Consider the following 129,461-nt stretch of genomic DNA (forward strand, 5'->3'; position numbering starts at 1 on the left):
TTTACCTCATCTACAAGTGCTTCTTCAAGTTTAAGCATGTTACATATAGTTCCTCCAGTAAATTTACCAAAGATTGTATGTTTATTCTTCAAATCTGGTGTAGAACCAAGAGTAAAGAGGAATTGGGAAGTGTTTGACTGAACACTGTAATTTGAACGTTAATGATAATTTAAGAAATCGAATGACAGAGATCTCTTGTTCCAGGTGAACTGCGTGAAGGACATGACAACCTTGAGCGGCATAATGGTCAGCGACTGGACTTACTATTCCGAGATGACCATTCGAGACTTCTTCCTGAATCCATCCGTGACAGTACTCACCGTCTACTATTTGTACAACAAGCTCTCCGTTTCCCTGTCATTCCCCCTAGTCCCTGTCACCGAGATCACCTACTTCGTGAGGGAGCCGCAGGAGATCCTGCGTGCGGACACGTTCAAGGATCGCGTGTTGTTCGGCACGATGAACGATGAAGTGGAGAGCCACGTGCTGTCGATGGTTCAGAACGTGCTGGCGCCGATCTTTCTCAAGATCGAAACCTGGCCAGACAGTATCCTCTTCCCCAGCCTGGCTTAACTCGTGTTTAATTAGTCGGGGAAAGTTTTCCGGTGAGCACAGCGTAACGATACTTCAACGAGCTGAACCACGAAACTTTCCTGTCCCCTTCGGGACCCTCTCCTTTTTTTCACCCTCTGCTAAACAATCTGGCCGCGCAAACCGCCAGCTGCTAAGTTTAATTGGCTACCGACGAGCTACCCCGGAATATTCGGGGGTGAATATCTCGCGTCGCCAGGGCCGTCAACGGGGCTCCCTGAATTTCGTGTCTGTAAAATTTACACCTCTCTCTCGAAGAGATTCGTTAAAAGAATATCTCTCCTATGCTTTCTAAATATACATTCGCAATTTCTTCCTCGTAATTTCCCCCAGCGATGACGAGCCAATGACGCAGAACGGAACCCGAATTTCCAAAATTTAGCTCATTATTCGTTAAAATTTCATCCGGTACTTCGGACACGAATTTCTCGTAATTTGCTAACCACGGACGAGGATTTCCATTCGCTTGCGGGAATTACGAATTCGGGAATTAACGAAGTCGGCATGCAGCCAGTATCGCGCCGCGGCTTTATCGAAACTGACGGGGCAGGTATTAATAATGAAAGAGCGAAAACAAAGAACGATCGGTGCAAATTCTCGCAGCCTCTTCAGCTTAAGCTCGCAACAATCTGACGTGACGACGTTACCGAGCGAATTTGTAACTTCGGCCTCGCAATCCCGGTTACCGCAGCGAACTTCCGGCCCCGTGTCGGCCAACAGAGAGTCGGAGAGAGAGAGAAAGGGCGTGAGAGGGCCGGGCGAAGGGGGATGGCGAAACAGGAAGGGTTGTACGAAGTTATTATTACCATAATTTTCGGCTAAATGCACTGCGCAACTCGCCGCCGGTAAATTCGACGTCGATGTTTGCACATGTACGAGAGGCCACGAACGGCGGATTTCGAGGTCCAGTCGAGTCAGAAACGATTGCGTTGCGTTTGGCCGGAAGTCGCCTCGTTATTTCTAATGGATCCGCGATTCTAACTGGATCGAACAGGCGTCCTCCTCTAATTGTGAGCACTGCTTTGAACGAAACTTCGCGTAAATGAACCAGACTCTTTCCACTCTTTCCCTCCGAGTAGGTGGCGCTGCCAGCGCCCCTCGCCATTTTTCGCAATTCTCGCGATCCAATCGGTTTTCACCGATATTTCTTCCCTCCTTGAAATTGCACTTTAAAATGGGATTTTATTAATTTTACTAGCAACGTGTCAGCCCCCTGCATACGAAAATTGACACTGCTCACCTATTTTTATACCGACCTATTAATTAAGGATTAAATTTTTGATATTTCGTACGCTTTATTGGGTTTGGAAAATCGATAGCTGAGTCTTTATAAATTAAATTATCAAACGTGGAATTGTTTGCTTATACCGAGTGCTTTGCAATAAAACGGTTGATAAAAATTAGTTAAATGGAATAGTCGACGGATTGTCATATGGGTGTATCCTTTTTTGAAAGTGTACGCGAAAACAGGGGAAAATTCGTGGGCAAGTATGAGAGTATAGATAAGAGAGGAGTCGCAGTTGATACGTCTTCCTTAACCTGGGACACATGCGTGAAGGCGGACTTTTACACGTGCATGGACACCTTCCTGTGCAAGCTAACAGACCTTACGTACAAAATGCGGGGCTTAACGGTGATATATGTACCCCAGGAGGGTACCGACCTGAGCAGCGAGGAGGCCATCGCCGATAAGGAGTTGGTCAAGAGGCTAGAGGGTGTGGTAGCCTATTGGACCACACAAATCAGAGTGGCACTCTCGGACCAGGAGCAAGCAACACCCAACGAATTGCTGTGTCTCAAAGATGAATACGACTTTTGGGTTTATCGCCGTTAGTAATTTCACTTTTCACTTTAAAGTTCCCCGGCAAATCGATAAATTTAAATCGCAATTTATACCTTGGTAGATTTAAATGCTCGAAATGCAATTTTGCTAACTCAATTACGCGAATGTGAATCCGAATAAATGAAAATTCCCTGTCCCAAATGCCCAACTCCTAATAGTCTTTCCTAAATTCTGTCAGTCAGAAAAAGAAAATTCTTTCCATGACAGACGATAATCTGAGTGGCCTAAATTTCCAAATCCAAAATCGCACGGTGAAGAACAAAACGGTGTTCCTAATCCGAATAAATGAAAATTCCAAATTCTCCAAATGCCCAACTCCTAGTCGTCTTTCCTAAATTCTGTCACTGTCAGAAAAAGAAAATTTTTTCCTTGACAGACGACAATCTGAGCGGCCTAAATTTGCAAATCCAAAGTCGCACGGTGAAGAACATAACGGAGTTCTTGACGGCGAGTCAGTCGACTTACATCCGTCAGTTCTTGACGTTGAAGGACGAGATCGAGGACGGCGTGAAGGAAGCCAGGTCCAACATCGAGTTCCTGCGAGTCCTGATGGATCCCTCCGCGGAATTGGACAAATGTGATCGCCCGTCGAACATCGAGGAGCACCTGATGCTGATCGTGCACCTGTTCAGGACCATTTGGCTGAACGCACCGTACTACGGCAGCGAGGAGAGGATCGAGAACCTGTTCAAGGCTCTGAGCAATCAGATCATCATCCTGTGCCGAAACTACATCGATTTCAAAGAGCTGTTCGCCGGCAAGACGAGGACGTACATGGACAAGTTCGAGGAGTCGATAAGAGCCTGCGAGAGTTACAAGTCTTTGTACGACAGGGTAATCTTTAGCTTCCTTAATCGATAGCTTCTTTCCCCTTTGTTTCCTCGGCTCTATACTTTGCAACGCGGAATATTCTCGCTGTTATCGCGTACAAATTCACTCGCCGGTCGGTGCATTAAGCCGCTATTAAACGACGTGTGCAGAGTGACTTTGGATACTTAGGAAAGAGCCGTTAGGCAAAGTGAGGAGTTCCCGCGTTAAGCGGAAGTCACGGTAATTGTACCCTCCCTTTGGCCGGTTCACAATGATCCCCGTGAACGCGGGAACACGCTCCCACCCCCTGTTAAAATAATATTCGCCTCGGCGGGTACTCGAGCCGGGCCTGCAATTAATCTTATCTTCCTTTAATCGTCGCGAATCCTGGTAAAACAACACGCGAGCATTGTGGTCTCGCAAATGGGTGCTGGATAGCTTCCCTAGCTTGATTTAATCTCTGACAGTTTCGACATTATCGAGATCAGTATCGTCATGCTATTAGGGAGGCGTGACAATTATTATGCTACCTAATATAATCTAGTATCGAAAACATAAGGTAATTCAGTCTTTTTATCTTCGTAATTACTCAAAATATCTGGCTATTCTCGATCAAATACCTCATATTTTATATTTTATATTATTATCAAATTTTTACTAATAATAATTTTTATTATACCATTTTAATTGTTTCAGTTATATTATATTATTGCGAAAGGGAACATCAGTTGGGTTGAAATATATAAAGAAAATAGAGTATCTACGATAAATCTACCGGAGAGAAGAAAAATAAGGAAATACCGCGAGAGTTATTTTTGTAGATATTTTTTTAAATTAAAAATCTAAAATAAATTGAGGTTAGAGGAATCGAAAGGATCAAGTGACTCGTTCCGAGCGACCATTAAACAATCCCTTGACCATAGAGAGACACAGATTCGAAAATAATTTGTCAGTCGTGGGATTAGAGTTTTATCCCCTGTAACAGGGGAGGGTTGTGGTCGAGAGGAGGGTTGGCCATGAAACCGGGTCAAGTTTTCGCGTTAAACGGAAGTCACAGTAACCCGGACTTAGGCGTTTCCCGTGTGGTTAGATAAGCGCCGACAGGGATGAGAATTGCCATGGGCCACGTCTCGTATCGTGGTCGCGGCCGCTGGACGGGGGTGCAGAAATGGTGGTCGAACGAGCGGAATTACGTGACTTTTCCGATTTTTCCACCGAGAATCCCGATAATCGAATTACGGACCACTGATCGAGGGTCAAAGAAAGTCCCCCGGAGGGATTGTAGAGGGTTTTCCTGTTTCCTCGTAACGCGTATTTATTAACCTTAGGTCATCCAGCGCGGGGTATCAACCCCCGTTGGCCTTCGCCACTCGTGGGATGTGACGGTCGACGATAATTAATTGCCTGAATATTTTGTTTGTTCCGGCGGATCTTCAATTAATTTTCCCTCTAAACTGGATGACGGGACGAGGTCGGGGGTGGAGGGGGCGATTATATATGCAGGGACGAATTGAAGCTGGCAGGCGTGCTCCGCTTTTTATTTTCCGTCAGGGTGAACTTAGGTTGAAGATTACACGTGAATTTAACTAGCTAGATCTTCCAACCTGCAATAAGTAACTGAATAATAATAATAATTTTAGTGGTATGATGAAGATAAATAGGTGTAATTATTTTTCTATAGAATAATATAATATATATAATTCGATATGATAAAATCAATCCTATTTCTTGAGTAGTTCGAATTTTCTGTATTTTTAATTGAATTTTTAACTGAATAATAATAATAATTTTAGTGGTATGATGAAGATAAATAGGTGTAATTATTTTTCTATAGAATAATATAATATATATAATTAGATATGATAAAATCAATCCTATTTCTTGAATAGTTTGAATTTTCTGTATTTTTAATTGAATTTTTAACTGAATAATAATAATTTTAATGGTGTGATGAAGATAAATAGATGTAATTATTTTTCTATAGAATAATATAATATATATAATTAGATATGATAAAATCAATCCTATTTCTTGGATAGTTTGAATTTTCTGTATTTTTAATTAAGGAAAATGTGCGGTTGCTTTAAATTTTCTCCAAAATTGATATTAATTGTTTGACTACCTCGATTACTGTTAGATTATGTTTAGACACATATTACAAGTTAATTGTTCTAGTCTAGTTGTAATCTAATTGATATCGATATGAACTGCGTAAAAGTCTGATCGATATTTAACATAATAAAAGGAATAATTTCCGATCTTCCGCGCAACCTTCGCCATCTTTACGAGATGTATTCGATCCGCGAGGTTCCAATTTTTTCGCGCAACCCTTAAACGAGTCACGCTGTCTCTTTGCAAAAGCAATCACGGGCAAATTTGCTGGGAAATATGGGCTCCGGGACGAGAAACCAGCACGACAGCACTGCTCGTCAAGCAAGGGGAATAATATTGCATTTTCGATATCCCGATTGTTTATGGAGCCCTCGAAAAAACGATCGAGTGCGTCCCTTTCGAAAATGAATCGCGAGCCAATGATTGATCGTCGGGATGAAAAATAGAAAAATAGGGGGGAAAAATGCCGAACGAAGGAAAACCATTCTGTTTATTGACAAAATACGAAATGACGTAACGATATCGCGTACTCGAAAGCTTTGAAATTGAATCGTGTGGCCGAGTATGCCGATGGCGACCCAAGAGCGATGTTTGACAATGAAGAATTCACGTGCGGCCTGGAACAAAGCGATACGATTTTATTTAACGAGGTCCATGGTCAATGTGGTACCCTTCGAACCAAGAAACCTCCGTTAACGCGACGTCGATCAGCCAAAATCGTAAAAACAGGACACCAGGCTCGGATTATAACGCGTTTCCTGTTCATTTGCCATTAACAAATCGCCACGAGTGTGTACACCATCGCGTGGGAGTGGCGACGAACTTTCCACTGGCAGGGCAGCCGATAATACGGAATAAAAGGGAGCAGGGGATACACGGGGGTGTAACGGGGTGTAACGGACCTTATTTATCCGCTTAAACTCGCGTTTTACGAATCCATCCATTGTTCGCGATTCACTGGACATTGAACGATCGTTTCGTCCGTGCTTTGTGTACTCGACCCTCTTAAACCACGGTTTCCATACAGCACTGAACGCATTTCTCTGATTTTCGTCTATAAAATTTTCTCTAAAGCAAGTTGGACCCAACATGGAACGAATTAACCGCGTTTCAGGAGGGTTGATTGCGTGAACTCGGGGAGGAAGGTATTTTAACGTTCCGTTCACGCCATAGCCATCATGCGGGCCCTTCCAGGCCGTATGGACCGGTGGGGCCTGAACAGAAAGTCTAGCATCGGTCCCTGAGGATTGGTGTGGCATTTAACGTATTAACACGTTAAGTGCCCAGCCCGTTTTGCTTGCCGATTCGTTCAGGCCCAGACTCGACCATCAAGTGGGCCACGTCGGGCCAAGTGTTTATAAAACTCAGAGATACTGTACCAATTGTTATAACAGGAATTCCCAAACGTTGGATCCAAAGATGACAAAAAATATAACACCAAAAGTTAGCACCTTTTGGTCCTAGTCTGGGCCGGTCCCTGAGGACCAGTGTGGCGTTTAACGTGTTAAGCAAGGCTTGGAATATTTATGTTTCAGATAGCGCAAGCCCACAATAATTTAACGAATGTACCCTGGGAATTAAACAAGGACAATATATTCCAGCACATCGATATTTTCATCGGCAGGTGCCAGGATATGATTGAGATCTGTCAGGCGATGATCGATTTCGCCAGGTAATCAGTCTGCCTCTCTTCACGCTTGTCGACCAACGATTCCATTGACAATCGAAGACGCCATGTTGCTGAGACTGAAATTAGACTGTACTTATTTTGCCAAACTTTGCAAACGAATTGGCACCTCGTTCGATACATAAACTTTGAATCAAATAGAAAATAAATTTGACAATATATTAATTTGGAATATCTCGTCTAGTAATAAATTTTTGGTCGACTGTAAAGCGATTGAAAATTATTTTTCGATACTCGATACCTGGTGAGAAAATTTACTAATTAAGATTTCTAGGATAAAGATTTCTCCGGTAAAATTTCGGGATCGTGGATCTAGGAATAATTATAATACTCTGTGTGCAGAATGGACGAAACGACGGAGATGATAAAGCCGATGTTCGGCGGTACAAAAGGGGAGGAACGGGAGAGGGTGTGTCAAAAGATCGAAAGGCTGTTCCACGAAGCTCTGCAGAAGATCGAGCAGAATACTCACAAGATCCTGGACGTTCATCACACCACGTGGCACGACTACATGTTCACCTTCCGTGCCGAAATGAAAGACCTGGAGGTGATCATCGAGAACCTGGCAGCGTCGGTTTTCTTGCATATGAACAACGTGCAGGAAGGAATAGAGGATCTTCAGGGCTTCTTCACTTACATGAATCGCGACAAACTGGTATCTCTGTTCGATGCCAAAACAGCCGAGGTACAACAAAGCGAATCATCGACTGACGAAATCAAAAATTCGCCGAACGTCTCTGTATCGCGTCTGCTATGTTCCTTTATCGAAACCAATGCCAGAAAATCTCGATATCCTCGCAGATAAATTTCTTGTCGCGGATGAAATCCCGTTCGCAGCAAAAATCCAGGGGAAAGACAAAATACGCGTTTCGATTTCTCCGCAGATATGGAAGCTGTTCAGCGATGATATTCAACGAACGAAGCAGGAGGTATTGGACGAAATGGAGGAGTATCCTTCGATGACTCCGTATTATGCTGGCAGAGCATTGAATCTGAAGCTGAAAGGTGCCCGTCTGCAATCAACAAGAGAGATGCTCGAGATGGCCGTGTGGATGCCCTATTGCGCCCTCAGCGACGAGATCTATCACCAGCATGATCTGCTGAAAAAATCGATCGAGGATTTCGTCATCGATATACACGGCAAATGGGTACACGAGATCGGTGACAATCCCCGTGTCAAGCTGGATCGTTTCCTCATGCGACGCAGCGACTCGGACGAGGGCCTCCTCACCTGCAACATCGACCCCTCCATTTTGAGCTTGTGCCGCGAAACTGCCTACTGGATCGCACTCAAGCACACTATACCTGTCCACATGCAGGTCGTTTATGATAAATGGGAGACGCTTCACTTTGTCTTCGAGAGCGTCCTCGCTGTCATCATTGGTTACAACAAAGCGATCAAGGGTTAGTTAGCTTTTCATATGACTGGGACTTTTGGTCCTAGAATTACAGGTGATCCTTGTATAATGTTAGGATCTTTAGAAGAGTCGTGTTAAAAATTATGTACAAAGAAGGATGGAGGTCTAAAAATAATTTTGTCAAGATACCTAGATAAATAGATTACTTACATATAATTAGCTATAATAGATTATTTATTTAGGAAGATATGTATGTTTATGTACAATATTTTGATCAGATGCAAGTATCAAAATGTGCATCACGAAGTGAAAAATTGCATAAGATTGATAATTTATGGATCTTTGAGTACATACCCTCCTTGTTGTTTAGGGATTTATGAATTACAATTTATGAATCCCATTTTATAAGAACCGTGTTATGCGAAGATTACCTGTACTGTACCTAAGTAGTATATAGTAGTGTATAGTTAATCGTAAGATTTAGTATGACAAACGAGTAAAACAATTCGAACTTTTAATATATTATTTGAAAATATTAATTTTTCTCAACAAATTTGCTATTGCTGCAATTCCTTTACGTTCTCTAACTTTGGGGGCTGTTTCCACCCCTTCGACACGAACGATGACCAGTAAAAAAGATACAGATGAAATATTTTTGTGAGAATAATGTCTCATAAATTTCATTGCAAGTATAAGTATGATCACATTTCCATCCGAGTAAAAATCAGTATCAATTTATCAGCAATAAACATAAATTACCTGAAATTAGTCATTTTGATTGGTCCGGTAGTTGCAACAGTGTCAACAGGACAACATACTTCGATGTACACAAATTTAAAGAGTGATTTTAAGGTAAAATCAAAGTGAATATTTGATCTGATAAATTAAAGTTAACCAACAAAGTGTGAATCGAGTTGAGAACTTGCCGGTGTTTGGCACTTCAGCTTGATGACATCGAGTTTCCTATTAACGATTAATAATTAACGAAGTTCCACTTCTTGGAGTGCCATTGAACGTCATAATGTATAGAACATCGTTGCAACCCTCCGTACTTTAATTTCTTAATTTCCGTTTTCTATCTTCGGGATCAACCATCTCGATCGAGGTTCCCGAAAATTGCTTCTTCCAAACTCGCTAATCCGGCCTTCCCTCCAGGCAAATTCCATTAAACGAACGTTTTCTGTCGCATTGAATTCGACGAATACGTCCAGTTGCGAAGTAACAATTAATGGCGCGTGGCAACTTCCGATTGGTCCTTCGCGCACCTCGAAGAGATCCATATCGATCGACGCTAGATCGAGGAATCTCAGAATAATTCCAAAACTTATTTAGATGAATCGTGAAAAGAAAAATCAAAGATAAATACGATTATTTCGAGGACCATTTACTTCTCTGGATCTCTTTGTCATTCGTCCAAATCTGGGCAACTTCCGGGCACATGTTTCAACGAATTCCGACAAATATTTCGAAATTTGGAAACGTTCGTGGCTCGCGTAAACTCTCCGTTTGCATATCGAGGCCACGAAATTAGAAAATAGTTGGCGAAATGCATTTCCAGCGGAAATACATGGTCTCATTTTTAACACACCGCCGCGTGCTATTATCGATCACGGAGTGTCTATCGGAATTGTAAAATGTCGAGATTGGAGAAAAGTTTCCGAACGAGAACACGTGAAATTATTCTGGTTACTCGAAATCGTTTTACCTCGATCCTCTCGAAAATCCTCTGGAAAATCTGTTTTTCCCGGCGAATTAATTTCTTCCCTGAAATCGTCGATTATCCGGTTCACGACCCAATTTACAAGAGAAAAAGTAGGGATATTTTCATCGATCTACAACCAGTGTATATGAGAGAATAGGGTATAACACGGAAGGGAAAGCGGATTGCTCGTTGTCAGGCGTGCCGGGTCCAGTGCCGTAGCTATTGCTCGCTATACTGGGGCATTATTTAAAAAATCGCTTCGAATAAAAATCCCATCCCGGTGTGAAAACGAGAATTTTTAAATGATCCATCGGAACGGGTAATCGAACGATCGAGTGAGTGCACGTGGAATTGGGGCGGATTCGGATAATCGCGTTTCTGCCGCGTTAAACCGTGTCCGGGGGTAGCGCGCACACGCATGGTGAACATCTGTACGTGTGTGTACGTGTATATGATACATACATTGTGTTTTTCAGCGTTGTCGATGACGGAGCGCGAGCTGTTCCGCGAACTAATTCGCCGGCTAGACAGGAAGATCAATCCCGGCTTAAACAGGCTGACATGGAACACGGAATACGTGGACGCATACATCGAGGATTGCTTTAACCAAACGGCAAATGTACGCTTCGTTCTCTCCCTCCCTCTCTCGTTTCTGCACCCGGTTCCCAGCCTGTCGTCCTCTTTGTCTGACATTAGCTAGCAGAATGGCGAGGCGGCGCCTATATGCGGTTCCGAAATTTATGCAGCGGGTCCGGCTCTGTCCTAGGGAAATTAAATTTTGACCCAGCCAAGTGGGATCCGTCCGCAGCCTTTGTTTGTTTAATTAAGCAAGAAGTGCGCGTGCCGGCGAAACGGAATAACAATAGCGGATATCCGGGCCGCGTTTGCGGCCATTCGTTACCCTGTTCAAATCGACGGAATTCGCACCCTGCCCGAAGGACAAAACCGGACCCCGTCGTCGTGTCCTTTCCCCGTTCTTGCAAATTCCCTACGAGCTGTTAACCGTTTCATTCCGTTCGGGACAGCTCCAGGAGTTCATCGACATCTACAGGGAGTCGAATCAGCAGATCATAAAGCTGAACGAGAGGATCTGCAACACGCCGATGATCAAGATCAAGCCCAACTACACGTACACGTTGGAGGAGCTGCAGCAGGACCTGCTGAAGGTCAGGTATGACCGATGGTCAGGGATCGGTTTGCGAAGCGTGTGAAACGTGTTCTCGCGCTGTTTCAGAGACGAGACCTTCGAAATTCTACGCGAGTACCACTGGACCATCGTCCAGTACGTGCTGGTCATCTGCGATGGGTTCAAGGAAGTTCTGGAGGACGTGAGTTCCCAACAGATCGTACAGTAGATAGTTTTTACCTGCTCGATGGTATTTTCGATGCTTCTATATGTTAGCACGGCGAGACACGATAGTTAGGGATCGATCACGATACGACAGCTCGTGGAAGAAGAATGCTCGCGTAAATTGCACGCTTTTAGGGCGACGTGAAAAGTCCCTAGGCATTCTGTTCTCCGGAATGTTCAACATTCCCGCGCGTGTTTCCACGACCGAGCGCCCACGTCCACTGGGAGCAATGATTTTCAGGAGAAACATTTTATTAAAATATCTCAGGCGACTCACGTAGGGGGAAGGATTCTTAAACGCGTGGAAATAAAAACGAGACCCGACGTCGTTCCGACTCGACGATTTCATTCTTTCACGCGGAACCGCTCGTTTCCCGCTACATCGGCAACAAACGCGGCCATTCACGGAGTAAAATCCCCATGAAACCACCCCGCGTTATCCCTGCAGGCTGTACCGTGCAATTTTTGCGCCACTCCGCACCGGAAACGGGGCCCAGACCGATTCGCGTTACGATATGTCGCTGCGTGACGCGACTGCCGCGGGGAACACGCGTACCCGTTAATCCGGATGTGTATGACGTTTTATAGGGTACGAAGGAATTTCGTGTTCCGTGGAAATATAATTAGATACCGATTAATATTCCCTGAATATACAATTTGGTATATATTGTCGAGTAATTATAATTATAATAAATAATCACGGTATTTCGTGGACATGTAATTAGATATGAGTTGATAAATGGCTACCTGTAATAATAATTGGGGTTAACGTGCGTGGCTTGTAAAAATAATAATCGATACCAGTGTCTAGACCAGTGGAAGATTTTCCTGAGCAGAATGGACTTGGTGATAGGCGAGGCTTTCAAGATGTGTCTGATAGAGTCCCTGGAGGCCATGTACGTTGCTCTTCATGGCGATGGCACCACGCCGCCATCGCCGCTCATTTTGGTCCACGTGGAACTTATAGATAACAAGGTACAGTATTTCTTTTAGCACTGAACCTTTTTAAAGCTGACATTAAAAATTCGGTGTTTTCTTTTTAATCACTAATCTTCACAATTTTTCATCCAATATACGTACGTCAGTATATAATCATTTTTCTCATGTCTCTCGTTACTCCATTTTTCTTAGGCTTCTACTTCTTTATCGTTCACCGATCATTTTACGTTTAAAAAAGATTCTGTTTCACGCTCTGCCACGAATGCTTCGTTTTCCATTTGTCTATATATTATGGAAGAATATAAATAGGAATTAAAGAAGATCTAGAATCGAGAATTTTAGGTATTCCTTTGGTAAATCGAAGGAATCGCGAATCTTGCAGATAAAATTCGTGCCGAATCTATCAGATATCGCGATGGAAATCTCGGTGATCTTCGACAATCTCCTGGTCCCGTTAAAGAAGGTGACCCGGCTGATAGACAAATTCAAATTTGATGTTCCGGTGCCGCCATTTTGGAAAATGTACGAGAAAGAAACGGAGCTGCTCGATCTTCAACAAAAGCTGAACGACGGTATTTTTTTCTATGTTCTGTATCCTTCCGCTACATTTCCAGTAAGTCATTTAACAGTCGCGAATTTTCAGAGGTGAATTTCTGCTTCGTCCAAGTACAGAACTACCTGAAGACTTGGGAACCGTTTCAAGAAATATGGGAGATGAACAGGGAGATGTATCTCCAGAGGTACTTACGAATATTAATATCCGACCGCGTCGTTAACAATGCTGAACATTGCACGATAACCCACGATCAGGTACGAGAAGCTGAAGCCAACCGCGGACACGTTCGACTCGGACATCAGCAGGTACACGATCATCGCGAATAACGTCCAAATGCAGGAGACGGTGATGACTGTGCACTTCCTGGACGTGAATGCAGATCGACTGAAGGGCGCTATCATCGAGCAGTGCTCGATTTGGCAGCAGAAATTGATCGGCGTTCTGTTCCGTCAGACGCAGAACATGGTGAACCACGTGTACCACTATATCGCAGAGAATTCGAAGAAGTTAGTATTAAAAAAGAGAAGAAATTGAAGAAATGAGGAACACGTCATCGAGGTTTAAAAAAGATCGATGGATATCAACATTTGGCTCCGCCATTTTACGAAATTTTCGATTTATAGTCTTATAGAGAACAATGTTCACACTCTCGCCGCTAGATGGCAAACGAAGGTTCGAGGTTTCTCGCAGGTACTCGGTGAATCCCAGATTCCTATGTATACAAATACCTATGCTACCTAAGTATCCCTCGTTTAAGACGGAGCCTGCTATAAAGCCTTACTGTGACGAGTCCACTTGCAGGCCCATGGCAAAATGGATCCCTTTAACTACTATATATCATAGCATGGCGGACATTAGGATACGAAACTCGCAGATCCGTAGGAACCACAAAGGACTATATAACGACTCCTGTGGGTGGGACACCACCAAGAATTCCGAGTGTCCTTTATCCAAAATTGAATTCGAAAAAGTGAATTTTCTTTCGAATACTCGTCACAGTATTCGATATATCCAATGGGTTTACGAAAAATTCCGCAAATCGACAATTCGATGGCGTGCTCCTTAAATAACTGGAATAAATTCTCCCGTGGCTTTCCGCGGAATTCCGCGACCAGTCGCAATCGTAAATTCATTCGTTTGCAGAATAACGAAAGAGCCGACGGATCTGATCAGCATGCAATACGCGATGCAGTTGTTCGAGAAACTCACCAACGATATTCCTCAGGAGGAGGAGGAATTCCCGAAGATCCGCGAGCAATACCAGACTTTGGGTAAACCTTTAAACGATTCCTCCGTTTGCTCGTGCCAAAGGGAGGATCGATAGTCCGTGAAATCAGCGGTGTTCCCCCTATTCTGCGGCTGAGAAACGCCCGCCGGGCTTAATTATTCCGTGTTTTTCCTTTTCCCATCCCCTTCTCCGTTCGTTTCGCTTCCCGACGCAGACAAGTACGAAGTGACCATAACGTTCGACTTCAAGCGAAAGCTGTACGACGTGGAGCCTGCCTGGACAGCCTATCTAGACCTCCTGGAGAAGTCTAGTGTCATGCTGAAGCAGAAAAAGGCAAAGATTTGTCTGTAGTACCTCGGAAAAATATTGGTGGACACCGAATTGATAGCATGATCGTTTCCTTCAGGAGGAGTTCAAGCAGATGCTCCTCGATGATTCCATAATGTTCCAAGAAGAAGTGATGGCACTGGTCGGGAAATTTTGGGACACTGGACCATTCACGTCTAGCTGGCAGGTGAAAGGTGACCGGTCGTGGTTAAAAATGAAATGTCACTGACGATTATTCCACGTGTAACTCGATTTCAATTTCGACGAGATAGACGCGTTTATCTGGATCGGCTACTTAGAACGGGAGATCTCATCTCTGAAAAAGAGAGAAAGCGAATTGAAGACGCAGCTTTTGGTGTTTGACATCGGGCATCAGGATTCCGTCGAATTAATGCAGCTGGAACAGGTAAGGATCTCTGATTATCCTCGAATAGGTGTAACGAGATCGGTTTGCAGGATACGAAGGCCATCCTCCTTGTATGGGAAATCACCAACGAATGGAACGAAGCCTGGGCAAGATACAGAACGGAGAATTTCTGGGAGATTGAGATGGAGGAGATGGAAAACACTGCAAACGTTCTGTTTAGGAAGCTGAACCGTCTGAGTAGGGAGCTGAAGGAAAAGAACTGGGAGATCGTCGAGCACTCGAGGTGACGACAAAAGAGGAACTCTTTTGCTCCTGTCTCAATCTTTTCTTCGTCGAGGATCGTTACATTTCTAATCCCTTCACCTCTCTCTGTCTTGCTGTAACGATAGCGTGTGTTTAACTGGTCGCGACGTGGAGACTAAAGCAAGGGAATTTTTCAGAGGGAGAGTGGACAGGTTTAGACGTACTCTACCGTTGATCACTGACCTAAAGAACCCAGCAATGAGACCCAGACACTGGAAAAAAGTGAAGACGATCGTGGACCGCGAGTTCGACGAGAGATCCGACGAATTCACCCTAGACGCTATCGCGGAGATGGAATTGCAAAACTACGCGGAGCAGATCAACGATATCTCCAACTCGGCTACCATGGAGTTGGCTATCGAAGTTGTGAGTGTATTCATAGCGCGACTATAAAACCTCCAGCTCGTAATCTCGTTCCGTGTCATCAGGGTTTGAAAAATATCAGCGAAATCTGGGCACGCATGCCATTGGAGATGATCCCTTACAAAGACAGAGGTATACACAAGATAAAATCCACCGACGACATAATGCAGTTTTTGGAGGATCATCAAGTTCAATTATCAGCCATGAAGGCCACCAGGTTTAATAAATAGACGAACTTTAAGGGACCCGACGAAATACTATGCGCGAGTGTTACAGGTTCGTTGAACCATTCGCCGACGAGGTTGATTACTGGGAACGAACCCTTTCGACCATCGGGGAGGTCCTCGAAACGACCCTGTTAATTCAGCGCGGCTACGTGTACATGGACAACATATTCACCACGGAAGACATCCGGAAACAGCTCCCCAAGGAGACAGACGACTACGACAAACTGACGAGTCTGTGGACCGAAATTACGTCGCGGATGGCATCGTACGCTCTGGCGCTACCAGCCACCCACAATCCACGTGTGTTTATCCACAAAATTCTCCATAATTTCCAGTCAACGTTTTTACCTTCGCCTCCCTTCTTCTCCCAATCTCTAAAAATACAATGATGTCTCTCGAAACAACGACACCAGAGAAAAGTTTGGATAAGACATTTAACACTAGATTTATGGATGTTGATTATATACCTATTTTTACTGAAGTGAAGTGAAAATTGATGCTTTTTGCGAAGAAAATAGGTCCAAATCAATTGAAATGAAAAATTTATATTAAAAAATTCATTGAAAACAGTTTTTACATAGAAACTTTGTTTTTGAAATAAATTTTCCGCAAATATTTCTATTGCATTTAACACAAAGGCTCTTGCATCTATTTCTATTACATGATTCTTTAACTTGACAATTCTTCTATGCATCAATACTATGAATTTTTGTCAATGGAATGGGAGTGTTCTCGATATCTTCTCTATATTTACTTTTCAGCTCTTCAGCCAATTGGAAAATAAATTTCTTGAAATATTTACTTGATTGATTGTTTATACAGAATCCAAGCATTGGTAGCTGCTAAATCTACTAACATGTTATAGAAAACTGTTAGAGGCCATCTGCGAGAACCTGCGTTAATACTATATTTTTGAGCATACATGGTGCTGTTATAAAATGTTACTGTTTCCGGAATAAGCTTTTTATTTTTTTCAATTATTATATATTTATGTTTTGAACTTAGTAGCAAAACTTTTTTATTAGACTTGCTTTTATAAATGGTTGCAAAAGTTCCTCTAGCCTGATGTAAGCTATAAATTTCGCGTGTTTTGCGATTAACTGTTAAATCATCTTATGAGTCAAAGTGGCTCCCAACTGTAAAAATAGGTATACCATATTCGAAAATGCGAAATGAAGGGGTCATTAACATTTACATATATTTCATTACGTAACTAAAAACTAACATACGTTCTTAAAAAATAATATTTAAGTCTTATATATATAGTAATCAAATTTTTAACGAGTTCAATTAGCTCAGTCCATAAATCTAGTATAAATAAAACGAGAAAATAAAGAACGTGGTATAAGAATATGGTATAAGCAGAGAAGAATCGATAAGGTGGAAACTTCTTAGAGTTAGTCTGAAAACTCGCATTCCTCAAAGGGCTGTGAAATAAAAAGCGAGGAGATAAGAAGCGAAGGAAAGACGAGGTACAAGAATCGTCGAAACATAAGGTGCACGTAATGCATTGTAATTGGAGCAGGGGCTGGCAGCTCCTGTAATATCCGAGCAGAAACAGGGCAGGGAAAAACGAGGAGGAAAATGTACGACGCGTCGCCGTCGTCGTTGGCTCGAACGTGAAAAAGGAAAAGAAAAAGGGAGGCAGAACAGCGTGCCGACGCGAAGGGCGCTATAAAATAATGTAAATCCGGTCTACCGGATGCATTTGCATTTTTTCTCCGGCCCAACCCGCCTAATTTCCCTCTTGTCCTCGTCCCTTCCGCAGCCGGGCTGCTCAACGTTCTCGGTAACATCAATCGCAAGCTGGAGACGATGCAGCGCGCCCTGGAACAGTACCTGGAGACCAAACGACACGTGTTCCCGAGATTCTACTTCATCTCGAACGACGATCTGCTAGAGATCCTGGCGAACGCGAGAAGACCGGAACTGATACAGCCGCATATCAAGAAGCTCTTCGAGAATATTAAATTTCTCAGTCTAAGTAAAGTGAGTCGGTCCTGGTTGCTACGAAGGCAGCGAAAATTTTGAACCTTCCGAATGATTGCGCAGTCTGTCACGGGGAAACTGTTGGCCACCGCGATGAATTCCATCGAGGGAGAGTGCATCGACTTTAACGAACCCATTATTCTGGAGGGCCAGGTGGAGAAATGGCTCTGCCAGATTGGTAAGATGTTTTTCTTGCGGTAATTGTTTCGCTGCAACGGCCAACTTCTGCCTGAAAAAATACCTGGGGCTAGCAGCTCCTGAATTCTCTTCATTAACCCCTTGACAGGGACGAAAACACTGGACAGGGAATAATTTCACCTCTAACCGTATAACTTACGCTAGTAAAATAAAGCTTCCAACCCAATTTTAATTTCATACGTTGCCAAGTAGGCGGTCAATTTATCAGAATTGTGTGACACGCTTATGTAAAATTGCACGACAATCACGAACGCGCGAAATCTATGGAGAATTTTTAAAAAACGCTCCGCTTGGACACTTTTCTGTACTTCCTCGCCTGTTGTCCCCGTTCAAAAATCAAATTCCAACGTACGTGCACGACTACGTCTATCGGCGGGAAAAAGGTTGCTGTTGGCGTGCATCCGGCAACAATTTTTCGCGAAAGGGGACACAATTTGCGAAAAAGCATCGCGTCGAGGGAGGGTGTAACGTGTACGAGCGAGGGTGGATCGGACTGCAGAACGACGGGGACAAATAGGCGGGGTGAATGAAAAAAAATCGCGATTTCACAGAGTCGGCGATGAGATGCAGCCTGCGCGAGATGCTGAAGCAGTGCCGAAGCGCGCTGCGAAAAATGGCCGCGAGACGCGACAGGTGGGTGAAAGAGTGGCCCAGCCAGCCGGGAATTACGTCCACTCAGATCCAGTGGACGACCGACTGTACCCGCACCCTGCTGCACTGCAAGTGAGCCTCGCACGCTATTCCGTAGGAAAATTTAGCGACGTTGGTTACAGTAGCCCGTAACCAGAAGGATGAACTCGCGCTAGTGGGGGTTGCCGCGTGTGGTTGGACAGAGAGGACGCCGAAGAAGGGGGTGAAACAGAGGGAACACCGGATCCAACGCGCTCGAAGGCTGTTGCCGACAGGCTGAACGAGGGAAGAAGGGAGAGAAGACGCGCAAGGAGGGAAAGTGAGAGACACGGGGTTGGGTTCGCGAATAGAGGGACACGGTAACTCTAATAAGGGGAATTTTGCATATTCCGGCTCCCGTGCTGCGATCCACAGCTACACCGACTATGCTGCGCACCCTTCCTCCCTCGTTTGCATATACTAGCCGTACTGCGAATAATTTAACCCACACCACAACCCCCGGCGAAATCCCTACGTCCCGGGACCCTGCACCGGCCTCCGTGCCGTGGCCGGAGGGTGGGCCCAGGACCTTCTCACTGGCTGCTGCGTGCCAGCCTGATAAAAGAAATAAAGGGATACAGAGGTGTCGGACAAAGGGACTGATTATGCGAGGGAACAAATTCGTTCCATCACGCTTTGCTGCTGCAACGGAAAGGTTAAATGTGGCAAGCTGATAGGGGTGAGGCTGGGGGTACGGACCTGGCTTGTAACGTGGAATTTTCTTTTTTGTCTAATTAAACGGCTACTTGGAAATGCTGTGGGTAATTATTCGAAAATACATCCACGATGATGGTTTTAGGTTAGGTGGTAACGTGGACCAAAATGGTGCACGTTATTTTGTCTTCCTTGTGTACTGGGGGGTCAGTAACATTTTTATCTGGGACTATGTACAGTCAAAATTTTGAAGATACTTTTGTTATAATGAATTTACATTCGGTTAACACTTTCACTGCCAAAACCACAAAATTTAATATTATTTTTAGAATATAATGACGAATTATCAAACAATAGGGTAAAAAAAGTCATGCAAATTATTAATGCCTTCTATTATAAATTCTCTATTTATTTACGTTGTTTGAATATTCAAAAATTGATTAGAATGAAACTGGTGACCACCATGGCAGTCATCAAAGTGTTAAAAATAATTCGTATTGTTTTTAATTTCTCCTCCTCATGTTCGAATCTTCGAATACCCTTCGGTTTAAATTATTTGCAAATTTTGAAAACCTACCGAGGGATCTATCTGTCAGGCTTCGAATGTGGAAGCAATTCGTCGAATGAGAAAAATGAGAAAAATAACTAACCACGTGTTGTCGAAGATTGGTGGACTCGAGGAGGCCGCTGAAGAAGCTACGAAAACGGCAGAACCAGGTCCTGAGCAAGTACTCGGAGGCGATCAGGGGCGAGCTGAGCCATCTGGAGCGACTGAAGTTCAAAGCGATCGCGGTGATCGAGATCCACGCGAGGGACGTTATCGAGAAGATGTACCGGGCGAGTAAGTGATCCAAGCGGCCATCCGATTTTCAATCTAGCCGGCTTATCCGACCAACTCTTGCAACATTTTTCCTCCCTCTGCTGTCCGCCTTCTTATCCAAACCCTCTCTCTCTCTCTCTGCTTTTCGTCCTCCACGAGGTCCAAATGCAAGCCGCGAGCAACAAATTATTGGTTTTACGGGATTTGGCCAGATATCCGCGATGTCGCGACGTTAGAACGACTGGCATCGCGGTTTTCCATCGGCCGTCGAGCGTTCCTCAGGATCTCGTAAATTCATCCGGTCGTATTGTGTCGAAAATAGACGAGTGGCCAGAGAGATTCCGGCGCGTGTATTATCCTTGCATCCGTGGAAACAATTTGCCCCGAGCTATCGGCGAATATTGCTAAGCGAACAGGTGCAACGTTTGCGCAATGTGCCCGCGTAAATTCGCGCGTCAATGATTTGCCCAGGGACGCGTCGCCAATTAATGCGATTCCGCGAATTAAACTAATAGACGCGGGGTCGACTGATTTCGATGTTTCGCCGCGCTGATTGAAACGGGATTTGCCGATACATTTTCGCTGCAAAGCCGATTTTCGACCGCGTTTCGCAGACTGCAAGGACGTGTCGGCCTTCGAGTGGCTGTCGCAGCTCAGGTTCTATTGGGACAAGGACATCAACGACTGCATCGTCTGGCAGACGAACACGTACTTCGTGTACGGGTACGAGTACCTCGGAAACACTGGTCGCTTGGTGATAACTCCGCTCACGGACAGGTAAGATATTTTGTTTCGCGTGGTGGATGACGAAAGAATGGGAAGTAGGCGAGGCAAGATAGCTAAAGGAAATGTAGCTTCCCGATGGGTCAGTGTCTTTATGGTAGGTGCTTTGAATAAGAATAGATCTGCCAGTGGAGACCAGGTATCGAATTATGGAAATTTAACCATCGAGTTATGCAAATTTTACTTTCCTTCCGAACCTCGAAGACATAAGAATTCCTATAATAGATATTATCTATTACTAGAGTTAGTCGTTATAATAATTATGATAAGTATAACAGTATAATCCTCCTCTCGTAGAAAATTTGGAAATACTAAGTAATCTTATTACACTGGTGGTAATAATTACGGATGATAAGAAAATACTGACTAATTTCGGTAATCAAGAATTACTAAATTAATAAATAATACTAAATTATAAAAATAATTGTAAATTAGGTACCTACAAATTTTCTATAAAAGGAAGATTCCTTCGAATAATTCTACAAGACAAATATATCCTCGGGACGCCATAGTGGGTATAATAATTATAATATAGTATAACAATATAATCTTTCCCTCGTAGAAAATTTGGAAATACTAAGTAATCTTATTACACTTACACTTATTACAGTAATAGTAATAATTACAGATGATAAGAAAATACTGACTAATTTCGGTAATCAGAAATTACTAAATTAATAAATAATACTAAATTTCGTATCTTAAAATTTTCTATAAAAAGAGGATTCCTTCGAATAATTCTACGAGACAAATATATCGTTGGAATGTCATAGTAGGTATAATAATTATGATACAGTATAACAATATAATCCTTCCCTCGTAAAAAATTTGAAGATACCAAATAACCTTCTTATATTAATAATTATGTTGCTCGTAATAATTACAAGTGATAAGAAAATACTGACTAATTTCGGTAATCAGGAATTACCAAATTAATAAATAATACCAAATTCTAGAAATAATTCTAAATTAGGTACCTTCAAATTTCCCATAAACAGGAAGATTTCTTTGAATAATTCTACAAGAAGACACAGATACATCGCCCCCACGTCAAAATTCGACCCCGATTCGACAACAGGCATTAGCGTAACATGTGTCGGTCGAAACGTCAACCCTTTAAGACAACCCTCCTCGAGGCAGAAGCTCACGAGCCATTCGTTACGACGGTTGGCAACAGGAAACGGGGTCACGTGTGAAAGCGATTCCCCATTACAAATGCGTGAACCATTCCAAGGGCTGTTAGCCGCGTGTCGATGCCGGGATACGGGGTAATTAGGTCAGGAGTCGTGACGATTACCGATGGTGCGCGAGCTTACAATTACACGCGATCCCGTGGCAACCCGCGCCCTGTTAGCCTCGCCCTCGCGATATTAACTTCGTTAAAGCTAATGAAACAAAGCATACCCGACACTGACTGCAATTCGCTCGCAAATTGCCTGAAACTTCAGCCATACTAGGGGACCTGGATCGTCTGGAACCGCCGTTGTCCTTTGTCCCGCGACCGATTCGAAGAGTCGCAAGATCAAACGCGACGATGACGCGGATGTAATGGATGTTAATCGACGATGAAGAAGAGCTGGATTTCGGGAAAAATTCTCTCACCGTTCCGATGTTCCTCGAGAGAGAGAGAGAGAGAGAGAGAGAGAGAGAGTAACGTGGACGGAGGAGCTACCTTGACTCGCGGAATATCCACGAAAGCGTAATCAACGTTAATCAACGGTTCTTGGACTCAAGCCGACGAGTGTGATCCTCGAAAGTTCGCGAGGCAACTTCGTGAACGCGAAGAAACGCTCCAGCGACAAATTTTCACCAGGGAACACCGCCGGAGGCGTAATTAACGTTAATCAACGAGACTCTCGCCGCCCCGGCGAGGAGAAGAGGCGAGGTCTTTGAATCTTGATGTAACTTCATCAATTATGAGGGAAAACTCGGATGTCAGCGTTCGATTAGGGCACGATGCACGTGATACAAAAACAAATTACCCTAAGCGAGTCAAAAAATTTCCAGTCATTAAAAACGGTATTCCTAGATTCATTTTACACCTGGATCGTTTCATCGTTTATTGACAGCTGTCTTCAAAATCTAAGATAAATTTTCTTTATATGTACAATTTAAACAAAAATAATTATGGCCCAGTAAAGACTCTAATCTGAAAAGTATCTCCATGATTTCCACGATTTCTAAATCAACGAATTACCTCGTACGAGTCGAAGAATTCCAAGTCGCTGTCATATATTAAATCTTTGCCTCGTGAAGAATACCAGAAGTCCAAGTCTTCAAACCTTCAGATATCGCTATGAGATATCGACTCGATGTAAAAGTACCGTAATGAAGGCAGTAAATGACGCATGACGTGAAGCTTTTAAGGCATAGCGTGTCAATTAGACCGCAGTTCAATGCAAGTCAGATGAAAGCACTTAAAATTCACGCGAACAAAATCCAGCCGCAATTTCCTCCGTGCAGAACTGAAACATAAGCCGGCTTTGTGTACAGAACCGCGTAATATACGTCAGTTAGGACACGATACAATCTCTCATGATGGCCGCTATCGAGAGGGAAGAGCAGTTTGCGCGACGAGGAACATCAAAGGAAACGGATAGCTGGCTGGAGGATAGCAACGCCGGCTCAGGGACGATACTTAACGCGGTATCGATTTAATCGCGATAAAAGGGTTTCCAGCCGCGACACTCTAATTTATGGACAAGTCCGGCCATCCCGATACATTTGTTCCCCGACCCGGAGAATTTGTCTTGAGGAAAGAAGAACGCGACGTGGCCCCCGGCGAGCACGATTCCTCGTAGCAATACGTCGCGACCCACCCTGTTAGACGTCGTCGACCCACCCTTGCTCGCCCCTTCCGTTGCAGACGGATTAAACGACGAATCGCTGCGTGCTCGATTTTGCGAAAACGTCCACCACCAGTGGTGACTATAGCGAACCATCTAGGAACAGATATCTCTGATAGTTAGAATTTTCTTTCTAACTTTGCTAATTTGTGTCATCAGCTTGCTTTACCCTGATCGATCACGGGTCAGAGATCCGTGATGTCAAACGATTTCTCGGCGGGATAAATTGACAGCAAAGAGTTTGATTTGGTTCCACTTCGACGGTGTAGATGTTACATAACGCTGACCACCGCACTCCACCTGTATCGTGGGGGTAGTCCCAAGGGACCAGCCGGAACGGGGAAGACGGAGACCGTGAAGGATCTTGGGAAAGCTCTGGGGTTCAACGTGATCGTGCAGAACTGCTCCGAAGGGCTCGATTACAAAAGTATGGGCAGGTTATTCTCCGGCTTGGCGCAGACCGGAGCATGGGGTTGCTTCGATGAATTCAATCGGTAAACAATTTTGTGGCTTAGCTACTCAGTATGATTCGATTCGTTTGGCACTGAGTGATCCTTCGAGTTGGTCCACGTTTCAAGCATTGTCCTCCGGGAGAACGTAATTACGTGAAAGACTATTGACACTAAGTTGCTTCGATACTGGCCAAGGACACTTAAGGTTGTCTTCAAAGTCAAAGTTGCATCAGGAAGAACAATTGTCAAGTCGTTCTAGGCCATTCCAGGTCACTTTAAGGTCAATCATAGTCGTGTCAAGTATATCTCGGTTGAAATTATTTCGTGTCCTGTCAAAGCCATTTCTAAATTTCTAATTTCTTAAATATAAATGTCTCAATTATTCCGATGTGTACGTACCTGACACGAAATTTATTTTGTTTCTCGAACAAAGATGAAATCGTGGTAATTTTAACTATAGCTGTCATCGTAAGTTTCGAATCGATTGACAGAAAGCTCGTAGATGTTCGTGGGATAACCCAGAGCTAGGAATCTCGTGGAAGCGTGCGGCAAAAATTATGGAGTCGACCAATCGAATTTATTTCCTCAAACGGCAGCATAAACATCGAGGTCTTATCGGTGGTGGCGCAGCAGATACTGTCAATACTGACCGCTCTCTCGCAAAAGCTCACGAGATTCGTGTTCGAGGGCTGTGAAATATCGTTGGTGCACACCTGCGGCATCTTCATCACGATGAATCCGGGCTACGCGGGCCGCACCGAGCTGCCCGATAATCTGAAATCCATGTTCAGACCAATCTCGATGATGGTGCCAGACAGCAGCATGATCGCAGAGATCAATTTGTTCTGCGAAGGATTCGAACAAACGCGAGTGCTCGCCAGAAAGGTCAGTACCATCAGGAATTACATCCTTCTATGACACGTCTAACCACCCTGTTCCCCTCTCATGCTTCCTCTCTTACAGGTGTTCACCTTGTACACGTTGGCACAGCAGCAATTAAGCAAGCAGTATCACTACGACTTCGGGCTGAGAGGTATAGTGACCTTGACCAGGTACGCGGGAAAGAAGAAGAGGCTCTATCCAGATCTGCCTGACGAAGAGGTAACTCCTTCCTCCTCCATTCAAATTTTCTCTATGACAACAACACTGTCGAACCTATAAAATCCAATCTTCCATCATCGCGACCGCCCAAGTCTTTAACCTTACGGCCAATCTTCATCCTTTATCCCTTTTCTCCGCCATTCTTCCTCCATCTTGTTTGTACTCCGCTCTCTAAACCTAGTTTCTGCTCTGTCACCTCGCCGTCACAATAGCCTCGGGATACAGCTTACGCGACTACGTTCCATCCGATCGCTTTACCGCGATCAACGTGGCCCGATCGTGCGATCCGGCATTAAACGTTACGTGATCGGTAAAAGGGGCAAACGATGAAAGTCTGTTGAAACGCGCTCAGGTGATCATCCTCGCCATGAAGGATATGAACATCGCTAAGCTCACCTCGGACGACTTGCCGCTGTTCCTCGGTATCACCGGCGATCTCTTTCCGGACGTCGAGGTGCCGTCGGTGGATTACGAGGAAATTATCGGTTACATAACCAAGGAGGCCATCAAGCTGAAGCTGCAGGTAATCTCGCGACAGCCTCCATAATCGAACGAGACCAGCAAGCTACGAGGCCTCGATCCTCGCTGGCGCATCCTTTTTAATAAAAGGCGCATCGATCGGCGGAAATAACGCGGTCGTAAAATGGCGAATTTTACTGCTCGCATGTTGTTCGCTGATAATCCACCGGCTGGTCGTAATTCGATCATGCTGCGCTCGGAATGGGTGGAAATCGTTTCTATTCGATGGGAATTTTCGTCAGAATTTCGATCCGAATTTCAACCGATCGCCTTCAGACGCCATTAGCATAGCAATCCAGCCGGCTGCGCGAACTTCCGGAAGTGCGCCAGTTTACTCGGCTAACGTTGTTTACAGCCTATTCCCTTGATACTGACGAAAGTTATCGAGCTGTACGAGACGATGAATTCGAGGCACTCGACGATGATAGTGGGCGAGTCGAACACAGCGAAGACGGTTACATGGAAGGTGCTGCAGAACACGATGACGACTATGAAGAACGACAAGAAGCCAGGCTTCGCCGCCGTTCACGTCTACCCCATTAATCCAAAGGCGTTGGACCTCGCTGAACTTTACGGAGAGTACAATCTTAGCACCGGCGAATGGCACGACGGTGTCATATCCTCCATCATGCGAAAAACCTGTTCAGGTACTGTCCCAGTTTGCCCATGCAAAACGAGCAAAGTTGACAGGCTTCGTTATTTTTGACAGACGATAGCCCTGACGTGAAATGGATCCTCTTTGACGGACCGGTGGACGCTGACTGGATCGAGAACATGAACAGTGTAATGGACGATAACAAGGTAGCTCCATTTTCTGCAAGATTCGAGATTTCATTCTCACGGATTCTCAGGGATTTATTAATTTTGAGAGAAACGGCGAGATCTCGGAGCACGGACCTCTGCAAACGCTCCTGTGACTATTGGATGTTCGATTTTTCGGAATCACGAATACCTTCTACCTTGGGTTTTCTTTCCACGGCTTTAAATTTCCCCCCAAGTTTCCAGCTTCGGTGTTCAATTTCCTCCCGACTTTGGATTTCCTCCATTCCTCTTGTTTTCCCTGAAATCTCTGACTCAAGGATTTTCTTCCCCCCGAAGAGATTTCGCTTTTGATCGATACGTACATCTATCCCGCAGGTTTTGACTCTGATAAACAACGACCGAATCACGATGCCAGATCAGGTGTCGTTGCTGTTCGAGGTGAAGGACCTAGCTGTCGCCTCTCCGGCCACGGTTTCGCGGGCAGGGATGGTGTACAACGACTACAAGGATCTCGGTTGGAAACCTTACGTGAACAGCTGGCTGCAGAAGTACCAGAAAAATACGGAATTCGTGGAAGAGGTAAATTCGACGATTCAAACCCGTGTTTACCGATATACAGGTTAACCCTGTTGGTAAAATAATGCGTGACACAGATGAGTAGACTGTTCCATTCCCACGTGGACGCCAGTCTGCAGTTTAAACGACGAAAATGCCAGGAACTTGTCCCAGTTCCCGAATTAAACGCCGTTCAATCGTTGTGCAAGCTTCTGGAAGTGCTCGCTACCCCTGAAAATGGGGTTGAGTTCACGGGAGATGTGGACATGTTCGCCAATATTTGCAGAATGTGGTTCTTCTTCTGGTACGATCCAAAGGGACAAAAAAAGAAGATTAAACCTTCCATCCAGAGGGCAATTTTTCTACAATTTTATCGACTTAATATTTTATCAGCTTGATATGGTCTATTTGTGCGTCGGTCAACGAGGAGGGTCGCTTCAAAGTGGACAATTTCATACGAGAGGTCGAAGGCACGTTCCCATTGCGAGATACCGTATACGAATACTTCGTCGACTCACGATTACGAACGTTCGTTTCCTGGGAAGAGAGATTGCCTTCAGTGTGGCGAATTCAACCCAAGTACCATTGGAAAATTTTTATTCTATCAATTTTCACTGCCACCTTTCCAATTTTTATTCTCGCATTTATTTTCAAGCTATACAGAGTATAGTACAGTGTGTAGAGTACATAGTACTCTATATACATATATACATTATAACGTATATAGTACTACGTATACTCTGTATAGCGCTGTACCCTATTCGAAGGATTCCCTTTTGTCATGCTTAATTCTCCCGGGAAAAATAGAAATGAGTCACGTGAAAAATTCAATAATAATTTGAAACTTCAGCACACCCTTCTACAAGATAATCGTGCCTACAGTGGACACTGTTAGATACGAGTTCATCGTGAGCGCTCTGCTGAAGAACCAATACCCTGTGCTCCTGCTGGGTCCCGTAGGCACAGGAAAGACATCGATGCTCCAGTCAGTGCTGAATTCCCTAGACGAGGAGAGGTATAGCGTGCTGACGCTGAATATGTCCGCTCAGACTACCTCGAAGAACGTACAGGTGAGCCCGGGTTTCTAGCGGAAGATTGACTCGTTAAGGAATGCAAACGGAGCATTTGCATCGGGACAAGTTGAGCAAGTTGCGCGTGTTTTAGGATGCGCTGGAAGGCAGGCTAGAGAAACGTACCAAGGGTGTGTACGTCCCTGTGGGAGGTAAAACCCTGATAGCGTTTATGGACGACTTCAATATGCCTATGAAAGAGATATACGGATCCCAGCCACCGTTGGAATTAATTCGACAATGGATTGGATACGGTTTCTGGTACTGTCTGTCAATTTTCTTTTCCTATACCCTATCTCTGATTACTCGGTGGATTTATGAAGGTACGATCGAGAAAATCAAACGCGGAGGATTATACAGAAGCTGCAACTAATGGCGGCCATGGGTCCCCCAGGTGGAGGGCGAAACGTTATTACGAATCGCCTGCTCACGAAGTTTAACGTCATTAACGTGACGTTCCCGGCCGAGAAGCAGATCGTGAGGATATATGGATCGATGTTGAATCAGCATTTCAGTGACTTCCACGCGGAAGTGAAGGGAATATGTGAGTGATGGACAAAATGGCCGAAATTGTTCATCGAAGTATGTCGTAAATGACAAATCGAATTATTAGTCAATTGAATTATTATTGTTTAATTAGTCAACGAGATAACACTGTCCACCATCGGTTTGTACAACAACGTCATCCGCAAGATGCTGCCAACCCCTGCGAAAATGCACTATCTGTTCAACCTGAGGGACATATCGAAGGTAGAAGCAATCTCTCGAATCTGCATTTTTCCGATGGCTACATGTTCTTCGTCTTTATCAAACAGGTCTTCCAAGGACTGCTACGGAGTCACAAGGACTACCAGTTTTCCAGGCAAACCTTCCTTCGTCTATGGGTGCACGAAGCCTTCCGTGTCTTCTGCGATCGACTGATAGACGAAAAGTAACGATATTTCGCAAAATCCTTGCAAAAATTTCCTCATACCCTGACTCAAAAAGGTGTCTTCTTCTACAGGGACAGAGATTGGTTCGTAAATCAAATTGGTGAACAACTCGGGAAGCATTTCGAGCTGACTTTCCACAATATTTGCCCGGAAAAAAGATGTCCCCTGTTCGGTAAGTTGGATTAAGAAGAAAGACGTCGTATCCCCGAGTTGGGCCTAATCTGAGCGCGATTTAAGCCCCAGTCGGTGTAATCCAGGTCTAACTCGGTCTAAACCTGACTCAGTTTATTCGAATGTAACCGGAATCTAATCCAGACTTAATCCACGGCACTCGCAGGTAGTTTCATGAACGTTTGGGACATATACGAAGATCTCACCGACATTGGTGCCGTAAGGACTTACATAGAGAGGCAAATGGACGAATATAACGCGTCCAGTGGGGTCGTTCGACTGAATTTAATACTTTTCCGTGACGCGGTCGAACACATTTGTCGCATAGTTCGAGTGATCTCTCAGGTAAGTACCTTCCACGATCGTGGACAGCTCGCAACCTCCGTTTTCAGAGACGCTTTGACCGCCACGTTGGTCATACATGACCACGGTTTCTCCTGTGACGCCACGGTAGTCATTAGTGACCAAAGCGCTTAAACTACCTGAATTGTATTGAACTACGTTGAATGAAAATTAACAGTTAGCGCATTTTGAATATAACCTCTAATTAGAAGATACTTTGAAAGTGGCGCCATAAGGAAGATATATGATTTCAGCATGGCAGTCAAAGGGTTAAGATATCAAAAAGGATGACAGAACGAAGCATAATATAAAATTACCATGATAGCCTCGTGGCAACATGCTGCTGATAGGAATTGGGGGAAGCGGAAGGCAATCACTGTCACGTATTGCCAGCTATATGTGCGAGCTGACCACCTTCCAGATCTCTGTCACGAAAAGCTACAGACTACCCGAGTTCCGCGAAGACTTAAAGTCTCTGTACCTGAAAACAGGAGTTGACAATAGGCCCACCACTTTCCTCTTCAACGACACCCAGGTTATCGAGGAACAATTCCTAGAGATTGTCAACAGCATACTGAGCACGGGAGAGGTGACTAATCTATACAAGAGCGAAGAACTGGAGGAGGTAAGTCAAGCTTCGAATTTCATCCCTTACCCCTCTCCTTCGATCCAATCTAGCAAGTCCATATCCCTTGATCAAAGATCTAGGGCGAGACTGGTATATAAATTCAACCTGTTCTCTGAACCAGATTAAAAAGAGGCTGACAAAGGAGGCTACGCGTGCTGGACGCATACCAACAACAGAAGCTATCTATTCGCTGTTGATCGAGAGGGCGCGTGCCAATATGCACTTGGTGGTGTGCATGAGCCCGATCGGCGACGCGTTCAGGAACAGATTACGCCAGTACCCGGGCCTGATCAACTGCACGACCATCGATTGGTTCCTGGAATGGCCGAGGGAAGCTCTCCTCGAAGTTGGCAACAAGTTCCTCATGAATCTCAATCTGACGCTCACTATCACCGGCGAAAATAAAGCGGTTGGTCTTCGGCTGCGCCTTCTACCGCCCCTTTCCGGCCGATCGATTCCATTCGATTCCGATTCCTCCGGAATCGAGACACGGTTCTATGTGGGAGAGAAAGAGCGAGATATGGAGAGACGGAGGAAGGGTGAACCACATCCTCGCCCTCTCTATTTCGTGAAATCCGATTATTTTCCTCTCGACGGCTTGCCCTCGCTCCGTCTGGCGAGGTTCCTTCCGGAATGCAATCGTCCGAGCGTTTCCGGCGATCAGGCGCTTAATATTTTCGAATTTGCCTCGATCGCGTATCGTGCTTCAGCTGCTCCAACATCTCGAGAGCTTTGCCTCTCCAACACCGGCGACAGGGGTCGGAGCTTTCTCCTCCGTTTCCTCTTTTCCCTACCGTTTTTATTTCTCCTCGTGCAGGGCCTGCATCTACCTGCTTCGCCTCGAGTATTTGCATACCTGCGAGAATATTTATTTCCATGCACGTGCGCGTGATCGCGGCGTTAAATGAGTCTTGATGCCCAACGTACGAGGTTCTTTTCCTGACTGACACTGCTTTGCAGGAACCACGACAGTCGGCTACAGCGATACCTCTGCCGCCGCTGCAGGAACGAATGCGGGACGGAATTGCGGCGACCTTCTCTCTGATCCACGAGACAGTATCACAGTTTTCCAGCAGAATGGCCGCGGAGATGAAGCGCTACAATTACGTGACGCCGGTGAATTTCCTTGAACTGGTTGCAGGCTATAAAATGTGAGTCTCTGCTAAAGTTCCCGGCCAGAGATCCCGTTCGCGAGGGTTTTTCTTGAAAAATTCGCACAGCCCTCTGTCGGGAGAAACTACCTGCAATTTGCTCCTGTTTAGACGAGCCTTTGTAAGAACTGTCTGACGCTTCTCTCGCAATTAGACGCAGATTTTCCTCAGAAATCTACGTGCACCGTGTATCTCTAGCTTTATCGCTTAAATTATTCCGGCTAGCCGATGTCAAATCCTCTCCGAGGAGAAGGTATTCTTCTCGGAAGGGGGATTAACGAAGCAGCATAAAGATCGGGAATAGTTTGGAAAGGAGAGCGAGAAGAGGTAAACGACGCGTCAGTTCGATGGTCCTTATGGTTTCAGAATGCTGGCGGAGAAGAGGCAGGATTTGGCCAGCCAGGCGAACAAACTTCGCAACGGTCTCTCGAAGATCGACGACACCCGCGTTAAAGTGAACGAAATGGCTGCGGAACTGGAAGTCACACAGGAGCAGGTTCATAAATCTACCAGGGAATGCGAAGAGTTTCTGGTAACGATAGGTGCGCGTCATCCTCTAACGCTGATGTATCGTCATTGGGTGCAATTAGATCGATCCACCGAAAGTTACCACGAACTTGACCCGCGGCTCATAGCGTACATAGAACAGATGTTAATGCAGAGGTTAACTCTTTGACTGCCACGCCGAAATCACGTATTTCGCTCTGGATGCCACAGGAGTATTTTTATTATTCAAGGCATATAATGGCAGAATAATAATTAATTGGTGATATAAGACAACATTCTTACCTAATGCAGCGTTTATCTTATTGACAGTCACGGGTGACCACCATGACGCTTTCGGTTCTATTCAAATGCAATAAACTGTCAATTTTCATTTAATTTCGATAATTGTAAGTAGTTCATGCGCTCTGGTTACCAACGACCATCGTGGCGTCAGAGGAGAAGCTGTGTCCTGTCATATATGACCAACGTGACAGTCAAAACGTTGACAGATCTTAACAGAGTAACCTTGCCCCTTTAGTAGGGAGCTAAAATTTCCTCTCACTTACAATTCATTACAGATATATCTTTATCCCCTAACACAGGGTATATTAAATTTAAAAATATAATTTCAAACTGTCAAAAACACGTGGACCTTAGCTTTTATATGTCAAGAATCACGATATCAAGCTTCTCGTCCCAACAACTGTCAATTGATTAGAATTCTATCTTGTTCATCCATGATAATTGTGACATTAAGCTAAGAGATACGTAATCGTTCAATAGCCTAATTTTCGAATGATTTTCCAGTAAACCAGAGTCGAGACGCAGACGAGACACAGAAGACGGTGGCCGCTCGATCGCAGCGGATCGGGGAGGAACAAAAGGAGTGCAAGAAGCTCGAGGAAATCGCTCGAGCTGACCTCGCAACTGTTGAACCAGCGTTGAACGAGGCCATGAAGGTACCATCCCTGACACTAATTCTTCCATCGCCCAGTAATACCGTTCCGGTTCGTTTGCTGCTCGTGATTAAGCGCTTGGAACGGTGTCAGGCATGGAATTTTCGTTGAAATAGGGAACTCTCGATCGCGAGCCGATATACGTCTTTATTATTTGCGGCCGGGGCGTCCAACTTCTCCCTGTTCGCGACGACCGGTCGGCTCCTTCAACTTCGCGTTTTATGCACGCCGTCCGAAAAAGTTCCCGGCCAAAGTTCGCCGGCAGATTTTATGGACGACAGTAACACCGGACGTGTTACATAAATTCGTTCCGTGGACCGCTTTGTTAAGAAAAATCCCGACGAAAATACGGCGACGATGTTCGACGTCTAATCGATCGTGAAAAAAGATAATAAGCTCCCATCTATCTGACCAAGATATAGAATCCCGACGAGAATGTTTGTTTTCGAATATTCGTTGTTAAAATACAGCGCAGGTTGAACGGTTTGCCATCCGATCGATCGCGACCAATTTAATATATTCCTTTGACCGCTTTGCGAAACTGTAAAATTTCATTTTTGATACATGTTAACCGGAGAATGGGTCAATATAATAAATCTGTCGAAAGACCAAAGTTCCTGCGAAGGGTTAATTTTTTATTATGCATATAGGGCAGTGATAAAGCTATCGATTGTTCCCGTTTACCCTCGTGATCACGGCATGTACGAAATCTCTCCTTCGATTTCACATTCATCCATATGTATAGTCCAATTTATCGGCCTCGAACTGGCGAACAGCCCCCGTATCTCACCCTATCAATTGTTATCCACGACACAGGCTCTGGATGCGCTCAGCAAGAAGGACATCTCGGAGATACGGTCTTTCACGCGTCCGCCACCGAAAGTCGAGATGGTGATGGAGGCAGTGATGATCCTGAAGACCTCGGAGCCAAGCTGGGCGGAGTCGAAGCGTCAGCTCGCCGACGTGAACTTCCTGAACACGGTATGGCAGAGCACAGATCGACGATACGAAAGCGCGCTACCCTCTGACCGAGTAAAATTTCACCCGGTGTACCGTGTCTATGGATTTTCAGCTGCGGGACTTTGACAAAGACAACATCTCGGATAGGACGCTCAGAGCTATTTCCAAGTACACGTCGAACCCGGAGTTCGAGCCGGAGAAGGTGGGCATGGTGTCGGTGGCAGCCATGTCGCTGTGCATATGGGTCATCGCCATGGAAAAATACGGGAAGCTTTACAGGTGACTCTCGCGAAGACGAACGTCATGAAGGAGAACCGAGGAAGCTCGAATCCTTTCTCGGTTCCTCGTTCCAGCGGAGCAACCGGAAGAAATTGCACGGGGTTAGCTGAGACCTCTTTATTGAAATCGCAGAGTCGTGGCGCCGAAGAGAGAAAAATTGCAGGCTGCGCTGAAGTCTCTGAGAGACAAGGAGAAGGCTCTGACAGACGCGATGCAACAGTTGCAGAAGCTGCATGAGAAGCTGCAGAAGTTTCAAGAGATGTACGACGCGAAGATGAAAGAGAAGGAAGAATTAATCAAGCTGGCAAGTGAAGAGAATAATCCGTTTTGAACCTCGTGGTCGAAAATGAAACTGCGTGCACGTGAATTGGCCAGTCGGTTTCATGCAGTTCTACTTGCGCGGATTTTCGCAACAGCGGAAAGTTTCGTTTGCTTGCTATTTAACGCGTTAAACGCCACGCCCTCTAGGGACAGGCACTAGACTTTCCGTTCGGGCCTCACCGGTCCGTACGGGGCCGTATGACGGCTAACTGTGACACGAACGTAAAACCGATGTGGCGTTTAACGTGTTAAAGGCTGGATAGTACTACTGACTTAGTGGAATTGCGAGTTTGCATGAGCTACATTCAGCCTAAATTTTTGGCTCACCTTCCGATCCTAAAACTTCCAGTTTCGTCATAATCGAAGATCGACTCTAAGAAGTCTAACTCTTCGCTCTCCGGATCGATGAAATCTCGGTTCACCGCGATTCCCGTTTAAATTTCTTTCCCAATTAAATAATCTCGACGATCTTGTATATTCCGATCGGATGTCCCAACGAAAACCGGTCGATGGGATTTACGCGAACGATCCAGCGACTAAATTTCAACTATGCTGACTCGATTCCACTTACAGTTCCGCGTGTTTTCAGGCGGAACTATTGAAGCTGAAACTGGAACGGGCCGCGATGCTGGTCGACGGTCTCTCGGACGAGAGAATCCGATGGGAGAAAACCGTCGCATCGTTGGCTGAGTTCTTCGACTGGTTGCCAGGTGATTGCCTAATATCCACCGCCTTTGTGTCCTATTTGGGCCCGTTCGTATCCAATTACAGGGAGGAACTGATAAGCATGTGGATGAAAGAGGTGAGCTAGCTGATTCGGTCGTTTTGGTCCAGGGTAATCATCGTAATTCGCGAATGTGTCGGGAGAACCGTTTTTCTCCAGAAGCTGGCAAAACCTTTCGTTTGCGTTCCTTCGGGATCAGATTGCACGAATATCTAGATCGCTCAGATATGTGTTGTATTTCTTTGATAGGAGATTAAAATTTATACAAGCTTAGCTCTGTATTTCCATGTATTACCCAAGGTTCCATAATTTTATATACATACTATATAAATATTGCATAAATAATAGTCTGAATAAAATTAAAGGTGGCGAGCAAGGAAATCCCAATGTCACCGAACCTCGACTTGAAAGAGTTCTTAGTCAATCCCGCAATCATCAGGGACTGGAACATACAGGGGCTACCTTCGGATGACTTCAGCACTGAGAATGGAATCATCGTGACTAGAGGAACAAGATGGCCGTTGGTGATCGACCCACAGTGTCAGGCAGTGAAATGGATCAAGAATATGGAGGCTGGGAACGTACGTATCCTCGATTTCAGTAAGAAAACCGAATTAATCGAAGAAGAATCTCGACCGATGAAAAGCTCCGGTCTTAAACATTTCCTCAATTTCACAGTCGCTGAGAGTGATCGATTTTGGACAAGCAGATTTCGTCAGGGTGCTTGAATACGCGATCCAGTTTGGCAAACCGGTTCTCCTAGAAAACATCGGCGAGGTGCTCGATCCGGTGTTAAACCCCATCCTTGAACGAGCGTTGGTGAAAGTAGGTACGTAAATGTCTCGGTATTGGACGAAACCAGCATCGATGAGGCTAAATGGAAATTAAATCGTGACACGGTGTGTCGAGCAGAAAACCAACTGATGATCAAGTTCAACGAAAAGATGATCAGCTACCACGACAAGTTCCGGCTGTTCATCACGACGAAACTCGCGAACCCCCATTACGCCCCGGAGATATCCACTAAAACGACGTTATGCAACTTCGCCATTAAGGAACAGGGTAACTAATTGTCTTATCGTGCGTCGGTTAGAAAAGGGTAGAGAGAGAGAGCGAGAGAGAAAGAGAGAGAGCAGGGTAAAGCGGATCGAGGAAAGGAGAAAGAGGCGGACAGAGGAGTCAGGGACAAACTCTGGAACCTTATTATCCTGTGCGCAGGACTGGAAGCCCAACTCTTGGGAATCGTGGTCAGAAAAGAGAAGCCGCAGCTCGAAGAACAGAAGGACAATCTGGTCTTCACGATCGCGTCCAATAAACGAACCCTCAAAGAGCTCGAGGACAAAATACTCCAGTAAGATATGCCCAAGCTTCCTAGATTTTCGCGAAACATGATAATAATAGGGGAAGCAGCACACGTAACGCAGAGAGTGGAAGAAACACAAGGGATTCACGTGTCCCGTGGTTTCATGCAGTTTACTGAACGTGGCTGGAGACACTCTGCTGGACGATCTGGATTTGCTGAGCACCCTGCAGTCGTCGAAGGCTACCTCGAGCTCGATCGAGGAGTCGCTGGTGGTCTCTGAGCAAACTGAGAAGGAGATAGATCTAGCCAGAGAGGAGTACAGGCCGTGCGCGCATCGCGCCGCGATACTCTTCTTCGTTCTGAACGACATGAGCCTTATCGATCCGATGTACCAATTCGCCCTGGACGCATACATTACTTTGTTTATGCTGTCGATCGAGAAGAGCGCGAGAAGCTTAAAGCTCGCCGAGAGAATCGACAGCCTGAACGAATATCACACTTACGCGTTGTACAAGTACGTGCTGGCTCGCCTGACACCGTCAGTCTGTTCTTTTTATCATACGTTATGTCGTTCAAAGATACCCTCCCTATCAGGAACACCTGTCGGGGCCTGTTCGAGCAACACAAGTTGCTATTCTCGTTCAACATGTGTATGAAAATCCTGGACGCTCAGGACAAGATAATTCCTAGCGAGTACGCGTTCCTACTACGGGGTGGAATCGTTCTGGATAAAGAGAATCAGCCAGATAAACCGGTAGCCTGGATGCCAGACGAAACCTGGGATAATATCACGGAGCTGGACAAGCTAGCTGGATTTCACGGGATCGTTTCTTCGCTTGAACAGTTTCCACGAGATTGGCACAATTGGTACGTGTTCACGGGAATTATTGTTTTAGGAGTCGTTATGGGATAAGGAATAACGTTTGCACCGTGTTTGTTACACCGTATGGTGTTTAGGTATATCAGCACGGAACCAGAGCACACACCCCTGGTAGCGGAATGGGAGACGAATTGCACCGTGTTTCAGAAGATGCTGGTGATACGTAGCTGTCGTCCAGACAGGATTTCCTTTTGCATCGCGAACTTCATCATGCTGAATCTTGGCCAGAGATTCGTCGAGCCACCGGTACTCGACCTGAAGGCGGTCCTCGACGACTCCGTCGCACAAACTCCGCTAATATTCGTCCTTTCGACTGGCGTTGATCCTACAAGCACCCTGATGCAACTAGTCGACAGCCAGGAAATGACTAACCACTTTATGACCCTGTCTCTGGGTCAGGGACAGGCACCCATTGCCACTAGGTCGGCTTTACGTAAAATGCAAATTGAGAAAACCACCCTAACCTCTTTGGACCTCTTCTAGAGGGATCGATTGGAAATATCATTAAGCATTACGTTTCTTGAAGTCATGTTTGTATTTCAGAATGATAGAGGTAGGTGCGAAGGAGGGAGCCTGGGTGTTCCTCGCGAATTGTCATTTGTCGCTCAGTTGGATGCCAAAATTGGACAAGATCGTGGAGACCTTAGGGGCCAGCAGAACCATACATCCACAATTCAGGTTAGCCTGCGATTGTAGACGCTGCGTGAGCCGATAATGAAAGGGGTTTCGGCCAATTGCAGATTGTGGCTTAGCTCAAGCCCGACTCCCCAGTTCCCTATATCGATCCTCCAGGCGGGGATAAAGATGACCACGGAACCGCCGAAAGGTTTGAAGGCAAACATGAAACGGCTTTACAGCTTGATAACCGAGACCCAGTTCGAGCTGTGCCAAGCAAAGACCAAATACAAGAAGCTTCTCTTCGCCCTGGTATTCTTCCATGCTGTTCTACTCGAGCGTAAAAAGTTCCAGCAATTGGGCTGGAACGTCGTCTACAGCTTCAACGACTCCGACTTTGTGGTAATTTCGTCAACTAGTCACGATTGAAGCAAGGCCGAAATATCTCGGCAACGATATTCGGGAAACTTGGTCTTTCTGCCCCGTTTCGTGCCAACGCTTCGTGTTTTTGATCCTTTTCGAACCTTCCACTTCGAAACGTGCTAAACCAGGGATGTAAAACGAAATGGAAACATCGAGTCTTCCTCTCGAATAGGTGTCCGAGAACCTCTTGCAAGTCTATCTTGACGAATACCCGGTGACTCCATGGGAATCCTTGAAGTATCTCATAGCGGGTGTCTGTTATGGCGGCCACGTGACCGACGACTGGGACCGCAGGTTGTTAATGACGTACGTTCAACAATATTTCACCGAGGAGGCCCTGACTGTGCCTAATTATCGTTTGTCATCGCTACCAACCTATTACATACCGAGGGACGGTTCGTTGGCCTCCTACCAGGATTACATCGCGGTCCTACCAAGCGTCGACAAACCGGAAGCATTCGGTCAACACCCGAACGCGGACATCACCTGCTTAATCATGGAAACCAGGAACATGTTCGAGACACTGATGGGACTTCAAGTTCAGGCTGTTACCAAGGAAGAAACCACCAAAGAGGAGAAGGTACTTTGCATACTCCTAATGCATATAATCGATCGTTGAGAAGTAAATAAACGGGACCTTTTATTTCCCAAGGTCATCCAATTAACCGTGGACATACTGTCGAGGATACCGAACGACATCGATTACGATGTCACTGTAAAGCTGATAGGTGACAAGAAAACGCCGTTGGACGTGGTGTTGCTTCAGGAAATACAACGTTACAACGTGCTACTGCGGAAAACACGCAGCAGCTTGAAGGATCTTCAACGGGCCATCAAAGGATTGGTGCTGATGTCTCCGGACCTGGAGGAAATCTTCAACTGTGTATACGAAGGACGGGTCCCCTCGTTCTGGCTGACAGCGTATCCCTCGTTGAAGCTGTTGGGTGCCTGGACGAGGGATTTAGTCAGCAGGGTGGAACACTTCAATGAATGGGCTCAAACTACTCATCCACCGTTGCTGTTCTGGCTGGCCGCGTACACCTTCCCCACCGGCTTCCTTACCGCGGTATTGCAGACATCCGCCAGGCTCTGGAACGTGTCTATCGATTCCCTGTCTTGGGAATTCACCGTTTTTACGATCGACGAATCGACCATAATCGAGCCACCAATGGTAACTCGAGACTTTGATACCAGGGATCCTCTACGCTGCGTGTAACACAGTTTATATTTGCCAGTCTAAGACACCGATCTAAGACACCAATCTATGACACCCTGGGTCCAAGTTAACGCCTCGTCGATGGAATGAAAATTACTTGCTATGGAATGAAAATGAAAATTACTTTGAAAACGTACAACATCTAACTATATTAAGCTTCCTTTCAACAATTCGACTTCGAAAAGCCGAAGAATATAAATTCACCGATCACTTCCGTCGACGTAGCGTTGTTAGCCCATGATAAAATCACGTCTGTCGGAAATTACTCGTAGCAGTCGATACGAAATCCTTTTGTTACCTTTTTCCACCCGGAAACAAGGCATGCAAACGCGGGCGTACACGACGGAAATCAATCCAATTATTCTCGTTGCCAACGTCGTCTAGACCTGCCTTCAATGCAACGAGGAAACGAGCCGCGGAAAAATAAGGGGGGATAAAGAATTCAGCGTCGCGATATCGCTAGAAAACGGCGGCGTGTGTGCCCGCCTCTAACCGTGTGTACATTCCATTACAGGACGGCGTGTACATACGCTCCATCTTTCTGGAAGGCGCTGGCTGGGACAAGAGGAACAGTGTCCTCGTCGAGCCGACCCCCATGCAACTTGTTTGCAACATGCCAGTGATTCACTTCCGGCCTGCGGAACAGCTCAAGAAGAGAACCAGAGGTAACGATAACGCATGAAAAATATTGTCCACCGTGCCGGGAAAGAGACATTCGTCTTTCTTTCAATTTCTGTGCACAGGTCTCTACACCTGCCCCTGCTACTATTATCCTCAAAGAAGCGGGGATCAAGGACGACCCTCGTTCGTAGTGGCGGTCGACTTAAACGCGGGTACAGAGGGTCCGGATTTCTGGGTGAAGAGAGGCACTGCCCTGCTATTAAGTCTCTCTGCATGAGTTTCCTATTAATCGTTGTTATTATTGTTGTTATTAATTAATTAGAACCAGTGTTTAAGCAACAGGCCTTGGTAAAGGAATGACAGCTTCAACGACACTTTCACTTTTCTTTCTTCTCCTGTTATACTTGATTAATATATAATAAAAGTTCGTCTCTATAAATAATAGAATATATACAATACGTGTTACTATAAAAAAGGATTTGTAATTTCTTTACACGCGAATTTGGAACCTTGATGCCATAGTGAACACATGGAACGAGCCTGCGAGACAAGGAACGATTAACCAATCGGTGAACTTCTTGGGGTCATCTGATGACGATAACGCCGGTTCAGTAGCCCTCATCATCAGTGCTGCATGCTTCTGCATGTTGACATCGTTTAGGGTATCCGAGATCGTCTTGTTCACCCTGAAGGCGTACTGAATCCACTCCGTGGGCGTCAGCGTGGGAGAATTCGTCGGAGGTTGAAGATCGGATAGCTTGTCTTTGGTCTGCAGCAATATCCTCGTCACATTCTCCCGATCCTCGCTCTTTGAACCGTCCACCAGATCTCTCACTGTGCTGTTCAACTGGGCTTGGAAGCTGATCCAATCTGCCGCTGTCTTGTTATTGTAAGTATCCGCGATCAGAGTCCTCAATGACGATATTTCATTTTTCAGATCTGTGAAAGACTCGTTGAACGCCTTGTGAAGCTCGTCAAAAGTAAACTTGCCCGTGGAGTTTGCAGTATTCAGGATATTCATCACGGTATCGTTGATCTGTTTCTTAAAATCGGTCCAATCATCTGGAGAAATGACAGGTTTCATGTATTTCGTGTAATCGAACGTGGATGAGTCTCCAGGTTTCTTCATCCCTGTCTGAAGATTCAACGACTCTTTGCTAGGTTTCGATTTGCTTATTTCTGCCAACCATTCGGTTCTCATGCTCTCAATTTCGTTTTTCAGCTTCGCGAAATCATTTGCAGCAGAATGCTTAAAAGCAACCCAAGCAATAGGATCAACCTCTGTTGGCTTTTTGCTCTGGATGTCTTGGATCACTTTGCTCAAGGAATCGTTGATTCGAGTTCGGAATTCTAACCAATCGTTGGTCAGATTGGTTAGATCATTGCTAGTAAATTTGGTTGTTGAGGAAGCTGCTAAACTCCCACCTGGAACGGCCATGTTTTCATTTATGCCAGACAACGTGGAGAGTTCTGGATGTGATAGGGTGCTCTTGAAGGTCTTCATTACCTCGTTCCTGTAAGTGATCCAGGCTGGATCACCGGGTGGAGGCATTCTGTCTTTAATTTTATTCACAGCTTTATTTACGGACTTGATGATCTCAGTTTTGTAATTCAACCAATAGTCGTCAATTGCATCTGATTTCTCTGTCGCCAACTCAGTAGGGACTGTAGTAGATCTTTGACTGTCCATCTTGTCCTTGAAACCAGAATATTGATCCTTAATGTCGTTCCTAAAAGTAGCCCAAGCAGGATCACCAGGAGGTGGCATATCGCTCCTCGTGTTACTGATGGTGTCATCTAATGAAGATATCATGTTATCCTTGAAGTTCTTCCAATCAAAGATCGCAGGAATCATGACATCCTTGACGCTAGAGGTATCCATTAATTTACTTTGATCTATTGAAGCCTGCTCCTGCGCGTTCTTCATTGCCAATTTTGGAGCAATATCTGCCTTCATGGCTGCGATTTGATCCCTCAAGTCGGCGAACTGCTTGACGATATTTTGTCTAAATGCTACCCACTTGGTCACTGCAGCTGGTCCACCACCCACCGCACCGATAGAAGTATTTAGAGACTTCATCAGATCATTCTTAAATGTAATCCAGTCCTGATGCATGTGCCCTAATCGTGTTGCTCTTGAAGTAGAACTGTTAGTGTCAATTAACAGTTTCTTGGGTACAGAAACATCCGACGTCTTTGGAGAATGTAAGTCAGATAGCTGGTTCCTGAGGTCAGCAAACGTGTCGTTTATATAAGTCCTGAAGGCTAACCAGTCAGTGTCCACTGTAAACCTAGAGCTATTGATGGTAGCAACAACGTCTTTAATCGTGTTGTTAATGTCGTTCTTAAACATGGTCCAATTGACTGGCATGGAAGCTCGTAGCATGGAAGCCTGTCCACTTTCTCTCCATGGCTCAAAGGACAACGTAGGGATGTCCTCGCAGGATGTCATAGGATTCTCTGGCCCTATCGTTCTCATCACCTCGGCCTGGATCTGCGTGATTCCATCGGAAATTATTCCATCGTAAGAGTCGCAGATCAGCTTTGCTAGCGATGTCTTACGCAACTCCGTAAGCTGATCTGAAGAGAAGAAAGAAGAAACAACTGACACTCATTGACATGGCAAACAAGTGGCCTGTGAAAACGTATGAATAAATAACTCGATACATCTGCGTTGCATCTTATTTGTATTAAAGAATTGCATTATAGTCGTACATGCATCATCAGATTTAGCGAGGCGATAATAATCCTGTCTAGATACGAACAAGTTTTACTTAATAAATAAAAGATCGTGAAAGGTTCGCGTAAGATTGCTTCTTCGAATTCTTGAAATAAAGAACACCCCAGAAGAGAATGTGAGTTCTGTGTAACGTAATAAAATTATTATAATAAAATCTACAATCGTCTTACCTTCTGTGAACGAATGCGGCTGTCCAGATATCTCGTACCAGAATCTGTCCCCTCTTTGTAGTGCAACAAACTGATCAGCGATCAGACACGCGAAGGTGGGCCCAACGATAGCACCAGCCTTACGTATCTCAGCCAAAGCACCTGTGTACAAGTCGATATCGTGGACAGACTCGTACAACGGGGAAATATCTTGAAGAACCTGCGGATCCAGATACTCCTGCAGATCAGAAAAATTGTCTGTCTTTCCCAGACCACAATATTCCCTCCATTTGGTATACCCAGGAAGTCCATGGTCCCTTCCACGTTGTATATTCAACGACACCAAATCCAACCCACAGGGCACCGAAACATTAGCCATAGGATCTTCGAACAGGTGATTAGTCAACTGAGAAGTGACATGAGTGGTCGTCATCTGGATCATGTTCCTGGTGGCAGATGTCACTGAGCTCTTCACCCCACCCTCTGAGTACAAACTATACGGATTGAACAACATTCTGTGCAACTCCACGTATGAAGAAGTTCCTTCCTGCTCATTGGTCACTTTCATCAGTCCAGGTAACAGAGTGTGAGCAAATCTGAAGGCAGCCGTCGCGAAACTGTTAGCTATACTGGGATCAGTGCTCGAAACGTTCGCATCCACCGTCCACTGCCTGTAGCCAGACTTCAGAGGTCTAAGATCGCGTTTGTTCGTTTCTTGCTTTCCCAAGATGATAGGTATGAACTCCTGATAGGTGATGTGTTGCAACTGAGCGCCTACTATGCGTCGAGACTCTTCGTACAGAGTCTCGTCGTTCCAGGACGGGTTGATCTTAGCTAGCTGCTCTGCGATCCTATTGTGCTGTCGTGCCCAGAGCAGATGCATCGTCGTCAAGTGCAGATTCTCGTTTGCCCTGGCGTCGCCAGCTGCGAAGCAGTACCTGCCTCTTAGCCTCTCGGTTTCCCGGTTACAGCCGTCGTTGGGATTCGTACTGGGTGGTAATAGGGTTCGATTGTCCGGCGTTAACTGCATCCTCAGGCGACCACCGACGAATTCGCGTAGACTTTGAGCAGTGTCCGGGTCCGATCCGTAAATCGCCGATCCGTCTATGAACGCGGACACCTGCGAAGAAATTATTCATTACTCTGTCCATTTGGGCTGTCATCTTTGGGACACGGGGAACGCGTGTTTAACAAGGTAATTTTGTATCCATTGTCCGGCTAGCCATTGTGCAAAATCGTTATTAGCGGAGATAACGAATGCGTCATTACCATCGAAACTCGCCCTATCGACGCGACGATAATGAAGTTAATTAACAGCACTACTGTCGCGTATTGTTCCAGCGAATTTTTCATCCCGACAGTAATTTCATGGCGCCCACTACCGCGACAACCGGTCCCATTGTTCCTGAATGAGAGCTCATTATACGCCAAGATTTACACTCACTGTAAAAACTCGATTTACGCAGACAGCTATTAACCTTCGGAACCGGACTATACGCACCTGATTCAACTGTTGCCTCGGACCCAGTTTACACTGGGGCGCCGGAGCGGACCTGACGAAGTTCATGCACGTTCGTCCAGCAACGTCGAAGACAGGGTCTCCGTCGGATACAGGTACAGGGAAACATTCTGGATGGCCAGCAGACGGGGGACAACAGGAGATGGAAGTCCCATTGGAACCCTGACTGATGGCCGTGGCCGTGATATCGTGGTCCAGAAATTGACCGTAGACAGCCAGCATCACGGTGAAGTTAGGATTGCTGCTTGGCGAGGGCTTGTGCACCTTCAAACTAACGTCTCTCGCTGAAGGTAACTCGGACCCTGAGACTGCTCTGCGCGGTGTCTCAATACCATCAGCGTAATTAGGCGGTAGGAGTCTTTTGAAAGGTGTCATGCTCGCTCCCTGCTGCATAGGTCTGTTGCAACTTCCGTCGAATGTTCTGTACTTTGTGAGCGGACACTCCGGTATGTGCAACTGCTTGCAAACGCCCAGAGGTTCCCAGCCTAGTTCGAAGAAGCTCCCAAAGGCAGAAGGTGCTCCGAGGTCGGTCCTCGAGTTCTCGATCCTCTTCGTCGCTGCGAGTTCCCCTACAGCAGCTAAGGCCAGCGCCCCGACGCTCGCGCAGGTGCTCACCGCGTAACGATGCCTAACTTCCGGCAAAGCTAAGGGCAGTGGAGACATGGACGCAGCCGCGTCTGCGAAAAGACGCTCGTTGATCGCCTGGCGACCTGCTTCCAGCCCTGCCTTTATCTCCTCTTTGGTTAATTTCCTCGACATGGAGGCTTTCGTGCCTTTGTTGCTCACTAGGACAGAGTTAGAGGGCGGGACGGCGAAGGGGTTGCTGAAGAGTGTATACGAGCCAGATCCAGGGGCGAAGCCCAGTTTTAAAGCAGTACTGAGATTCGTGGACTCGGGTGAAGTGGTCGTGATGTTCGGAGCGCTGTCTATCAAATCGTGGTTCACGGAGTAGCTCACCATCACTACGAGGGCCATCGTGAAGATTGCTCTGGAAAAAGATTTAAATGTACACATGATGCGAATAGTCTTAGGCTTCGTTTACAAATTACGAAGTATATATAATACGTACGAAAAATATGGAAGCAAAATTCCATTTTAACAATTTATCATAGAAATATGTCTGCAGAATCGATTAATATATATCGTAAAAATCCGCTGATATTGTTGTAACGTCAGGCAACCATACCGTCACTATGCAATTATGCATGTGATCAAGGCCAGCGTCACGTATCGCTAATCAACCTACGCGTAAGACACCATGTTCCACTCAAAACTGTTTGCTCTTCGTAAACGAATTACACGGTGCTTTACTCTACAAATACGATAATAGCGAGCCGTTGTTCTTAATACTCGTCAGCTGACGTCAGGGACAGTTCTCGGGCAACGGAAGGCCACGGACTATCCGCCATTTTATCGATTGAAAATGAATTCCAACGAGCGTATCTGAAAATTCGCACGCGAATGGACTAGAATATCGATCGTTTCCAACGATCGGGATAGAATTCGATCTATCAACGCGATACACACGTCGCGGACTCGTGTTCGAGCACTGTCGTGACCAAACCGCAACGAAAATAACCACGAGAGGTTTCGTTATTACACGAATCTCTCTTAAACTCTCGTTTCGACGTAACTGAAGGTTCCTATTCTAACGGAGAAACTTCTCTAGCATAAAATCCGACGAAAACATCGTGGTTAATCATTCTCGCGAAAAGCATCCTACGATTTGAAGGCACAGAATGAACATCACAAGTCGAAAGACTTTTCTTTGACTTTACTTCGACTTGGTAACTTCAAGAAGTTACCAATGACACCGAAACTTCGTACTCTTCGACACTGCCCCATTGGAAAATCGAGTCCACGGGACTCGAATGGGAAACGCAAGAACACTGGCAAGGCCAACAGGATCGATGCAAAGACATTGTCACTCACACCGCGATCATGTACAGGAAACACCGTAGCCGCAGCCATTGTCTCCTCTGGTGCGAATAAAATGGCAGCGACTCGTTCACGTAGTACACCCTGGCTGGTTTGTCGCCGGTCAGCGAAGTCTTCTCCGTGGAAGGCATCCCTGCTTGCACACGTCTCCTGCCACGGTCGCACTGAAACGATGGGGCGGTCTGCCTGGTGGTTCGAGGTGAGCAATGATTTTACGTAAGTATCCGCTTACGGTGGGGACTCGGTGCACAATGATTTTTTCTTCTGCGGAGAAACTATGGAAATCGTGTCGATGTGCCGGTGGCGAACTCGTACAGCGTTCCTTTGTGTGGGTTCCGCGGCGAAGATGCGCTCGGAAGTCTTCCAGATCGTCTCGAGTGAAAGGGTTAACTTGGAAAATTAGATTATCCGCGATATCATACGGTATCGTGAAAGACCGATGCGCATCCGACTCTCGTTAACTTCGTTTCACATTGATCGAGGGGAATTCGAATTGATGGCCGCCTAAGAGGATGAAAATGTCGCGATTTAAGGATGTATCGTCGAGCGAAGATTCCTTAGCCTGTTTACCGCGTCGTGATCGATTACACGCGTTCTTTGGTTAACATTGCATCACGCGTGCAGTACAATCTCTCGTGGTTATATAAAGAAGAATCACAGACGCTAACTCTTAATACGGACATCCGATTGACAGCGTCCAGGTGCAGATACCATCTCGGAACACATGGCAGATAATAATCTGAAGTCTGTCAATAAACCGTACATAAAATCCGAGATGCCGAATATATACCATAGCGAGTGACAAATTATACACGCAGAAATAAACCAGTTTCTATTCAAATTACGATATCTACATTAGTGAAAAGATTCCAACAACCAATATCCAAATTTCCCAACCTTTTTGACGGTTCTCCTCGTTAGACGAGGTTCTTGTAAAATACCGGGAATATAGAAATGGATGAAAGGTGGACTTACATCAGAGTAGCGCAGATGCAGCACTGGAACTGCCTGATCCGGGTCTTCCGAGTCCTCAGCAGGCTAGCGAACTCCACGTAGTTCGGGGAATCGAGGGGCCTAGTGAGCGAGGTCCTCTCGTTGACGCGTCTGTTCGGGTACATGGTAGGAGCTCAAAGCCTGACTGGTGAGCGACGGGAAGAAAAGGCGAGAGAGGTGCTCGTCGTTGCGTGTCGACGATCACGATGGCGAACAAAGGTGGACTGGGCTGGACGATGTCAACGCCGAGGATGTCGTCGCTACACCGGTTCAGTCCGAGTTCCGCGACTCGACTCCCTTCGAGTCTACTCGGTTTACCGCGGCAGAACGCGGGTCCTACGGAACTTCCTGTCCCCGTGGACACCCTCTTCGTGTCAGCGCATCGTAAGATTCCGGCTGTCCGCGCCGCGTTCCCTAACGGGAAAGTCGTTCATGTTCTGTCCATCAATGGCGAGGATTTCCGTAACGAAAACCGTGCCTTTTGGACGCCAAACATGGAGAAATCGGTTCGAACGGATTATTCTTGTCTCAGTAGCTGTCTAAAAATCGAGAGATCTAGGCTAATGTTGGATGAGACACGTAGAAAAATAGGTAGAGCAAGTTAAAGGAGAAATAAACAGACCTTCTACACACCCGGATTCTAAGGATGACTTTAAGATATACAGTATATGAGGCGTGTAAGAGTAGCTACTGGTATAGTGAAAATAGAGCATCGCGATGTCGTACTACTGTGCGATACATTTCATGGAACTGGTTGAAAACGATCGGAGTACTCGATCGGAACAATAAGTTTTAAATATCGATCAGGATTTTTCTATCGTTAGGTAAGAATCACACGATGGGATCGATGTTACCCAAGAGAATGGCAAATCTAGTGACGTAGGAAAAATGACACAGTAATAAACAAACTGTTGCGTTTCTTGACAGCGAAATCTTGATAAGGTATTGAAATACTACGTAAACTCTCAAACGTTCGCAAGTGACAAGATAGACCAGAATCGGGATTGATATAGTTTAATGAAAACTATACAACTTCACAAGAAAATTCTAGAAGCATTCGGAAGTCCCACCCCTACTACCTAACCAAAAATTGGAAGGAGTTTCAATCTTTACGACGTAGAATAACAGGTAGAATAACGAATGACGACAAATTTCTGAATTAACGTAACGGCAGAGTGCAACAATCGAAGATGAAGCAATTAATCACGGATTACTCTCAAATCGTGAAGCAAGCTAGCTCCTGCGCCTTGACGTTCCTAACGACGTATCTGCTATATCCCGCAAGCGTTCTATGGCTATACACGTTCATACACGCTTTACGAGTCGACTGGTTTGATTATATAAGAAGGATCGAGGATTGACGGCTGAGAATGAAACACGAGTCGCCTCATGCGTTTTTATCATGCGGTGCCTATGGATAGAGGCCGCGAAGCGGAGCTGCGTTCATAAAAGTCCAATCGACACTTTTATTACTTTGGAATGGCACAAAGATAAAGTATAGTCGATGTAGTAACTAACTAACTAGGACTTAGCAAGATCTAAAATCGAAATATCAGGAAAATATTTTTAGAAAAAAAGTATTCTCGTGATGAGATCAGAAATTTATAGGTGGCAACGTTTGTCACTGTATTACAACTGATGAGTGGATCCTCTTACAATTACAATGGATTAAACTACGCGGTTGTGTGCAAAGTACACCTAATTTCCTCATGATTGACTCGCTATCTAATATCGTAGATACGCTTGCCAAATTTTGTTGAAATGAATGTGAGCTGTATACGATTAGACGGTGTCCAGTCAGTAGTCACTAGTGAATGATCACTTTCTCTAAAATGGTTGTTGTCAACTATCTAATTGCGACAACTACTTAACCTCACTACTCTGAGGATTCCCCTCCGAACCCAACTACTTTCATAGACAATGTCCTGTATCTCGAATCATCGGTAGGGAATAATCTGTCAACCTACGAACTTCTCTTTGATAATTCCTCCTTAGAACACAATTGTGCTCGAAAGCACAATTTTACGATGAAATTGCAACCTTCTGATATTTCCATACCCTGGACAGCATTCCCTGCACAAAAAACGGGAAATCGTAGAAGAAATTTTAATACCAAGCAAACCCAGCGAAAGAAGGGACAATAAAAGGAACGCGAGGACATCGGGACAAGGATTCCAGGAATAAAGAAATAACACCCAGGACAGCGGAAAAATAATTATAACGATAAAAGGCAACAAAAAAACGAAGAAAAGAATTCCTGTATTAAAAAAAGCAGCATACGGACACTAGCAGAAGGAAATCCAATAAGAACAAAAGAAAAAATACAAAAGAATACGAAATGCAACACAGACGCGCGTAATGAGGAATTCGGGCACTAAAAAGAAACAGTACAAGAACAGTGGAACATAATCTCGACTCTTAGCGGTTGAATCACAGTGCGGACTATGGCTTCGTGTTCCTATCTTTCCACGTGTCTGTCAATTCGCTCGTCTAAAGAACTCCAATATGCAAGCTTTAACGTTTCATCGATTTATCCAGCTCTTGTATCGCGGAAACCACCTGTACTCACGTTTTCACGACCTGCATTGCTGCCTACGCTGGTACATTTCCAACAATGACTATTAGCGGAGCAACGCGGTGTCAACGCAGCACTTGCACGACCCGATGAGAAAAACCGATTCACCGAGGATAATCGTGGTAAATCTGATGGTCTGTTGTCACGTGTCGAACCGTCGATCAACGCAAACGGTGAACTCCCTGTTGATTATCCACTCCCTCTACTACTAGCTAGGTAGTAATTATGAAAGCGACTGAACTGGCGCATCGATTGTCGTGCATCCACCGCTAATTACAATCTTCGACGCATCGTAAACGCAGCAGGCTGTAATTAACCGGGTCCTTCTCCCGGTGGAATGCGAAAATCAACGAAACACCGATAATTTCGATCGTTCCATTACGGTCACCGTGGAAAGTAGTTGCGCTAAGTTCCGAAGCGGAGTCCGGACTGATTCCTGGAACCAGTCAGAGGTCGATGTTCAGCCCCTCTGGTCTTACATGTATTGTCCACTTTTTATCCCGTAACGTATGCAGATGCGTAAGGTAATACGCGACGCGGGTTCGACGAAAGGTTTCCTTCCCATTGGTGGGCTTCGCAGGCGCATAAATCTCTCGAGTTCGCACCGGGGGATCCCCGGCTTTGTTGAAACAATAAGCGCACGGAATTGACCTATATTCGTTATATAATTCGCCATCGTCGCCTGTGACATTGCAGCCAGGTCCAGTGCATTCGAGTGCAATTGAAATAAGGTAACATGCGCTAGAGCCTGCCTCGCGAGAGGCAACCGCACTTGATGTAACCAAAAAAGCTACTGAAACATCGGTCTTCGTGTTAATTTAATAAAAGCCTTTAAAAATGATCACCTAGAGCTACGTTAACATCCCATGGTTACAGTTTCGAAATATAGTAAATTCGTGAGAATATCTTTTGGTCATTCGGTACAACAAAAATTGTATCTCTTCGAGGCGCGAAGCTCCAGCCATTGTTCCTGATTGGGGACGTACATTTCCGCTGGCATGCGTTCCAATCCTGGAGATTCAGGCGATCCACGTTCATTTGTCCTTCTAGCTGAAACATTAGATAGGAATAATCTCTTCCTACCACTCCGAAATCAAGTTGTCTCAGTTTTATCGTAATTTTATTTCATACTATGTCGTTTGCGCATAGAGATAGCTTCGCCAGGGTGGCGGAGAAGCAATCGTCCCACTCCTTCGCATCGTCGTAACACTTCGTTCTTCAAAAGTTGATTTCGCACATTCTGGGAAATGATCGGGCAATCAGTCACCCATTTCGACACGTACGCGAAGTCCGTGAGCAATTGCAATGCACCATATTCGCTGTAAAACGTATACACAACACTTTAGATTTAATTTACCCTGCATGCTTTCTTTATTTCGCTTCTTCTTTGCACATTTCTTATCAAGAATAAGAGCTAGAATCAACTAGCGATTTACCTAAATTTAATTCGGTGCAGATAGATGTAATCCAGCCATGCCTCGCACATAATTTTTAAGATCATATTGGACGTCTCGGGGTCCTCGATAACTTCCAACACGGGAAACAATACTTTTTCTGTGGAATGGGCGCTTTTAAAGAATCAAGCGTACGTCTGAAAGGGATTTTCCTACCGAAGTAAGGCTCCACGTAAAGACTAGCAGCCACTGGAGTAACGTCGCAACCTTTCCTCCAATAACTCGACCGTGGAAAGCACATGTGCAAGTTTGCCAGACTAACCACGCGGCAGATTTTTGCTAGAATGTCTATGCATTTCGTAGCACACTTCTGTGGAAAGTTAATGTGAAGAATTGAAATAAGAATGGGTGCTTCCCCTCTACCAAGTAAAATTCATCGCGTACCTGAAGTAAATCTATGTTCACGTTTACTTCGGACACAATTTTTGCCCTCATCTTTGCACAAACATACACCTGAACACTGATGGGATCTGTCGATAACGCATTCGTATGATCAGCAAGCTAAAGTATAAAAGAAATTGTTGAAAAACAAACGTACATGATACAGTAACATGATAAAGTTGAGAATTACCTTTAAATAAGATAATTCTTCGAGGCAATTCACTATGTCACCCTTTACCAGGAGGAAGAACACGTCTAGATCCCACGTATGAGCTATGATCTTCGCCTCTTGTTCGATCCATAACCTCGCTGTGTGTACGGAATGATCTAATCGATGAAGAACGACTATCTGCTCTGACAGTGGTAGCTCCATCAATGGGGCTCCTATTACCCATTCACCGCCTGCTTCGCACTCGTTACTCAACCTAACGAGCAATTGGAACAATTCTACGAACATTTGGCCGGTGTCAGACCCCTGTAAATTCGAACAAATCCTTTCGAACCTTACCCCTGCTGCAATTACTTTATTTGTCGCTTAACATCTCACTTGTTCTACCTACAGGATAAAATCCGAAGCATATTCTTTTCAGAAGAAAAGAGACCCACCTCTGTGGAAGAAGCTTTCGACTGACACTTAAAAGCCGACGTATAGGCTAGTCTAAATAACTGGTCCCATTCGGTGATGGTAGCATGACAACCAAGAGCATCGCAAAGATTCTGTAATGCCGGTCTCACCGTGTGTGGTACTAAAATTTCATCAGACACGACAACTTATCTTTCGTACAAGTGGAAGAGCCTAATCGTATATTAGGTATTGGTGCTTCATTTTACCACGATTCTTCTGGATGAATTGACTGAGCCAATCTTTCAACTGCTCTGCTCCATGGTAATGACGAGTGGCAAGTGCTTCTGGCGACCACCAAAGGACTACGTGATCCAAAATACCTGATAGAGCGCCCCACGCCACTTCTTGGTAGTAATTTTTCACCTTCTTTATCGCGCTGCTTCTCAATCTCGCCTCGCCTTTCGCGACCGTGCAAATATTTGATTGAGTTTCAACGCGCTGGATTAAGTGCTGTGATGCAGGAAGAATAGGAAGAAGCTTCTCTACCTTTGATAGTTTTTAATGCATCCGTGCCCAATAATCTGGGTGAAACTTCTTGAACGACGTTTAAAAGTCTGAGCACCTGCTCATTCTGAGTATTGACCAATGTCTGAATGCTCTCGATATTCGACACTTCCGGCTCCGTCTTCGACGAGGAACTTTCGATCGGCGGCGTTAAGTGTCTCGTAAGGGCTCTACGAATCAATTTCTCGTGAAGCGTGTAACGTGGGAGAATATCCTTTCGTCTGAAGAGAAGAGTGCGAGACCTCTGGGATACTGATTTAGTCAAATCTTTGCGTGTTTGCAGAATTAATTGTCCCAATTATGAATATATAGCACCATAAGGGTTGGTCCTGCACTCTTCTTTTGTGCGATCATTTAATACTATGCTAACCGGTATATCTCGATACTGGAATTTTCGGAAATATCAGCATCACCGGACATCGTTGAGGAAGGATCAGTTTTCTCATGGGGCTCGTAATTTGTTAAAAGGCAGTCGATGAGTTCGTGACACGACTCCTCTGCCCTATTTTTCGCCAATATCTGGAACCAAGTCGTAAACCGTTCACTATTCGAAATTTACCCTAAAAAATCAATCGGGAAAAGTAAAAGTAAGTAAAGTAAGACTTTGTTCCAATATTATGCTAACTATTTTATGGATTGTGTGTCAAGAAATTCGTGGCTCCATTTGTTTGAAAATTGGAAATGTCACAAGGTAAAGCCGAAGGAATCAAGGATTAAGAACGATGCAGCTGACGAAAAGTGGAAAAAAAATTACAGGTTTTACCTGTAATATTCTTGTAACGGACATCTTCTTCATCGGTTCAAGCATGTTTGGGCAATCGTTACAGAATACATTTGTTGACGAGTCTGAGACATCGATGTTCATATCTAGTACATCATTGTAAATGTTCACCAATCTGAAATCGATATTTTTTTTTTTGTTCTCTTTTTATTAATACAGTACTTATTATTAGTCGAAGAAAAATTAAGCATGCTGTTCTACGATTTAAACCTGAAGATAACTCTTAACAGCTCGTCATTTTTGCAATCAACTATCTCGTTTATCAGATTGCGAACGAATCTCGCGAGAATGTTCACTTTCCGTTTCATTATCATCAAGCAGTGACGCATCTTGTACTTGTAAATCGGCTGTATATCAAGGCTTATCGTACTAATCAATATGTAATCTTCCATCATCTCCTTTAAATCGTTCGCCACTCTTTTATACACCTGCATTGAAAATACAGACAATAGAATTTCAGTTTTAAACGTATAATTCCATTTAGGAAGGTACAAGCTTCTATCTATCCCTAGATTTACGAAAAATCCCCTAGACATCTCTTTCATGAATATTTCTTTACTCCCTGTAACATTTATTCTATGTTGAGAATTTTTATGAACGAGAATTTAATAAATCTACAGAACAATGAACCCTTTGTCAGAAACAAATGGAATATAGGAAATGAAACGCCAAATTTTTTCTTCTTTTTTCATTTTGTTTTGTTTCGAACATAGAATAACGAGAAGCAAAACGCGAGGAATAGAGTTCAAGCAACTTGCACAAAATTACCCATAATTAATTAATTATATTTAATTATGAATAATTAATTAATTATAAGGAGAGCACCGCATTAAGCGTGTTTATTTAAAAAATCAAGCAATTCGTAACGAGAAACTAAGTTGCTGACGGAAGTTAGCCGTGGGAAGGTTATTAGTATCGCACCTCGAAATTGCAGGTCTGTGCATTTGTGATGTCCCAGATGATTAAGGCTATGCGTTCCACGAGATCGTCCATCCTCTTTGCGAGCATAGACGAATCGACAAACCATCTCCCGACAATGTCACCCTGAGGTGATAACCACTTGCTGATATTTGCTCTATAATTGGTATCCATGCGGCTGAAAAGCTTGCAACTATGTATCGCAAATTTAAACAGACTTCTCTTTCAATCGACCATTCAGCAAATTGCGTCTTTTTTATCATCCAAAATACATTCACTACACAACGTAGTTTCTTTAATTTGTTTAAGATTCAAACATATTTTGAAAGCCATTATCGAATGTGATAAATGGAAATCGAACGTTTTTTAAACGATAATAATAAAAAATGTATTTAATGTATGTATGTCGACGGGGTTCATCGAGACACGAACATGCTTAACAAATAATGAGACTGATCACAAATGTTGTAAGTAGAAAATCAATCAACAATATTCGGTAAATAATGTTAGATTCAACTAAACGACAGAGAAAATTTTATTTTACCCTGATGCAGTTACTGGTAATTTGAGTCACGTTGCCTGGGGAACGCTATAACGTGTCAGGCCTTTGTATAGGATATCAAAAGCAGTTCATACATTGCTTTACTTATGACTCAGGATAGTTTTGCATGAACTTTTAACTGAACGACCAATCACAATTAATATTGGTAAGATAAAATAAAACTGATGATAAAAAGTTTATTCCATATTATAACGCATTTTATTTTATTTGTTATATCAAATATGTATATATTTTGATTAGTTATATCTAATAAATTACATTTTCGATTACATATAGGCGAAGATAAAAAATTCTTGGAAACAGTTTATACTTATCGATACAGTATAACTGTTTTGCTCTTTAAAACTAGATATACGTATATAATTACAAAGGTTAAAAGTCACTTTACAGAATTCTAACAGACCAACAATTGTTAAAATAATGGGTAAATATTCTAAGTATTGAAGATATATCTTTTCAGATATAATATAATTTCATGCAATTATATATTTTTAGGTAACACACAAAGAACACGTAATTCGGTAAATAACGTAGTTTCCGTTAAACCACCTAGACAATTTTTGACAAAAGATGAATTTTTTGATACTTGGTACATATGGAAAAGAAATTTCTTAACCTTCAAAAAATCATTGTCTAAAGATAGTTATCCGAAAGAATGGGGAGATACGTTATTAAATATAATGGGTCCAGTAGGGCTCGATATTTACAATACATTTATATTTAGCTCTCCAAATGAAAGAAATAATGTAGATATATTACTACAAAAATTTGACGAATATTTCCTATTTTTAGAAAGAAAAAAATTGCCTAAAGAAAGCGTTTATGGATATATAGATGACTTAAAGGTGAGTATAAAATATTAAAAAAATAAGAATTTTGTAGGTATGTTATATAATTTTTTTTTCTAGAAAATAATCAAAGAAAAAAATATTGAAGATGGAGAAAACCAAATAAAACACAAAATTTTAATAGAAATTGATAAAAGTCAATTTAACAATTCTATCAATTGTTTCATTCCATCGTTTAAACTTTCTGATGATTTTAATAAGTTAACATTAAAAGAAATTGGATTTATTTGGACATTGTACACCAATTCTGCAAAAAACTGTATGAACTGTGGAAATGGAAACCATGCTTTCAATAAATGCCCATCCCAGGGAAAACAATGTTCAAAATGCAATGATTGGAATCATTTTTCAAGAAGATGCCCAAAGATATTTGTTACTGATTGTAATTATTGCGGAGGTGTACATATGTTGAAACAATGTCCAGCATTTAATGAAATTTGTACAAAATGTGGACGTTTAAATCATTTTTCTTGGAGATGTCGATCTATACGAATTTTACATTGTCGTTTCTGTAGTTTTAGTCATGCTGCATCTAGAGCAGTTTGTCCAGCAAACAATACAGTTTGTGCCATATGTAAAACAACAGGACATTTTACCTCAATGTGCAATAGTAAAGCTCAGTTACATTCACAAAATTAAATTGATGAATATTTTGTTATAGTTATTAAATATTAAAAAGTTAAACAAATGTTAAAAGTTAAGAAGTAATTATGTTACACTATATGATATTAACAATTTTAGGTATATTTTAATATATAAGAGACAATAATCTACTTATTTTTATAAATATATATATATATATATATGCATTATTGTACTTAACATTATAATAATATATTTTATAAAGTATCTATTTTTACAAGTCGTTTTTCTTGCTCCTTCATATTAATCCACTGGGATTGTAGTATGTTATTTTGTGCTTTAGTACGATAATACCTAAAAAAGAATAAAAATGATTAAATATCAATTTTTTATAAAAAATTTGTAATACTTACTGACGAAATTCGGAACGTGCAGTTGCAATTAATAACATCATTACATTCCATGTACCCACAACATCATGTACTGGAACCAAATGGGAGGCCTCTAATACATCTTTTGATTTTTCCACTTTTAGAGTTCCATATATTTTAAACACAAGGTATTTTTTCTAGAAAGAAATGTTTCTGTGCCTAAATTATATAAACTGAGACAATTTAATTATGATATATGAACAAAAATTTATAAAATGCGAGAAACTTTTAAAGGTGAAACTAACCCATATTGCACAACATCTGTCCTGTGAATCTTTGATATATATATCATTAACATTTAAACTTTTAAAGCTGATAGGAAATTCAGAATTATTTCCAGTTGTTAAAGACAAAAGCGTAGCATAAGTTTCACTTTTATGAATAAGTTCTCCTAATGTTTGTATCGTTTTAATCCCATTTTCTTTAAAATCCTCGAAAGACAAAAATATAGGAATATCTTCCACTAACATAGGAATATACGGAATATCATTATACAACAAATTGTTTCGTGACGCTAAAGAAATTCTCCAATTTTCAAACTGATATACTTTGTTCATCTTAAACTCTACAAGTCAAAACTATAATTTGAAGATATTTATTTTTCAAGATTCTTTTATAACTAACCTAAAGCACATACTAACCTAATAAGTAATTATTTTTTAAAGTGATTAACATCCACAAAAAGAGAACAATAATTAAGATAAACTATATGATTAAATTATACGTAGTAATATATTATTTTACTTTCAGGATCTTATATATGTTTAAATTTATATTTGCAAATGTTTAATAATTGAATTTAAACTTGTTACCAATAGCAATGTTAGAATTTTTTTTGTATTATGTTGACATGAATGTAAAACGATTTTTCATGTCATTCTCAGATAGGGAATAAACCTGTTTACAGAAAAATTTGTGTTCTTAGAATTAAAGTATTCGACAGTCAAGCACGTAAGTACTAAATAGCAAATGTAATTTACACAGAAAAGATTAATTTTTTAAAGTAGACAAAAAGGATTTAAATAAATAGAAAAAAGAAATATGATGGATTTGTCGTTAGTGAAAAACCTGGAATCTATTAATGACTCTAAAAATGAAGTTATAGAGAGATATAATTTTTTTACTGCGCGTAAAAACAAAAAACAATCAATTGATAATTATATTAAATATTTGAGGGTAAGTCACTATTAAAAAAGTTTATATATTTATCACTAAATTCTAATTTTCCCTTTTTTTTCACAGAACAAAGCAAAAACTTGTAATTTTGGAAATATGACAGATAGTTTGATTAGAGATAAAATAATTCTTGAGATACAAGACAAACATCTACAACAAAAGCTATTTAGTATAAAAAATCTTGATCTATTAACATTAGTATCAGTTTTTATTAAACACACACATATTCGAGAAAGGAAACAGACTACTAATACAGATAATACAACTGTAATGAATAGAAACAACTGGAGAAAGGATAATAATACAAACAGTGATAATAAATCAATTGCTAACAAATATACACCTCCTAAACAAAGGCAAAACCAAACAGTTACATTATTGGATAATATTGATATTAATTTTGAATCTACAAAAAATATTAAATATTGTGATAAAAAGGTTTCTCTTAATATAAACAGTAATGAAAAATCAATAAATAAACAAAATGTAAAACATTGTAAAAGATGTAATTATGGATGTCTTAAAGATGCTTGTAGTAATTGGGGTTTTAAATGTGAAAAATGTAACATGTATAATTATTTTTTAGATCGTTACCCGTGTGAATCTATAGACAGTGAAAAGAAAACAGTAAATATGCATAATTATTTCTTGTAATATATGTTAAACTTCTCTTTTCCCTTTATGTAACATAATTACATTTTTATTTTGATGTATTTTAGAATGAAAGAAATGACACAAATAGCAAGAATCTACAAGAAATAAATCAACAGGTAAAAATAATGAGAAATCAAAGTAGATTTTACATCATTTATTTATATCTAAGTAAAAAACTAATTATATTATTTTGTAGCTTCCTAGTGCTCCTCCTCTTGATTGTGATGATGCATTGTATCCAAATTTAAATCATATAAAAGTTAGTCAGCAAGTAATGGTATGTTTTAGAAATAAGAAGAAAAAGAAAAAAAGAAAAATAATTATAGATAAATTATGATGTTTGTAGGATGCATCTACATGGTCATGGTTAACAAGTAAAGAAATAAAGAATGAAAATTTGCAAAAAAGTAAAGCATCATTTGTAAGTAGTTATTTAAATTTAACCCTTAATTAAGTTATTAAAATTTTTACGTTTATAAAGAAACATTTGAATGCAAAATTTAAATGTAATACAAAAGTTATTTAACAGGCACAAAACAGAAATTTGACGACAGAACCTTTTGATGTCAACAGAAATAGAGATAATATAAAAACTGATTCCAAATGTTGTATATCATAGAGAAACATACAAAATATTACTACAATATTATTATAAAATATAACATAATTTTTCAATGACACAGTTTCTTCGATCTTTTAACTGTAAGGTACAGAAAAGGAATTATTAATAATACATAAATGAATATATTATATTTAACAGTAAATAAATTTTAATTTTGATAATTAACGTTGTTACATTGGTCCCTAAATTAAATTAAAATTAATTACTATGAACATCAAGGAGAACAAATGGCACGTTATATGTATATTAGAATAGATTAACTTTTTTTTTATCAATGAACATTAAGAAATCAGTTATAAGTAAATATGTATAACTGCAATAATTTTTTGTTCATCTTTAATTTAAAAAATATTGAATTTATTTTTGTTTTATCTGAATAATATGTAATATAACATTTCTTAAATGATACATACAACTTATTAACAAAATAAATAAAGCACTAATCTCTTTGGTATGAGACTCGCATAGTAATTGCAATTAAAAATATCATATTTTATAATCAAAAATATGTTCATCTTTCTATTATAAATTTGTTATACATTTGCATGTCAAAAATACAGCAATTTTGTCAAGTGATATAGTGCCTTCTAACAACAAATTTGTATAATTGTGTAAAAATACATAAAAATTTGTTTTGTTATAAAATAATCTATCATGAAATTTAGGCATAGAATAAATAAACAGGCTATAAATTCTATAATATAATGCTTGTGTACTGCATATGAAATGACTTATTTTTTTGTTCCAAAATAATATAAAATTTTCTCCATTGTAAATAATTTAACATTTTACAAGATATCTTATCAACTGGTTCATAAAACAAATTTTTAATTTATGCTAATAAATCACAATAGATCGATAATGCTTAATTAGGTAATTAGGTATTAATAATACTATAGTATAAAATCGAGCTTCCAAAAAAACAGATATTAAAAAATTTCAAATTTGAAAATAGTTTTGTAAATCTTATTTACATTAAAAAACGATTAGCAACAATAACAGTAAAACTTATTCAAAAATATTTCTACAGGGAAAATTCAGTAAACACGCATTATAAAAATTTATAAAAATACGGAGTAAAAATTGTAATATCTGTTTCTTAATGAACATATATATAACTTAAGATATATCTTATAATGAGTATAAAGTCTTTTATAAATGAAAGATTTCGATGTCAATGACAATAGTAAATATATGCAATATGTTAGCTGACATTTGTTAATACAAGTGTATGTCAAACTTATACTTTATATGATTGTATTAAGCAAAAAATTTATATTATATAAAAGTATTTTAGAAATATAAAAATTATAAAATTTTGTTTAATTGGTATATATGTTTATCATGTTTAATGGTAATATATGTAATTCATTCGAAAGTTTTCAATTGGATGGAATAAAGACCAATATGTATGACTTCATAGAGCATAAAAATAAAATCTAATTCTCAATACATTCATCATGTTATGTTAAAATATTATATATCTTACTGTTATTTTTATCAGTTGCAGATATTTTCTTACTTACATAAGAAGAAAAGGTACATAAAGAATGTAAATGGTAACTTTTTAATTTCCTAGCGCATAACTAAAATATATATATATATATATACACACACGTGCGCACGCGTGTTAATATACTGGCAAGATATGTGATCATTAACTAATTTGAATCAAGTTACAGACGGGTCTTGATTAAAATTATCTATATCTGAAGAAATCATAAGTTTGTTTAAATTGAAAGGTGGTCTTTTTGGTTTCGGTGGTGGAGTAGGTGGTTTTGTTTGAATGTCAAGATCGTCTGTTGGGGTTGGAAGTTTATTTTTTGACCACTGTCCTAAGGACCGGTTAAAATTGTTTAAACTACCTGTTCCAATGTGTTGAACAGGTAATTCTTCTGGAAGATTACAATAATCAGCCTCGCGAGTTTTCATAGGTAAAGGCGGTGGCGGATCATCCTCAGATGCTGTACTATCTGTAGTACCAAAACTATCCCTATTTCCTTTCCCTAAACTACTAGAATCCATTCCATTGTTTATATTTCTTAAATAATGTTGAGATTGTCCAGACAAGCGATTACTTATTCTTCTTTCTTTTTCTACTTCTGATCTCAATGGACGTTTAGGTGTTAGCTACATAAAGAATATATTATTATTAATTATATTTTTTTGTAAAATATAATTGACATTAATTATATTAAGATAATATTACCTCTTGACGAAGTTCGAATATTGGAGTAGTAGGAAAACTGGACATTAATGGAGTGACAGGTGTTGATGTAATTTGTGGTACATCTGTTGTAGTATACCACTGACTTGTTGGTTGATCACTTTTTGTTGATGCAACTGAATCACTCTTACGTGAATTTCTTCGTTTTGAATCTTTTTTTTTATTTGTTCCTGGACTTGGACTTCCTAATGCCTTTTGTAAAGATGCCGTTGACAATATGTGTGAACGTATTGAAGAATTTCTGTATAATAATAAATTTTGTTATAAATCTAACTTTATAAATACCTAAATCACCTATATATTATCAACATTATACTAATATAATAGAGCATTATTTATCTATCTAGCATACTAGTTGATTATGTTATATAAGTTGTTTTAGCCATAGACAAACATAATAAAACAAATAATACAAAAAATATCATGCAAATAAAAAACAAAATAAAAATGATAAATGTATATGTACAGATATAATTTTTGCAACATATATGTACATATGTGGAATCTCTTAATATTTTTTATTTTCAATATTTAAAAGCATTTCTATAAAAGGCTTTGTTAAACCAAACAACACTAAAATTCTGTAATAAAAAATAGTTTTAAAGCAATAAATTAATATATCAGCCACAGTATGTATAAAAAGGTAATCAAAGGATAAATAAAAAATTTGTTCATATATGTGTATATATGACACGCGCTCACACACACACGAGTGCGCGTGTGTATATATACAAAAAAAAAACTGCTACATGTGGATATAGGATAATGGGATATTATGTGTTTATAAAATGAAATTTCAAAATTTCTAAATATTTATGTAGAATGTGTGTGTATGTTTACGCTCACGTAAGCTGGTGTACAAGTGCGTGTGCTTATGCTGATGTAGATGTACGCATTAGTGTACGTATAAAAATATAAAGTTAGAAAACTATTTCTTTATAGATATTTAACCGAACTTCTTCTTTCGAAGTAAACAATTGGTATGTAAATTATTTATTTAATGACATATTAATTGTGATATGAACGAATAAGTAATATGAGTGTTTAAAATATAATAGTTGATACTGATGGTAAATGATATTGTACTTGAATCTATAAGTAGTTGTAAAATAGTATAAGCAATAGTATGAGATGAAAAAATGAATTAAAAGTATTCTTAAGTATTCTTACACATGACCATTGTAATATCTTTACCTTGACAAATTGATGTTTTGAGTACCAGATGAAGGTGTACTGTTGTTAAAATTGAATGAGGCGAACGACTTGAACGTTGTAACTTGGGATCTTGTAAGAGAGGATACCCTGGAGTGAGTTCCACAGCTGAACGAGATAATTACAACATAACCACGTAACATTATAATAAAAGATATAAAAAACAACTTTCATAGGATGATATTTTACTTATTTTTAAATAATATATATATTACAAATTTTAAATGATTTTCATTTCTACATGCATGTTAATCTTTATTTGTATAAATAATAATTTAAAATAAACGTGGTTGTAGTCCCATACCAAAATTAATGCAATGTAATAACACAGTTATAAATGAATGAAACTGTTAGTACAAATGGTAGCAATATTTGCAGCAGATCATACAAATAAATATATATACTACTTACTCTGCATTCATAATATTTGATTCAGATAATCGATGACTCTCGCCTCGTGATGCTTGATGTCTTCGCATTGTAACAGGTTGAATTAAACTTTCAATTTGTAAATCACATGTCTGTAATTCGTATATATAACTAGAATTTTCAAACAAGTTCCTGTTCAAGTATTCATGAATATTTTAATTTACCTTTTTCCCATACTTGGCCTCCACTTGATTCCGCATTGACGCAAAACATTGTTCCAAACGCTGATGAAATGGAGTTAATTCAGGAGGAGCACGTATTTTATGTAACTGAACACCAACACTCAGTAATGGAATTTGTTCGGCAATTAATCCCTCCAATTTCAAAAGATCGGAATTTTCTTCAGGATGAGAATTGCGATATTCAGAATTGAGAAATGCTTTCTCATAATTATCTATACCACCCATTACTGCTGGATCTAATATACCATTTAGTTTCATACTAAGTGGATTTAATGGAAGATTATTATCAGCTCTGTGTGCTAAGATCAAATCTCTTAATGTAGTATTTGTAGCTTCCATTGTTTCAATTGCATTACGCAAAGGGCTGACTAAATAAGTTTCACTAGATGTAACAGGAAAACATCGAAGAATGCCCGGTAAAGGATGACTCGTAACGAGTACTGTTCTTTCTAACCATAACGACGCAAACTCATTATTGATAATAGTATTCGAATCTTTTTCTTTATCACCAAAATTAACAGTAGTCGAGGTCAAATCTTTCTTTGGTGCTGGTCTTGAAAATCGAAAACGTTGAACATCATTCACTCGATGATATCTTAAATTTAAAATATAAAATTTAATATCTTAAATTTAATTTCGCTATAAATTTACTGTATGTAATGAAATCATATTTTACCTCAACACTGCTTCTGCAGTTATAGGTTTTCCACTAAGTCGATGCCTTTTCTCATCCATTAATGGATCTACTCTATTAATTTGAACGTACTGATGATTGGATTCTAACATTTCTGATGTGGGGGGAGACAATTTGTTCATTTGTTCTGCATTTGGTAACTGATTTAATGTCCGCGAACAAAAGTCACTAAGTCGTTCATACTCTTTTCCACGATAGATGAATACCTGTGATCGATGGTAACTAGTACTTAAGCAATTATTTACAAGATAAATAACATTTTCATGGAATACCTTATTTTGTAAAAATGCTGGATGACCGCGACCATAATAAGCAACTCTAAAATATTCAGGCTCCGGTCTTAATTGTTTTACTATCGAGTCATAAAATTTGGCCATGCGTCTTAATAATACAGAAAGTTGTAAGTAATCAAATGTTTCTTCTTCATACTGAGCAACTAATTCTTTACATACTGCAAGTGCACATTCCCACATCTTACCCTTATCAAAATATTCGATCATATCATTGTATAATGCTTCTTTTAATTCACGATGTGTTTGACACGCTAAATATCTATGCGATCTTAAAAGTGGTGGTAATTGTTGGTCACTCCAAGCTAGTAATTGACTATGAAGTTTCAAAGAATATGCTGCTTCGGTATAATTGTCACACTCTAAATGTAGTTCACAAAGTTTGTTCACATATCTGTAAGATAAACATGAAATTTAGTATACATATAATTATTGTTTCTAAAAATAATAAAACAAATTTAATTTGCAAAATTATTAATTGCATACATACCTAATATACATTTCTTTCCTATTTATTTCAGAGTAAAATTCAAGCAAATTTACAATACATAACATCCTATGCTCTTGAGACTCAGCATGAATAATATCACGATATTGTAATAGACGTTCCATGAGTTTAGCTACTGTATCAACAAAGCGTAATCCTTGTTCTCGCATAGTTGAGTGCTTTTCACAAAGATTACCCATTACTTGAATCCAAAGTAAACGAAATTGTTCATTTCCTGCCCCACCCTCAACCTATCAAAATAAAATTATAATTAATAGATCAATAATTATGTTAAAGATATATGTTGTACGTACCAATATATCTAATTTTGCAATCATTTCATTTTCATATTCTGTAAAATTAGCTTTTATGTGAGCAGGATCTCGTTTTGTATCACCATACCCTTCCACAATACGCGAACTATAAAATTCGCATTGCATCATATCAAAAAATATAGGTATAGTTGCTTTTCTTAATTCACATTCTGGAATTAATGCCATTTCTAATATTGCTCCAACTAATGCAGGAACAAACAATATTTTATATTGTCCTAAATTAAACCACATTGATCGTATTTCAAATGCTGTTTCTCTATAAAAACAAAAGATATTTTAATACATGTTTTATACTTGAAAGATAAATTAATTTAATATCCAAATATGTACCTGCGCATATCATTATAACGTGAAACAATACGATTACGTTTTGATGGTGTAAATGTTTCCAATTGCAGAGCTGGCTGAGTCAAAAATGCAATTGCACAATGAAAAAAGTTCGACCAAGCTTGCTGTTCAAAATCAGTAAAGAAATAATCTCTAATAGTACCCGAAAAATAACGCAATGACTTTAAGATTATACTATTTTGAAGCATAATCATTTCACACCAATCTCCTGAAAATACGCTTTTTGATACTAAATCCTTAAATACTAATAATATTTCCATAAGAAAATCAAGTAAATCAAATTTAGTTCCAAAGTGATTTATATAAATTTCATAATGATGTTGTGTCATTTGCCTGAAATATATATTTAATATAAAACACTTAGATTATGTTTACTTAAATGATTTGATATTCTGATTTTCTACCTAAATATTGCTAACATAACTGAAACTAAATTTCCCACTAATGGATTTTCCCTGTCCATTGATATAACTGTTTGTATAATGGTCCGCAAAGCAGTAAGCATAATTTCCTTCACATCCTGTATAGTGCTTCCTATATCTTTTCTAAATGTTAGTTCCAAGATATCGGATAAAATCTTGACACACAATTCTACCTACATAAACATAAAATAAAAATATATTTGATTATGAATATAGATTATCCATAAACGTCCTTGTAAAAATAATTAGAAAAAAAAAACAAAAAAATTAAATAACGCGACAATAAACACCATTCCTGAAAATCTAACATAAAATACTTATCATAAATAGATCAATGTATCTCTCATGACATCAGCAATCACCGTGCCAGTAATCCAAAATTTACTTGCAAGTAACATGTTTGAGTTCACGATTTCAACAATTACCTCTTCAGAATAGCCACGATGCTGGTTGAGTCGATGTCGATTTTCGCCGAGCAGCCTGGCTACCTTCGCCACGCTTTTTCCAGACGTACTTGACAGCCCCTTTTATAGGTCAATAACCAAAACCAAACCAAACACAAAAATGAAATAGCCCTATGTTAGTGAAAATATAATGCCAATGTGTGCATAAAAAAATACAGTTACATCCTTAATATTGTCCATCACCTAAGAGAAATTGCATTATATGTCTACATGCAAGAAGAATGCAGTATCCCAAGCAACAAAACAGTTATACAAAGATTGAAAACTACATCATACAAGTACCATTATAAAGGTTCTTCCTTTAATAACTTCTAAACTCATATTTTTTTATTTTGAAGATATATATTATTATAATGTCTGATCACAAAAAAAAAAGAATATAAACACGCAAAGAATAACTTATACTTCAATAAATATCTTTAAAGAAGTTAGAGTTTTATTTTATATTTACATGCTATATCAAGATAAAGATATAATTCAATTTTCATGCTGTAGTAAAATTTTGTAGAGGATGTCTTTGATTTTATTACATTTTTTCATTTTATTTTAATTTTGAATTCACTATCTAAATTAATAGAATATTTTTTCCAAAGTTATATGTCTAGAGCAATTAAACATGTCACAAAAATAAAGACATCCTTAATTAGAAAGTAATACAAGACTGATGAAATTCACAAAAAGATGCGTGGCGGTAGGATGTCAGGCTGCACGGAAAGCACAAATAATGACACTATTCACAAGTTGTGTAGGAAAGTCTTAAATGCAAATCAAAAGCTCCGCTCACACTTTAGCTATGTCAATCAAATTGAAGATTATATAAATTGTAATACATTAAATATGCAATGCATATTTGTTTTTAAGTTTTATTATAAAAACATTAATATGAACGAAGCTTCAACAAACACAGTGTTACTCAAAAATAAATTTCTCATTTGAAAAATCACCAGTATATTGTAGGTGTAATAGATTTTTTAAATTGTTTCATATGCATTTTAATAAGTAACAATTCCCTTTTTTCACACTAAAATTGACAAATCATAGTGATTAATAGCATGATATATCTTACCTCCTCTTTAGCTTCCAATAAATCACGAACCAAAACAGTAATTCTAGGTAACAGAATTGCTCTACATTCTGCATTCAAAAAAAGAGGACTATGAACAATATCATTAACAGTCATCATTTTCTGCTTAGTTAATCTTCCTACTGGTAATGTAATTAGTAAATCAGTCAAAATTGTGCTCAACTGCTTGCCACTGTAAACTCGTAGCAAATGTGGTATAGTAGTTGGCAAGTATTTAAGGCATGCTCCTTGAACTAGTAAAGTGCTATCCGTTTCATGCCTCATAAGTTCAACAATAGATCTCAACAATTCTGTTAAAGTTTGAGAAAACTCCTCTTCATCTTGATTTAACCTATTATAAAATAAAATTATAAAATACTTTCTTATGCATAATAATTATTGAAACAATATAAGACATACGCAGTAAATAAAAGACGAGATTCTACAACAAATCTCATACAGTATTGAAGACTTTTCATTGTTTTAAGCAATATATCTCGCTCTTGACCATCATTATTAGTTGCATTGTCTATACGTTTACGTAATACTGCAATCAATTTTTTATATGCGAGCGTTGCAGAGAAACTCTCGGAAATATATAAATCCATTACTGGTTGAAAATGTTGATACTTTCTATCAGATACAAGACCAATAATGTACAATAAACATTCAAATACCATATCATCATAAATATCACTATCTGAATTGCTCATTAATATGTTAAATAAAGCATCTAAAACATCCTAAAAAAGAAAAAAAGAATTTGTATAATGAAATCATAGTAGTTTTATACTTATAATGTATCTTTTTACTTATATAACAGAAAATTTACCGACCTGTAAAAACTTCACTACTTCTTCACCATCAACTTTCATTAAGGCAGTTAAAGATTCTTTCAAATCTGTATTGTGAGATGCCCAGTTCAGTAAACCCAATAAGTCTACATTTTGCGTTAATTTTGTTGAACAAATATTAGTTGCTATTAATAAGCTGTCTTTACTGCTTAAAGTGAAAGCTCCTAATGTTGGCTTTTTTTCAACATTTAATTCAACCTAAAAAAAAGAATACTATTTCATTTTGAAATATTTATATGTAAAGACAATTTAATTTTGATATTAATTTTACCAATTCACCCCTTGTTGATGGTAATTTTAAATATGAGATATCTGTTTCTTCGTATTTTTTTTGATCTAATTTAAAAACAAGTAATTCATGTTGTATATCTTGTAATGTTGTTCCATTACGTTGCATCAATTTAACATAACTTAAGGCAAAAGGTTTCTCAGACTTATCTTTTGCTTCATTTGAACTACGATGTTTAAATGTAAATTTCAAATGAGCCTGTTTAAATTCTTCAATAGGTACAGCAATTTTAAATGTTTCACACCACCTAGGTTTATCTTCATGATAATAAATAACACTATGATATTCATCAATTGATAATGCTCCACCACCTAATGTCATAACTCCTGGTATTGGTACACCAAATTCATTGCATACTTTAACCTATCAAAAAATAAAATAATAATATTCTAGAAGATATTATTCATTTTTAAGTAATACTAACTGTAACTTCAACATTTTTATCTGTAGACTTGGATCCCTTATTGAATTCACCACTAATTAATGTAAGGTATAAATCATTCCTCACATCACCTGGTAAAATAACTTCCGGAAAGCCCATTTTTCTTGCAATTGCAACATTGCCAAGTACTAAATGTGGATTTTCATCACGTACCTAGATATAAAATTTTTTCCAAATGTTATGGCATAACTTTAAATTCCTTTTTTTAAAATCAAATTTTTACTTACTTGCTTTGGATCTCCTCTAAGTAATTTCAAGCTAGTCCATAAACCTTGACCACCAGCAGAAGTGGCACTATTTCCATTACCACATTTCTGAACATTTGTTTCTTTTTGAGAAAGAATTCTACGTAATGTACCATCTAAACTTTCTTTCTCACAACATCTGAAACAATGAAAAAAAGCCCAACAAAACAGATCTATTTTAATTGCATTCATAAGAGACTTCCTATGAATACATTTAGAATCTAAATTTAAATAAAATTTTATACTTACTGTATAAATGGAATAAAATGATGATGATCTGAATCACCTTCAAGTTTACCATTAATATATAAAGTAATATCCATTGCTGCTACACCAAATGGTCTTCTCATATTTTCAATATTTTTGACCTTTTGATTAGTTTGTGCTACACTTGAACGGCGATGATCAGCATCTTTAGCTTCCATACCTCCTACTCTAATCACATAACAAACTAAATAAACTTTATCCTTGGCTAAATCTCGAGAGCCAAGATCTGTGAATAAAACTCGAAGATTGTGCAACTGATCTATGTCTCTGGCAAGTCCTTCTTTACTCCATGATACTACATAATTTTCAGTAATTGCTTTCATTTCTCTACCATCATACAAAGTCAGTAATAATTCTACATCTTCTGCCATTTTACATACAAAATTTCTTACACTAACAAAAAAAATATGTGAATATACTGGTGCTTGAGGTTTTGAAGGTTTCTGTTTTGTATCATTAGCTGCCTTTCTTATTCTTTCTGCAGCTGTTTCATGATGATAATATAATTGAATTGTACTTGTTTCTTCAGGATTAAGAACATTTCCTTGATCATCTCGCACAACCATATCCATACCTAGTAATTGGTTACCAGTATCAATTTTAGCTGTTGCTAATCTTTTCATATCCTTTAATTCATCTACTGTTAATGTACCACTTAAAATTTTACTCCTGTATCCTATCAACTCTAAAATTTGTTGTTGCATTGTCTTAAAGTGCACAGAGTGAATCTGTATATAACAAAAATTAAATTAATTTCTTAGTACTAAATATATTAGTTCTAATAATTATAATTTTTTGTATTATATAGACCACGTATAAATGCTTCCAATGATGTCCCCACTCTCTTAAAACGTTAGTGATCTCATGTATTAAACAGTCCATATTCATTGATTGTTTTAGAATGTGTACATAAGATTTTGGGAAAATCCCACATGTTCCCCTAAATTTGCTACGTCCATAATACCAATCTCCACATTCTTCTAATATCTGTACCATTTCCCCAACAGTTAATCGCATTGAGTCAGGAGTTCCATGTACAAAGTTATGAATGGCTATATAATGGTAAACAAATATACTTATAAATGTCATTTTTAAATATAAATTATATTTAAACATTGCAATTAATTAAAATATATAAATGGTGTAATTTACATTATAAAGAAAGTAACTAAATAATGAAATATTTAATTATTGGATATTTATCATGTCTTTACAATATTAATAACAATATATATATCGAGTAGTTATTACATAAAAAATGATAATGTATAGCAACTACACTCAATAATATCTATCAAACAATTAAATATTTTGTATAATTTACGCAAAATAGTCATATTTAACATTCAATTACATACCTATAGTTAAAATAATTAGAGAAATCTATAAATTAATGTTTCGCGCGCAAAACAAAAACTAAAATTTTATCTGGTTGGGGCACCTCCCAGGATGTTAGTTCTTACAAAGACTAAATTAGTAATATTCTGCAATTTATTTCTTACCTACTCCTAAATGTTCTTTAACTTGCTTCCATGCCATTGTCATTTTAATTAACAATTTATTATAACAAAGTATGTACACTAATTACATTTCGATTCGCACATACGTTGTGCGAATAAAATACGACTCTTTTATCTTGACATCTAACACAGCTATAACACGAAACAGGATGTCTAGTGCTTCAATGTTATCACGATGATGAGAACACGAAGCAAATACACCACGAAATATGTTCTCGTTTATAGATATCCCAACAGAGTGAATATTCCCTCAGATTAGAAACCACGAAAAGAAGGGTTTCTTAAACTGATCATATATAACTTTCAATAAATTTATTTATGTTATCTTTATTATTATTAATTCTCATATTTAGAAAATGGTATTTAATGATATTTAACTAAAAGTATTCTAATAAATTGGAACAAACGTAAATTGGAGATATAATTATATTATAATAAATTCTATATTTTAGATCTATTTAAAATCGATTAAAAAACACGTGCTGATTCAAATAGAATTAAAGTACAAAATATTAAAGGTACATTCTATTATTATGGAATAATAATTATATAAATATTATTTTCAATAAAAATATGGAGAATATATTTTTTTGATATAATTTATAGTTATGTATTCACCTTATTTGTTTAGTATAAATTATTCGATATTATAACCAATCCTAATATTAACTATGCTGAAAGTAAAAATGGTAACAATGCGACAATACGATTTCAATATATTTAACCCAAGTTATTTTTCAAATGTTTATATATTAATGTAGTAACTTTTTAATTAATGTAGTAATTTTAAAGGAAAGGTCTGACTTAGTTTTCAAGATATTTGTAAAAAATTTTCAGCATTATACAATCGTATTCTCTCTATACATATATGCTTGTCTCAATGTGTGTTATATAGGCTTATTTAATAGAATCTACAGTCTTTTCAATATATTTCAAGTCAGTATTAACAATATCATAATAGTATTATAATATTATTTAAGATTACTATATTAATATAAACGTTTGAAAAATAAATGGAAAACCGAAAGTCTGGAATATTGTATTAAAATGTTATATGCCGATTAGTCCTTCAAAATTTTCTTTGTGATAAACAATTTATGTGTCGTGTTTTTTATGGACTCACTAGATGAATATTTTTCATTTGTTTTTAAAGAATCTTATAAAATTTATCTATACATAATTTATGTATACACGTGTAAATCTTTATAAACTTTAATTTGTAATTGAGAAAATAATATTATTAATACTAAAACGATGGCGTGTTATGATGCTAATGAAATGACAGAAAATAAATCGTCTAATAGGTAAAATTAAAGTACTTTTAACAATTAACTTTGTTTCAAATTAATTTTTAAAATATGTGTAAATGTTTTACCATATTTTATTATCTTATTATTTATTTTTTCCTTGTTCTTTATCAAATGCACATTACTTGTATATCTTTTTCAAATAATCATATTTCTTTAAACTAAATAATTATTATTATTCCGTACATGTATTTGTATATATATAAATATTTATCTATTTCATAAATTCATAAAATATCATATTATACATGTTTATAAATGTGTATTTAAACACACAATACATATATATTTCTGAATATATAAAATTATTAGTTTTACTTTCAGTAACGAATTTAAACTGTATGTAAGTAATTTACCCGAAGAATTAAATGAGGTATGTAAAATAATTAATAATTTTTCATCATTGTTAATATATACTTTATTTTATATTTAAGTGTTTCTTTATTTAAATATATAATCCTATTATATATTTTCATATTTTGTTCAAAAATAATAATAAATATAAATACAAAATTATAATATATTGATTTAAATGATTTAATTATGGTATTTTAGCATGGATTATTACAAATTTTCAACCATTATGGGCAAGTTAAGGGATATTTTTATCGTTCAAATGCTAATTGGGCTTATATTACTTATGACACATATCTTAAAGCAGAAAATGCTAGAAAGGATTTAGACGATGTACCACCATTACATTTAAAGGTATCATATGCAAAAAAGAGAGATTCAAACAAAGGACAATCTACAAAAGTATCTACTTTTAAAGATGTTACAAAATGTGATAATCATGATACAATAGTTAATACATTAACAGATAAACAATTGTAAGTACATATTTATATACTGCTATATAATTATATAAAACAAGATTGTAAAAAATATATAGAATACAAACGAGAGGACGAGGCAATCCTTTGGATGTATTTAAGAAGATGAAACCAAATCCAGGATTACCAAGATATACATATACAGCAGATAATGATTTATTGTATCCATATCCTTCTGACCCATATACTTACAACCCATATGAAAATTTAGAGCCCTATGCAAGTACAAACGCATTATGGACAAGGTATTTAAAATTTAAATGAAGATGTATGTATGATGTATGTATACAGTAATTTTTATTAAAAATATTCTAGAGGGCAATTAACTATTACCCAAGATGGCAAGAGACATGTTTCATTTGGTAGGGGTTATACATTCTATGAAATTCCAGATGCCAATCCTGAAGTTCATAATTATATTAATAATGTGTACGAGAAGCGAACCCTTGTAAGTGATACTAAAAGGTGGAAGAAGAATATACTTTTTAATAATAATTTAAAACTATAAAGTTTTATGTAATAGGGGTTATATGAGTATGGTGAAGACCAGTTGCAAAATACAGATGGAATATGCAAAACATGCTTAAAAAGGGCAAAATATTCTTGTGAAAGATGTAACACTCTTTATTGTAGTAGGGATTGCCAAGTGACTGATTGGCCACAACATAAGGTTGAATGTAAAGATATGCCGTATGTGTTATTTCATAGTTTAATATATCAATAGTTAGAAAATTTGTAGAAGTATATACTTTTTAAGATTTTAATTTTTGTATTTTACTTTTAGAGGTTTAGTAACGGTTATGTGCTCCATGCCTGAATCAAAAACAAATAAATCATTTACCAGAAATGTTCCTGATATTCAAATACCTCTCAGACGACCAAAAAAATTAATTCAGGATATAATGAGTTCAAATGAAGTTTTGGATTCTCCTACAAAAAATAAAAATATGAGTAATGTAACACATGATAATGATTTGAAATGCTTAGCTACTAAAAATATTAATCAACAAAATATATATAAGAAAAATGACATAGATATGGAAATAAATTTTGAAAAAGATCATATTTTTTCACTTAAAGGCTTAGCCAAAAAAGAAACTTCCAACAAAGATACTCAAAATCCAGAAGAAATAAATAGCCAAGAAAATGTTAAAAATCATAAAAAATTTAATATCAATGTAGAACAAATAGAAAACGATATATCTTTTTCAAACCAAACATTTTTATCAGAAACAAAATTTACAGATGTAATGATAATTGTAAAAGAAAATCGTGAATTTTGGGTTCAAAAGGTAAAAGACCTGGATGATATTGCACAATTAATGAATAAATTACAACTTGAAGCAGCAAAAGCACAGAAAGTTGAACCAATAATTGGAAATATTTATGCTTTACAGTATGAAAATGTGTGGCATAGAGCTATACCTGTATGTTTAAATCCTATGAAAGTACATTATATAGATTATGGTAATGATGATATTATTCAAATAAATGATTTTCGTGAAATTGATAAATATAAATATATTCCAAAATTTTGTGCTAAAATTCGATTATCACAACAAGCGTATGAAAAATATAAAAATATCAAATATGAAGATGTAATAAGTGTAAAAATGATATCAATTGATTCCAATAAAGTAATTAATGTTGAAGTTCAAAATGAAGATAATATATCAATGCCAGAAACAATTCAGACAAATGGTAAACCAATACAGAATATTCCAAGCAATTTAAAAATTGATAATAAATCTCCAATTTCTTCAGAAACATCTATTAAAGATGAAGCAGTTAGTTCTTCTGACAAACGTAGTATAGTAAATGACATTTCTAATGGAGAAATAGGTGTTTTAGAAATTCATGCAGAAATAAAGAATAATACTTATAGTGTTACATTACAACCTAATAGTAAAGTATCCGATTATAAAATATTACTAACCACTTTACCTAAAATATGTGCTCAAGTAGCAGAATGTTCAAATCATAGGTAAGCATTAATAATATAATTGTTTTGATAAATTATAGTTTTAATATATAATTTACAGAATTATATTTAATTCTTAGACCAGATGTAGGAGATTTTGTATGTGGTCGAGAACTTGATGGAGGTTGGCACAGGGGATATATTTTATCTCTGAAACCATCTTTAAAAATGGCTGTAATAGATACAGCTAGAGTAGCACCAATTAATAAAACTGTAACATGTCCTGAAATATTTTGTAACATTTGTGCATTTGGTGCAGTATGTGAAGTAACATCTTCTAACATTAAATTTAATGTGAGCTTTTTAAACTAATTGAATATATTATAAAATACACATACTTATTCCTAATTTTGAAATTATAATTTATAGGAAGGTGATCAGTATGAATTTAAAGTATTATCGAGATCACATACTAATGAACAAAATAAAATTATAGAAATTTCTCAGCAAAAAAATAAGATACATGCTACTGTAAAGCCTTGGAATCCAATGCCCGAACAAAAAGGATTAGAACTGGCATCATTGAAAACTGGATCTGAGGTATAAAATGTCATTTTGATTAAAAAATATAATACTTACTTTATCATTTACTTTTAATCTAAATATAAAATATTTATGTGAATAATAGGCAAAATGTAAATTCTTTATTTATTCTTTTAGGTATATATTACTTCTTATCAAAATCACACTCGTTTGTTTGTTCGTTCTTCGGATACTGCAGAAGTAGAATATTATAATTATATCTTGCAAAATGTTGCAAAATGCGCTCAAACATGTATGTACGATATTTAATAATTAAATTATTAAATACCCTAAGAATTAAAGTAATATTCGATAAAAATTTGTACAAAATAACATATTATCTGTTTATAACAGCTTCATTTTTAAAAGAACCACCAGTTATCGGGGAAATGGTGATAGCTCAGTACACTGATAAAAATTATTATCGCGCTATTGTTACTCAAGTACAAGATGACAAGATTACTGTTTCATACATTGATTTTGGTAATATAGAAGTTACAGATATAAAAAAACTTAAAATTTTATCTGATAATTTAAAACAGGTATGTTATCATTTAAAATATACCTAATAATATAATATAGTTGAAAGATAGTTATATCAAATAATTTAACAGCTTCGTTGTTGTATAACAAAAGTTATTCTAAAAGATGTTCCAAAAGATGTACCTATGACAGAGGAAGTAAGCATTTATCTTAGTATGTTAGTAGGATGTGATACTCCTTTACTATGTACATTTGATGGTTCACCTTGTGAAGATGGTGTATATCTCAAACTTCATAATGGAGAAAGCGTTAATAAAGTGATAAGTGATTTACTTGTTCCAACATCAAAAGAAATTGCAGAAAAAAGTAATTATTAAAAAAATTGTATAATAAATATTTTTATTAAATAATATCATTTGAATTAATGTTAATTTTTTTTATAGGTAAAACATGTTACATGGTGAATGATTTAAATACTGTTGATTTAGGAAATGTTGGTGATACTATTGACGCGATTGTACTGCATGTCATTGATAATGGTCGCACATATGCAATGTGTCCTATAGATTATGATTTGATAACTCATGTTTATGATATAATGTCAAAACAGGTAATTTTTATTATGATGCGCGCGCACATGTGTATACATTTATACGTATATTAAATACTATGTTAACATTTGTGAAGATGACTGAATATTGTGAAGCAAATAATTACTATATTCCACGTGATAATGAACTATGCCTTGCCTTTTATAAAGAAGGATGGTATCGTGCTGTGTGTGTGCAGTATAACTATAAGTCTACAATAAGTGCTGTTTTCTTTGTTGACTATGGAAACACTGAGTTTGTTGAACATAAAAATATACGACTTATGCCAAAAGATTTTATGTCTCCCCATGCAGTTGCAAGCATTTGTAACATTATCAGTATGTATATTATTTATTATCAGATATATTTTGATATAAGTACTGTAATTATTATAAATTTTAATCTGATTTTGTAGATGTTGCACCTATTAATAGCAGTGGACAATATTCTCCTGAAATAGAAAAAAGACTCTCAGAATTAGTTGTTTCTGATATACATGTTAAAATAAAAATTGTTGGAAATGATTCTGAAATGTACAATGTAGAACTACCATTAATTCGAGCCCAACTAATTGAAGAGGGTTTGATATCAACTTGAAAAAATGCTTAACTTGGACACATAATTCGTTATGGAAAAGAGATATATATGTATTTCTAAATGCCATTCCTCATTTAATTATTATTAAACTTCCTATCATTTAATACTTAAGATTATTATATAAGATTGCAATATATCCAATTATTATAATAAATATGAACAAAAATAAAAGTTTTCCTCTGTATAATTATTATAGCAAAATGCAAACTTGGTAACGATGTCATCTTTTTTTGTTAATCGAAATTATATATTTTTTATAGTTTTAATATAATCCACTCTTAATGGATTTAACAAGTTATTTAATTAAATATTATCACTGATGTTTTGATTATTTATCTTCCTAACCTCTCTTACAATCATCTGACTAACCTTCCTTGATGTGCCTATTCAGATGACAGATCGCTGTAAGCAACTATCCGTTTTAAATAATACGAGGCTTCCAAACAATAGGAATAATAAATGATGAACGTTCAAATAAGGCACCCTTACGAGGGTTTATTACATAAGTATACTAATGCTATGAAAGGGTGGCAATATCGTTGGTTTATACTTAGACCAGAGACTGGTGAATTACATTATTTTCTTAGTGAATCCGAAAAAAATCAACGACCACGATGCTCGATATATTTAGCCGGTGCAGTGATTGCTCCAAGTGATGAAGATTCTAATACTTTTACTGTCAATTCTGCTACAGGTATTTAAAATTTTTCATATAACACTATATCATGGTTTATGAACTTGTATAACGCAGTGTAATATAGTAAAGAATAATATTTATGATAGTATATATGCATTAATGTAGGTGATATGATAAAGTTAAGAGCCACGGATGCCCGAGCTCGACAAGAATGGGTTGACAAACTGCGTGCTGTGACAGAAATGTATACTAGAGCAATAGCTAGTAGTCATCCTCCTTTACCGCCAAGAGAACATTCTGCCAATTCTAATAGAAATCCAGTTGCCAAGCTGGAAGTTTTAGACGCATTTGCTAATTGTCAAGAGCAATTAAGCAAAGTAGAAAAGCACAATCTTGCATTAGCACAAACTATTGAGAACTCAGATTTAAACTTAGATCGTGATTTGTTATTACTTAAAGCAACAGCACATACTACTTTACACACATTGAATCAATGTCTTAATATATTATATCAGTAATTTATTAGGAACTTTATTATCATTGATTGGGGACATAGAAGTTTTTTATTGATCATGATCAAAACGTATCAAATGCATTTCAATTAATTTGTATAAAATGTATTTTAAATTTATTACTGACAATCCAGCTGTATGATCTTCCAAGTTAGTTGTATGGGAGAGTTTGCCTTCTTATTAGATAGTAGAAAAGAAAACATAATTGCCATGTTTGTAAGACTTTTAAATATAAGACCTTACTATGTTGGAGATTATTTCATATCTTTACACGAAAAAAATGATTTGCAACAAAATATTTATCTACTGTGTACACATACATAGACATGAATTTGATTATGTTAGAATTTGACAAGTTTTGTGATTACTGTATGTAGACATATTAATAAAGAAAAATACTCTTATATGTACTCATTAATCATTGCTATTAAGGCATTTGATATTAAAATTTAAGTGTTTCAATGAAAAATATATTTATATGATTAATTAAAAGGCAGTATTCCTTCAATATATGTTCATTTATATTATACTGTCGAAATTAAAGAAAAGAACAAAAATTACAATTTGTCTGGAGAGTAAATGTCAAGGACACGAAATTAGGTGAAGGTGAACTAGTAAGTATTTTACCTTGCTTAGAGAACGGACCCGATCAGTTTCATTACCGCGTGGTCCTCGTATAGATCATAACACTTGCACGTCTAACATAAAAATTTAACTTAACGTAATTGATAGGATAATTATAATAACAAATCGGCATGTATAAAATTCTAAAAGCAAATCCTTATTTTATCTTTAAAGAAGCTATTTTGTGTTTTAAATCCAATAATCATTGAAAACATTAATTGAAATTGAATTAAAATTTTCGGAAAACATTAATTCCGAAAAAAATTATGTCTATTCCGTCTACTTCAAAACTTTTAACCGAAGCTGCAGGTGTTAAGATTTATATGACAAAAGATAGTGCAGCAATTAATACGACATTTACAGGAAAAATTTGTGTAATATTGGAAAATATAAAAAAAGCTAAAGCACTTGGTAAATATTGTGGGTTTCATCTGACAAGATCAAAATGGGATCCTTATCCATGGATAAGCCATGTTGAAGCCGGCAGTCTTGCCGATATAGCAGGACTTAGGTAAAAATAAAGTGATAAAATAGGTACTAATGTAACGTAGTGTAAAATTTACAAAAGTTATTTTGACATTTTAGAGCTGGCGATTGTTTAATTAATATTGATGGAAAGGACTTAATAGGACTAAAAATAAAGCAAATAGCGACATTAATTCAACATTGTCAAGAACGTAATTTAAAATTGTCTATTTGGAGATATGTTGAAGGTGAAAAAGAGAAAGAAATGGGTATAGCTGTGAAAGGACCACTACCGGACGTGGCCAGCAAGCTTGCAAATGCAGTAGCTGGGGTGGTAAGTTATGTACTATCGAAAATTCTTTTTTTTAAATAAAAGCTATTGATTGAATGTTTTTAAATATGTTATATTTTATAAAAGTAATTACTATGTTTATATAGATACGAGTTTTAGAATGCCCAGTGTGTCTGGAATGTTCATTACCTCCAGTCTCTCAATGTGTTCACGGTCATATCATCTGTGTTGGATGTAGATTAAGGACATCTCGTTGTCCGATTTGCAGAGTCAGACTAGGTCAAGGAAGATGCTTGCTCGCGGATAAACTTCATAAAATATTTCGCGATACTTTCAATATAAAACAAAATTTATGCAATAATAATGAATGTCACACGCGAAATCTTCGAGATCGGCTTTTTGGTGAAAGCAAAAAAAAAGAATTAATGCAAATGAAAGAAAAAAATAATTGTACATATCCGAAAACGCGTCAATTATTAACTAAATTATTTCGTGGTGGATTGGAAAAAGCTGCTTCAGCAGATAACTTAACAGTAAATTCCAAAGAAAAATCAAACATAAATATTACACCCACGAGTTTAAATCTCGATGAATGTTTACATTTGTATGATCGAACGAAATCAGCAAGTACTGGAGAATTATCAAAAGAAACGATGAAAGATGTCGTTAATAATTATTTACAAATTAATACAAGTACAACAATGTCAAGTACTAATAGTTTAATGTCCAATGTATCAACCACATCAGTTTGGGGAGGTTCTATGGATTCTGTGTCCTATACTCAGATAATGTGTCCCCTTTCAAAGCAAAGTGGATGTAAATATATTATTACAACTGAAGCAGTATTAGAACATTTAAATGGAACTCATGAAGTACCACAAATTCATTTTCATTCTGTTTGTGCAAAACTTCCAATACCTCTTCCATTTGGTTCAGAAGCTGCTTACATATTGCACTGTGGTGAAGATTTATTTTTCTTTCAGGTATATTTTTCAAGTTTCGTAAAATTATTTATTTTGTGTATAAAATATATTCTAAATTATGAATATGTAGTATTTAGACGAAATTGTTTGGATCACTAGTACTGCAGGAGGAAAAATGAAATGGGAATGGACTTTATATGGTCAGGGGCAAAATGGTACTGAAATAAAAATGCGTAGAATTGTTGCAAGTCTTCTAAATCCCATGATGTTATCATCACAACATATTGCACCCCTGCCAAATGCTTTGTTATTGCACACATTGGACATTCAACTAATAGAATGTCACTCACATGAACAGTTAGAAATATAAAATATATATCATATATAAAAAAGTATTAGTTTTGTTTATTATCATTATATTAAAAATTAACAAGTGCATTATATTTTAGTATAAAAAACTTATATATCACAATGTTAACATAAAGATAGTTATGTAAGTAGTACATAATATGCATTATAAAATGTTAAGAACAACATTGCATAAAATGTAATTATTAAAATAGGCATTATTAAATTTGTAAGATATACAAATATATAACATTAAAATAAATGGATTCTTTGCTTTTTAAAGCATGTACATGAAAGACAAAATTGATGTATGTATTATGGGGTTTTACGTAATATATCATCCATATATGGTTTAAAAAATTCAAACTGTCCAGTTCTTGTTGCTTGACCTGCCATTATATCATATGCATACTTTAATACAGCCAAATAGTTTTCTTTTCCAACAATATTTAATTGAACATTAAATACATGTGTATCACATGAAGGCATCATTTTCTTCGCAACTGGTATACAAAGCTTTCTCTTTTTTATCTCAGGTTGTGTATCTACTATTTCAGCTTCTTCTTTTTTTTTATCTCTTTTGGGACAGCTACAAACTCTAACAGGAAGTCTCCGTCGACCCAAAATTCTCCTGTTACGATCTTCCAAAGTAAAAATTAATTCTGTTGGTCTGCGATTCATACCAGATGGGCAACTATTCTTACATAAAAATTTAAAACACACTGGTACATATTGTGATCCAGGTTGTGGTCTATTAAGACGTGTTACTATAGATAAATGTTCATTTCTTTCTTCATAAACAGTAAGATGATGTGTACAACGAACAACATGTTTGATTATTCTAGGATCTACATCTCTATTACTTGGATTATTTGTTGCCATGTGATTATGACATCTTTTAACTGGATCACTAGCATACTGATCTAAACTAAAAACCATGGCAGTACGCAAAAGAAAACCATCTTCAGGTGGTTCCCATTTAAAACGTAGTGGCAGTGTTTCTTCCATATTAATAAATACTTTTTTTAATATTTGAGAATACTGTATAAAATGAATAGAACCAAATTACAAATTAATGTCATTGCATATCTGTAATAATTCAATTATACACTTACTGTCCAATGTTTACTGGAATCTTGATTACCCAATGAAACTTGAAAATTATAATGACCAGGAAACTCTTCTTTTACAGGAATGGCTGGATCAAGTTCTTGAAAATATTCATCTTCTTGTTCTTCTTGTTCTTCTTGTTCTTCTTCTTCATCTTTCATTGGTTTCTCTTCTTCTATATATTGTTGGGTTAAATCATATTTTTCTTCCATTTTATCTTCTGTTATACTTTGTATCCAGAATGAAGGTACGAAGCCACTAAATCAAACGATACGATTTATAATTAACATATTTAATACAAAGGAAACTAAAATATTTAAATGTTCAAAAATATTATAATAAAGTTGCATTTCCTACATATCTTTCACGAGCACTTTGTATTCTTCTTCACCTAATATATCAGACTCTTGTGAGTCTGAAAATCCATTCGTAGTAGTCATATCCCATAAGCTGTTTACGAGCTTTCTCACAATAAATCAACATCAAACTCAAATTATGTTACATTAAAAAAACACCATTTTTACACGCGGGAAAATCCTTTGTTAAAATAATGGGTGATTTTCAATTCGCTGTAGCTTTGAAATTGTTTTCAATGTGATTTTCCATGCGATAATGGAATAATGGAATACTTAGCTGTAATAAATGGAACAATATATAGTTGTGGAAAATTGAAAAAACAAAGAATTACACATAAAATTATTTCAAATGGTTCGTAAAAGGGATTTTTTTAAACGAAGTATTTTTTCGTAGTTAAATAGATATCTATATCTTGCATAGTACATGAATATGTGTCACGTTATTTTATGGCGGGAATAACATGTGGCGCACCACGGTAATGTACGTCAAATGTAGGAAATAAACGACTCCAATATGGCGAATGTGAGGGACAGTGATACGTCGTTGTGGCTACATAACAAGCTTGGAACGTCAAATGATAGCTGGACTGGAAGTTCAATTTGTTCACAACTCAACGCAGAAGTATTACGAAATATTAAAGACTGTTTTCCAGATCTTCAAACGCAAGTTAAACTTAAATTACTTCTTTCATTTTTCCACATACCGAGAAGGAATGTCGAGGAGGTAAGACAGTTTGTTTGTTATAAATGTTTAATGTGCGAACAGGTGAAGAAATTTTTTATAAAAATATACATAGAAAAATTTGTAACGACAACTCCATTGCGTTGAATGTTTAATAATAATTATACGTACACCATAATGTTGCTGTTTATTTATTTTCATTTAGATATTGAATGTTTTTGAGACGCTTAGTAACTAGTCACGTTCTATATATGATTAGTATTGTCTATAAAGTTAAGTGTAATTAATATTTACGAATTTTAATTACTTTTGTTTTAAAAAAAATATGTAATATATTTTTAATTTTTAATTTATGTCTTATATATATTTTATAATATATATATTTATAATTTATAATTTCATTATATTGTACAGTGGCGTGTTGAATTGGAAGAAATCATTGAAGTGGCATCACTGGACAGTGAATTATGGGTATCAATGTTATCCGAAGCGATGAAGACATTTCCATCAACAGGTTCTTTGAATACAGATATCACAGATTTAGATGAGCATAGGCCTATTTTTGGAGAGTTAGTCAATGATCTTCGAAAACTGTTGAAAAAGCAAAATGATCCAGCTATGCTTCCATTAGAATGTCATTACCTTAACAAGACTGCACTTACTTCTGTGGTTGGCCAACAACCTGCACCAGTTAAGCATTTTACTCTAAAAAGGAAACCAAAAAGTGCTGCATTAAGAGCAGAATTGCTTCAAAAAAGTACAGATGCAGCAAGTAATTTAAAAAAAAGTACTGCTCCTACAGTACCTGTGAGGAGTAGAGCAATGCCCAGAAAAATGACTGACACAAGTATGTTTATACACTTAGTTTTATTTAGTACCATTTCAGAAAAATAAAAAGAATATAAAAATATAAAATAATATTATTTTCAGCACCTTTGAAAGGCATTCCTAGTAGAGTCCCCACAAGTGGTTTTCGTTCTCCCTCACTTACAAGTTCTTCAATGTCTAATAGAACACCTATTAGTAATAGAATACGCAAAGATGGTGGTATTAAGTTACTAGATATAAATGAACAACCACTTGGCTATGCTCAAGCAAAGAAACGAAAGAGGATGATGGAATTAGAAGAACAGCAGAAGAAAGTTGCAGAAGCTCAAGCAGTTGCAGCTGCTGCAGCATCAACTGCTACAACTACAACGGAAACTTCAACAACACCGGAGTATGCTCAGGGATTAACTTCAATCAATCCTCCTGCTACTCCAATCACTCCTGTGGCATCTGTACAGTCTTATACAACACCTACTACACCAAGTGGAGCTTCGGCAGTGACGACACCACAAACTCGTATGTTTTTATAGTTATACTTTGTGAATAAGAAGTAATTAATTTTTTCCTTTATAGCTACAACACCAAGTACATCTACAACTCCAAGTACAGTTATACCTGTTGCGATACCAACGGTTATTACACCAGTGGAAAGTACACCTGTTGGAGTTCAAACAGTCAGACCAGCTCAGACAGTCACACAAATTCGTATACAAACTACTGCACAACCTGCTAATGCAGCTGCAAATACAAGAAAGGGCTTGTCTCTTACGGTATGTAAAAATATTTATAATATAGAGAAAAATCAACTGTAAGACAATATTTTGTGTATTTATAGCGAGAACAAATGTTGGAAGCACAAGAAATGTTTAGAACAGCTAATAAAGTAACTCGACCAGAGAAAGCGCTTATTTTAGGTTTCATGGCTGGTTCAAGAGGTATTTATTTGAGTTTAAAATACTCAAATATCTTTCAATGTAAAATAGATTTATCTATAAAGTTGTATCTTGTATTTAGATAATCCTTGCCCAAAATTAGGCAATATAGTCACAGTAATGTTGTCAGAAAACATAGAAGAAGTGACTCAGCCAGATGGATCAACGGTATCTATGTTAGTTGAAACACATTTTCAAATGAATTACACAAATGGGGAATGGAAGAGGATAAAGAAAAACCGACGAATCGTTACAGAGGAATCAACGTCTACTACAACCCCTGCACCTAATGCAACGGCAACGGCAACGGCAACGGCTTCCAATTAAAAAAAGAAAAGAGAGATCTTTGTTGAATCCAAATTATATAGGTCAATAACTCTGTCGTTATTTGAATGACGGTTTTTAAAAAAAAAACTGCTCTATAGATAGCAAAAGAATCTGAGTGCAAAAGGAATGACGTGGCCTCGGTGTTCTGTATTGTGTATCATATTTTAGTAGTAAAGCTTCAAAGTACGATGTAAATGTTAAAATCACATGAGGAAAGCTTGTGTTACTTTGAGAAATACATGTAATAATCGAGATACTCCATTTCCATTTATCAAAATGGGAGAATGATTAAATAATGATCGTATAATTTTATTGTAAGTAAATCGTCAGTTTGAATGTCATCTTCAACAAATTTCAAATATCAAAAGTAAAAGATTTTATTTCTATCGCATATCTGATTTCACCGACAATGAATGAACAATGAACAAAATCGAATCATTTGTTAATTAAACAGATAAATACTATTTATCGATGGATAGTGATATTTTCCATTGTAGGAGAAATCGGAAATTATTAATTTAAATACTGCGATAATCGTTCATAATTTGAATTTATATATAAATATGAATATATATAAAATATATGTTTCCCCACTGGATAAGAACGAACATAAAACCTATAATATTGTTATTTGAATAAAATACGGTTATATTGATTAATTTTTTATTTATTTAAACAATTATATCCTAGTAATTAATAAAATATATTACATGACATTAATGTAAGATTTTGAAGTTCGTACATTAGAATGTAATGTAAAGATCAATTCTTAATTTTACTTCAGCAGTTGTCGCCCTCTAACGATCTTACTAGAAGGAACTACGATTTCCGAAGAGAATATTTCATAAAAGTTTAAACAAAAGTTACTTCTTTAATAACAATTTAGTTTTGAATAAATATAAACGTGAGTGAAATAAATTTAATAAATTTAGTAACCTATCGAATTATCTTTTATTAACGTACGTTGTTTGCAAGAAAAGTGAGTTATATAACCTCTTTAAAAACTTGAAGATAAATCTTTGTAAAACATACAAGTTTTACATTTTATATTTATTGTTCCATGAAGAAAATTTGCATTTTACTGTAATTAAAAAATTTGAATAATTCTTTATCGTCATAATTAATAATCCATATATTAATAATGCTTCGATCGTTAGCATCTTTATATCCTCAGACTTGCAAAGCGGTAAGTTGTTTAATCTAACGAAACTATCAATTATTTAAATTGTTTGAGATTTTGTAATACGTATGTAATATACATAAATTGTTTAATGGCTTGTACATGATATAAACAATTACAGGTATATGTTGCAACATCAACTTTGATGAAATCAAAACACTCGATATTAGTAAAACACGCTCGTAACCTTTGTGTTAGTAATAAATTTCTTTCGTGTCAACTTCAGGTTCAAAAGCCTGCACCAGAATTTTCTGGAACTGCTGTAATTAATGGTGATTTCAAGGAAATTAATTTAAGTGATTACAGGCAAAAATATGTTGTCCTTTTCTTTTATCCTTTGGACTTGTAAGTTGTCAATATTAAAATCAAGAAAACCAAATATTTTTATATGATAAATTTAAGTTTTTATTTGTAGCACATTTGTCTGTCCTACCGAGTTAATAGCATTCAGTGAGAGAATTTCAGAATTCCAAGCTTTAGATACACAAGTGATCGGAGTTTCTACAGATTCTCATTTTAGCCATTTAGCATGGATTAATACACCTAGAAAACAGGGTGGACTAGGTGGCAATTTGGGTTACCCTCTTCTTAGTGACTTTACCAAGGAAATATCTGCTAAATACGATGTTCTTCTCCAAGATTCTGGAATTGCCTTACGAGGACTTTTTATCATAGATAGAGAAGGAATACTGAGACACTTCAGCGTGAATGATCTACCAGTCGGAAGAAGCGTAGAGGAAACTTTAAGGCTCCTCAAGGCATTTCAGTTTGTTGAAAAACATGGCGAAGTTTGTCCAGCTAATTGGCAGCCAGATTCTAAAACTATTAAACCAAATCCAAAGGATAGCAAACAGTACTTTGAATCAGTCAACTAAGCATTGGAAATAAGTACTCTTTATAAGCATATGAAGTATATTCCATCTGTAATAATGAAAGTAATATAAATAAAATATGAATATATACCTTCATATATTACAAATACATAATGTTTTTTAATTTAAGTAGAAATAATAATTTCCAAATAATTTATTTTTTATAGTAATTTTTTTTTTCCGAATATAGATTGAAAAATATGAGTGATAGTCTGTGTGTTTACTTAATCAAATCACTCGTAGATGAAACTTTATCAAAGAGATCAAGTGTATGCTTAGTCCTTTCAGTCAAAAGCTAAGGACATAACATAGGGGTTTGCGGTGTTCGAGTTGAAAGTAAGAGGGGAAGAAAAAGGTGTGTGAACGTTCACGACATACGCGTGTGATACAGAGGATTCAAGGGTCGATTCCGAAGTGCTGGTATAGGAGGGGATCAGTAATCTTGCGCTGGTTAATTCGATTCTTTGTGACGATGGAAGTAATAGTTACGGGTCAAATCTTTAAAAGATCCTTTCGGCTTACCTTCGCTGCTTTTCTTTATCTCAACAAAAATACTTCTCAAATCATACTTTGATTATCGCGATTTAAGCAATTGCGGAATAATTACATATAACTTAACATCTACTAATACAAAAAATTTTATTTACACACAAAGAAAATTCCCGATCCTGGAATTGGTGGTGAGACTGCATTTGCGATGAATTTATAAGAAAGAGCTTATTATTTCTCAAAGAAGATACCGACGTCGGTAACGCCCCTAAAAGGAAGGGATAAAGTAACTAGAGAAGAGGGTTGGAGGCTGGGCGTATAAGATAGACCGAGAAACAGGGAAAAACTGAAAAGCGACGCCGGAGATAAACCGGCTCATCCTTTCTCGCCCTACAAAATCCAATCCTGTCCTTTGCGTGACGAAATCTCAAGATTAAACATATTCCGTTTTTCTGTGTCACTGAGATGTCATGAATTAACTCGATGATGTCGAGACGTTGCATATCGATAGTGGATATCTATCACATTAATCGAATATACATATATAAGTAAATATGGCGTATTTATCGTTTACCGAGTACAAGTTTGAAACAGTCGTTTATGTTCTTCTTTTTCTCCTTTTTACTTTAAACAGAAAAAAAGATCTCTGATTCGTATTTGAAAACGCAACACACATTTCGGTCACTCAAAACATCGAATACCAAGCCAATTTTGTTTTCCCGCGTTCATGTGTATCGTCGTTATAATCTGTTTCATGTTGTAATATTTTTTTGTATAACAAAGACGGCAGCGTGGAAGTGGAAAATGGAATCCGGCAAATGCTGAATAACCAGCTGAAATCGCGGTATGCCTGAAAGTACCAGAAAGGAACTTACAGATTGAATCGCTGTCACAATAGCGAGATAGATTTTTTCGCCGATTCTCGCGTTCATCCTTTGGAAAGTTTGCGAAATTGAATTACGTTTCGTTCCCTTCCCTTCGCTTTTATTCTTTTCCCTTTTTTCCTTTATTCTTTTTCTACTTTCTCTCCGTTTGATGCTCGCCGATTCTGTCGCGATGTCTGCCCGATTAAGACTGAACGTGGATTATGTCGTCGCCAGACGAACGCGGATTTTCCTCTAATCGACTTCCTAGTCGCCTATCAACGCTGGTTTGTTTCGCCCCCGCAATTGTTGAGGATGCGACTCAATATGGCTTCTCGTTCTAATTGCTTCTCTTGTTGTCCATAATCAGCGTTTAATCGATCTTAACATTTATCTTTATTTATTTTTCAATATAAATATTTGTCAAAATTTATCCTTCAATGTTACGTCACAATCACGAATTCAATCTATCGATTCTGAAATGAAATCTAACCAAACAAAATTTGGCTTCTCGTGCTGGGGAAAGTATCACGACGATATTACGATAGTACGAATCATTATGCAATTCGAAAAGTAAATACTCGTGAATGTAATGTTTCGACGCTATAAGATCCATTCGTAGTTACGCCAATCTACCAGTGTCAAAGATTTTACAGCACGCGAAACGCCTTGAAAATGCCCTGAGCGTCATTGCGTCACGTGGGCAACAATAAGCGGCAAATTGCTTAATATAGTTAGTTTCGTCTCCGCCGCAATTAGTTGTCGCGTTAGTCGCGAGCGCGTGGACGAAGAAGTAAAAAGGAGGGAAAGCTAGTCGACTAGCGAACTGCTTGGTTATTGTTAGTCGAACGATCGAAGTGAGTGAATGTGCGCGTCAAAGAGCATTCTCTATCGTTTCTCGTGAAATAGAACTCGTTCGTCGTTTGTGCGTCCTTCCCCTTGCTCCTCCACAGCCACTCGTTTTTTCTGTGCCGGGAGAGAGCCGTCTAATAACCCCTCAGCTGAGGAGGACTGCTCGCGAAAAAGGAACATTTTCTTAAAGGAGCATTCAGAGCGCGGCTTGATAGGTGGATATTATAGTAGCTGGGGGTTACCCTCGCTGCCTAGGTTCGGTTGGTGAGGAAGAGGGAAGGCATGGAGGAGGGAAAACGTGGCGCTGCCACGAAAACGAGGAGACACAGAGAGAAAGAGCAAGAGTGAGAGAAGGAGAGTGTGTGTGTATGAGAGATAGAGAGAGGCAGATAGAGAGAAAGAGAGCAGAGGGGTTGTACCCGGTGGAGGCAGGGGAATGCATCCATCCATATCCATCCCGGGGTGGCTACTGGGGCTTTGATTACTTGTTTTAATCTTCCGACTGCCGACTGGGCGAGCATCTGTCACTCAAAATCCGTAATTGCGCCCGCTACCGCGGTGGTGCGCTCTTCTACCCCTCTCCAGCTCGGTGATTCGCGGCAGAGCCCGCCCATGTTGCTTCCGAAGGGGCTGGCTTCTTGCTTTGAGCACTCTGCCATTACTTTCTTATTGCTCGTTTAGCACTTTCACACTGGCTTTCCGGTTACGGACTACGGGGCTACGAGGCGTATTCGGAGGTGATCGGCTAATCGGATTACCCGTTGCTGCTGCTCGTCGAATTCCACCTTCTTTGCTACTTCGCTCGACACTGGTGCGCTGCGTCTTTTCAGACGTTTCCTCGCCGTTCCACACGAGACACGCTGGCGCCACGTTTATGGTTAGGTTCGTTATGCTTACACCGACCGAGGTCGGCTGGAGACTCTCGAAACGGTTACCCTATCGAGAAGCGGTCGAAAAGGGATCGACCATGTCGAAGACCATGGACTACGTATTTATTTCTTCATTTATTTATTTATTTGGGTGAAGGCAAATCTACCGCCGGTTGCGACGAGAAAGCGTATAGTGGGCGTCACGATACAGCGAGGCCGTGAAACAGGTTAGGGATTAAAGTAAACATTCAGTTGTCGGGACAAACGATTGAGAGTAATATGATTACACCGTTAATTGTTTTTCGAATGTCGTATTCAAAGTTACAATTCTGAATGCCGTTCTTCGAAAGTCTATCTACAACCGTGTTTTATTTTTAATGATTTAAATAAATTTAAATTCGCAGGCCCACGAGAAACGTCCGATTTATCCTTGAGGCTGTTGACAAGTTTGCAAGTCTATACTTTGGTAATCCAGGTAATTAATATTCGAATCGACCGAATATTTCTTGCGACGTGGAACATTTCTCGGGCTGATCTTGACCGATCGACTATCCAGTTTCTTTTCTTTCAGGAAACGTCGTGTTTAGCGGTCAGTGAAGAAACGGCGAATAGGATCCGACAGGGACAAAGAATAGAGAGAAAGAGAGAGAAAGTCGAGGTAAAAAAGGAAAAAATAGAAAAGAACGGCGGGTATTAAATGGACGAACCCCCTCCTGTAGCCAGCCTGTCCGACAAGGCATCACCGGCAGAGCCCACTCTATCCACTTACCGCACGAATGGACGAGGTGGTCATCAGATCGATGAAAAGAGATTCGCGACACGCCACGGTGCACCGGTGCACTCTAAAACTGCCCCGGTATCGCGTTTGGCCTACAACGAAGCCAATCGGGCTGCCGCCGGCTCGATAGGGGGTCGAAACTGCAGCACCGGCAGCGTGATCTAATTGTGCCCACTCAAACCAGATCAAAACAATGCGGGACACGGGCTCGCGCGTTGCATTTAGCTAAATGTGTCCTTTGTCACGGCCATTGCCTATCCACCGTTCGCGAATTAGACGACAAAGCCCGGGTTCTCGTTGTTTACGTTCACCGGCCATTGTGCCAGGGTTAACTCTCCGCGCTCGTCAAAGCCCACTTAATGGCGCCTTTAATTACAAGTGTCTCAGGCACAACGGCGCTACCGAATCAAATATCCGACTCTCGGGCGACCTATCATGCATCAATGGAATTTCTTCGATATCATCCGAAAAAAAAAGAAAAAGAAAGGAGAAACCTGTACTTCTCTGTTTGTATTATAGATAGCAGTCCCGTCCCCGCTCGAAAGGACAATTTATCGATGTCGATGTAAGAGTACAAAGGAGATTCTAATTCTTTCGTTGGCGGGACCCAGTACCGGCTCCCTAGCGCATTATTTCCGTCCAGACGAGACGCGATCGTTCCTCCGACCGATTTAATCTGGACCGATTCCACCCCATCGCAGGCGGCGCAATCTCCGCGATCGCGTGAGCAAGAAAAGAAGAAGCTCGCAACCGCTTCGCCGGGATTTCTGCTCTCTAATTGTCGGAGTCATTCGTTCCTTTCACGAACAACGGAACAGATGCACCGACTTTGTATTCGGGAGGCTGCGCTCGGGGAACCAGGGGGGTCCCGTGTCTCTTGGGGTTATTTTCAGTCGATTATCCGGCCGAGCGTGGGGTCAACGCCGCGATAGTTTGGCCTGACAAGTAAAAGAGTACACGACGACGACTCTATTAGTGGGTTGGATGGGATCAGGGGGATAGAAGGGCTGCTGGACGACTTAATTCACGTCTTTGGCCCGCATCGCAGCTTCGCGGTTCCACCACGCGTCGCACTGCAATCGGCCGCACTTTGACAGGGCCCGATCCGATTGTCTCCTAGGTGCTTCATCGACGAATCGACGACACGCGCCTCTTTTGTGCCCGCAAGGGTGCAGTTTCGTTGGAGCAATCGCTCGAACATTGGGGTGAAAAATGTTGCGAGATTGTTCCAACTGAAATTCGAGTCGCGATTGACTCTCGAGATAGGATTAAGATTTCATTTGCTAGATTTCGCCTAATATTTCGTATCTCCATGGTTTTGATCTTCGTTTCTTCCCCCTTTCAAACAAAATCTCTATGTCATAATATCTACGCTGTGAGAACTCTTAATCTTCGCTAGAAATTTAACTCAAGAATTAAATTAAGGAACGGAGAAGGGACAGAGATCGTTATGAAATTTCGTCTGGCAGTTTATCTCTGGCAAAAATTCACGTCGAATTTCTTAGAACCTCCACGTCGAGTATTTAAAACCAACAGCTTAGATTCGTTGCATACGTGACAAGTTAGTCGTCGCTCGAGTTTCTTGGGATAAAAATTAGAGAAGATGCGAAATGTAAAGTTAATCACTCCGACTCGTGAATGGTTGGCATATCGGAATTATCCGAGTGACGCGGTTGAATGAGGAAAAAAAAACTATTAAAACCACCCCTTGCGGTGAACAAAGCGTCGTAGTTTGAAGCGGCGACACATGCTCTCGAGTATCCTTTTTCTATAACTATAATTATCTGGCATGGCCCGTTGTCCTCGGTCGTACACCGCGGTGAAACGCGTCGGGAAAGAGATCGCACGCAGCAAGTAAATGGATGGATGAACCGGGGCGAAAAAGGGTGCCTTTGAGCCGGCGAGTCCGTTGCTGCCAGATTAATTAACGAAGCGCTCGCCCGGGGTCCGGAAAAGGATCAACAACTCCGATACCGGGATACTCGGAGCTAATAGACAGGTGGCCCTATCTGCTTAACCATCGCTTCGCTCTTGGATCGATCGCTCGATGCTGTGGTAATCGCGAATCAATCGTCTCCACCCCCAACCCTGTCTCGTGGCTTTCTCTATCGAGGAATCTGTCTTTTAAGCTGTCTTATAAAGTACGAATGACCGTGTAAAGCGACCCTGTACTTTCTAGACCCTGTCACGAGAACTTTCGCCATTTTTAATCATCGAATCGGTGCATTCCATATCCATGGAATTTCGATTTTATATAAAATCGCTTAATATTAATCGCCGAGCTTTTCGTATATTTCTGTCACTTATTCCATGGCTAATGAAAATATTCACGAATGTTTGACGGATTTTAAAAGTGGAGGGATACGGCTTGTAAAATTTCCTTTATCCCGTGTTTACACGGTCTTCGTTTATCCGCTGTTAGATTATATAACGTCACGTGTGCTCGCGTTTTCTAAAATATCGGCTCATTTATCGCTTTCACGATCGCTTGTTACATAGATAATATAAAAATTCGGGAATTTTTTTAGCGAACTTTGGTGACAGCTTTTCATGGATTCACGCGGCACCGAGCGATCTGGAAAATAGGTGTGGGGAAAAATTGATTATATCGCAGTAATTTACCTGGGAGTTAATTTACTTTAGAGATCCCATTGCGGGATGTCCCGGATGTTTCGCCGCGTCCTTGGCGTAGGTATAATTGCAGAGAGGGATATAAAATACGTTCTTCCCCTGCTGGACCGTGCTTTCGGAATTTATCGACGATCCATCGGCAATTTCGAAAACGCTTATTTCGGATCGCAATTAATTACACAGGGAATTGAACGATGTAATTAGAGGTAGGGAGGAGAAGGGGGGCGAATTAAGAGATATTTTAATTCGCCTGTATACCAGGTATAACTGAAACTTCGATAGCTCTGCTCATGCAGTATTAATCATACTCTCGTTCTCGGTTTCGTATTATTTCCTTTCTCGCCGCGTTTTCACGCGCCAATCGCTCGACTAATTGCTCAACCCGTGACAATCGCAATTACCATTCGTCCTCTGTGTCTCTGGATGGCGACTTGCATTTCACGCGAGAGTCGTCCACGCTGCGACGCGACGATCGATCAACGAAAAATTCATCGAACGCGAATAAATGATCGACACCGACCATTATCAATCGCCGTGATGCTCGTCCAGTTTCACTTTCATCCCGCTGGAAGACGGTAAACAGGCGGCCAGAAAGGGATGTAAAAGGGGAAAGGAAACGGAGGAGGATGGCAGATAAACTCGGGGTAATTAACTTTAGGGGATGAAATTGAACGAATTCTTAAAAACCGTACGATAGGAGTTTTATTTGCCGCTCGTTGAAACGGGGACTCGTGTCAAAGGTCCGTCCATCTAAGTAATTACCGGAGCTTAGGAGCGTCACAGTTGGGCTCAACGATGTCGATTAAACGCGAGATAAGATACAACTGCTCTACCTTTGCACGACTCGTGCGTTGCACGTAGTCGAGTGCTTTTTACAATGCTACCCTTAATTGGCACGCTCGTACGGTTACTCGAAATGCTTGGAAATTATCATCCGACAGGGATCTTGGATAGTTTTGACCAATCATCGAATAAAATTGCCGATAACCTTCGACCTTTGGGCGTTGAAAGTCGTGTCCGTGGAATATACCATGGTATGATAAAATCTTACGCAGGAAAATATCGGGTTGGGTAATAAGAAGTGTATTTTTATAGTAAATGTCATTTTTCTTTAATATAATCTACGAAATATAACGATATATCAATCGATCGAAACATTTAATGTATTATCCGATGAAAATGTTTTACTCGTTAGCCGTAACACGTGTTTCGTGTATGTACATTTCTTTCTTTTGCCAAAGATGAGCCTGCGTAACCATGCCCGTGTATATTATTCCATATCTGCAACTGAAAAGAATTTTATTGTAATATCTCGAGTATTCATTTTCTCTGTTATTAATTACCGCTAAGTATTACGTAATTTTCCACAGAGGTGGAAGAATATATATCGTGTATAATTGATTTATTTTAATAGGGCTTTAAAATTTGTAACGTTTCGGGCCTTTTGATCGCAAAATCCGCCACGATTCGAGTGAAACGTGGTATTATGCGTACAGCAGGCGCAAATGAAACATGTATTTCCTCCGTCTCTTATAACTCAAATTTAAACGACGAAATCGCACTTCACAAATATCGGCAATTTCCAGAATGCGAAATTTTATTTTTCTCGTGATCGAAAATCGAAGAGAAAATCGACGCGATTAAAGGCTGAAACAAAAGATTGGCGGGTCTTTAAATTACCGGAGATTCTCGGTGATTTAATTGACGCAATCGATGGATCCAAGGGTGGACGACGTCGCGGATACGTGAAACAGCGATATTTAGCGAAATTGGGCGAAGCCGCAAGTATGCCGATTGATATTTCGTCAAATGGTTTGATTAGTGCCGCTTTTTGTATTAGTCTATGGCCGCCGGTGTATTGTGAATGGTAATACGATCACGCGGTATTGTATGCGCTCAACATATGCGGAACGGAGTAGGCTCGCGCGCATCGTGCACGCCGCCGGTGTGTATGGAAGCGAAAAACCGGTGAACGGAGAACGATGTACTTTTCGGAGAAAGGAACAGAAAGCGTGCCGCGTGTTATTTCGAACAATGCCTACGGCCGATTTAGCCTCGGCCTCGCGACGACACGATAGAGGAACACAGCGGACCGAGGACCATTCGCCATGGAATCGCTCTGAAACGGTACCTACGCTCGAGTTTTAAAAATATGCTAAACCGTAGAGTGGAATTAGGGGACAAGGTACTTTGACTTGACGGTAAAGTAAAAATTCGGCAATCAGAGCATCGAAGATCAGGGAAATCTAGAGTTCGAGAATTCGGCAGCTCAAAAGTCTGAGAATTTAAAAATCCGTAACTGGGGAATCTGAAGATTCGGAAAATCGAGAATTTGGACGTTCGATAATTCCGAAATTCGGAAAATTAAAATACCTACGATTCGAAGCTTCGGCAATTCAAAAATTCGAGTATTTAGAAATTCGGTAACCGGAGAGTTCGATGATTTGGGAGTTCGGAGGTTTAAAAATTTCGTAATTTGAAAATTTGAAGATTCGGAGAATTAAAGTCCCCAAGAATTCGCCAATGGAAACACTGGAAAAATGAAAAATTAGGAAATTCGTCGTTTCCAAATTCTTCTCACCAAAAAATTCCTTTCATCGTGATCCCAAAATCGCGCTAGATAGTCATCGATCCTAAAAATCGCGTCGAAAAACAGCGATAAAAACGAACTGCGCGTGAAGTGGATTGATGGCAAGTCGGACGGGAAGTAGTAGAATCGCGGTTGGTCACGGCGGCTTCAGGTCCGAGCGGTGGTAACGGTGGAACTACTGGTCCGGGCCCTCGGTCACAGAGAAGAGAGCCGGCGTGACACGACGACAAAGCGTAGGAAGAGAAACGAAGACAGACAGCTCGGGCAAGAGAGTAAAGAGAGGGAGTCAATGGGTATAAGCACTAAGCACGTAACTATAAAAGGAGCAGGGGGTTGCGAATCGTCGCTAGATTAAAAAGAGGCTCCCTTTTTCGCTTGCTCTTTTATGCCCGTGCGCCGCGCCCCACACGCATCATGTGCCTCCGATACGTACGCGTGTCTGTGCTCTCTACATCCGCGTCTACACACGCGCACACACCGAGACACGAATCCGTACACGCAACGAGCGTCTTCTTATGCATGCGTGTACGACAAGCGTATGGGTACACGCGTTCGATATCTCGCGACCGTCCGCTGTAAAAAGCAATTCGATCTGGCAGCGCGGTCTATAAGCCCTCCCTTTTCCCTACCCTTTTGGTGCCAGCGTCAATCTTCCTGCTGGATTCGACTTTCGGTGTGCCTGTCTGCGCTTCGCAATGAAAATCGGCTGATTTCCAGCCGCTGCCGGTCGTTTACCATCCCGCCGATCGAGTATATACGTATTCCCTTTACGACTCCACCATGCTTCCATCCGGCACCTCCTACGTTTCAATTTAGTCGAGATTAACGCTTGCTCCTGACCACAAGGCCACACCGTGGACCCTGGGATTGGGTGATCGGTATGGGAACGAAACGTTAAACGCGAATGTGACTATGGCTTCGATCGTTTTACATTTTCCATTGATAAATTTGAAGTTGTCGATCTGGGTGTCAAGGTACTGTGTCAAGCTGTGTTGATTCCTTGATTATAGGACGACGAGGTTGGGTCAATGGTACAAGATCGACTGATAGTATGCCCTCCTATGTCGCATGAATTTTTCATGAACGTCTGTTTACTTTTAAGTTAATCGAGTCGTTGGACAGGGTATAGATCGTCATAAGTTCCTCATGCGAAACCGCACAAAGACGAGTGGAATTGCATTAGTGCCGGGTGTGCGAGTGCTAAAAGCTTTCGTAATTTTATTGCGAGCGAAATAGATATACCTGTACCCGGCAAGTAAGTAATATTAAATGCTTTGTCAACGCACAATGTATAATTATCGACAGAAGCGATCCTATCGCTCATTACGTTCGCATTAATCCGTATCGCGGTAAAATAAAATGTTCCTCCTGCAACACAGCGATGAATTTAATCGTCTAGATCGCGTTTGAATCGTAGTTTTCTCGTAATGAATTTTTCAATTTATAATATACCCGAGTCCCGAAGCATTCAATATTTCGAAAGAAAACACGTGCGGCTTAGGCCACTCTCATAATTACCGTCATAATTAAATTACAGTGCAAGGAGTTAATTCATACTCGTCATACCAATTGCGGAAAAGCAGCGTTATTACACCTGTTCTTATTACCCATTAAGAGTGAACTTCATCCGATACCAATTGCGCAGTCTTATAAAAACAGAAGAGAAATATTTCAACCCCGAGTAAGTATCTGAGAAACACGATTTTCCCAGACAGACTCTTCTTTTAAATAATTTTTCAATTTAATTCACGCCCTTGCTGTATCGTGCCCACTGCTGAATCCTCCCTTGCATCGTGTCAGGAACCATAATCAAGCGTGCAAACAGAGGCTCCTAGTCTTCGCACCTTCCCGAAATTTCTCCCGTTCCACGCCACTGGTGTCACCAACCAGCCGAGTACATTTGTCATACGACGAAAGGACTTCCGTCTTTACGAGCCTGCAATCTTCGGACTCACGCGCGCAGGGTGTGGTCGCGGAAAGCAGTCCCGGCGGGGAGGTCTCGATAGATTTTCCAAAAAATTATTCCATTAGAGTAATTGTCCAGCTCCAACGGAGGCAGGTAATAATAGTCACGGAAGGATCGCGTCCGCGATAATGGCCGCCATAAATTGGCCGCGTTGCTCGCACGGTGGTAGCAGAACGGAACGAGGAGGAAGAGGAGGATCTGGCGTCATCTGCGTGGTCTGGCCCTCCTCTCTCTCTCTCTCTCTGTCTCCCTTTTCTTCTTTCCGTCTCTCCTTCCCTATTTCGAACACAGCTGTCGCGAAGTCGTTCGCGCTTTATCAGCCTGGTAATTAACTCGATTAGCCGTACGATGAAGCTTTATACAAATGAGCCGCCTTCTGCGGCTACAGCAATTAAGCCGCGCTATCGATTGTGTTTCATCGCGAATCACGTGAATTACGCGCACTCGCGTGAACGCTCGACCCGTGCTGCGTGTGCTTAAACAGAGGCTGGGTCACGCGAGTACTCCCACCTATTCTGCTCGATCATCAAGGATCCCGTTTAATTTGCTAACGACCACCGTCGCGATCCCTTTTCCACGCCGCCATTAGGAATTACTGATTTTTTACCGAACACCGACGCCTGGAAGATGAGTCGTCGCCGACAAACATGGCGGCCTGCCGTTCAACTTCGCCGAGGTTCGTGGTTTTCCTTGTTTCCGGAGATTCGCGAATTTTTTGCAGTATTTCTACGCGATTATTAGGAATTCCTGATCTTTTATCTCGAAGAATCGGTGTGACGCCATGAAGATCGAAAATCTTAAGATGGCGGCTCGAGATTGGACATTAAAAGGGTCCATGGACCTATTTGCTTCCGTGGATTCGCGAATTTTTGGGAAAAATAAGTCCAGTTCGATGTTTTCACGCGATTACTAGGAATTGCTGATCTTTTATTTCAAAGAACCGATGTGACGTCTTGAAGATCGAAAATCTAAAGATGGCGGCTCGTCATTGGACTTTCAGAGGATCCATTGGACCTATTTGGTTTTAGGAATTCGCGAATTTTTGGGAAAAATAGGTCCAATTTGATATCTTCATGCGATTACTAGGAATTGATGATCTTTTATCTCAAAGAACCAACGTAACGCCTTGAAAATTAGAAATCTAAAAATGGCAGCTCGTCATTGGATTTTGTGAGGGTCCATGGACCTATTTTTTTCTACGAATTCGCGAATTTTTTGAAGGAATATGTCTATTTAAATATTTCCGCGCGATTATAGGAATTACTGAGGACTAATGCGACGACACGAAAATTAATTATCAGCTATGACGACAAATATGGCGACCCAAGATTGGACTTCGATGATATACATGAACCTCCTCGCGTTTGAAAATCCGCAAATTTTCCGGAGAAATAGGTTTAATCGAGTATTTCCATAGGATTATAGAATCGATTACGAGATTTGTCGGTGGTTGAGTTCCCTTGATCCCTTTTCCACACGAGCATCAGGAATTACGGATTTTTTGTCACGAAGATGAGTCGTCGGTGACAATGACAAAGATGGCGACTCGCTATGGGACTTCGTGGGGGACCATGCACCCTTTTGCTTCTGAAAATTCGCGAACTCCCTGGAGGAATGGGTGTCGTTGGGTGTTCGATGTTCGAATCGATCACGAGATTCGTGGATGGACAGCGACAGGCTGGCTTCTGGGGAGGGATAACTAGTGGCGGTTAGGGGAGCCTAAAATCGGTAATGGTATATCCACAGACTATTCGATGGTTTCGCGGCTCGTGGAATTTATGGAACGTCGTGTAATCCTATTCGAGGACGTTTCGGCTCGGTATTGTAGTTCGCCGGTGAGTCGTGAATTATTTGGCTCTTGCGATTTGTTTCGATCGACTAGAAACACTGGGGTAGATTTTTCAGGGTAGATCAGAGTAGCAAATTTTCTCGTTCGTTGTACGACCACGTCGACCAATTTTTGCGATTAACTTTTAACATTGCGTCTACATATACTCGATAATAATTAACATTACATAATAAATTCTATCTCGGTAAAAATGGAAACGAATTATGCCAAAAGTAATTAGAAATAAAATATTTTCGACAATTTTCAGAAATGAAAGGTCTAAAACTAGGTTTAAAAATCTCATCTTTCACATCGACAGATTCTGCAAACTACTTCAATAATCCTGGTGTCAAAGGCACTAGAACTCGACGCTGGAATAATTTGAAAATTAAAAGTAGACTGCACAAACGAACAATGGCGTGAACAGTTTAATTTCCCCAACGTTGGGGAAATTAAAGTTCGTCACGCCTACGGAAATCACTTCCAACCCCTATCGCCGCACTCGTCTATCAGAAAATTCGAAAAAAGCCCGGCCCAGGTCAGGAGTAATGAGACCAATCACGGGGAGGGTGTTGGAAGAATGGATTCTTGCAAAGATTTCGTGAGTTTCGCCGGTGTAACACGATCGTCACTTATACCAGACCTCGAAGGACACGGCTTCGAGGCCGTTGTCATCCCCCTTACGTGTTAAATTACCCCGGGACAGGGTGCATAGAAGCAGAGGTGCAGGGGAGGGGTGCAATTCGACTCTAGATTGCAGCCGACAATGAGCCGGTGAATTTTCGATCCCGGGTACAAACAGGATCCTAACACGATCTTTTCTCTCCTTTCTCCATCCCATAGACCTCGATTTAAGAACGCACCGGGCGAGCAGGGGGACTAATTGACGTAATCGGGGTGGAGAGGATTTTCGAAAGGTGCGAAGATCAATGTTACAGCATGGTCGATTCGAAACGAGTACGAGGAAACATAGTCGAGCAAAGGCAGCATGTTGTTTAATAGGCAGCTAGTTTGCGAAACACGTATTCGGCATGCGAGCGTTTCGTCGAAAACCAAAAAAAAAAAAAAAAAGAATAACCGAAACCAGAATTTTTGTATCCCTTTTTGTATATTTTTTCCCCCTTTTTTTCCATCATAGACCCGTTGAGCGGTGGTTGAAATTATTTCACGGAAGTTTCTCTGGTTTCTTGATTTTCGAGTGTACTGGCTCCTATTACCGGCTGTTCGAATTTATTTCTACCCGTTTACGTCGGTTTACCTCGCGTCGAGGCTACGGATACCGATGTTAAACCAGTCTCATTAAATCGCAAAAAATTTCCTGTCATTTGACGACGCAGCATCGAACTGGAAAGAAATAGTTTCTCCTACCACCGGCTCGCCTCTTCCTTTTTCATCCGTGCCCCAGAAGCGATATCGACGAACGGCTGAATTTTCCGATCGGCTTGTTAGCGATAGGGAAACGTTGTTCCGCAACGAAGGTAACGGCGGAACAAAAAGGAACGAGATTGAAATCGATCGATCAACGCTCCTCGCGGGCAACGCCGTTTCATCGCAATTACCGAGTTAATGAGTCGCTTTAAATATTCAATGCCATCGCTTATTAACGCCAATATAAATCGTGTTTAATCAGTCGAACCGCGTTTAATCCACGGTTTCCGGCCATGCGGAGCTGATATCTTCGACGTCGTTGCATCACGATACCATTTGCTCGAATTCTTCCTCGTGCTTCCACCATCCTTCCACCATTTTTCCCTATGCATTAACGTCCCAAATACTCCGCGCCATTATTCCGTCATCTTTAAACTCGTCCCTTCTTCCGAATTCGTCTCATTCGATTAATTCGTATGCACCCAATTCGCGACGGCCATCTTTCCGATTATTTTCTGCGAAGAGCGGATGCTCCTAAGTATGATACAAAGGTTCAAAGATTCGTTAGGTAATTCGCGTATGGGGTTTGCAAAGTTTGCTAATAAGCTTGCCGCGGAGTTAGCTAATTGTCGAATTAATAGCAATCTATTCAAATATTTTCGATACCGATGGATTCATCGAACTTTCATCGAGCTTGCCAAATTCGTAAATAAATTCGCGATACATTAGTGACGATTCATTTTCAACAGTTCGCTAATATTCCTACGACACATGCAAGATGTAACGCCTCGTACCAGGTGCGAAAATTCGTTTCGCCTAACTTTCACTGGTCATCGAACTGTCGGGAAAGGAAACTTACGGTTCTCATCGCGACGATGCAACACGAGCGAAGGACACTTGCCAACAGCTTCGTAGCGGAAAGTGAAACGAGACCGCAGACAAGCCTGCGGATCCACCTCGACGGATCGAGTCCTTGCATCCTTGCATCAACGTGTTGCTCCCGATAAAGCCAGGAACGAAACACCATCTCGGCCTTGCCGCCTCGAGAGCCAGGCGCAACAACCGTCACACATGCACGATGAAAGAGCGGAGGCAAAAGGACAGCTTATCCTATCCCAAACAGCAGGTTCGACTGATGCAGATCGAGATACTCGTCAGACAGTAGCCTCGATATAATCGAGTCCCAACGGTCCTCGGCGCGAAAGGACACGGGGTGTCGGGACGTGGCAGAAAGGAAGACGGTAAACGTCGAACGCAAAGAGGGCGCGGAGCAGAGAAAAGGGCAGCGTGTGCAAGCGGAATAAAACTAAAACGAGGGACAGGAGGCCGGGGTTGCGGAGGCAGGCGGCTGGCTTCAGGATGGAATCGCTCGGCGGATGAAAGGTTCTCGCGGAGAAAGAGAGATCAGAGGCGAAAAAGAGGCGAAAAAGAGGCGAAGGCGCGATGGCGCGCGACGGCCTGTGAGCACGATGATTGAAGTGCACGTACTTACGTGCGCGTACTTACTCGGATGCTGTGCCGCGTGTGCAGATGCAGAGAAACGCGGCGGTACGGCCGCATTGTCGTGCCTGCTCCCTCGTGGTCGACAGCCACCAATGGCGCCTCGACGTTTTCTCCTCGAAAGCGACGATGAATCGGCTGAACGTGCCTGTGAACCACCTGACACCGCACACCATTCTGCAGGGCTAAAACTGTGTCGCGCGTTCACCGGATCCTCGCGGTGCCCGGGAAGGCTCCGTGCGCTCTTTGATCGCGTTCACCACCGGTCTCGTTTATCTGCCTTTGGAGACGATCTCGGGCTGAGACATTGATCGGCAGGAATTGTCGCGACTATTCCACGCATGTTCGGTTAACGCGCCGCTATCCGCCTTTCTGCCTTCGTCTCTAAGATTTTTCACAAATTTCGGAAAGTCCAAGTCGAAGTGAGAGTAACAGAAATTTCTCGCGATGGCTAGAGTAAATTTCGCCCTTTGTCGAGTTTAGGTTTCGATTCGACGTGCTTCCACTGCAACATTCCGCGTAGAATATCGAAATTTGTTTTCGAACAATGGTCAAAATTTTCGGGCGATTTTTGCTTTCACTCTGGTGATTTGAAATACTAGTAAAACTGAGATTAAGCACCGTCAGTTTTTGTATCAAAATTAAATTCTTGCCGAGAATTTGTTAATTTTTAACCTTAGTTTTTTAACCTTTGCTAGTTTTAAATTTCAGATAAAGGGGTGACTTCGAATATCGATAAAACTGGGAATATATTGCAATAGAATTCCAACATAGAATCACCTGCGTACCGTGATCGACTGCAATGACACTTTTCGATATAAAATTTACTGATTCGTGACACTAATCTTTGTCAGACTCGATAGATAGGGACTACCATATTTAACCATGAAATCTTCTTTTCGCGCGAGAGCCTTCCCGACGACCACCCTTCGAAACTTCTCAGTTTACCCCAGGAACTTTCCCGCTGACTCGATGCACGAATTTCGCGGATTTTTCCCGTCTTGGAGATATTCTACATCGAGACACACGTCGGAATCTTTGAAACGAGGGAACACAGAGTACGACACAAAGCTGCTGACAATTGACAATTCTGACAGTCTATCAAACTCGGTTACATCGTCGTTCCACTCGGAAATCATTGACCAACTTTATTCTAAAGAAGATACGAATATCGAAAACTCGTGGTAATAACAACGTTAAACGCTGAACCGGTCCCCAGGGACCAGTACTAGACTCTCCGTTCAGGCCCCGTCGGTTCGCACGGCCCGGAAGGGCCCGCATGATGGCTAACTGTGGCTAACTGAACGGAACGGCGTTTAACTTGTTAATGGAAAACACTTCAAACTTTGCAGTATCTATGCTAGTATTCTGATCTAGGAATCTGACCAATACACTGACCGATACTCTGACGAATACTCTGGTCTCCCTCGAAAGATCGATTGGCGGTTCTCGGAATGGGATTATTCGGGAAACTCGTAGAACCGGCGACGAGACACGCGTGAGTTGGGATGATGATACGTGAGAGGGTTGCTGAACTGTGCACTGGTGTGTATGGTTCAACGATCATTATTAGCGATTACGAAACGATCGGCTGTACAATAGTCTCGGTGAATCTCGGATCACAAACATCCGTACAAAACACGGCGCGACAGGCGGTGTGTCTGCTTGCTCTTCTTTTAATTGACGTCTATAGATTAGGTGGAGATACACAATGCGAAGGAGAGGAGTGAGCCGGTACTTCGTAACTCTACCGTTTTCGTTTAATAAAATTAATCGTTTAAATACTTATCACAACAGGTAGAATAATGTCGTAGGAACCCTGCCTGTGTCTTATGGTGTACCTAACAATTAGTTACAATCTCTTAGCGGTTACATTTACACTTTTGAGACTCTTCGCTTCGCTTTTGCAACGTTCCCGGTTAAAAAGAATAAAACGAGAGGACGGGGAGGGGGGAAGGGGAAGGGGGGTGGAAACTAGCGGGGTTCGCGTAGACCATGGAAACGGCGATCGTTCAAACGACCGTCTCGGAGAAAGAAAGAGGAGAAATGTAGGAAAATAGACGAATCAAAACGACAGAGAGAAACAGAGAAGCACAATGGTGTGCTTGTCCCGCGATCTTCGACAAAATATCTTAATAATCGTTCCACGAGCAGTTTCTTATCGACGAGTGACAGACTAGATACATACTTATATTACAATTGTTCGACTTGCCGGAAGTCGCCAGTCGCGTTGAACCGCGGCATAGATCAACCCCGTAGAGGCCGAGGCAGCGATCCTACCCTCTCGCGTTTCCATGCATCGTCGCTTGGAACGGAACGCGGAGCTTGTGTACGGCTTGGAACGTGCAATTGAAAGACGTGGCGCGACGAACGCGGATAAAACGAGATCGTTTCGTGCTGGAACGAAGACCCCAGGACCATCGATCGTGCCGGAACATTACGAGCAGACCGATACCACGAACCAGCCAGATCAACCTTACTCCTCTTCCTCTCGATCCTTTTAAATATTTTTCTCACTGCCACGAAAGTTTCGCGGATTTTCACTTCCGAGATATTCCGTCGATTATTCTTTTCCACAATTTTCTAAACGGATGCGAAGGACTTGTCGGGAAATTCCCTCATCGCCGATTGCAATGGCGTCGAAGTATCCTCCCAGACGGTTAAAATTATGACACTCGATTCTATGTACAATTTTTGTATGAATATATCGCGATTAGTACTTCTTTGCAATGGCTTTAAAGTAACGGAGATATATAATATGCAAATCTGACGAAGAAAGCAATTTCTTTAGAAGCTCTATTCGCTTGTCAAACTTAAGAAAAAAGTAACTCGAAACGAGTCCAGATATCTTAACTTATCGACACCTTTAAAATCACCAACGAGGGGGTCTTCCGACACGCGTTCCAAGAACTACAGATTGTTCCACGAATTTTTGAATTGGAAATTTAAAAATTCCTTGCCGCTACGTAGCAGCGAATTTGGAAAAAGAAAAAGAAAAGTATCGGACTACCTGGCTGACCGTGGCAGGATCGGCGCGATCGAGGATCCAAGATCGACGAACGGCACGGAGAAGACCTTCATCCTGACAAGGCGATCGAGGCGAGTCGCGAGAGGGAGATCGCGGTGTCGGCGGTGGTTGGTTGCAGCGGGCCGACGGTCTCGTGAGCCGGACGGTGTTATTGCGAGGAGGATTGGGGTGGTTGGCCGTTAGGCGGCGGCGGCGGGGGTGGCGGCGGTTGTGGGTGTACCTGGTGGGGCAGGAGAGTGTGCGCCTGCACGTGAGCCGGATGATGATGGTGGTGCTGATGGTGATGGGAGTAGAAGATCGGCTGGGCGGTGGTAGGGGGGCAGGAGGTGCCGACGCCGACACCGACGCCGACTCCGACGCCGACCGAGTGCGAGAGCGCCGACGTGGCGACCGACGCTGGCGCAGCGGCGGCCTGCGGCGCAGCCACCGACACCGACACACTGCCGGACGTTCCGCTTCCGGCGGACGCCTCGTGATACAGTATCGGCACCCTGACTAGTCTCTGGGCCGCGTGCGCCATGTTTGCCGCCTCCAGCTCGGCGGCCAGTTGCCTCTTCCACTTGTTACGACGGTTCTGGAACCAGATCTTCACCTGGGTCTCGGTGAGCCGTAGCGAAGCGGCCAGGCCGGCGCGCTCCGACGACGAGAGGTAGCGTTTCATGTCGAACGTGCTCTCCAACTGGAACACCTGCGATCGCGAGAACACCGTCCGAGTCTTCTTCTTCCGCTTCATGCTGCTCGAATCGCGACCGTCCACGCCGACCTGCACGCTGTTCTGACCGCCACCTCCGCCACCCCCGCCGGTCCCTGTGCCGCCGCCACTGCCGTGCAAACTCGTCGAGTTCGTCGATTCCCCTTCGCCGTCAGCCTCCGGGCAGTCGTCCTGCTCGCCGAGCTCGTCGTGGCCCTCGTCGCCCGTCGATGGACTCCGTGTCCGGTGCAGACGCTCCTCCCCGTTCTCGTCGTCCAGGTCGTCTGAGGGCACACCACATGCGATTTTAGTACTCTTTACTCTTTGCTCCAAGGCCTTGACCAAGTCCAGGCAAACCTCAGAGCTCAAGAATTTAAGTTCGTTAGCACGTATGCCTGACATTCTTTTAATGCGTTGTGTTAGAAAGGGTAGGGAATCGTTGGACAATGCACAGTAGCAACCGGAGAGATTCATTACTTATTGTATAACTGATTGCCTTCCTCTGTCCCAGACGGTGGGCCCTAGCCATAAAAGTTTGGGTTCCGAATAAGAGAAACAGACATAATTTTATCGACTCGCGTTGGAGATGCCTAGACTCCCTATTCTCCCCCTGGTCCCGGTGTTCCAACTCCTTTTCCTCAATTATTCAAACTTCTCCCCCGAAGAACGATCGCGAAGGTGTCAAACGAGCTGCTCATTTGTCAAATCGGAAGAATAGGAATTTATTTTAAACCTGGAAATTTAAGTATCATCCCAGTATTTTGGCGCGAAAGTTTGAAGACATTTGAACTGCAGAGTTAGTCATCCTAACCTGTGAACTGATCAAATAACACACAGCAGAGGTTTCCAAACTTTTATGATCGAGTCCCACTTTCGAAAACGGTATGAAAAGAAGATTATAAAGAACAAAAATTTAATACGAGTTTAACAGGGAATTTAACACGAATTTAACACCACCGATGAAACGAGCCTCGAATAGAGTATACCAAAAAAATTCATAATACATATATCAAGAGAAATATCGAGAAACCGAGCGATGCGAATGATAAATAACACCGAATGCAGAATTTTTACTGCAAAAATTTGAAAAGATTAGATCCTGGTGTCAAAAAAGATGGCGGCGCAACCAAGAATTAAACGATTTATCATTTCATCGCGACCCATTATCAGATCTAGGAAATGTCTGACGAATCGGTCGTAAAGAGTGATCCGATTTTAAGAGCAGGAATTACTTCTGCATAGAGGGGATCGATGTCGAGGAAAGGAGAAGCTATAAAAGGACGCTTGAATATCTCGTTGTCTGGAATGGACGACAATCGATGGAGAGTAGCCGGAGGATAAGATAATGCTTTTGGTCGGAGGTCGCTCATCGATACCGATTAACGCCTCGATTTTCCCAATAGGCGTGCGGGGTAATGGAAACATATGCTTCGAATCGCGAGGATGATCGGTAGTTCGTTGTCATTGCGGTGAACGCGAGGCTCTAAATGGATACCATCGCGAGCGACCGCGTTATAAATCGTGGCAGCAGTGAAACGTCGGCTTGAACCTAACGAATTGCCGCGGATTCCGAGGCGATTTTTGGGAAAATTTTTCTGGCCCGCGATAACCGTACAGTTAGTATAGTATACGGAGCACTGTTCTTCGAAGACTATCTTAAATATCGGTGACACCAATTTTCCCAACTACTCGAACGTACTACAGAAATAAACGACGCGTGTATTACATAAACACGTGTCAGAGGATTTTCATTCTTCCACGAATCGATGCACGATATAAATATCGAGATACGCGAGAAATTGAACCCTTCGCGCTTGCACACCGACGCCATTATATAAATACGGAGAACGCGCGATTGGCCATTTGATTTCGTTCTCATGGATAAAAATAAAAAGGCGAGTAGGGTTGCCGCGCGAATAGCACGAAGATTTACAGATAATATTTTCCTCCCCAAAACGGAAACTTCTGCTTTTAAAATGTGCTTCACAGCCGAAGCGTGTTAGAGTTCCTGATCGATGGAATAAAAATATTCTTGGTGTGCAAGGGGTTGATAATCCGCGTATATACATCGTACCCGCTGCGAATTGACTTTGGTCATCGCGTGTACACGCGGTATGAACTCTCGAGGGGTCGAAGTAACCGGTTTTAAATTTTTTAGTTACTGCAAGCTGCAATGGCTTCTGACGAAAATAATCCGAACCTTTCCGTTTCCACGCACGACTTTGATTATTGCTATTCGTATATACGTTACGGATAATTCCAGTGTCAAAGAGCAACGATTATCTTAATGCAAATGACAATGGAGATAATTAACGAGGTCGATGAAAATGACAGGATTAGAAGAAGGAAGAATCGGCGGTTCGATTGTCGCGGGCAATTTTCATGGGATAATTATGCAACGTGATATTGCAAGTGACGAAAGCAGACGTGATTTCACAAATCACTCTATTTATCCGGCGAAACGGTTTGGCATATGCTAAATGCGTTAATTAACCGGTCCTTTAAAACGTTTTCCTCGTCGGTAGCGGGAACAGAATCGCGGAGATATCCCTTTCGGTATTGTCGATCACCAGCCGGGATATGTATCTATAAATTCCCTTCGGCCGGTAAATTCGATAAATCAACCGGGGCTATTCAATTCGTCCGGCTGTTGCATTTAATATTTAGTCGATTGATAGTCCGATAATTAATATTCTATTTATCCATTTTGATATAATTGCTTCAGATATCGGGCATAGCCGTGTTTCATCGCTCTAATGAAATATTTGTCACTCCTGCATCGGTTCTTCGCGCCATTCGCGCAAAACTCGCGATCTCGCAAATCCATTGTAAACACCTCGTGTTTCACGCCTCGATTTTGTCAGCTCTTATCGCGAAAATCTATAATTTCCCCGCTCTTATTCCCCTCCATAGCCGGTTCGCGTATTTTTCAGCGATTGCAGGAAAGGATTATACCATTTATCCGAGTCTGCAGAATTATCTTGCCAATTAAATCAGACGTCAAATATTTTATCGATCAAGTTCGATTAAATTCGTAATTTTCCCGTAGGCTGAAACTTCTTTGCAGATCGGCTGGTTTTCAAATCGGGAGAACGATTCGAGAGCATGCGGGGCAAGAACGTCGAGAGGTTTACAGAGTTATCAGTCTGTCTCGCCGTAGGTGCAAACGGCAGTCATCTAGCAGGCTGCCAAGTATTTTGGCGAAGTGGCAGGAGTAAAACGATCGGCGGGTAAGGCGATCGACGTTGGTTTGTCGTGGTGGAAGCCGTGGAAGCCGTACTCGTCGCCGTCCACGCTCGCGTTTATACACTTACGTAGAACGCGTACGAGCCCTCGCCTTGCCCTTTTCTCTCCTCTTTATTCCGCTTCCCGTTCCTTTCACGATCCTCGCGAGTTTCTATCTTCTTAACCACGGTGCTTCACTCCGCAGCCGATTTTTCTCGCCGTGCTACCCTTATTCGTTTCACCGGAGATCGTCCCTTTGTCGTCCGCCATTCTCGCCTGTCCCGCGGTTAAATTGACAATAGCAAAATCCACGCGACACATTTTTATCGCAAATTATCAATCTTTAATCACGAAATCCGCGTAACAGATTTTCAACGGAAATTATTCATCTTGAAATCCACGTAACCGATGTTTAATATAGTTAATTAATTATTCATTTTAAAATTCGCGCGATAGATTTTGAATAGACTTATTTGAAAATTCGCGCGAATTATTAATTAGGAAATTTATGTGGCAGATTTTATAGAGCAGAGGGAGAGGGTTTGCTTCCTCCTGTAACGATTGTCGGGTTTCGTCGAATTTACAAGCGGCCCATTTGGAAAAATTATGGCAATCGATCGATCACGTTATCTCCTCGCCATTTGGGATTGATGTGCAACGATAGATGCATCGCTGATGTTCTCGTTCATTGAACGAAGTCTATTTACAGATAGGGAATAGGGCGAGCGTTTGAATCGGCTCGCGATTTTCAGTCAACGAGTCGTTACCCCACGAGAATGTTTACAAACCACCATTACGCACGGCTAGCCTAAATTTATGATCCAGCAATTCGACACGATTTCACGCATAATCATGCCTCTATAATATGCCGAATGTTTACGTATATTCCGCGAGCGAGTAGTTAACAGGCTAAATTATTTCTAATCGAACCATCCGCTGTGGAATTTATCGATGCACGATCGGAGGGAACAGAAGGGTGCTGCCATTTTGTTCCTGAGATTACAAGCGGGAATTTTTTGTCGATTGATATATCAATTGGCATGCTTATTTACTTGTGTAGTACATCTACGAATAGACTTTTAATTTGTAACGTACCATCAATCCCTAATTATCTAATTTAGATCGAGATATGCATCGGAGCATAAATCGAAACTTAAATCAAAACCTAGTTCGAAACATACATCGAAGCATAGATCGAAATATAAATCGAAACATACATCGAAGCATAGATCGAAATATAAATCGAAGTATAAATCGAAATATAAATCGAAACATACATCGGAGCATAGATCGAAATATAAATCGAAACATACATCGAAGCATAGATCGAAATATAAATCGAAACATACATCGAAGCATAGATCGAAATATAAATCGAAGCATAGATCGAAATATAAATCGAAACATACATCGAAGCATAGATCGAAATATAAATCGAAACATACATCGAAGCATAGATCGAAATATAAATCGAAACATACATCGAAGCATAGATCGAAATATAAATCGAAACATACATCGAAGTATAGACGAAGCGACGGATTCATGACGTTGGCAACTCACCCCTTTGCGGAAAGGACGCGGAAGCGGGACTGACGCGACTCAGGGTTCCTACGACGTCGCTCGGCGACGGATGCTCCAGCGTCTGCAGACCGTGCGTCGGCCTCCATGGAAACGGCCAACCGGCGCCACCGGGCAGGACGCCGCGAATGCCGTCGGCGTCCACGATGTCCGATTGGCCCGTGACCTGGACTGCGTTGCTCAATGCCGATGAGGCGGCCGCCAGCCGCGAGTGATGCTGGTGTTGCTGTTGCTGATGAAGGTGCTGCAGCGTAGACGGAAAGAACACACCGCCGACGCCGATTCCCACCGGATATCGGCCCGCTATCAACGACGACATCAGGCCCAATCTGAAAGTCGAAGGCTCCGCTGAATCTTCGATGAAGTCTTTCAATATTTCCATATCTTTCAATAGTAAAACTATGACTTCAATGTGAAACGTTTAAAACTAGTCTTAGCATAAAATTGGTATTAAATACTAAATAGGCAAGTGCCTCCATTTAAATAAAAGGCAATATCAATACTGAACCCATCAGAACCCAAATGGTGGCTTTTCAATTTTAAATTAAAAACTTCGTATTCGACATTGTCACTTTGCTCACTTCTCATTCTTCCTTTAAAAGTTTCTCTTATTTCATTCTTCCATTTACCGGTTATTTGACCGATCATGGAAGATTTCGCGCTAATGTTCCCAAAAGCAGTTACAAGTCTTCGATAACCGCGAGAATAAGCCTGAGATCGATCATAGCTCGCTGTTATTCCTGATATTCTCTATTTTTCTCAAGTTACGGAGATTATCCTACCCCCCGAAGTAAGTTGATCCTGTTTCTCATCGATTTGAATTAGCCTGCCTGACCTAACCCAAACCGAGATTCGAGGCGTTCTTCATTACACGCTGCTCGTTTGAACACACTGCCTACGTCAGACTCATCCAAAGGTATCGAAGTACCAAGTGACTCCGTAAAGGAGACCTCAAACGTACCCTCATTTATACTTGGCGAAGTAACGTCCAACTCCAGCGTCGTCTAATGATACTATACACCACCGTCACCCCCCTGGACGATTCCTCGAACTTGGAGTTCCCCCAAACCGGATCTCAAAGAATAAACCTTCCACGGTGTCCCGTGTTCCTCGGGACGCTTAACCGACGCGACACCAAGCGTTGGCGGACTCGGATTAAATCGGGGGTTCGATTAACCCCGAAGCATCCTCGCAGGATCGGCCGCGTTCCAGCGGGACCCGGCTCTGGATCATTTCGGGGCGCGGCGGCGTAAAAGTGAAACCGTTAGCGAAATGTTTGCGCCGGTTGCGAGCCGTTTAAAGCCGCGTTCTAAATAAAACAGCGCTAAAAAAAAAAAAGGGAAAAACAGAAAAAAAACAGCGGGATTAAAACACAGCAGCCGCGTTTTCAGCGGGCTGAGCGTGGCTGAATGCGAGCGTTGCGAGGCTTTACACAGCCGGAACGTGGCCGTGTCCGAGGCGTCGAGCACGATTCACCCTGACCCCCCTGTCCCCTCTCTGCCGCTGGTTCCGCGCCCAAAAAACCGGCAAACGTTTCCAAACCCATTTATCCGGTGCTCCATTCTCTGCTTCTTGCGCGCCCGCGGAAAAGGTGGAAAAAACGACGCGTTCCTCCGTGCACGAGCGCAAATTCTCCGCGATCTTCCGGAAGCCATTAACATCCAGCGTGGTCCTGCAGCGAGCTCAAAGGAATTTTCGAGTGTTATGCCTATTAAGGGCGACGAGAGCCGGCCAACAATGATACCAGCCGGTTCTAGGCTCGTTCAGCCTCGTTATTAACGGAGAAAATCCGCTTACTGGATTCCGATGAATCGGCGTACCTGCGTACCTCGAGGATACCTCGTACCTGTGGTCGGAAGTCGAGGGCGTGAATGGAGGACCCGGTATAATGGATCCCGCGAGTGGAATCGATGATCGATGAGGCGGAGTCGCGGCTAATTAAAGATCCGTGATCGAGTGCTCGACTGCGAAGCGAAATAAAGTGGAAACAGGCTGCTAGGTGATTGGCTAGTTGGGTGTCTTGGCTGATGATTTGGGGGTCTGATAGTTTCCGGTTTGAAGCTTTTTCCGTGTAAATAAACGAAGTTTCGCGGGAAACGGAGCTCTCTGCGACGTGTCCTTAAACGTGGGCTTAATTGTAGATTAGGGTAAGTGGAGCTCGCGGTGATACCTAGACCTGGCTAGGACTAAATCCCCAAATCCGGATATTTGTAAATGGAACTCTCGAGGTTGCGTTTTCCTAAGTGCTGATCTCGGCCAGGATATTCACAGCTAGAGCTCTCGTCCTACAGCTTTCGCTTTTCAACCTGTACACCTAGGTATGCACGCGAAACCGAATTGCTCCTTGTGCTCTAGAGCTGGGCGTGAGCTGCAACTGGAGTTGCTTCGGTTTACTTCAACTACAATTAGAGCTCTGTTCCGTAGATTATCCGGTCTTAAACTCTTCGCAACCTACGTCTATGTTGCTTAGACACCTTCAATTTAGAGATCTATCGACGTTTAACGTGACAAAGATGGAAACATTACGATCCTGCAGTCTTTAGCAATTTGGGCTTTTGGCGCAAATCTTTCAAGAAAAAAGAAAAGAAAAGAAAAAACTGACCATCGCAATGGAGCTCGCAATTCTTTGCGAAGAGGGCTAAGAGGAACGGTAGCACTTGAGTGAAAAATTCAAAGAAGTAAAATTGAGTGAAAAATTCAGACAATTTTCATGGCCGGTGACTATAGTCATCTGTAGTAGCGAAAGCTTTAATTGCTAATAACTCGTAAAGATATCAAGAGTAATTGACAGACACTAGGAGTAACTACGTTTCCAAAAATTCGAAATTAAAAGCGTCAAGGTATAATTAACCCTTTCGCTATGGCGGATATTGCCGCGAAGTCTCTCCTATAGGAAAAACGAAAAAGAGGAAAAACCGATCATCGCAATAGCACTTGCAATTCTTTGCGAAGAGGAACGATAGCACTTGTCTTAATTTTTGCTCAATTTTTGTAGATGGCGTCTCGTGGATGGTGACTATAGTCACCCTTAGCAGCGAAAGGGTTAAAAATAAAATTGCAATCCGCGGAATATCGTATTTCTCCGGTTATTTCGAAGATTTAACTAGATTATCTATATTATTTTCTGACCCGAGCGAAAATTCCCGACCACAAGTATATTCCCGCGTTTAATCAAGCGAACGCGTTCGCGATATCGGAGAGAGGGAAACTCGGTAAAAGGATAGATCGAAGGAAGCAACCACGCGAAACTTGGGACTGGCATAGCGCATCCTTCCACAACACCGATACCCTCCACCGAAGTGCCTGACCAAACGTTCCCGCAAACAGAGTTGGCAACATCTAGCAACCCGCAGGGCGGCACCCAGCTCTCAATTATACCGGCCATTTTGCTGGGTCGCGTGTAACAGCCTCGCGATCGTTATTCCTGATCAGCGTTAAGTGCAGCTGCGAACGCTCGGCGTCGCGGCGGCTGGGACGAGGGACGGAGAGGGAGCTGGACGCTCTAGCGACGATTTGCGGCGGCGATTTAGTTGGTCATCGGAAATGTAGGTTCGAACACATCGTCGGGAGCCGGTAGGCAAGAAGCCCAGCGATTCGGAAGCCATAGCAGGTCCCCCGTGTTCCTGTCCCGCTCGTACCCTCGCAGTCCGGCCGCGAGCTGCGATCTGATCGCCGCTCGATGCGCTTCTCTGCCGGCTGGCTCATGCTCGTCCACGATCGCCCGCCGATTCCTCGCCGGTCGAAGCTTGTCGAGCCGACACGCTGCTTGCGGTGGGATTCCTTAATCGCTGCGAGTTGTCGAGCGCCGTTCAGGGACACTGGTTTCGGTGACGCTCGTCGCTTCGATTCTAGCATCGCGGAAATCGATGGATTTTGGAGGCAGACTTGGAGATGCAATAGAGATTAACGCTCGACACGTGACAGTAGCTATACGCGTGCATGTTTCAGGTCTGCGTGGATAAGAAATAAATTGAAGACGGATTTGTGGCAGATTTGCTTAGGCAACACGCGATACACGCGTCTTTAGGCTTGAAAGGTTGCAACAGAGGCAGGCAGCCGTGACATGTGCCAATGCTAGAAAGAGGCACGCGTGACTCATCCAGTCTGGTATTCGTGTTCCATAGATGAGATTATTCTGCTTTAACGTGGATAATGAAAATCGACGAGTGCGTTCCGTGGTGTTTCTTTAGAAAAATTTCGTACACGCAGAAATTTGGAAGAGATTTGGCTCGTTGGATGCACGCTGAGCGAAGACGAAATGATATGATGACGGGGAAGTATCAATTTCGTCGAGGTGATAATTAGTCTGCGTAGATTTATCACTTTTCGGTCATGTATCCGTTATTAATTCATCGGTGAGGCAGATTATAGCCGTGGAACAGTATAGACACTGCTGGAGGATAATTTTGCAAGAGGTGGCACGGACTGGTACACGATCATTCTCCTATCTTCGTCAGATTGAATGAAATTCGGTAATTCCGTCGAGAATACCTGCACATTTTATCGTCAATTTTATATATAGACTTGGTAGCTTCGATTTTGATTGTTATCTCGTGAGCAACCCCTAATGGCACAGATGTACCCTATTTGGGATCGCTATAGGGATTAATTATTTCCGACGCGTAGAAAACGCGAGATATCTCGTGTTAAGAGACTTACATTTGGAAATGTGCTTCGAGTATCGTAGACTGCTCGGAGTAACCGAATGAAGGAGGATTATTCGTTTTGGGGGGCAAGTTGGATAATTTCGGTGACGTTGGCAACTGATTATGGTAGCCCGACAACGGTTGAAGGGAAGAAAGCACGCAATCCCGGTTTCTCGCATCGATAACGGATAGGAGGGTGCCTGGTCGCAGGATAAGAAAGAGGAAACGCAAAAGAGGAGTAGCTGCCGGGGGCATCGGCCATACAGATGCCCCGGGAAAGATAAAAGAAATCTGACAACCGCCTGTTTGTAAGCATCTACTTGGAGGGAGGCCGTTTTCTAAGGAGCCAGGTATAAACACCAAACACTCTCGGCCGTTCGAGGAGCGTGCTCCACCTTTTTCTGCCTAATTCTTGCGCGGCTTACGTCTTCTTAGGTAGCCAGCGGAATGAATGGCCGTGAGGAGAGGCTTTCTTCTCTCCTTTCTACGGGCGCGACTCCTCTTGCTCCGGCTTCTTCCTTCGCTCGATCGATTCCACGAGGGTCCTCGACTTCCTTCGATTCTCCTCTCTCCGACCACGACTCCGACGCGATACATCCCCTTTCTTTCCCTCCTTCGTCCTTTCTTCTCGCCACCCCCGTCTCTCCTTTTCCATCGTCCTCTCCTCCTCCATTAGACCTCTCTCGGGCTGATCTTATTGGCTCGATCGAGTGTCCGCTGAAGGAAACTCGTTGATTACGAGACCACCCCGTGCCGCATAATCGGATACAGCGGCTTTGGTGAAACGCGACGATGAATATAGCCGGGATCGAACGTCAAACCGGTGATGTTCCCTGATGGTCAAGCTCGGATTCTTTCCACGCGCGGATCCTCCGCCAATTTGTCCGTTAAACTTCACCCCTGCTACCCTCCTGCTATCCAGTCGTGGTTCAATGGGTGTATTATCCCTTTATCCGTATTGATTATTATTCCACCTTTTTGCACGCTCGCATACGATCAGCTCGTGCGCGCGCGCCCTCTCCAGAGCAAGCGTGCGCCGAGTAAGTGGCATTCTCGTGTATAAACTCTTTATGCCGTGGTTAACGATCGCTAGTAACACGATACGTTTTCGTCGTGTACCGTTACACCAAGGGGTGGCAGTTTTCGGCGAGCAGACAGAAGAAGGAGAAAGTCGATTACGCACGATGGCGGCCAATCGTCCCCGACACTGCTTTCCACCGCCTCGAGACTTCGCCGATTTCCGCGGCGCAAGGGTTTCACAGCCGCGCTGGTAATTAAGGGCTCTGCCTGTTGGAAACCGATCGTTCACGCCTTTTTTTTCTTCCCGAGGCTTTGTGCTAATTCGCCGCTGCCGCGGATGGTTAAACGGACGCGCTGGCTCGTCGCGACGGGGCGTTGCAGTCGGCTGAGGGGGGTCGTGCATTTTCAAATGAAATTATACCGATTTTCTGCGTACCCGGTGATTCAATGGGCATTACAATGAGATTCGGTGTTGTCGGAAACATAGATCGGCAGTGTGTAAGTATTTACGTTTATGAATACGTATGCGATAGTAAATACTTGAAAAATATCGGTGACCTTGGAATTTCGTGAAATATGAGCTTAATACTAAACCTATCAGGGTTTCCATTTCAAGTGGAAAAATTTGGCTTGGAAATTTTTACGATATTTAAAAATTGTCACTTTGCTCACTTTGCTTGCATCTCCTCCATGTTCCATTCTTTAAAAACTTTTCCTTCTTTCATTTCTTCGTCTAACAGTCATTTGACTGGTCATGGTAGGTCAGTGTCAAACGTCTCTACCGATGTATCGTCTTGTATCGGAATTACCGAGACACCCTGTATAGCGTGTAATAGTATATAAGTTGTTTCTTGGAATTTTAACAAGTGTACCTCGGAAGGTGAAAAATATACAGCAATTTGTAAATTCTGATACTGTCTTTCTTAATTTTTGACAGTAATTTTTTTGACAATTGTATATCGAACATTTTGAAAATTATGCAAATCCATGTATGACGTTCACTTGCAATTTTTCTTCTCCTCGTAACTTGTACACGCGTCCAACTATGTGATTCAAATATACAGGGTGTTCAAATTTGACGGATTTTCAATATAATTTTTACAAAATATCCTTCTCCCTCGATTTATCTTAGCATAGGGATCTTTACTCGATAGTACTAGGATCTTGAAGACTAGATTCTAGCTCCAATTAGCGATATAAGACATAAGTATGAGCAATCGTTTATATATATCACTGGTTTTAATCAACGTTGATCGAGATATCGTTCTCGCTCGTATATATTCCGCTATTGACAAGAGAAGCGAGCTCTGTTTTTATCGATTCGCCTAACAACGTTCACGGTTACGTACTGACTTATAAAGTGTCATTACGATGACCCAACAATGAGTTATTGGCTTTCAAAGTACCCGGCTAAATCCGCTACTTGGCTTCGTTCCGCTCGCTGCCTGTTACAGGCCAAGTGGAGGATTTATGCTTGTGCTTACACAGGAGACAACTTCATTTCACTGGATTTCAAGGAAACAACTTAATTGCTTTAGCGCGACGCTTGCAGGCTTTAGAAACCCAGACCAGGATACACTCGCGGATTAAACCCTTCGCCAGGGGTGGAATTAATTACGCCAGACGCCCGCCAAGATTTCTTCTCCCATTAAAAACTTGTCCGCTTCCGGTGTGCGCGGTTTAACCCTCGAACGGGACGTCTTGCGTGCTCCTCGAGGAACGCCGGAAACCCCAGCGCGACAGGCCTGCAACGCGAAATTCGTGATCGAAGGAACGCGGCGGAAATAAAAATTCGAAACAACCGCTTCCGCTCGCTCGCGGCACACAAACGGAATAAATAACGGCGCACCGGTCGTTTAAATAGCATTTTAACAGAGTGAACGCGTATTCCTGTTTTCGAAATCAATTTCCCCCGGAACGTGTACCGGAACCGACAGCTATCGCGCCACGTTTTTCCGCTCGAAAAATTCATCTTACGCGATTAACGTTTCTCCCATCGACGTCGACGTGCTATCAAAATACACAGGGTGTCCGAATTTTTCCATACGTGCAGTTACCAGTCTTACCCTTCCACGAAACGTGACATTTTTTCGTCAAACACTTCCTAGTATAATGGCGAACTTCCTAGGGAATTTTCCTAGTATATATGGGAACTTCCTAGTACTCTACGTACCTCCTACACTCGATATTGCAATTGTCCAGTATTATAGTAACCCGTTCTTCAAGAGGACCGCTATATATGAAGCTTCCCGACAAGAATCCATCGCACCCCCTACACCCCCTATTAAAAAATTTAAATAGAAAATCGAACGATCGCCATAACATACTATAAAGATACGTGCACTGTACAGATACGCGAAAAATATGGCAAAGTACTTGGAACGGGGGTTTTCGATTTCGGCGAGAGAACGGAGGCGTCATCAGCGTGAACGGGAGAATAAAGGGAACGAGCTCGAAGAAGAAGAGAGGAGCGAATCGAAACGACACACGTACACGAAGCGAGACCGGGAGGGAGAGAGGAGAAAACGGGAGAGTGAAAAAAAAAAGGAAAAGGAAAGAGAAAAGGAGAAACGCAGAAGGAGAGAGAGACAGAGAGAAACTGTGTTTCGACGCGATTATTATTCGTGGTCTATTCCCAGCTACCGTTCATTCCACATTTGTTTCCGACGTTGAACATCCATATCGCCCTCGAACGGGCGATCATACACAATGGGCTTTATCGTACCTTCCTTTGAAACTTCGAGCGCGATCCCACGCTAATTAACGAATCATTCATCGGCGCTGTAATTAACGAGGCCGACTCTGTCGCGGATTATCCCGGCCAGATCTTTTGCGCATAGACGTCATGTGCCTGCGGTTACGTTACTGAATATTGTTGCCCCCTTGCAAAGGGGCCCGCGCCACTTTTGCGCCGCGGCAAAAGAGAAGAGCGAGAGAGGAGAGGAAAAATATATATATATATATGTATACACGAGTATAATACACACGTATATCTTTACGACGCTTCTGCTGGTATCTCTCCTGCTCCGATCCCGTGTCCGTGCGAGATTTTTCCTCCTCCGACCCCCTTTATTGTTCGCCCCTCCCTCACCCTTTCGCCCCGCCGACGGTTTTTCCTTCAAATGCAATGCCGTTACATTTGTTGTCGGGATAAACACGCGGTAATTAGATTGGACCGTGCGGAAAATGTCGAAGATAAACGGGAGACGCGTTTCTGCTGCGCGACGCGGCCCCCTGATTAATTCACAGACGCCATCGCGACCACGCGAGCCGCTACTGGGATATTATCAATTTTAATACGGCTTTGTCGCGCATCTACCCCCTTCTTCAACCTGATACCTCACCCAGCGTATATACGCGATGAAGTTAAATTATTTTCCTGCCAGCCGCAGAATGATACCCTTCTTTCTCTCGCATCTCTGCACCCACGAAATTATCCCCAGGAAATTATCCCTAGTTCGTTAGGGAATCGTCGAAAAGGAGAAAATTATTCGATAAATCTGAACACAGTTCTCGTTATAATACAAATGTTTTTCACGTACAAACGAACTCGCGGAAACCGGTGGCAGGGACGTCGGGAGAACATTCGCGACCCATTCTCTTAGAACGGAAAGCAGTTTAGAGCGACGGGTATCGCGAGTGGAGGTTAACGCGCTTCCGCGCGCGCTCGCGTGTGCGCGAAAGTGGCGAGACGAAGGTGGAGGCGAGGTAAATTCGCGGGCGTCTAATTCAGGTAATATTCTACACGGGAATCCTTTCTGCTGAAATCTCTTCTCCCTGGAAATGCTATTACCGTATCAGTTCAGAGAGCGAGAGAGGGATAGGGGACGTTAAGCGTCGAGACGGTCGGGGGAGATTTCACGGTGCAAGCTTTTCGTCTACTTAGCCTTGGCGAGACCTTGGCGAGGCCAAGACTGCCGAGGCTCGGATGCCGTAGGCAGCGATTTAATAATAAATCAAACCTAGAAGTTGCTCGCTTCCTCCGCGCGGAAGACGCTCGCAGGGGTAGCCGAAACGAGCCGGGATAGGTGGCCGTACCTCCCGGGAGCCTTAGGCTCCTTAACTCTGGCTACGCGCTGCCGTTTCATCCGCTCATGTATTATGCACCCGTTGCCTAATTGATTCTTTCCTACTTTCCGCGCCTGCCACCTCGCTGATATTCGATCCTTCATCCTGCGAGGGGTACCCAACGCTTGGTTCCTCTCTAAAGTCCCTTTGGAACGGGAGACCGGTCCCGTGACACCGAGAGTCCCGAATCTTCGTTTTCGTCAGAGTATGTACAGTTCCTGAACTGATTGGTCATCCTATGTCAGGCAATGATCAAGAATGCCTACCCAATTTAGGGTGTCTATGTCTCGTGACTCTAGAACTCTTCCAGGAGTACTAAAACGTCGAATGCTTCCACTTTTTAGCCCTTGGCACTAGAGAAGCGACTCTCAGTGGTTCCGTGACAGCGAGAATCTCGAATCTTCGTTTTCATCAGAATATGTACAGTTTCTGGACTGATTGGTCATCCTATGTCAGGCAATGATCAAGAATGCCTACCCAATTTAGGGTGCCTATGTCTCGTGACTCTAGAACTCTTCCAGGATGCTAAAATGTCGAATGCTTCCACTATTCAGTTCTTTGCTCTCTAGAGACGACCCTCGGTCGCCATTTAATCAGATTTTAAAGATCGGTGTTAATTAATACGTCAAATTTAAAATTACCCAACGATGCGTGGTATGTCGAAGTAAAATAATTCTACGTCTTAATTTGTATACGATTTGTCATTCACCGTTTTAAAAACATCGTCGACTTTATTTCCAAGAAAGTCTTCGAATTACTATTTTTCTGTAACGAAAAAATCGCCGAGTGCATAGATTATGTATTCTTCGTCTATCGTGTATCCTTACTTTGCTAGGACCAGATACTCTCTTTGTAGGAACTCTTCATTGTCAATTCGGTAGCCATAGATCAGCTACTAATGCGAATCGTTACGAGAAGAATTTAAGCTTTCCCTCACCCTGTATTCGAATAATTGTATCGTTTATCCATCGTATCATCGTTGTTACGGTATGTCAAAGGGAGTCCACGGTTTATGCGAAACTGTTTCGGTCTTCTGACTTGGCGAGACCTCGGAATAACCGTTTTCCGTTGAAAGCAAACGTGTCTCAGAGCCGGAAAACGATTTAGGGGTACACCCTCGCGTTGACAGGCTCGTGCCCTATCCAAATGATCTTTTCCCCGCGTGGAAGTGGCGCGTCCCGCTGCACCGCAGGCTGGAGTGGAACTTAATCAAATGGTAAACGGGTGGAAAACAAGCAATTGGAGGCATCGAACCGGTACGAGAGCTCGCGAGTAAGCAGGCAGGCAAGCAGCCGGTTACATAGTGGGGAGCCGTCAATCGGAAGGGGGTGTAAATCTGATAAAATCATCTCGAACCCTCCCTCGTCTCTGGCAGCCCCTTGTGGCGCAGCTTGGCCTGGCTCGAGTTCCTCGCCGAGATATATCCGATATAGAGCCGGACGGCCCTAAGTAACGTAAGTAACGTAAGAGGGTGGTTGTTGCTACGGTTGTTATTAAATGAGACAGCCTAATAGGCCCATTACGGACCCCTCGGTCCATTCCCACATAATATAATCCGAAGCTGCAGCCACGCGTTCTGCCCGCTTTCTCCGCTACTTTATCACTCCCCGACCACCCCCAACCCCTCCGTTCCCCGACCCAAGTCCACGTACACGATTCCAGCGGACCCCCCCTCCGGTACACCGACACGGAAGAAACGCGAACGCACACCGTCGCACCTCGAAATTTCATCCGTGATTCGAGGAAACCTCCATTTGCACGGTCCTCGATCTCATCGTCTTCTAATTTTGGACCGCCATCGGGGGACGCGTCTCGTTCGACGCCGACGCGACGGAGAAACAACGTCCCCGGCTGGACACCAGAGAACATTTTTCACGGTGTTATTATTCGAAGAGTCGTGCTTTGATTTACGGCGTCGCGAACAGGGATCCCAGCGACGCGCCGGTTGATCCACTTGATCGGGGTCCCTTTCGCGGGTCCCGGTGGACGACGATCGCTTGTTGACGTTTCCCGCGAAGAAGTTTGGGATGCAGGAAAATATCGGGCTTCCCTTTGACGCCTTTCCCGCAAAATAACGGAGAATCGGAATTTTCGGCCGGCGAGTGGCGATGGAGGCCGCGGTCGGGTTACACGTGCCGATTGGATCCCGATTGCCGTCGATCAGCGTTAATCGTACGCGATGGCGCGCGATCCTCGGTGAAGTAGCTATCGCGCGGCCGGTCGACATTGCGGCATGGATATAAAATTGATGGCGCGCGCTAATTCCTTATTAGTAAACATCGATAGCGCCATTTAGTAGCGTTGACGCATTAACGGGAAACGCTAGTTGCGCCCGGATAAACTATACTCCGCGAACCATCGGAGCGATAAATAAGTACTACCGCGTGCTCGTGATTCGTTTGAACAACGCGTTAAATTATTCTCGCGGAAACCGCGAACGTGGTAAAACCGGTGGAAAACAACGGATAGGTGAGTATTTTCGAACGGGTTTCATCCGTGGTGAATTTTGTTTAGGATAGATTGCGGTGTTCGATGGTTCCGCGCGAGGGAAAATCAACGGGTTGCAAAACGCCAGGTACGAGGTTTACGATGATTTCGTCCTTGATTCGATCCATTCGTCGCGAAGCATAGCTAGCCGATCGCTTCACGATTACGAAACTTAACAATTGGCGCGAATAGCAATAACGACACGCAAAATCGGTGGACCACGAGGAGCGACAGCGAAAGACTAACGCGTGTGCAGAGGCAGGAAGTTTGTTGGAAAGTAGACGCAAAATAGCGGATCGATAGAGAGGAAAACGTACCTCGACAGCATGGCCAAGTCGGCCGACGCTTGATGACCGAGCAGAGGGTTCGCAGTGGCGTCGCTGGGCGGAGAGAAGGTGGACGCCGGGCTGGTAGCACTGGTAGCACAACCGATCCCCATGCTGGTCGCGTTGTTCCTATTTTCCACCGCGTGACCGACCGTCGAGCTACCTCTCTGGCTGCCAGAGAATCTCAAGGACGTCGGCGATGACAGACCCCTAGCCGGACTGTCGCAGGAGGAACCGATCCTCTGCGAGTTCTGCGCTATGGTCGCCGGCAACGGCGAACTCCTGTCCACGTCCGACGACTGTCTCTCGGCCGACACGGTCGACGTGGAGTCGATCGGCGGCGACTCGGGCCTGCCAAGGATACTAGAGATGCTGAAGGACGTGTACTGAGGATTGCAGGCCGGCCTGAGCGCCGGCTTGCCCACGTCGAAGCTGAACGAGTGGTGGTTGTTCAGTCCGCAACCCGATTTCCCGTTTTTCTCCTGCAGAAGCAACTCTGCCGGCGTGGAACTGCTCCGCGAACCTTCCAGCTCCAGATCCTCCTCGGACACCACGGATACCTCGATCTCGGTTTCTCCGGACATCGTTGACGCGCGCCGAAATAGTCCGCTGCGACGTTCACGGATGCCCGAACGGAAGGCGAGAGTCTGCAGTTCTGTTCCACCGGGAATGACACAGGAGTCGAGCAAGTAGTCACCGAACACGATGGTTCCGGCGCGTGGTACGCGTTCGTCCCGTCAGAAGCGCAGAGGCAGCTGCTCCGTCGACGGGCCGACGGCGGCAGACAACGGTCTATCCGACACGCGGAGCGGTTCGAATCGCGGCTCGCGTCGCATATCAAGCGGAGAGAGCGAAGCACCGTGCGAATGGTAAACTGCACTGCGTAGGCTAGCGGGTTGGTCGCGACGCCTCCGACGGCAGGGTGTCCCTGGTCGTGCTGGATCGGAGACGGATCGCTCGATCGCGCGACATTCGTAAGCGATACCCTGGACGACAGGATGATAGGAGACAAGACACTTGGAGGGCCCACCCTTTCCAGAGCCACCCTCTTTTCACCCCTCTCGTCCTTCGACCACCTCTATCCACCACCCTCTTCTGCCTTTATTCGCGTGTACCGTGTGTGTCACGGTGCCGGCTGCGTGTATGCGTGTACTCGTGGCAGCGCCTCCTCCTCCTACCACCGCCTACCAGCCTGACACGTAGCCGTTTCTCCTCTCTTCCTCACCCCGACCGATCTTCTCCACCCCTCTTCGCCGCTAGTCTATTCGCGAGACGTTGCCGTGCGTGTAAAACCGCGAAGAGTAACACGGAGTCACTTCCTCCAGTCACTTTCTCTTCCACTGATCGTTAATCACTCGTTCGCCGGTGTTCGCCGAAGCTTCCTCGACATCGACGGAGATCGCTCGGTCCAACCACCACTGGTAATATATTTATCACTCGATCCGGACGGACGTCGCGCGATGGTACGCGACGATCGGCGATTCCTTCTTTCCCTCGTTTCTCCTCGAGCATCCACGTTTCGAGGGTGAAACACGTTTCGCGGACGATCGCGGGATCCCGGTTCGCGTTGGTAGAGAGACGCGATCGGCGGAGCGATCATCGGCCACTCGCGGGTACGAATCGAACCGAGTACACCGCGGAACCGCGAGGGAGAAGCGAGCCGAGAATCGCGAACGCGTATCGTGGCGAATGATGGACTGCGGATGGGCACTGTGCTCGCACTAAGGGTAGGAAAACGCCGGAGAAACCACAGGTCACACGAACGAGGGCCTTACTCGAACATTCGCGCACGCAGCCGGAGCGCGCGGAGCGACGTGAAAAAAAGGGAAAGCGGAGACGGAGAGCGAGAGGCAGGGTGAGTGAGAGAGAGGGAGGAAGGGTGGGCAGGGTGGAGAAAGAGGAAGAGCAAGAGAAAGAGCAAGAGAAAGAGAAGGAGAAAGAGAAAGAGAAAGAGAAGGAGAAGATGGAGACGGAGGCGGGCGAAGAAGGACAGAACGCTAGGAGAGCGAGGCTCGGAGAGAGCGACGGGGTGGTGTAGCTAGCGCTGCGCGTCGGATAGACAGACGACTACCGAAGGACAGACGAACGGGCCGAAGGGATGGTTGGAACGAGAGGGTCGAGGCGCGGATGGAAGGAAGACAGAGGGGTGGCGGGTGCGTGGAGGGGAGCAGAGAGGACGGCTAAGCTGCAAGTTGGCAGAGGGGGTGTCGTTGTTGGAGGGGCAGCGGGCGGGGCGGAGCAAATGGCTTACCGTAGGGGATGGATGTCGCGATTTCTCATAGGGTGGAGGCGCGATCGATGACTCGTGGCAGAGTGTATCCGGCACGGGGGTAGCCGTAGGTGCGGGCCAATCGCGTGAGCCGCGTCGTCCTTAACTCGAAAGATACTCGCCCTCGACGATCCTGCGGATCGCGGAATGGGGGTGGAAACGCTGCCTCGCCGAAGCTACCTACCCTGCCAGCCGCCGGGAGTGGGGATAACACACAACTCCGCTGGCTGGTGGCCGTGCCTCGCCGTGTTACTTATCCATTATAACACTCCAAGATCTTGATTTAAGCCTGCAGCCAGCGGTGAGCTTTTAACCAATTAGCCTTTATAGCCTACCCCCCTCGACACCCCGTTCGCTCTACTCTACCCCGTGCTTCCCTCTGTCCTTCTCCGCCCCTCGCAACCCGCGCGTTCGTCAGCCGTCCCCCTCTCCGGCCGCCCATTTTAGCTCGCCTCGTCGACTCTCTCCCCCTCCCTCTCTCTCTCTCTCTCTCTCTTACTCTCTCTCTTGCTAACCGGTGTGCCACACGATGGTAGTTGCCGTACACCTATATCCGCTATTCTATACCAACGTCCTCGCCGCAGTCGCGCGATGTACCCACCTAATCTACTGCTTCTCTCCCTTCCACCGCCACTCTCTAGTTACCTCTATCCGTTAGCTCCCTCTTTTTCTTCACCGTTCCGGGCCTCCTTTCTCGCTCTCTATAACCACATGCATTATGCGCGTCGGTGTATCAGAGCCGCGTATTCGCGCGTGCAAATACCCCGAGAGTACGTAGCCGGCCGCGGGGGTGAGTTTCTCGTTCCGAGTCAGGAACCCCCGGCCGCTGCCGCCTTCCGCTTCTCTCCTTCCCGCTCCTTCCCACTCCCTCTCTCTTTCTCTCTCGCACGATACTCGACGGCTTAAATACGCGTCAGGCGACGGAAATTAAGAGTGGACCGCGCGTGATTCCGTCGCGATACCGATATCGCGCCCTGTCGTTCCTCCACCGCCCCTCCGAGGTGATCGCCGTGTTCCCGTCGTCGACGATCTTCCTCTTCGGGAAATCAGAAAATTTTGCGAATAACGAGCGAAGGAAGAATCTCGCGCGCGTCCCTTCCATATCGCGAGAAGCACCGAAGGCGAATCACGGACGACTAACGAGTCCGGAGGGCTCCTTTAACGACCCTTTCATCCCGAAGTTAACAAAACGCGCGCGTTGCGTGGCATAATGGGCCGGTCCTCCCGCGGATCCAGCCGGAAGGGCACAAAAGCGATTCGAGCGTCCGCGTGAAAGCGCGGGCTGGCTCGCGAAAGTAGGAGAGAATGATTACACGGCCAGCGGCGTAGGCGAGCGCCGCGGAAGGAAAGCGGTGCCGGTAAAAGGGTCAAACGCGTACGTTCTCGTCTCGCGAGGAACTCCGGGTAGAGCACGACAAAGCGAACCAACGGCCGTTTGTGTGTCGCCGTTCACGTGTCTGCCACCCCGCGACGGCTCTCCGCCTGCAGAGGTAACGAGAAACCGTTGACCAACCCCCGGAGAAACGAACGGAAAGAGGCACAGACGCGACTCTAGTTTCAGCCGACTGTAACGAGGTTATATCGAGAGTTACACTCGCTCTAATCGCATTAAGCTTTCGCGAAAACAGGCATAGTTTATGTATCGAGTTGTTGATTAGTCGTTGGCTACTTTATCCGCTATTCGCCTGGGTATTTCTCTCTCCTAGATCGAACCGCCAACGATTGAATAAAACACGACGTCCAATCCAAACGCCATCTTTAATCCATAACCCACGCGTGTGTCAGAGAGATAAACCATCCGCCCGTCTATCCCAAAAGTTAGGAAAAATACCAAGATACACTTCGGAATTAGTCCAAAATATTTCCATCAACGATTCATTAACGATTAAATAAAACACGCGGTTAACCTGAAATCCCATTTCCAACGGATACAACGATAAGCCATGATGTCAATCTGAAAAGTCGCCGGAACATTGGGGATAAATTTCACAGGACCTTCCTGCGAAGAGTAAGTTGCGATTTCACCGCGTGGATTTCAGCAGCGCTGTTTCCTCGGGCCTACGCGTAACAGGGCCTCGTCGGACCGCCTTGCGTTGTCCGTATTTTACTTTGTGCTCGGTGCGTAAGAGGATTATATCCTCCCCGCGTGGCGACCGAGAGGGAGACGGGTGTTGCAGGCCGAAAAGAGAAGCGAGCTCGCGGGAACGATCTCGGAGCAGGCTCCGACGTTTGCCAGAGAGACGTAGAACGGGAAGACGTCCGAAGGAGACAGAGAGGGGTTGGTTGAGCTGGGAGGTAAGTGGTGGGTATGCTTCACTTTTCACGGGGCCGCCATTGTTCCCTATTATCCGGCGTGATTAGTCGATGATGCAGGTAAGCTACTACGGGGGGTCCCATTATACTGCCGGCAGAACTGCTCGCTCATCCGCGAACTGCGTGAGTTTCGCCGGGAATATCGCGACCATCCTCTTGCAGCGTGTCCTCTATCCCTCCTCGTCCGTTCTCCGTGCTCTGCCCTCGTTGCACGGCCAGTTAGGCGATCGGTATTCTTCCTCGCGATGGCCACCGCTCTT

The 129,461-nt window shown here is 41.6% G+C and overlaps 13 protein-coding genes across 20 annotated transcripts; 8 read left to right on the forward strand and 5 right to left on the reverse strand.

Moving 5' to 3' along the window:
- The first annotated feature begins 36 nt into the window (after window positions 1-36).
- On the forward strand, window positions 37-573 carry LOC108556210 (uncharacterized). The gene is made up of 2 exons (XM_017912208.1): window positions 37-75; window positions 205-573. The coding sequence occupies exons 1-2, from the start codon at window positions 37-39 to the stop codon at window positions 571-573; spliced, it is 408 nt and encodes a 135-aa protein (XP_017767697.1).
- A 1,621-nt stretch (window positions 574-2,194) lies between these two features.
- On the forward strand, window positions 2,195-40,488 carry kl-2 (dynein heavy chain 2, axonemal kl-2). Its single transcript, XM_017896716.1, has 63 exons — window positions 2,195-2,420; window positions 2,811-3,268; window positions 6,892-7,028; window positions 7,386-7,728; window positions 7,928-8,447; window positions 10,580-10,716; window positions 11,129-11,274; window positions 11,338-11,431; window positions 12,259-12,429; window positions 12,776-12,965; window positions 13,037-13,133; window positions 13,204-13,455; window positions 14,093-14,220; window positions 14,392-14,510; window positions 14,584-14,698; window positions 14,777-14,910; window positions 14,961-15,154; window positions 15,312-15,540; window positions 15,603-15,754; window positions 15,814-16,064; window positions 17,533-17,753; window positions 17,817-17,931; window positions 18,503-18,674; window positions 19,940-20,115; window positions 20,709-20,871; window positions 23,993-24,217; window positions 24,772-25,060; window positions 25,139-25,276; window positions 25,629-25,799; window positions 26,151-26,442; window positions 26,505-26,596; window positions 26,933-27,136; window positions 27,211-27,416; window positions 27,506-27,691; window positions 27,963-28,182; window positions 28,277-28,443; window positions 28,506-28,726; window positions 28,823-28,932; window positions 28,998-29,113; window positions 29,186-29,290; window positions 29,456-29,612; window positions 29,953-30,252; window positions 30,377-30,664; window positions 31,216-31,406; window positions 31,773-31,948; window positions 32,700-32,851; window positions 33,665-33,829; window positions 33,921-34,087; window positions 34,220-34,391; window positions 34,998-35,210; window positions 35,498-35,713; window positions 35,811-35,961; window positions 36,045-36,194; window positions 36,351-36,483; window positions 36,605-36,949; window positions 37,030-37,302; window positions 37,393-37,737; window positions 37,859-37,993; window positions 38,056-38,332; window positions 38,526-38,933; window positions 39,006-39,524; window positions 40,084-40,234; window positions 40,313-40,488. The coding sequence occupies exons 1-63, from the start codon at window positions 2,210-2,212 to the stop codon at window positions 40,465-40,467; spliced, it is 12,906 nt and encodes a 4,301-aa protein (XP_017752205.1). The 5' UTR covers window positions 2,195-2,209; the 3' UTR covers window positions 40,468-40,488.
- A 132-nt stretch (window positions 40,489-40,620) lies between these two features.
- Window positions 40,621-50,520, reverse strand: LOC108545399 (uncharacterized). Of its 8 annotated transcripts, none has more exons than XM_017897005.1 (5): window positions 50,099-50,520; window positions 47,512-47,943; window positions 44,581-45,586; window positions 43,101-44,199; window positions 40,621-42,770 (listed from the first exon to the last, which is right to left on the reverse strand). In XM_017897005.1, exons 2-5 carry the CDS (start codon window positions 47,652-47,654, stop codon window positions 40,681-40,683), a joined length of 4,338 nt encoding a protein of 1,445 aa, XP_017752494.1. In that variant the 5' UTR covers window positions 47,655-47,943; window positions 50,099-50,520; the 3' UTR covers window positions 40,621-40,680. The 8 variants fall into 8 exon arrangements, with proteins under 8 accessions (XP_017752494.1, XP_017752484.1, XP_017752469.1 ...); XM_017896995.1 differs by having other exon boundaries at window positions 47,512-48,007; XM_017896980.1 differs by having other exon boundaries at window positions 47,512-48,068.
- Window positions 50,521-51,017: 497 nt separating this feature from the next.
- On the reverse strand, window positions 51,018-54,941 carry LOC108545322 (coiled-coil domain-containing protein 142). The gene is made up of 13 exons (XM_017896873.1): window positions 54,771-54,941; window positions 54,060-54,277; window positions 53,832-53,964; window positions 53,439-53,587; window positions 53,051-53,238; window positions 52,771-52,962; window positions 52,546-52,685; window positions 52,130-52,414; window positions 51,943-52,059; window positions 51,715-51,868; window positions 51,541-51,658; window positions 51,236-51,423; window positions 51,018-51,154 (listed from the first exon to the last, which is right to left on the reverse strand). The coding sequence occupies exons 1-13, from the start codon at window positions 54,939-54,941 to the stop codon at window positions 51,018-51,020; spliced, it is 2,190 nt and encodes a 729-aa protein (XP_017752362.1).
- An 808-nt stretch (window positions 54,942-55,749) lies between these two features.
- LOC108556220 (uncharacterized) lies at window positions 55,750-59,639 on the forward strand. Its single transcript, XM_017912220.1, has 10 exons — window positions 55,750-55,753; window positions 55,825-56,120; window positions 58,280-58,366; window positions 58,433-58,643; window positions 58,749-58,871; window positions 58,953-58,993; window positions 59,086-59,136; window positions 59,217-59,297; window positions 59,367-59,441; window positions 59,550-59,639. The coding sequence occupies exons 1-10, from the start codon at window positions 55,750-55,752 to the stop codon at window positions 59,637-59,639; spliced, it is 1,059 nt and encodes a 352-aa protein (XP_017767709.1).
- Window positions 59,640-61,227: 1,588 nt separating this feature from the next.
- On the reverse strand, window positions 61,228-71,555 carry mbc (dedicator of cytokinesis protein myoblast city). Its single transcript, XM_017896700.1, has 21 exons — window positions 71,395-71,555; window positions 70,703-70,944; window positions 69,875-70,620; window positions 69,608-69,764; window positions 69,363-69,533; window positions 68,921-69,301; window positions 68,632-68,847; window positions 68,216-68,538; window positions 67,799-68,147; window positions 66,694-66,792; window positions 66,251-66,441; window positions 65,829-66,179; window positions 65,478-65,754; window positions 65,167-65,414; window positions 64,659-65,070; window positions 64,369-64,592; window positions 63,675-64,287; window positions 63,493-63,602; window positions 63,064-63,189; window positions 61,852-62,110; window positions 61,228-61,772 (listed from the first exon to the last, which is right to left on the reverse strand). Exons 1-21 carry the CDS (start codon window positions 71,435-71,437, stop codon window positions 61,314-61,316), a joined length of 5,997 nt encoding a protein of 1,998 aa, XP_017752189.1. The 5' UTR covers window positions 71,438-71,555; the 3' UTR covers window positions 61,228-61,313.
- Window positions 71,556-72,666: 1,111 nt separating this feature from the next.
- vret (vreteno) lies at window positions 72,667-77,741 on the forward strand. The gene is made up of 16 exons (XM_017896752.1): window positions 72,667-72,716; window positions 73,032-73,092; window positions 73,275-73,549; window positions 73,612-73,797; window positions 73,868-74,000; window positions 74,076-74,242; window positions 74,337-74,503; window positions 74,612-75,536; window positions 75,614-75,827; window positions 75,903-76,073; window positions 76,194-76,308; window positions 76,410-76,597; window positions 76,670-76,904; window positions 76,982-77,148; window positions 77,226-77,466; window positions 77,544-77,741. The coding sequence occupies exons 1-16, from the start codon at window positions 72,667-72,669 to the stop codon at window positions 77,723-77,725; spliced, it is 3,477 nt and encodes a 1,158-aa protein (XP_017752241.1). The 3' UTR covers window positions 77,726-77,741.
- A 358-nt stretch (window positions 77,742-78,099) lies between these two features.
- LOC108545240 (oxysterol-binding protein-related protein 11) lies at window positions 78,100-78,906 on the forward strand. The gene is made up of 2 exons (XM_017896764.1): window positions 78,100-78,419; window positions 78,528-78,906. The coding sequence occupies exons 1-2, from the start codon at window positions 78,185-78,187 to the stop codon at window positions 78,878-78,880; spliced, it is 588 nt and encodes a 195-aa protein (XP_017752253.1). The 5' UTR covers window positions 78,100-78,184; the 3' UTR covers window positions 78,881-78,906.
- Window positions 78,907-79,764: 858 nt separating this feature from the next.
- Window positions 79,765-81,548, forward strand: LOC108545304 (uncharacterized). The gene is made up of 4 exons (XM_017896848.1): window positions 79,765-80,009; window positions 80,084-80,297; window positions 80,402-81,238; window positions 81,309-81,548. The coding sequence occupies exons 1-4, from the start codon at window positions 79,765-79,767 to the stop codon at window positions 81,546-81,548; spliced, it is 1,536 nt and encodes a 511-aa protein (XP_017752337.1).
- A 293-nt stretch (window positions 81,549-81,841) lies between these two features.
- On the reverse strand, window positions 81,842-83,128 carry p53 (transcription factor p53). The gene is made up of 3 exons (XM_017896800.1): window positions 82,994-83,128; window positions 82,642-82,894; window positions 81,842-82,567 (listed from the first exon to the last, which is right to left on the reverse strand). The coding sequence occupies exons 1-3, from the start codon at window positions 83,074-83,076 to the stop codon at window positions 81,842-81,844; spliced, it is 1,062 nt and encodes a 353-aa protein (XP_017752289.1). The 5' UTR covers window positions 83,077-83,128.
- A 354-nt stretch (window positions 83,129-83,482) lies between these two features.
- Window positions 83,483-85,846, forward strand: Nelf-A (Negative elongation factor A). Its single transcript, XM_017896788.1, has 6 exons — window positions 83,483-83,716; window positions 84,089-84,521; window positions 84,605-85,018; window positions 85,076-85,272; window positions 85,338-85,437; window positions 85,517-85,846. The coding sequence occupies exons 1-6, from the start codon at window positions 83,507-83,509 to the stop codon at window positions 85,759-85,761; spliced, it is 1,599 nt and encodes a 532-aa protein (XP_017752277.1). The 5' UTR covers window positions 83,483-83,506; the 3' UTR covers window positions 85,762-85,846.
- Window positions 85,847-86,781: 935 nt separating this feature from the next.
- Window positions 86,782-87,816, forward strand: Tpx-3 (thioredoxin peroxidase 3). The gene is made up of 3 exons (XM_017896740.1): window positions 86,782-86,947; window positions 87,063-87,286; window positions 87,357-87,816. The coding sequence occupies exons 1-3, from the start codon at window positions 86,903-86,905 to the stop codon at window positions 87,814-87,816; spliced, it is 729 nt and encodes a 242-aa protein (XP_017752229.1). The 5' UTR covers window positions 86,782-86,902.
- Window positions 87,817-106,700: 18,884 nt separating this feature from the next.
- On the reverse strand, window positions 106,701-125,203 carry Hmx (H6 family homeobox). The gene is made up of 5 exons (XM_017912234.1): window positions 124,824-125,203; window positions 124,611-124,748; window positions 112,055-112,401; window positions 111,422-111,427; window positions 106,701-107,550 (listed from the first exon to the last, which is right to left on the reverse strand). The coding sequence occupies exons 1-5, from the start codon at window positions 125,201-125,203 to the stop codon at window positions 106,724-106,726; spliced, it is 1,698 nt and encodes a 565-aa protein (XP_017767723.1). The 3' UTR covers window positions 106,701-106,723.
- Between the last annotated feature and the right edge of the window lie 4,258 nt (window positions 125,204-129,461).

Source organism: Eufriesea mexicana, unplaced genomic scaffold (genome assembly GCF_001483705.2).
Source record: "Eufriesea mexicana isolate 0111107269 unplaced genomic scaffold, ASM148370v2 scaffold4744748132, whole genome shotgun sequence".
Taxonomy (NCBI): domain Eukaryota; kingdom Metazoa; phylum Arthropoda; class Insecta; order Hymenoptera; family Apidae; genus Eufriesea; species Eufriesea mexicana.

Excerpts from the sequence above, each read along its gene's own strand:
- LOC108556210 (XM_017912208.1), top strand. The coding sequence starts at position 37 with ATGTTACATATAGTTCCTCCAGTAAATTTACCAAAGATT. Across the intron at positions 76-204 it reads CAGTAAATTTACCAAAGATT|GTGAACTGCGTGAAGGACAT; the intron begins GTATGTTTATTC and ends CTCTTGTTCCAG.
- LOC108545304 (XM_017896848.1), top strand. The coding sequence starts at position 79,765 with ATGTCTATTCCGTCTACTTCAAAACTTTTAACCGAAGCTGCAGGTGTT. Across the intron at positions 80,010-80,083 it reads GCCGATATAGCAGGACTTAG|AGCTGGCGATTGTTTAATTA; the intron begins GTAAAAATAAAG and ends TTGACATTTTAG. Across the intron at positions 81,239-81,308 it reads AAGATTTATTTTTCTTTCAG|TATTTAGACGAAATTGTTTG; the intron begins GTATATTTTTCA and ends ATGAATATGTAG.
- LOC108556220 (XM_017912220.1), top strand. Across the intron at positions 56,121-58,279 it reads ACGAATATTTCCTATTTTTA|AAAAATGAAGTTATAGAGAG; the intron begins GAAAGAAAAAAA and ends ATTAATGACTCT. Across the intron at positions 58,644-58,748 it reads TAATACAACTGTAATGAATA|ATAATATTGATATTAATTTT; the intron begins GAAACAACTGGA and ends TTACATTATTGG.
- p53 (XM_017896800.1), bottom strand. The coding sequence starts at position 83,076 with ATGACTACTACGAATGGATTTTCAGACTCACAAGAGTCTGATATATTA. Across the intron at positions 82,895-82,993 it reads AAAGTGCTCGTGAAAGATAT|TGGCTTCGTACCTTCATTCT; the intron begins GTAGGAAATGCA and ends CGTTTGATTTAG. Across the intron at positions 82,568-82,641 it reads ATTCCAGTAAACATTGGACA|TATTCTCAAATATTAAAAAA; the intron begins GTAAGTGTATAA and ends CATTTTATACAG.
- vret (XM_017896752.1), top strand. The coding sequence starts at position 72,667 with ATGGCGTGTTATGATGCTAATGAAATGACAGAAAATAAATCGTCTAAT. Across the intron at positions 74,504-74,611 it reads TACAAAAAATAAAAATATGA|ATCATATTTTTTCACTTAAA; the intron begins GTAATGTAACAC and ends ATTTTGAAAAAG. Across the intron at positions 76,074-76,193 it reads CATTGAAAACTGGATCTGAG|GTATATATTACTTCTTATCA; the intron begins GTATAAAATGTC and ends TTATTCTTTTAG.
- kl-2 (XM_017896716.1), top strand. The coding sequence starts at position 2,210 with ATGCGGGGCTTAACGGTGATATATGTACCCCAGGAGGGTACCGACCTG. Across the intron at positions 31,407-31,772 it reads CTGGTTGCAGGCTATAAAAT|AATGCTGGCGGAGAAGAGGC; the intron begins GTGAGTCTCTGC and ends TTATGGTTTCAG. Across the intron at positions 31,949-32,699 it reads AGAGTTTCTGGTAACGATAG|TAAACCAGAGTCGAGACGCA; the intron begins GTGCGCGTCATC and ends ATGATTTTCCAG.
- LOC108545322 (XM_017896873.1), bottom strand. The coding sequence starts at position 54,941 with ATGGATACCAATTATAGAGCAAATATCAGCAAGTGGTTATCACCTCAG. Across the intron at positions 53,965-54,059 it reads CTGTTAAGAGTTATCTTCAG|ATTGGTGAACATTTACAATG; the intron begins GTTTAAATCGTA and ends TATCGATTTCAG. Across the intron at positions 52,686-52,770 it reads ATTCATCCAGAAGAATCGTG|TACCACACACGGTGAGACCG; the intron begins GTAAAATGAAGC and ends ATGAAATTTTAG.
- Tpx-3 (XM_017896740.1), top strand. The coding sequence starts at position 86,903 with ATGCTTCGATCGTTAGCATCTTTATATCCTCAGACTTGCAAAGCG. Across the intron at positions 86,948-87,062 it reads ATCCTCAGACTTGCAAAGCG|GTATATGTTGCAACATCAAC; the intron begins GTAAGTTGTTTA and ends AAACAATTACAG. Across the intron at positions 87,287-87,356 it reads TTCTTTTATCCTTTGGACTT|CACATTTGTCTGTCCTACCG; the intron begins GTAAGTTGTCAA and ends TTTTATTTGTAG.
- Hmx (XM_017912234.1), bottom strand. The coding sequence starts at position 125,203 with ATGTCCGGAGAAACCGAGATCGAGGTATCCGTGGTGTCCGAGGAGGAT. Across the intron at positions 124,749-124,823 it reads GACAGTCCGGCTAGGGGTCT|GAACAACGCGACCAGCATGG; the intron begins GTCATCGCCGAC and ends GGTGGAAAATAG. Across the intron at positions 112,402-124,610 it reads GACTTGGCCATGCTGTCGAG|ATTGGGCCTGATGTCGTCGT; the intron begins GTACGTTTTCCT and ends TTCGACTTTCAG.
- LOC108545399 (XM_017897005.1), bottom strand. The coding sequence starts at position 47,654 with ATGTACCCGAACAGACGCGTCAACGAGAGGACCTCGCTCACTAGGCCC. Across the intron at positions 44,200-44,580 it reads CGAGGCAACAGTTGAATCAG|GTGTCCGCGTTCATAGACGG; the intron begins GTGCGTATAGTC and ends ATTTCTTCGCAG. Across the intron at positions 42,771-43,100 it reads GCCGCATTCGTTCACAGAAG|ATCAGCTTACGGAGTTGCGT; the intron begins GTAAGACGATTG and ends TCTTCTCTTCAG.
- LOC108545240 (XM_017896764.1), top strand. The coding sequence starts at position 78,185 with ATGATGAACGTTCAAATAAGGCACCCTTACGAGGGTTTATTACATAAG. Across the intron at positions 78,420-78,527 it reads TACTGTCAATTCTGCTACAG|GTGATATGATAAAGTTAAGA; the intron begins GTATTTAAAATT and ends GCATTAATGTAG.
- Nelf-A (XM_017896788.1), top strand. The coding sequence starts at position 83,507 with ATGGCGAATGTGAGGGACAGTGATACGTCGTTGTGGCTACATAACAAG. Across the intron at positions 84,522-84,604 it reads CAGAAAAATGACTGACACAA|CACCTTTGAAAGGCATTCCT; the intron begins GTATGTTTATAC and ends TATTATTTTCAG. Across the intron at positions 85,019-85,075 it reads AGTGACGACACCACAAACTC|CTACAACACCAAGTACATCT; the intron begins GTATGTTTTTAT and ends TTTCCTTTATAG.
- mbc (XM_017896700.1), bottom strand. The coding sequence starts at position 71,437 with ATGACAATGGCATGGAAGCAAGTTAAAGAACATTTAGGAGTAG. Across the intron at positions 66,442-66,693 it reads ATCGTGGCTATTCTGAAGAG|GTAGAATTGTGTGTCAAGAT; the intron begins GTAATTGTTGAA and ends ATGTTTATGTAG. Across the intron at positions 63,603-63,674 it reads AGGCCAAGTATGGGAAAAAG|ACATGTGATTTACAAATTGA; the intron begins GTAAATTAAAAT and ends TACGAATTACAG.